The 103,081-nt window shown below is 54.8% G+C and overlaps 1 protein-coding gene across 1 annotated transcript; it reads right to left on the reverse strand.

Annotated features, from left to right (window-relative positions):
* Positions 1-33,333: 33,333 nt before the first annotated feature.
* On the reverse strand, positions 33,334-72,683 carry Mn1 (MN1 proto-oncogene, transcriptional regulator). Its single transcript, XM_051161742.1, has 2 exons — positions 68,337-72,683; positions 33,334-33,823 (listed from the first exon to the last, which is right to left on the reverse strand). The coding sequence occupies exons 1-2, from the start codon at positions 72,052-72,054 to the stop codon at positions 33,648-33,650; spliced, it is 3,894 nt and encodes a 1,297-aa protein (XP_051017699.1). The 5' UTR covers positions 72,055-72,683; the 3' UTR covers positions 33,334-33,647.
* Between the last annotated feature and the right edge of the window lie 30,398 nt (positions 72,684-103,081).

Consider the following 103,081-nt stretch of genomic DNA (forward strand, 5'->3'; position numbering starts at 1 on the left):
CGGCTCCAACCCCTAGTCTCCTCTGCTTGCATCTCAGCGCCTTTGTCTGAGGCTGTGAGTGGGCATAGAAGGGCCTCCCAGCACTGCTGGCATGTCCAGCTTTCTTTCAACCCTCAATTTCAGGAGAGACGTTAAGGATTTTTGGGGGGGCTAAGCAAACTCCCCTAAATTCTCCTCAGGAAGCCATCTCCACCTCAGCAAATACCTGTGCATTGTTCCTCCTCACCTAGGGTGACACCAGGCTCTGTGAATGAGGATACGCAGTGGTGGCAGCAGCAGCATTTTGTCTTCTCCCCTGGACAGGTTGCTGTCAGCCAGCAGACGTCAATTCCTCCTATTAGTGGCTTTCCTACTTTCTAAAGGTCTCAGAGTCCCCTGCTTTACTTATTTATTTATTTTTAAGATTTATTTATTTATTACATATACAGTGTTCTGCCTGCATGAGTGCCTGCACACCAGAAGAGGGCCCCAGATCTCATAATAGATGGTTGTGAGCCACCATGTGGTTGCTGGGAATTGAACTCAGGGCCTTCAGAAGAGCGGCCAGTGCTCTTAACCTCTGAGCCATCTCTCCAGCCCAGAGTCTCCTGATCTCTACTGGCAGATGGAGAGGGTGGGAGACATGGGTGCCGGTTTATGGCCACACCCAATGTGATAAAGCCATATGGGTTCAACCAAGGGCAAAGGGAGCCTGGGAAATGTGGGGCAAGCAGGAAGAGAAATGGGTAGTGAGCAGCCAGCCCCTGCCTCTACCGTGAAAGATGAAGAAATGGGTGGGCACATGGGGAGTGGGCAGGTGGGTAGGTGAGTGGACGGGCAGAGGTGGGTGGGTGGGTCTGTGGATGGTGGGGAAATGGGGAGGTGGGTGAGGGTGCAGGTGGATGGATTGGTGAAGAGGTGGGTGGGTAGTGAATGGATGGATGAGTGGTGCGGATGGGTGGGTAGTGAGTGGGTGATGGGCAGATGGGTGGGCAGGTAGTGGATGGGTGGGTAGTGGGTGGGTGAGTGGGTGGTGGATGGGTGATGGGCAGATGAGTAGATAAATGGGTGGGTGATTGGTTAGTGGACAGGTGGGTGATAGGTGATTGATGAAGGGTTGAGCAGATAGCAGGTGGGTGGTAAACGAGCAGGCAGTGGTAGGAGGCGGGCAGGCGGGTGGGGTGGGTAAAAGGACAGGTGCGCTGCTTCCGAGTACCTTTGAATTCATGATATTATAGAGCTCCCAGTCTACTGCCCCAAGAGCTATCATGTCAGCTTGTCCTGTCCCAGCCACTGTGCTGGGAGTGTAGAGACAGGCCTGGGCGGCTCTGCCCACAAACCGTCTCATTGTCCCGTGCTGCACTGCTCCCCGCAACACAATGCAGAGGGGCATGGAGCCCTTTGGCAAGGGGCAACAGCACAGTAGGTGCCACCTGCACCCCAGCAGGCCTGGCAGGAGCAAGTGCTCATTTTGGCCTTTCCTAGGCCCCCTACTCCCTGGAACTCCAAGGGTGTCGCTCCAGGGGTGTCCGCCATGACAGTGCTGAGCACCCATTGGGGTATCTGCCACGACGGTGCTGAGCATCAGTTGGGATGTTCTAACACAGCCTTTCACCTTCATGGTCACCCCACGTGCTGTTTCATTCACCAAACCATGCACCAGGCTCTGAGGATACAGCAACTGGTGAAGGGCCTCAGGTAGCCACATGATGGGGTAGCTTACAGCATTGTGGTGCTGGCTAAGTGTCCCTCTAGGAGGACAGAGATGTTCCCTGCCATGGCATCAAACCAGGCAAGAGTGCTGGAGCTCATAGTGAGAGCAAGGCCGGGAAAGGCTTGGAAGGACAGTCCATGCCTCTAGATTTCTGAGATTCTGTACTCGTGGCTGCCATCCACCCAGAGTCCCCAGAATCGGGGTGCTCCCTCCCCATGTGGACACAGCTTCCCAATGGTGCCCAGAATCAATCAGAAATCAGGGCACAGCGGCATCTGCAAGCACAGCTCAGCCATCTCCACCTCTGGGTGAGGAGACCACCCCTAAGGAGAGTGGGCAGAGGAGCTGCAGAGTGGTCACACCACACTTCTGGACTCTGGACCCCGAGCTGCTGTTGTCCTGGCCAGGATACATAGGAGGAGGTATCCAGTGGGCTCCCCATCCGTGGCACCGGCAGCCGCAACCCTTCCTTTCAGCATTTTCTGTGAAGATGGCGGAAGGCTAGATAGCCCTTCACTTTGTGAAAGAAGGTGGCTGAAGATGTGGGTGCCAGGACATGGCTGGGTCTTGGGAATCAGTGTTTTGAGGCAGAAAAGTAAAAGTGAGGCCAGCTCAGACCCCCCACCTCAGCCAGCATTCCGTGGCATTCCAGTCAAAAGCCTGCCAGGCAGCTGTTCCCAATGAGGGGAAAAGGAGCGCATAGGATTCTAGAAAATTATTGACTGTGCAGAACCGCAATCTGCTCAGTGATTTGATCGCCCTGTATTGCTCTCTGGAGACGAAGTGTACACTCACCCCCACCCCACCCTCGCCCCTCCAAAATGTGAGCCTCGTGCTCAATTTTCAGCCATTTGAGTTTGGATTCATGATCACAGATCTGTCATGCATGAAGTAGGGGCAGGGCTTGGAGTCCTCAGCAGCGAGGGCCTCGGAGCTCAGGACTTTCCCAAAACTCAGGGGCCCCAGAGACCAGCAATGAGCCCCAGACCACCAGCCCCAAGGAGAGGGTACAGCCCTGTGGGTTAATCCCCTGCCCCAAAGTCACCTCAGAACTAAGGCAGCAAGACTCCCCCTCCCCTCCCCTCTCCCCTCCCCTCTCCCATCCCCATCCCCCTCCCCCACTGCAGGAAGAGGAAACAGTGGTGAGGGCTCCCAGATCAGGACGGGTGGGGGTGGGCCGTCAGATGGAGTACAGTAGAGGGGACCTTGCACATCCTCCTCAGGAGGCCAAGGGCACCCAGGACGTGGAAATTAAAAAGGAGGGGGGGGAGGCCCAGCATATTAACCTCCTTAATCTTTCATTTCTGACATAGATTGTGGGCCTTCATTTCAAAGAATTTCCAGCTAATGTCTGGAGGGCAGAAAAATCTATTTCCCAATACACTGCTGCAGCTCTTGCCCCAAACGACCACCCTTCCTGCTACAATCAGCTGCTCATTGATTTCTCCCTCCCTCCCTCCCTCTCCCTCTCCCTCCCCCCTTCCTCCCCCTCCCTCCCTCCCTCCCTCCCCCCTCACAGCGCTAACACATCATCCCCCAAATACATCAATACAAACAACAGCTCTGGAGGAAGACCAGCCTTGCAGGCTGCCCCTGTGTTAACCCTGAAGCTGCTGGCTAGATAGATGGGACGGGTCCATTCCTGGAGGCCCCACCCTGGACACACACATCCGCAAATGACAAGCTCTCAATACAGCCGACGTTGGAACCTTCAGCCTCCGTATGTTAGAACACCTTAGGGTAAGGGCCCATGACGTTATTTAAATGTGAATTAATTAACTTGACACAAATGAAAAATTCTATTCCTCAATCAAAAACAAAAAACAAAAAACAAACCACACTTCAATACTCGGCAGCCGGTGTGATCTGTGGTGAGTCTGCGGTCAGCAAGACCTTGGAGCAACCTCCTGGTTACAGAGTCCTCTAGTGGGCAGGGCTCCGTTAGGACAGGCGGGGGCAGGGGGCAGGGGGACATGACAAATGTTTTCACTGAAGAGCCAAATCCGCACCTCCTCCCTTGCACTGCCCCCACCCCTGCACAAGATCAAGATGTTTTGGCTTTTTGGACCGTCCTCTATTGAACTCTACCACCTCTTGACATCATAGAACAAAGCAACTATGTGTCCTATATACAAAATGGACCAGTCCTGTTTCAATAAAACTTTATTGGCAGAAGCAGACAATGGAGCAGATACGGTTCCCCTGCTTTGGAAATGCCCTGAAAGGACCTCAGTAGATTCGCACTGATTATTCCTTGCACGAGTTGTCTTGGCTAGAGGCTGGTCTTGTCTTGAGACAGGGCCTCACTGCGTAGCCTTGGCTGTCCTGGAGTTCTTTCTAGACCAGGCTGGCTTCAAACACTGAGCTTCATCTGCCTCTGCCCCCTGAGTGCTGAGATTAAAGTGTGCGACACCCAAGCCTGGATGGAGATGGCTCTTTTCTTGAGGTAGGGTGTCACATGTTAACATCGTGTGTTTTATAATATTTGTATGGTCTGTCCCCCCAAAAGAAGACTCGTTAGAACGTGAGACCAGCTCAGAAGAGGCCTTGGAAGGCCAAGACCCTGTGAGGTACCTCGGAACATCGTGACCCTGTGAGAGCACAGCAGGGCTTTGGAGCCCGTGGTGGAGGAGTCTCCCTGACTCAGCCACTCCTCCAAGTGTTGCATTGTTTGCAATCTCTGAGGTTGAAAGTGCAAAAGCAGCTAAGTGCTCACTGCACAAGCACAAGGACCTGGTTCACTACCCGGCACCCACATATACGTGCCAGGCGTGGTAGTGCACACTCGTGACCCCGGCACAGGAGAGACAAGACAGGAAGATGCCTAGAGGTTGCTGGCCAGTCAGCCTGGCCCAATTCTACCTCAAAGCACACAATGTCAAGTTGACCTCTGGCCTCCACATTCAAGCATGTACAAATACACCACACACACACACACACACACACACACACACACACACGAGACTCTTTGAGAAAACTAGACAAGAGTTGAGGTGGAGAGTATTGTGCCCAGGAGAAGGGACTAACGGGTTAGAGACACAGGACCACACAGGGAGGTCTCTGCATACCACGTGGTCTCTAACCTGCTGAACCCTTGGTGGACTCTCTGGAGCAGGAGTTGGCAAACAGAAGCCAGGTGGCTGAATCCAGCGCACTATGTTTGCCAATGGTCTTACCGGAGCACAGCGGGGCCCCTTAGACGCACGTCCTCCTGGGACCACGGGAGGAGAGGAGGAGTTTTTGCTCTCCTGTCCCACAGGTTGTAACCTCTGCCTCTCTGTCCCACAGTAAGTTAGCCCTGATGGAAATCACAGAAAAGGAGAGACGGAGGCCCAGGCAGGGGCTGGGAGCAGTGAGCCAGGTTCAAAGCTCAGCTCTGGCTGTGTGGCCCCAGGGCAGCTGCTTCACTTCGGTGTGCCTCAGTTATGAGTTCTGTAAAGTGGGGGCGAGATAGGACCCAACTTGTGGGTTGTTACAAGAACAAAGGAAGGCATGAATACCTCAAAACATTTTGCTTTGGTTTTTTTCCTCCCCTTTTTCCATTTCACGTGTGCGGCATAGGTGTCTGTGTGCGTACATGCTTGCGTGTGTGTGTGTGTGTGTGTGTGTACATGCTGTGCATACGTGCTTGCCTCTGTGTGTATGTGTGTATGTGTGTGTACATGCTGTGCATGTGTGCTTGCCTGTGTGGGTTGCATATGCACATGGAGCCTTGAGGCTGCTGTCAGGGATGGTCTTGGCACTTTCCTGCCTTGTTCTTTGAGATGGAGTCTCTCAGTCAAACCAAGAGCTGCTGGCATGACTGGTCCTGTTGGACAGCTTGCTCTGAGGGTTTTCTCTCCCTCTCCCATGGCTGGGATGACAGCTAGGCTACCAGGTCCACTAGTGTTAAAGGAGGTTGGGGGGCGGGGAGTATCTGATCTTGGTCCTCACACTTATGAGGCAATCACTTTAACTTCTGAGCCTCTCCTCAGCCCACACACACCTTCAGAACTCAAGGTCTGCCAGGGGCCCCCTCCCTCCCGTCTAACAGAGACGAGGCACATGCCGGGCTTCCGAGAGGCAGCAGCTGGGCTGCAGCACGGCATGTGCCCTCGTTTCCAGCTCAGACCCCGGTGGGTTGTCACCATACATCTGTTCCGTCACCAGGGCCTGGTTGCCCATCAGGCAAGTCCCAGAGCGTGGACCAAAGCCAGCAGCTTGTCATAACACCCAGGCCACAAGCCAGGAACTAGCTCCCATCCAGCAGCCAACTAAAAGTCTAGCATGGCTGGGTCACAGAGAAGCCACACTGTCCTCAGCATGGCCTGACTCCTTCAAGGCTTGAAGCTGAATCGTGCCCCCTCCCCCTCCCTGGCCCCTCCCCCTCCCTGGCCCCTCCCCCTCCCTGGCCCCTCCCCTCCATGGCCCCTCCCCTCCATGGCCCCTCCCCTTCCTGGCCCCTCCCCTCCCTGACCCCTCCCCCTCCCTGACCCCTCCCCCTTCCTGGCCCCTCCCCTCTATGGCCCCTCCCCCTGAGCTGGAAGAGACCCGACTCTGGGGCACACAGGTGACCATCAGATATCGACCCCCACCTCTTCTTACCTCAATCGGTCCTTTAAAAACTACTTCTAGAACACCTACTATGCACCTGGCTGGGTCCTCAGGACTGGAATCTACCAACAATAAGAGAAGAACACCTACTATGCACCTGGCTGGGTCCTCAGGACTCGAGTCTACCAAGAATAAGAGGACACCTACTGTGTGCCCAGCTGGGTCCTCAAGACTGGAGTCTACTGAGAATAAGAGAGCTGTGGTTTGCACTCACAGAGGTCACATCTCCCAGGGATGAGACACTGGTGCCTTTTCCAGAACTCAACCCAGTGACAGGAGGACCTGAGAAGGCTTCCCGGATGAATCAATACCTGTGGAGGTGCCTGACAGGCATGAAAAGCATTCTGGGAAGAGGGGCGTGCTCACACACAGACAGCAAGGCTGAGAGAAGTTGGAGAAGAGGAGCTAGAAGTGTCAGGAGGAGAGTGGCCCCCAGCTCCCAGCACAAGCCCCTTTTCCTTCCCCATCTAGTGACACCCAACTTTGACCTGAAGATGTGGGGACACCATGGGTGGCCGATGGTGTATAGTTACCAAAGGTTGAGGAGTCCGCCTTTAAACCCAGCAACTTCAACAAAGGCTGACCCTCCTGAGGTCTCGGTTTCCCCAGTGGAAAACAGATCAGTGAGGACAGCTTTCCACTGGCTACTGCAAGGACCAAAGAGTCCACAAAGGGATTTGCTCAGGGCCAGGCTTGGTTATCTCAGCCAAGCTAGAAAATCTGCTGGCTCTGACGACAGGCAAGGCCTAATTATAGAAGCCTGGAGACTGTTCTGAGCCCCTTGTGACTCAGGACAGGGGCCAAGGAAGCTGAGCTGACCAGTGAAGGAAGGGTCTCCAAGTGGTCACATGGTTTTTGCTCAAAGGCAGCCAGCCTGTTGTCTGCTCCCGGATCTACAGGGCACTGATAAGTCACAGGCAGAGACGTGAGCAGGCACAGCGAGTCAGGGGACCAACAGTCAGGTTGTCTGAACACTGAGGAGCCATGCAACAAAGATGTTGGTGGAACCCAGATCAGGGTCTGGTACCTCCACGTCCCCATACAGATGATAGACAGACAGACAGACAGACACACACACACACACACACACACACAGAGGCACACACACAGGGCAATGTATGCACACTGTACACAATCCCTTAGTGTTTCTCTCTTTTTTTGCTCAACAAATCCCTGCCAAGTTCTTTGTGTACCTAACTATTTTTAAATGGACACATACACCTGAGCTCTGAGCCAAGCCAGCCCACTAGCAGGGTCGCAGGAGGCTGTGTGGTGTGCAGAGTGCAGCTAGAAGCTCCACGAAGCTGCCATTCTTGCCTCCTTAGCCACTGGCTTGCTGGCTGCATGCCTAGCTTAGTGGGCCATCTTGTCTGTAGCTTTGCTGGGGGGAAGTGGAGGGTCTCTCCTCCCACCTGCATGCACCTGCCCCACCCACCACCCACCCCTGCCACAGTGGGACCCCTGTCTTCTAAGATGATCACATTTACTTCACACACAGACTATGCCACACCCTGAGTCTTCCTCCCCCACTCCCCCCCCCCGTAACCCCCCCCCAGCCCCCTCATCCTGCTGCAAAACTTTGGGCAAGGCACAAAGCCACACTGAACCACTGCCTCGACTGTGACATGGGTGAAGGTAATAGACCAAAAAATAAAAAAATAAAAAAAGCCCTTAACTAGACATGGTGGTCCAGCCTTGTCACCCCAGCTTCTCAGCAGGCTGAGGCAGGAAGATTACAAGTTTAGGGCTGGCCTAACTGAATTCAAGATCAATCTGAGCAAGTTAGTTGACTCAAAATATAAAAGGGAGTGTGATTCCATGGCCAAGCACTCCTTGGGATACACAAGCCTTGGGTTCAATCCCCAGAAGAGGGGACATTTTACTGAGGCTGTTGGGGGTTCACTGTAGACACAGGGAGGCATGTGCTGGATCCCAGGGACCCCTTTGGAGAACACTGCCTTTGCCACAACCTGTTTAAGGACACCTTGGGTTTCAGTATCATCCTCATTCCTAGTTGCAGGAGATACACACTCTCTGCACAACCCCAGCTCTGACTCTGGATGAGTCAGGATGAGCCCAGGATGAGCCCAGGATGAGCCCAGGATGAGCCCAGGATGAGCCCAGGATGACCCCTGTCAGGGCTTGCCATCTCTGGGTCATCACCTGAAAACGAGGGAGCAGTCTGCTGAGCAGAAGAGACCACCAAGGATTTCTGCCTTTCCCATCTGAACTACATTTCCCAAGTGCCTTTGCAGCTAGGTGGTGCCATGTGATTTTCTCTGGCCAATAGACTGAGAGGAAGCAATGCTTATAACTTCCTGTCATGGTTGACAAGCAGGTGTAAAAACCTTGATCTCTTTCTCCTTCCTCCAGCCAAGCCAGGACCCCCTAAAGCATGTGCTGGCGACTGCAGAAGTCGAGGGTGGAGGCACCCTGGGTCCCTGCAGGGAGGAGCACAGGTCAGCCAGAGGCTGTGGCATTAGAGCAAAGTCCATTAAAGGGATAAACACTGACTTTAACATTGTTGGAGCAGCCAGTGCTATGTTACAGGTCCGGTGTGGACTTGGAACAACCAGTCATGGTTTTTCCCACTTGTATTACAATGGTGATATGGGAGACCCATTCAGTGGAATGTACACATTAGAATTTTCATCCTTCCCTGGACTTGTGGGATAGATACAGGGTCCTTTCTGGCAACGCTAGACACCGCCACAGTGAGCCGTAGCACAACCAGCCCCATCAAAGTGCACTCTACAGTGTGCTGTGTGGACGGCACAGCCAGCCCCATCAAAGTGTACCCTGCAGTGTGCTGTGTGGATGGCACAGCCAGGCCCATCAAAGTGTACCCTGCAGTGTGCTGTGTGGATGGCACAGCCAGGCCCATCAAAGTGCACCCTGCAGTGTGCTGGGTGGCCGGCATCTTGGACAGAGCTGTTCACCTTGTATGAGCTTTCTAATACTTAAATAGAAGACTGGCTTTTTTTGGAAGCCTCCTGTAAGGCCGAAGTGAGTATTCTACACCCGTAATAAACTGGTCTGGGCCCCTAATGTTTTACATCCTTTCTATTTAGAAAGGTTGGGGGGACAGGGCACAGGGCAGGGGTATGGGGTGAGGGGACAGGGCACAGGGCAGGGGTAGGGGGTGAGAGGACAGGGCACAGGGCAGGGGTGGGGGGGCAGGGGGATGGGGCACAGGGCAGGGGTGGGGGTAGGAGGATGGGGCCTAGGGCAGGGGTGGGGGGCAAAGGGACAGGGCACAGGGCAGGGGTGGGGGGCAAGGGGACAGGGCACAGGACAGGGGTGGGGGCGAGGGGATGAGGCTCAGGGCAGGGATGGGGTAGGAGGATGGGGCCTAGGGCAGGGGTGGGGGGCGAGGGGACAGGGCACAGGGCAGGGATGGGGGGTGGGGGACAGGGCACAGGGCAGGGGTGGGGGGCAAGGGGACAGGGCACAGGGCAGGGGTGGGGGGCAAGGGAATGGGGCACAGGGCAGGGATGGGGGGTGGGGGACAGGGTACAGGGCAGGGGTGGGGGGATGGGGTCCAGGGCAGGGGTGGGGTGGGAAGACAGGGCCCAGGGCAGGGGTGGGGGAACGGGGCACAGGGCAGGCGTATGGTAGATCATTGACCCACTCAGGTTCTTCTCTTTGTTTTTGCAGTTTTGAGGCTGGGTCTTGCTATGTAGTCCCAACTGGCCACAAACTCACAATTCTCCTGCATCAGCCTCCTGAGCGGTGTATTACAGGCATGCGCCACGGTGTCTGGAAGCCCTGAGAAGCCTCACAATATGGCTGGGCTGTGAACCCTATTAGTTCAATAACCATCAATGGCTGCCTTAGGGTCCAGGGTCGCCCACCGCCTGGCTTGCTGCCTGAGTTTCTCCGAGCGCTCGGCTTCCCCGGGCCTGAAATGACGCTAAATAACGCATTCTTCTTGGCAGCCTTGCATCTTATGCACCTGCAGGGTGCGTCCTGTCCTCCAAAACACTCTTACTTGCTGTCTAGTAAAGATATTTTTCCCTTGAGGCAAAAAAACAAAGACAACGGAGAAGAGAGAGCGATAATGTCCACCGGTCCACTCAGAGAACCTCCGGTGTGCATTCCCTCAGGCACCACAGCTGCCGGGTCCAATCGGGGAAGGGGGTGGGGCAAGGCAGCATGGAGCTGACGACCTGTCTCAGAAAGTTTCCCTGGAGGTCAGATGGAATGAAGGAATAAATGCTGAGGGTGGGAGCAGAGGGATGTGGGTCATAAGGGAACTGGGACGGTATGGAACGCCAGGCCAGGTGGGCGTTGGTTATAAACTACAGCACCTTCCTGTGAAGGAATGCTACGCTGCTACGCGACCACTAAAAAAGTGTGTGTGTCATGACATAGGCTCGGGGTAAGGAAACTCTCCTTAAGACTGGATAACTAGCACACCTGTAATCCCAGCACTCAGGAGGCAGAGGCAGGAGGATCGCTGTGAGTTCGAGGCCAGCCTGGTCTACAAAGTCAGTCCAGGACAGCCAAGGCTACACAGAGAAACCCCGTCTCGAAAAAACAAAGGAAGACTGAATAACTGTGGAACCATCTTCACATAAACTTGATGTTTTATTGGGTACTATTTGAATAGACACAGGTGCTAAACTCAGAAGAACACAAGGCCGGAGCAAGGGTCCCCTGACTCTGCAAACCAAAGGGCAACTCTCTGATGAAGCATCAGTTTCCCTAGAGATATAGCCACCTTTCAGAAGACTCATGGGAACTCAACAATGCCAGGGAGGTCTCAGGAAAGACTATTGGCATGAGAGGCAGACACCTGTGTACCACATGGGTGCTATGCCCATGGAGGCCAGAAGAGGGCATCAGCTCCCCCGGAACTGGAGTTATGGATGGTTATGAGCGCCACTTGGGTGCCGGGAACAGAACCCAGGCCTTCTACAAAAGCAGGAGGTGCTCTTAGACACAGAGCCGCCTTTCCAACCCCACTCACCCTGCTGGGGTGGTTTAAACAACCTCAAGGACCCTTCTGACTGCCAGGGACCTTTCACGTAGAGAGTTATCAGCGGTTCTGCCTAAACACCTGTGCCCACATAATGTTGGTTTTAATTTGTCCTGTGTACTTATAGAGCAGTGGGGACACATGGGGTGAGTGACCCGGAGGTGGGAGACTGGAGGAGGCCACCCCACTTGTTCTGTAGATGGAGGAAGAGGCCACAGGCAGAGGAAGGTGGAACTCCTGGGACTGACAGAAAGACCAAGGAAAGGCATTCTCCCACAGCAGCAATGTGAGGACGCCACGGTTTCTAGGTGTCCCCAGAGAGAGGCTCAGGACCAGAATGAAGCAGAGCCGGAGCCCCAGGGCTCCCTCACCGCTGCCTCCCTAACCCTCCCTCCCTCACCTGCTCTCACTGCCTTCTCATCAGTGATGTTGACATTAGAATCGTCCCCCACATTTGAAAGTCCCAGGGGTCCCCTCCCCCACCTTCCCTGGGAAGGGTTAAGACATTCAAAACGACTTACCTCCAGCCACTATGCTGTGAACTAGGGGCCACTCCGCCATGCTGTGAAGGAGTGCGGGGGCAGGGTGGGTGTGGGCTCCCCAACCCGAGGCGAGCCCACTCACGGCAGCGTCTTCCGTCTTCCGCTCCCACTCATATTGACACTGAATTGATGACAACACCAGCTGTGGGAAGCTCGGAAGCCAATTAACAGTTAAAGACACACACCTGTCCTCCCAGCACTCTGGAGGCTGAGGCAGGAGGATCAAGAATTTGAAGCCAACCTAAGCTACCAAGTAAGACCCTGTCTCAAAACAAAAACAAAAAAACCTTGGGGGGGAGGGTGGGGGGGTGGATCTCTGCTCCCTCAACATCAGCATGAGGAGGTGTGGGTGTGGGAGTGGCTGCCAGATCTTCTTAGCAAGGGAGAGAGTTGTTGTCCGGTGGCCAAGGCCAGGTCTGCAAGCTTGTTCTAGAATGTTCTTATCAGTAACAAACTGATGGTCTGACTCTCCTCCCACCCAAATTCCTTGGCTTGCTGTGGGGCTTCCCTCTGCTGTGTGCCCGCTGCCCTGTGCCCCTCTCTCCTTCTGTGCAGGTGTGTCCCTACTGTGTGCACAGCACACAGCAGCCTGGATTCCTCTTTGTTCCCAGCGTCCCCCTGTAAGATACCCAGCTAAAATAGACCCCTGCAGCAGTCCGGGTGGGGGGGGGGGACGTTCCTGCAGAAGGCAACCCTGAGCTGAGTGCAGGAGGGGAAAGGGGGACAGCAAAGATTAAGGTATGGAGAGGAGCAGGAGGGGAGCTGAGTGGACTCGCTGGCAGCAGGCTGTGACCTTTGATTTGGTTTTAAGGCAGGGTCTCACTATGTGGCCTGGCTAGCCTCAGACCTCTCATCCTCCTGCCTCTATCTGCTGAGTGCTGGCATGGCGGGCGTGTGCTCACCTGGCCTCCACGTTACTCCTGACGTGGGTGGATGCATCTGGACTAGGGGGAGGGCTCTCTTCTCCTCCCTCCCCCATATTCTCCAGCACTTGCCTGGCTTAGCTTGTGTATGTTGCTGAGCACTTTCTGCCCTTCACATCTGCCTCCAGGTGCAAGGACAGAAAGGCTAAAAAAGCTTGGAGAGGAAAAGGTCATCCAAGGTCACACAGCCAGCCCAGGTTCCCTGCCTCCCCAGGAGTCCTCCCCTCCCAGGCCCATGGACACCTCAGGGGAGGGAGGGGAGGCAGCCTTGCTCTGTACCAGCCCATATATAACCCTTGCCGCACACCTTCCCCACATTAATAAATGGGGAACCGAGGGCTCATAAATCCTGGGGCTGCCAATGTCCCCGAGACCAGCTCTTTCTCCGGCCACGCACTAGTACTTTTTACAACCCATTAATTAGTCCCTCTAATAAAGTTTGACAAAATGATAACTTGCCCATGAAAAGAGTAATAAATACATTTTCCCTAACTTTCGACCATTCAAGCATGGCCACCTCATAAACCCTCTGCTGCGGTTCACTGCCTGATTGTCCTGTATTTCTCCATCAGTATAGAAGTTGGGAGCCTGGGGCCTACTGAGCCCAAGATAGCCCTGGAGGAGGGCACCCAGCATCTCCAGGGAGACAGCCAAGGTCAGCGTCTCACTGCTCTCAGACCATCAATGGCTCCCAATGCCCACCAGGCCAGAGACGCCCAAAGGCCGATCTACATCCTGGCATCCAATTTTAGTCACAAGCTTTTGCTGCAGGGATCCAGAAGGATCTGTTTCTGGGCGTTATAGTTTCTTCAGGTCTATTTCCTTAAAAGTGTTTTTTTCAATGAAGAGTAGTATCAATGAAGGAAAATAGAGAAGGCACACACAACAAGCCCGGCAAAGAGAATGAAGGTGAGGGGCTGGGGGCGTGGCCCAAAGGGGCATGGCCCGGTGGGGCATGGTTCATGGGGGCGTGGTTGGGTGATGGCCTAACCCAATGGGGGTGAGGTCCGGTAGGGATGTGGGCCCCATGAATAGAGCTCTTGCCTGTAAACCAGCAGCTGTGATTTCAATCCACAATACTGAATAAACCTGGCAGAGTGGTGCACACCCTTAATCCCAGGACTGGGAAGGCAAAGGCAGGAGGATCAGAAGTCCAAGATCATCCTGGACCACAAGGTGAGTTAGAGGCTAGCCTGGGCTACATGAAGCCCTGTCAAAAAAGAAAGGAATGAAGGAAAGAGGGAGAGAGGGAGGTAAAAATGAAAACAAAGGCCAGGCGTGGTGGTGCACACCTTTAATCCCGGCACTTGGGAAGCAGAGGGAGGTGGATTGCTGAGTTCGAGGCCAGCCTGGTCTACAAAGCGAGTCCAGAACAGCCAAGGCTACACAGAGAAACCTTGTCTTGAAAAATAAAGAAAAATAAATGAAAAAAAAGCAGGTAACAAAGCCCTGCACAGCCTCCCCCCCCCCCCCCCCGATACCGTTCTGGTGAGCTGAACCTTAAGCTGCACCCCCCACCCCCCTACCCTTAGGCTTCCCAGAAGCTGTTAAAGGAATCAGCACCAAGCTGACCTTGTAGACCAGGGTCTGGAATCCAGCCTGTGGACGGACTTCCTGTGAAGGGCAGGTGGGCGTGGCACGGGGCCTGGTTGTAGGGGAGGCACAGGGTGTGTCAGCTCACTTCGCACGTGGCTTCAGACCGTGTGGACCAGAGTCCCTTCCACTTCACAGAGGTGCAAGAGGAAGGACGGACCGTAAGCAAAGTTATCTCTACCACACGTCATCGGGAGAGAGAGCCACTTCTCCCTCCACAGTCACTCAGCTCAGAAGCCAGGATTCAGACTCATGTTAGAGTTCTCTGCACACACACACACACACACACACACACACACACACACACACACACACACCTGACTCCTCCCACCCCCCATCATTACCATCCCAGCTACAGACCCTGGACCAGAAACCCTGAATCACCTCCTCTTCTGCAACAACCAAATCTGTCCACGTGACAAACCCTCCCGGCATCACAGCACCCACCCTCCAGCCTCCTACTCACTCACCACAGGCTGTGCCAAGGGGGTGCCCACTCCTGTCTCTCCCTTCTTATGGTGTCCTGACACTGCTTGGCTCCACTCCTGGCCTCTGTGTCCCCTTTCTTCTGTTCTCTCAAAGCTCTGCCCTCGGCTCAGATCTATCCTGATCTAGCCACTGCAACCTTCAGGTTCCCTGGTTAAATTACTTCTGGAGAGTTCTAAACTGCCACAGCAGTGCTGTAGGTGGATTCGAACGGAAGCCCTGCTCACCTCCCCGCGCACAGGAACACTGGGGCCCCGCCCCTGCTGCCCGCACTCATATCCTCACGAAGGGACAGAGATACCCGCCAACGCCACCGGGAGCAGTGGGGAGGAGGCCTCCAGGTGCAAGCTCACTTGCTGGCCCTTTTAATTCAGCAGAAGCATGAGTTCCCTTCAGCAACGCTGGCATCAGCCCCCCACAGGCCTGGGGATCCATCTCTTTGAAGGAATTTATGGCCGTAATTTAGGAGTGAATTACACCAGCCGGCACTGGGGCAGCGAGAACTGCCGGGCACGTTAAACCCACCCCAGACACCCCTCAGTACTGGAGCTGCCCTTTCAGAGCCTTAGCTAAAAAAGCAGAGAGCAGGCCCGGGACTGCAGGGCCGTGACGGCCACTCTGAGAAGCTGGGGCAGGTCCAGGGCCGTCCTGGTGCCAGGAGCCCCACATACACAGGTAGAAAGAAACCCGTGCCCAACCCAGACCGATGCATGGCCACAGGCCGGGTAGGGTTACTCAGACTGCAGTGACGAAGACTCACAATCTGGGAAGATGGTGGTGCACTGGTGGTTCCTAGCCTAAGTTCAAGGTGACTCAGACATCGCCTGAGAACCCCTCTCCTTGGTCGCAGAGAGCACACCCGCTGGGCCTGCACCTGATTAGAGGGAAAAAAGCCCCTCCCCCAAGAGCCCCTGGAAGGACACTGGTGTGCTGTCTCCTGACCTGCCCACCTCCCAAAGGCTCTGCCTCTGAATGTCAGTGGCTGGGCTCTACTAGAAACTTGGGGTTCACACTCAAACCACAGCCTGGCAAAACCCACACAAGCCCAGCCCTGTCACTCCTCAACAACTCTGCCCCCACACGCACACATACACACGCTCATGCACACATACACATACGCATGCATACTTACACACACACATGCACTTCCATGTACACACAGGCCCACAGATTTTCATGCACACATACACACACGCACACACAGGCTCACACATAAGGCGTGCACACACACTTGCACATTCACACACACTGTGCTCCCTCACATACATGTGCTTACACACTCATGCATAGCCCCTGCTCCGATTTTTCTTGTCTAACTGTTGACGAGTTTCTGTCACTTGAGAAAGTTTCCTCTTCCGTGTTCGCTCACGGAACATGTACCAACCAAGATGGGTCCGGTCCAAAGCTTTGCAGGCGCCGGGGTCTGCAGGCAGGAGCTGATGCAGAGGCCATGGGTGGGGTCCTGCTTACTGGTTTGCTCCCCATGGCTTACTTAACCTGCTTTCTCATAGAACCCAGGACCACCAGCCCAGGGATGGCACCGCCCACAATGGGCTGGACCCAAACACATCAATCATTTTTAAAAGCAACCATAGGTTTTTTCCCCTCAATTAAAGTCCACTCTTCCCAAATGACTCTAGCTTGTGTCCATGTGACATAAAACTAGGCAGCACAGGTGGCCTGGGCTGGGACCTGGACAATCTGACTGTGGCCGTGTCTCAGACTGAGGGCTGAGGAGCCACAGACAAGAGTGAGTCAGAGCACTGCATGCCGCCACAGCCAAGGTCAGAGCTCCAGAAGTGCTAGGGGCCATCACTTCCTGGCAGCTGCTGGCCTGTCGTATCTTTGCATGTCAGAGGGGTCAAAGATGTGCTCAGGCACTGGTCTCACTCAGAGGCTCACCCTCCCGACCTCATCACCGCCAAAGACCACACCTCCTGATGCTGTCACTCCGGCCTTGGGACCCACGTGTGTGTCGAGGCAAGTGACAGGTGTTGGTGAAGGGCCTCTAAGCACGTAGGTACAGATGCTCTACGCTTTCCTTGCAGAAAGACTACCCCTCAGTATCCACCATGGCCCCCGTCACCAACTAACATGAAAGGGCGTGTGGTGTGGCTTCCCTACAGAGCTGACAGAGCCCACCTGCAAGTCACACAGGAAGTGAGAGACAAGAGGAAGACGCAGCACACGGATTCGGATCCAGAGTGTGGCCAGGGAACAAGGCCAGATAGTTGAGCCGTCCTGCGGTCTGGGGCTGCTTGTCACTGAGGCACTGCGCTGACTGATACAGAGGTTGTGTGAGTCCCGGAAAGCAAGGAGAAGAGGGACCAGGAGGAAGGGAGAATAAGACAGAGCCTGAGTGAAACTTCCTCTAGTGTGCACTGGGGGGATTTTTGTCACTGCAGCGTGGGGTAAGGGAGGTCTGAGGAAGGGATTGGGAGCTTCGAGAAGACCCTTGCCCCAAGCCTGATGTTCTGGGGCTACAGACAGTGGCTGTGCTTGGTGTATACACACACACACACACACACACACACACACACACACACACACACACACACACACAGAGTGGGTACCACCGGTGTGTTCCTCTCGGCCTCTCCTCCCCGCCCACACCACTGCCCTACTCTACCACGTAATCTCCACCTGGCTGGTCAGCTGACCTCTCTTTGGTTCTAAACCACTGTGGGGCTGTGTAGGAGAAAGCCTGGGAGATGACAGAATGGCCAGCAATCCCCAGGGTGGGGTAGGGGGGTGGGAGTGGGGTGGGGGATGGGGGGGGTCGGCGCTTGTGTGAGAATGTGAAAGGCAGAGCCACAGCTTATGGGGCTGGTCCATGTTGGAAAGAAGAGACCAAGGGAAAGAAGTGACGCTCCGCTCAGTCCCAAGGTTCCATTGCCCGTGGCCACCTGTCCTTTCCTCTTCTGAAAGGGGGCTCAACAGTGTCATACTACCAAACGCAGAGGGTCACCATGAAAACCAAGGGGGGAGGGTGACAGGAAAATGCACGGAAAGGGACCAGAACCCCGTGGGAGGTACGATGTCTGTCCCTGGGGTTGGGGCCCTATACTCTCTGTGGCTCAGGTTCTCTGCTCTGCCAGGGTGGGCGCCCTGGGTGCACCTGTGGACAGCAATACTTTGTCTGGCTTTGTGTTTGGTCATTTTTTGAGACAGGGTCTTGTTATGTAGCCTAGCCTCAACTCCCTGAATACCGGATTCTGGGATAAAAGGCCTGTGCCACCTTGGCCAGCATCTAATAATTGCATTTATGAAGCTGTATTTATCAGCCCCAAGGGTTGTGACTTGAAGCAACTGAGAGGTGTCAAGGCTTTATTACCACCCATGGTGTGTCTCCCTACTTTACCTCAGAAAGCACAACACAGAGGGGGAAGCAGTCAGTTCTAGCCTGGGACTGGAAGGGTGAATCTCTAGTGTCCTGCACAGTGAGACCGAGAGACTGGCTTTCTTTTACCCCCTGACCATATGACACAACCTTTGCTTGGTGCTGGGGTTTGGAGAGTCATCTAGAGTGGCTTGAAGTGTTGAGAGGGTGTGCATAGGTCACAGGTCCACACACGGGCTATGTGTAAGAAGCCTAAAGACCTGCAGTTGTGGGTGTCCACAGGAGCCCTGAATCCAGCCCCATGCAGACGCCATGGCACTTCAATCCCTAGATATTTCTCTTGCCCCACACACCCAAGCCTGCACTCATGTCAGACATTGCTAGTCAATCTCTGCATGCTTATCCAGGAAACACTGATTTCAGGCACAAATTCTCCGGCCAACGTTCCAGAGAACCACTGTGCTGGCACTATCCACCCACAGAAGACACAGAAGTTCCTTTTTTTTTTTTTTTTTTTAAGAAGAGGAGGCTCAGATTATGCACTGTCTCAGGAAGCCCATGAGGCCTGATATGTCTGGCAGAAGAGTCCCGCTGCAGCGGGCAGGCTGGGAAGCCATAGGGCACAGTTGGGCATCTGGCACGGAGCACCCCGTGTTCCCCGCCCTTGCCGGCTGGGCTCTGCGCGCCCTGCTCCCCACAGCTGCTCTTTTGAAAGCCTTGTATGGGAAAGCCATGGATGTGGCTCCCCTGGTCCCTTTTCAGGCCATTGTCCCCTCGCTGGCGCCAGCCTTGCTCCCCCCTCGGATGCTTAATTAACAGTATTATAACGCCAAGAGGGAAGTCATAGATCCGGTATGGGGAAAATACAGCTCTGAGGGTCTCCAGGATCCGTGGCTGGTGCCAGATGACGTCCCCTTCCCATCTCAAGAGCCTGTCCTCTGCCAGTGCCAGTGCCCAGCAGGTCTTCTGGGCCCCACGTTCTAGGCTGCCATCTTAGCTGGCAGGACAGATCTGGCTGGAGGCCTGGCCTGGCCTACTCACACTGCTCTGAGCAATGGGTGCAGGTTAAGGATTATGAGGGGAGATGACAGGACCAGCCTGTGGTGGGCTCAGGACCCAGCGACCCCATGCTCAGTCCACACAGAAGCAGCAGAAAGGTGTGTGTTGCATGTTCAGGCTCTGTGAGCTCAGGAACAACCCACCCCTGTCTCTGCTTCCTTGTCTCCTGTGAGGGCATCTCCTGTGTCCTCCTGCGGAGGGCAGAGGTGGGGGGCTGGGGGCACGACATTGTCTGTTCCCTGCTCGGGGTAGCAAAAGTCACTCCCCGGATCAAGCAGCCTAAAGCACCACTGATGGCAGATGGTCTGCACTCATGCAGGACTCTGCACCCCCAGGGTCAAGGTGAAAGGACTTGGGGCTTCTGGGGAGGGAGCCTCCATGTTTTACAAGGCAGCAAAGATGGGATACACTGCTGTAGTCGTATTAAAACACACACACACACACACACACACACACACACACACACACACACACACAACCTGCCGTATTCTTCAAAGCAACGGTGAGGGGAGCCGATTACCAGTGGTGCTCAGAGAACCCAAGCCATCTACCTAGAGTCACACAGTGAAGCGGTTGAAAAGGCCACAGAACCTTGGTTACTCTGTAGCCACACATCTCCTCTGCAGACTGAGGGCAGCCAGGAAAGGCAAGTGATGGGGTCCTCCCCTGCACCTGGGCTCTCTGCAGAATTCAAAGTTCCAAGGAGTGATTGAAAGTCAAGAGGAAAACTGCCCTGAGCCTGCCTCCCCCATCCCCACCCCCACTCCCGTCCAGCCCTGTGAGAAGGGAGATAGGTCCCTCACCCAGCAGGTCAGCATTTTCCTCTCTGGCCCTTGAGTCCTGCTGCCTTATTTCCTGGTGACCTCTACCCCGTGGCCATCAGACAGGGCCATGAGCAGGACCGGCAGAGGCCAGCAAGAAGAGTACAGCTGAGGTGAGGAAAGAGGGGTGTCGTTCTGAGGAGGATGGAGGGTATCAACCTTGAAAACACCACAGTCAGGTTTGATGCGTGTCTCTGCGTGTGCACATGCGTGTGTGTATGTGTGGAGGCCAGGAGACAAGTGTAGCATAATTCCTCAGATACCTCCTTTTTTTTTTTTTTTTTTTTTTTTTAAGGTTCTTTCACTGGGTAGACTGACTGGCCAACGAACCCCAAGGGACTTCCTCTCCGGGGCCCAGATAACAGCTCGCACCACAGCAGCTCTTAAAATGTGTGTCCTGCAGACCAAAGTGAGGTCCTCACTCTTGGAAGGCTGTCTCCCCGTAGATCTTATCTTTTAAACAGAAGCATTCCAGTCGGGGTGACCGTGGGCTTTGGCGGGGCAGGTGGGACCATGAGGTTCAGTCACTAAAGCGGGGGAGATGTGTGTGGTATGGCCTCTGAGCAGTCCACAGAGAACAGTGTCCCCAAGGCTCTGGCTGGGAGACCAATAGAACAGTCAGTTCTTGCCGGAGCCGGTGTCCCTGTCCCCCCACGGAACTCTGAGGAGTTGCAGGGCAGGATGGGTGACTCGGGGGGAGCCCGACATCGCTGTGCCTGAGCGTCATTCCTGAGTCTGCCATGCTGCTTCTCGGGTGACTATGACATGAGCATGTTTTAACTATAAAAAGCAAGGTTAAAAATAGCCGCCTTGACGCGAGGCACAGGGAAGAGAGACTCCCCCGCTCCACGCACAGGAGTGACGTGGAGTCACCCAGGCTCCCAGAGCTGTGCTCGTCACTGTCATCGCTGCCTCCCCCTCCCAGCCACAAGGACTCCAGCTCCGTGGATTTGCTGACACGCTGCCTCAGAAGTCTTCCCACGGCTTCATCATCTCCATGAGGCAGTGTGGCAGTGGTGTCTCCCAGCTGCCGTCTCCCTCCCAGCTCGGCTCCTCCAGGCTAATGAAAGCATGCTGCTAGCCTGAGAGGGTGGTAGCCCAGGGGAGCCCAGGGGTGGGACACTGCCCCTAACCTGGCTCTGGACACTCGCATATACATGTCCAAGTTCTGTCCCTCTTTCTCTCTTGCTGTGTTGTCCTGATTGTGTCGCTTGGCCTCTCTGCGTCTCCATTTCCGCCCTTACAAAAAGTGGGGTCCAGAACACAGGAAAGATGAGAAAGGCCTGACACAGAACATGACCTGGCAAGCTGGTTCTGGGATCCCTTGTGTGCCACACAGGCCAGTGAGCACCCACCGCCCCAACCGAGATACTTAGCAGAAGGTGGGGCCAAGGGGGAGGACAGCCAAGTGCCTTCAGGCTGCATGATCTAATTCCTGTACCCCACACAGTGAGGGGCTGTAGGGGTAGGCACTGGGACAGCCCCCCTCAACGGTACAGAAGAGCTAGAACACTGAGGTTACAGACTCCCCAGCCAGAAGTAGGTGTGAGGACAAAGAGGCCTCCACTGTGGCGACTTACGCAAACACCACACAGGGGCAGATGGCTGAGGCTGGCACACCCTCCTCTCTCACCACCCTTTCTCCTTGTCATTACAAAGCGGAATGAAAAGCGATGCCACATCCTCAGGGTGCTAGGCACAGTCTGAGCATCGCTGGGCATTGTTCAGGAAGCCCTGCAGGGCAGAGCTGGGCTGGGCTCCCTCTCGTGCCCAGGCGTTTGCTGATGCTAGGTGACCTGAGCGAACTGGCTGCAGCGCTGGGGGCCGTGGTCCTGTCCCACCTGCCTCCACCCCCAGCGAGTCCTTGCTTGGAGCTGGTGGAGAGTAGAGACAGGACTGCCCCAGTCTGGCATACGGTGCCACCTCACTGCGCACAGGCTGCATGATCGACCCCAAGTCCGAGGAGTACGCAGAATGCCGTGTGCAGGAGGAACAAGTGTGTGACTCTACTTACAACACGGGTCCTCCCAGTAAAACCATCCCAAGTTGAAGTATTGGAAGGAGCAGCACAGCCACTGTGGAAAGCCATGGGCCACCCTACATGGAGGTTCCTCCCCAGAGCCTAGAGCCACACAGGTAACTTATCTCATGCTCTTCATGAGCTGAGAAATGCAAACCTTGGTGTCCATCACCAAGCAAAAACACAATGTGATACTGATCCAGTGTGGAATACTATTCAGCCATAAAAAATAATGAACTCCTGTCATTGATGAAAACATAGATAGAAGTAGAGGTCCTTGCACTAAATGGAGTAAGCCAGGCACAGAAAGAGACAGATCACGTGACCTCATTCATGTGTACAATGTCAAAAAAAAAAAAAAAAAAAAAGCTGATGTCCCAGAAGCTGAGAGTAGAATTGTGGCCACCAAGGGTGAATGAGAGAGTGCGGAGGGAGGTGGGGACACACTGCTTGTTTGGAGGTGTCATGCTATCCCTTACTGACCTCCACATATGTTCAATCTCCATGTGTTTATTGCATCCGTTAAAAATAAATTTAATGTAGGGGCTGGAGAAGTGGCTCAGCTTGTAAAGTCTTGAATATGAGATCCTAAGTCCAATCCCCATAAACCATGTTAAAAAGCCAGGCATGGTAGTGCACACGTGTGACCCAGCGCTGACAGCAGCACACATGTGTAATCCCAGTACTGACGGTAACACACATGTGTAAGCCCAGAGCGGAGGAGGTAGAGATGGACAGGTGCCTGGGACTTGCTTGCCAGTCACCCTAGCCAAAAATCATCAGGCTCCCGGCCATCGAGAGATCCTGCCTCAAAACACAAGGTGGACAGTGCCCGAGAAACACCATGGCAGCTGAAGTTGACCCTCTATCTGCCAGACCGTTGTGTGGCAGTGCTCCTGCCGCACGTGTCATGGGCCCCACATATCATCGTGTGGTGCTGAGACTTCCCTTTCCAACTTCCCAGACACTAGGACTTTGTCTTGCAGACACGCCCACTCCCCCAAGTCTCCAGGATGTTGAGCCAGTGTGTTCCTCCTTCTCCCACAAGTGCCAGCCTCCTGCAGAAGGGAGCCCGCTGGCTTCTCCCACAGCTGCACCCCAGCAGAGCTGCCCGGCATGCCTGCAGTGGTCTGAGAGAGACAAGCGAGTGAGGAGACATTGTGCGTTCCCAGTGGCATAGACAGCCGGTTCCCTCGGGAATTAAAAATTAATAATTAATTATCGGAGTAGCTGGGGTGTGGCCCCTAGGAAAAGCAATTGCCCGGCACACAGGAGACCCTGGGTTCCATCCCCACCACCACAAAACCAAGGCTACACACAAAATTCCTCTTGTCCAACCCACAAGGGGGAGGCAACCTGCCCTTCAGGACCCATTGCCTAGGGCCACCTGACAGGGACAGTCCTCCTCGGAAGAGACTCCTCTGTCTTCTCTGAGCAGCCTGTACTTTCAGGGCACTTGCCTTTTTATGGCTAAAGTGACATCATTTCTCCTTCTCAGGCAGACAGTCCCGTGCAGGTCCGCCCCCACCCTTTCCTGTCAGTTGGGAGGACCAATTTCCTGGAGGAGACAATGGCTGCTTGTGCTCACAGACTGGGCCAACAGCCTGCACAGACGGACCTGTGCTCCCTCAGCCCAGACCTAGGGACAGGGGCATCCCTGCCCAGGGACACTATAGACCTTGGATCAAGAGCACAGGGCCCCTGCACAAGGCTCGTGGGAAGACAGGAGCAGGCTTTCCAAGCAGGGCATGCGCCCGAAGTCCTGGGGACCCACAGATGCTACCTGCACCAGACTTCCTTCCGTTCCTCCCTTAGCGGGAGCCGGACCCTGATGCGTGTGAATGTGAGGGGTTACAGTTAAGAGACCGCCTTGAAGCCAGGCGCAGTGGTGGCGCACGCCTTTAATCCCAGCACTTGAGGGGCAGAGGCAGGCGGATCTCTGAGTTCGAGGCCAGCCTGGTCTACAGAGTGAGTCCCAGGACAGCCAGGACTACACAGAGAGACCCTGTCTGAGAAAAAAAAAAAAACAATTACAAACAAAACACCAAAGCAAACAACGAGGCTGTCTTAAGCCTCAGAAGAGACTTTGGGCTTCCAGTGTTGAGACTCTGATAGACTATGGGGACTTATGAAGTTGGACTAAGTGCGTTCTGTCTTATGTTATGGCTGCAAATCTATGGGGGCCAGGAAGAGAAACGTGATGTTTGGAAGAACGGCTCTCATAGGCTCATATGTTTGAGTGTTTGGGTCCCCAGTGGGTAGGACTGTTTGAGAAGGAGTAGGAGGCGTGGCCTTGCTGGAGGAGGTGTGTTATTGGGGGTGAGCTTTGAGCTTTCAAAAGCCTCTCTCTCCCCTCTCTCCCACTCCCCCTCTCTCCATCCCTCTCTCCATCCCTCTGTCTCTCTCTCTCTCTCTCACTTTCTCTCCCTTTCTCTGTCTGTCTGTCTCTCTCTCTCTCTCTCTCTCTCTCTCTCTCTTTCTCTCTCTCCTCTCCCTCTGTCTGTCTGTCTGTCTCTCTCTCCCTCCTCTCCCTCTCTCTGTTTGTCTGTCTGTCTGTCTGTCTGTCTGTCTGTCTCTCTCTCTCTCTCTCCTCATGGATCTAAATACGAGCTCTCAGGTAATGCACCAGCCCCATGTTTACCCACCTCAGGCCACACTCCCCACCACGATGGTCATGGACTCACCCTCTGAAGCTGTAAGCAAGCCCCCAGTTAAATGCTCTCCTTTGTAAGCTGCTTTAGTCAGGGTGTCTCTTCACAGCCATAGAGCGGGACCTAGGATGGGTTATCATTGCTAAGGGTGGTGTCATGTGTCCCAGATAACTGAAAACACGGGTCAGTGGGTGACTGGATAAAAAGACTGTGGTATGTCCATCCAGTGAAATACTACTCAACAGTAAAAGGGAATAAATTGTTGTGGTTACAACAACCTCGAAGCATCATACAGGGGAGAAGGCAGACTTGGGGTGGGGCCGGGCTGTTCCTATCCGTGCCCATGCCACCAAAGGCCCCGAACAGACTCTGCTGCTCTGCAGTAATGGGGACAAGGTCCCTTGTAGGTGGGGACCAACCTGTGGGTAGTCAGGAGGGAACTTTCTAGGGCGCTCATGCTGGTGGAGGACTTTGTTTGTGAAGGCGTGTTTGTGAAGATAGCAGATTACACACTTGGGATCTGTGTGCCTTGCTCTGTGTAAGCCAAGCCCCCAGCTTTGAATTCTGCCTCTTCTTTTTAGTGCTGGGATTGAAGCCACATCTGTGCCCTGCTGCTGAGCTACATGGCCAGCCACAGCTCAGATGTAAAATGTGGCTCATGGCACCACCGTGCTCAACAAACAAACAAACAGGCAAAGGGTAAAGTTGACCGTGCAAGCCTGGCAACCGCACTACGGTCCCCAGAACCCTCGCAAAGGGCAGAGGAGAGAAGTGACTCCTCAGAGTGGTCCTCTGGCCTGCACAAACACATCGCGACACAAACATTCACAAACAACAATCATTTAAAACATTAAAAATCAATTCTAAGCATTATATATATGCCTATAATCCCAACACTCAGGAGTCTGAGACAGGAGAGTTATTACTTCAAGGCCGTCCTGGCCTATAATAATAATAATAATAATAATAATAATAATAATAATAATAATAATAATAATAACAACAACAACAATAACAACAACAACAACAATAATAATAATAATAATAAAATCAGATGAGTACTTGTAAAATCAGATGACACCGCACCATAGAGAGAAGTTAGCTCTTGGGCTAGAGAGGTGCCTCAGCAGTTAGGAGGTCCTGAGTTCAGTTCCCAGCAACCACATAGTGGCTTATGACCATCTATAATGAGATCTTGTGCCTTCTTCTGTCATGCAGGCATACAAACAAATAGTCCGTGTGTGTGTGTGTGTGTGTGTGTGTGTGTGTAAGTAAATAAGTCTCTTTTTTTGTTTTGTTTTGTTTTTTTAAGACAGGGTTTCTCTGTGTACCACTAACTGTCCTGGACTCTCTCTGTAGACCAGGCTGGCCTCAAACTCACATCAGTCCACCTGCCTCTGCCTCCCGAGTGCTGAGATTAAAGGCTTGCGCCACCGTGTCTGACCAATAAGTCTCTTTTTAATAGGTGAAAAAAAAAAAAAGAAATGATAAAAATATATTTGCTAACAAGTACATTTTTAAATTGGAAGCATATGCTGAAATGCAAATTTGTTCACAAATAATCATTGCATGGTTCACCATGGTCCAAAGGGTAAAATAGCTTCAAAATGTATCATCAGATGAGTGCACAGACACTCTGTGGTACAGCTATGAAGTGGGATAGTATCCGTGTAAAGGAGGAAAGGACTGGCCCACTTGCTGGAAGGGATGAACACACACAAGCTCACAGGGCCACACTGCACACGCCTCCCGTCTCACCCTGTCCATCACCGGTGGCGCAACAACCTGAGCGTGTGGCCTTTCGGGGCTCCCTGTGTTGCTGGGGCTGCAGGGGGCTTGGGGGTCCCCGCAGCTGCACCAGTGGCTCTTTAGAAAGAGGAGAATCCCAGGCTGAACCTTGCGTTGCCCCCCAGCCGTGCCCACTGGCTGTGGGGGTGATCCCTTGGCATCAAGCCTCCAGCTTTGGGGGCCATAAGAAGTTGAGTCACTGCTGCATCGGTCACCAGGGACACGACACGCAGGGGGACAGTTGTGGGATTTGGTACGTACCCCAACTCATCCTGTCTGCTCAGTCCTGGGTGGAGACAAAGGCTGGTCACTGCCCGCTGTCCTCTGTGCCTCAGTGTCCCCACATGGACTCCTCCCTGAAGATCCTTGCTGGGTATCTCTGCTCCTGTCTGCCCGTGGCTCCCTTTTCTTATCATTTTAAAAGGAAAAGTGACGCCTGGGATGCTCTGCGTACCCACGCATCCCTCCAGGGAAAGAAGGTCTGCTCCGCGGCCGCCATGGGACCCTCAGGCATGCCAGGGTGGCCACTGCTCAGGTGCCCAGGCCCCCAGCCTCCATGCATCCCCACTCTACTTGCTCCATTAATTCAAGGAACCCCAGTGTTTGTATTCTTTATTTCACAGGTGGAGAATGGAGAGTGGGGACCCTGAGTCTCTCTCCCGCACAGCAGCGAGCAGAAATAAATCTCACACCAACACTCCTGCCTTACCTGTTCAGGGTGAAAATCCAGCTGTGGCAATCAGGAGACTTCCTGTTTAGTGAGCACCTACTAAGTGCAGCAGGAGACTCCTTGTTTAGGGAACACCTACTAAGTGCAGTCAGGAGACTCCTTGTTTAGTGAGCACCTACTAAGTGCAGTCAGGAGACTTCTTGTTTAGTGAGCACCTACTAAGTGTGGTCAGGAGACTCCTTGTTTAGTGAGCACCTACTAAGTGCAGTCAAGAGACTTCTTGTTTAGTGATCACCTACTAAGTGTGGTCAGGAGACTCCTTGTTTAGTGAACACCTACTAAGTGCAGTCAGGAGACTTGTTGTTTAGTGAGCACCTACTAAGTGCAGTCAGGAGACTCCTTGTTTAGTGAAAGCGTAGTCAGGAGACTTCTTGTTTAGTGAGCACCTACTAAGTGCAGTCAGGAGACTCCTTGTTTAGTGAACACCTACTAAGTTCAGAGCACTCAGTTAAGAGAAAGCTTGTGACTAGGGCTAAGGGAAGTTCAGAGAGGGGAGGTGATTTGCCAGGGGTGCTCAACTGAGCCCCAAGCCCTTTGATGTATTTTCTCCATCAAGAAGGCCAAGTGGCCTGAGAACTAGCCAAGCTGTTATCTCGCAGACACAGGCTGTCCCCAGAGAGAGCAGGAGCTGAGCTGAGGGAACTGCGCTGAGCCTGTGTTGGCTGCGGTTTACCTCACCCCATCATGTTTTCTTCCCTGATGGATGGCACTCTGCACAGCTGAGGCCTTTAGTGTCCTGAGGAAGCCAGTGCATGGCCTTTCCTTTAGCAGCCTGGGTTTGGCCATCCCAAGATTGGACGGAGTTTCAGGGTGGGGTTAGGTCCCAGGCAAAGCAAGTTCAGCCTCTCTTGTTCTTCCTCTCTCTCCCTGTTCTCCCGTCTTCCCTCTTTTCCTTCCTCCCTTTCCAGTCTCTATCTCCCTTCTCTCCCTCCCCACTGCCCCTTCTCCCTCCCCACTACCCCCTTCTCCCTCCCCACTCCTTCCCCTCACCCTCCCCATTTCCCCCGCTCTCCATCCCTTCCCCTCTCCCTCCCCACTCCCCGCCATCCCGACTCACCCTCCCTCCCCCTCCCTCCCCACTCCCCCCTCTCTCCCTCCCCACTCTCCCATCTCTCCTTCCCCCTCCCTCCCTCCCTTCCCCCTCTCTCCCTCCCCACTCCCCCTCTCTCCATCCCTCCCCTCCCCTCTCTCTCCCTCCCCACTCCCCCTTTCTCCATCCCTCCCTCCCTCCCCTCCTCCCTCTCTCCCTCCCCACACCCCTCTCTCCATCCCTCCCCTCCCCCCTCTCTCCGCCCACACTCTCCACCTTTCTCCTCCTCCCTCCCTCCCTCCTCCTCTCTCCCTCCCTACTCCCCCTCTCTCCATCCCTCCCTCCCTCCCTCCCTCCCCTCCCCCTCCCCACTCCCCCTCTCTCCATCCCTCCCTATCTCCCTCCCCTCTCCCCTCTCTCCCTCCTTCCTCCTGTTCACCTCCCCCTATTGTCACACAGTGGCCACCCTGTGCCAACAGGTTCTGCTGAACCATTTTGAACTTGTAGCTTCCAAAACTATAAGCTAACCATTTCTTTGTTTTCGGAAACTCCCGGGCTTGATTTTTTTTTTTTAAATAACCATTGGAAGCAGACAGACATAACAGTGAAAGAAACCCGTTCTACCACATTTTAATTGAGAAAACATAGGTGAAATTATTTTATTAGTATATTCAAATTGTTGTTTCAATTTTATTAATTTAAAAAACCTTAATTTTAGTGAGAAATTTAATATCTTTTCATTTCCTGGTCCACCTTTGAAAGCTAACTCCATTTTAAACCTACAAAAGAAGTCAGCTTGAACAGGGGCATCTCAGCATCCAGAGCCGACATAGCAGCCTCCCACTGCCTCAGGCACAGAGCAGGGACCTGTGAGTCCCGGGGCAGCTCAAGGTGGGCATTTCCTGTGACCCTGACAAGGGTCTTCCCAGGACTTTTTGGCTATGTTCCCTTCTGTTGTGGTGGTGAGAAGACACTGGGACTAAGAGTAGCTTAAGGGAGAGGGAAGGGTTTGCTTGGCTGACGTGACCAGGCTCCACTTCATCTGTCTTAGTTACTTTTCTGGAATAAAACACCATGACCAAGGCAACTCAGAGTCCATGGCCACCATGGCAGGAAGCAGGGCAGCGGGCATGGCGCTGGAGCAGTAGCTGAGCGTGCACATTTGAATCTCAGGCAGAGGGGGTGGGGTCTGGGGTGGGGGGCCCTGGCCTGGGCGTTTGAAGCCCCAAAGCCCGCCTCCAGTGACACGTTTCCTCCAATGAGACTACACTCCTAGTCCTTCCTAGACAGTGCCCTGCCAGCTGGGAGCCATTACTGGTCAGACTGTCTTTGAGGAAAGTCAGGGCAGGAACTCAAAGCAGGAGCCATGAGGAAGGCTGCGGACCGGCTTGTGTCCGGCTCTCTCACTGGCTCATGTTCAGCACCCTCTACGCCTCTTACTGACGTACTACTTCAGAGACTTCATAGCTACACCCCAAGTCCTCACTGGAGTGAGGCAGGGTCCCTCGCCACCATCTGTTTCCCACCTCCAGACTGTCAGGGTAGGATGCAGGAGGGAGCCAGCCTGAGGCAGCCCGAGGCAGCATGGGCAAGGGGTCCCCTGCTGGTGTGGGAGGGTTGAGTGCTGAGCAGCACCACCACCTGCCTGGCCTGCTGCTGAGGTTAGCTCATCTCCCTGTTGCACGTCTGGGGTTCCCAGGCCAGGGATGTTGCTTCCTAGGCCATTGGCAGAAGCGCACTCAGGCTGGACACAAACACCCTCCACACCCTCTCCAGGTCCTGACCGTGACCATAGAACGGTGACACTCTGGGACGGGCCCTTTAAAGCTTGAAGGATCTTTAAGCTGAGGACAGAGGGTCCTTAAGCACCAAGGCAAAGACAATCAAGGTCTATTTATATGCTAAGAGAAGAGTAGGGAAAACTCTTACTTAGTCTACAAAACCCTATCGGGACATGCTCTGCCGAGAAAGCCTTCAAGAGCCTTATACCACGGCTGTGACTTGACTCCGCCCTGTAAGATGACAGCTTATTCTCCACATCCCCTTCTTAGACCTGGATAATTTATGGACAAGAAGGCCATGGTACCTCAGGACTCAAAGCTGCTTTGTAAGCTGAGCCCTTTGGTGGCCATGGAAACGCAAGGAGACAACATTGGTCTGGGGCTTGCCTCACAGGACCCCACCTCTGGCATATGGCCACAACAGGAGAAACAAACCAGGTGAGTTCAAATATGATGTTGACTTCCTTGTGCTAGTGGGGACCTTTGCAAGGGGATCTGGGTCTCGCATCTGCCCGCCCCCCCATCCAGCATCTGGCTCTGTTTCCCTGTGCCCACAGACTGGCTCCATGGGGCCAGCAGTGAGTGCTCTGAGAGGGAGGAGGCTCCGGGAGCTCTTCTGGGGACCAGGTGGGCCTCAAAGCATTATGGGAAACAGTTCTTCGCCCCTGAGATAGAGGTATGGATGTCCTGGCTGGCCAGTCCCATGCCTATCTGGGGGTTAGCAAGATAAAATGAACTTGGGGGGCAGTAGAGGCACATGTGGCAGGGCCCATACAGCTGGTGTTACTGCTGACCATGGCAAGCTAGCAGAAGCCAGGCACATCATAACTGTCTGGAGTTCAAGGTCAGGGTCTGACTTCAGCCATCAAGGCAACATTAATAAGCCTTTCCTGGTTTCTGTTCCCATATTTTATGGCTCATGCTGTGGGGGACGCACAGTAAAGTGGAGGAGGGGTACCCCAGTAACTGGTCCATAGAAGATGGCGGAAGACCTTCAGATTGGACGCTCTCTGCACCCCTGGAATGTGGGGGGACGGAACCCAGGGCCCCCATGCCAGCATCTGATGGACCATGAAAAACCCATGGTGGATGGGGAGATGGCTCAGTGAATAAAGTGCAGCGCAGGGTGAGGGCATGACAGGTGTAATGGCCTCCTGTACCCCCTCCCTCAGGAGACAAGAGAGCCCTCAGAGCAACCTGGATAGCCAGACAGGCCAAACTGATGAGGAGAGCTGGGCTCTACGAGTCATAAAGAGAAGTGGAGGAAGACACACGCCCACCCACACAATACACATGCAAGGATGCTACAGGAAGAAACAAGCCCCGCCCACAAACACGCGCCAGGCACCATTAACGTCGTATTTATTGTTATTTAAGCTGCTCAGCAAAACATATACACGTATATACAGTATGCGTGAATACGGAAGACTCGACTTTACATATTTTTTTTAAAAAGAAAGAAAAATACCACTCAGTTTCATGAGCTATTGTCACTGCCTTCCAACCAAGCATTTCAGAAATGGTTTTCTTTAAGAGTCAAAAAAGCTTACAGGCTCGCGCACTGCACCGCACCGCACCGCACCGCAGGGTTAAGGGTTCATATTTTACATGTGCAGTAGCGATTTCCTTCTCTCTCTACTGGAGTTGGCTGTGCACTGATTACAGTGTTCCCTGGCTCCTGTGCTTCGGGCGCGCTTTCCTTCCACTTTTATTCCTTCCACTAAACCAAATGTAATGACACGATGTCCTTTTGCTTAAGGCTATTCTAAAGGCTGTCCCACCCTGGGGGCCCGCGGGAAGCAAGAACAAGTTAACACTGGACGCTTCCGGGTGACCTGAGCCACACGCTGGCGGCGGCTGCGTGTGGACTTTATGCTGGCAAGTTCCTCGATGGCCATTAGGACACTCGTTCCTCGGCCTTAAGCAGTGAAGGAGGCATCACTCTTGTGTGGGGAGCAAAAGGCTGGCACTCTCAGACAACTGGACCTCGCAAACTCTGAGGGTGACTGTAGAGTCTGGAGGACGCTCCTGTGGAACGAAGGAGCCATTTCCCTCGCCGCCCTGGGCACAGAACCGAGGGGCCTTCCTGCTCACAGCCCATGCCGCCTGTTTCCGCCCTCTGAGTCCCATCACACCGCCCAGGCAACAAGTACAGACAGGGTCTGGGCTGCTCAGACCTAGGCCAAGAGGAGGAGCACATGAGGGAGAGAGTCAGCTTTTGGCAAGTGGCTCCCACCTTTAAAAATCCCTTGACACGAAGGTGTCTGGAGAGGCCCATGCATTTGGGCCTCTTGCTAAGAAAAGGGGGGTTGTCAAGTTGGGGTAAGGGCTCAGAAGGGAACAATTGGGAAGACAGGCTGACAACAAAAACTGAGCTGAAACAGGAAGGCTGGCTCTGGCCTGACGGCTCCCAGGGAGGAACAGACCCACAGCAGGGGGTCACCAGGTTGGCAGGGTATAGACCACACCCTAAGGCGCTGTCCACATCTGCACGGCAATCTCTGTTCCTCTCTGCTTAGTGGGGGAAGCATCTCTCCAAGGAGTCGCTTTGGGCAAGGCTCTGCTTTTAAATCAGGATGAAACCAAATCAAAAAGTGCAGGAGATAGCCCACAAAGGGAACGGGGTGGGGGGTGGGGCCCAGGAGTGGATGTCTTGAGGCCACTGGTTTTATTCTCTTTCCCTCCTGGACCTGTGCGGGAACTGTAGGGTCAAAGGTAGCATCTCAGCTGCCTCAATCCCTCCTCCTAGGGATGGAGCCACTTAGGGTGGGGAGGTGAGGCACCGTGGCTGCCACCTGGAAGAGCAAGGCCAGGAAGTGACTGGCACAACTGACTACCCCTCCCTTGTCCCCTTTGAGGGTCACAAGGTCACCCTGCTCAGCACAGAGAAGGCCAGAGGGGTACAACAGTGAGGGAAAAGGAGGGGAGGGGAGCTCACAGCCCTGGCAGGCTTCTTCCTCCCGCGTAGCTGGAGCCAGCATCCCGCTCAGAATCCAGGAGGCTCCTGAGGGACAGCTCCCAGTGGGAGGACCAGAAGCTAGCTGAAAGCTAAGGGCCACTGAGGGAACCGCCTCTCCAAGTCCTCAGGAACCAGGAAATCCCAGTCCCTGGCAGCTGCTGTTGTCCCAACTGGTGACGCAGGAGCTGACAATACAATGACACTACGGCTGAGACACTCCAGAACGGTGCTCTCCAAGATCTTCATCTTCGTAAGTGATGAACGAAGCAACGAAGCAGCAGGGAGAGGGGAGGGGATGCGGGGAGTGTGAAAAGAATCAAAGGGAACTGAAAAGGTGAGGGGCGACAGGTGCACCTGCCTGGGCTTTAGAAAGGAACGGGCCTCCCAGAACACACGCCAAGTACAGAAAACAGGGGTTCTCTAGCAGGAAAAAAAGGCTTGAGCCAGCATTTGCTGTCGGCTGAGGGCTGACACCGGTGTCACGGTGTGGCACACAGTTTCTTTAAAGTAATTTTTGCGGTTCCTTTCATTGCCTTCCCCAGCCCCCTTAAGTGATGAACCCTTCCCACTCCGAGTGCCACTAAGCAGGTACCAACCTAGATAAAAACATGAGTCTGCTCAGCCACATGGGTGGACAGGGCAAGGGCTCCCGTGGGCTCAAGTCAGGGCAGCCACAAATGTCCCAAATCGGTTGGAGATGTCAGAGTGCAGAGACCGCCAGGTGGGTACGGAGGCGCGGGCCTTGGGGTCGCCATCTGTGCAGTGGACAGTCAGGCACTGCAGGTGGCTTCCGGGCTGGGTGGCTGAGGCCTTGTTGGTGGGGAGGTCGTGGGCTGTGGAGAAAGAAGACACAAGTTAGTGGCTAGTGGGAGGCCCTGTGGGGTGACAGCAGAGGGGACGGAGAGACGGTATCTGGCCACCCTCTTTTGTGGCAAGAGTTGGTCTCAGAAGCTTGGGCTGTGAAGACTACATAAGAAAAAGCCCACCATGCCAATACCCACACCACATCCAGGTCTGTGGCCTCCTGCAGGAGATAGGATGGGATGACATCACAATTTGTCCGTCTCTGGTGGACAAAGACCAACCAAACACCAGGAGAGCGGGAAGCCCATCTGAAAGCACATTGGAGGGTACAGAGGCCTTCACAGATACCCCAAAAAGTCATGGGTGGGGTAGGGGGACTGTCTAGTCCTTTGAATAGACATCTGCTGTGGGCCTCCTGTGCTCTCAGAACTTCCTTAACTAGACTGGATAGCACAGCCCAGGAGCTAAAGGTGGTTACCTCATTTCATAGCTAGGGACACTGAGGTCCAGAGAAGGAAGTGGCCTGCCTCAGAGGTCATGGAGGAGACATCTACTGGCAGGAGGGAGAAGGAGCCTGTGGGGATCAGTGAGATACCACTCCCGGGGCAGGCAGCAGGCAGCAGGCAGCAGGTGGAGGGCAAGGGCTCTGTGGCCTCCTCCCATCCAGGGGCTTCTTTCCCTCCTCAGGGAACAGGAAGGGCTCAGGAGAGGTGGCTTACAGAGTGGGCTGGCGAGGGGGGAGCCTACGGGGCACATACTACCCCCTCCACCTCCCAAGGCCTGCTCTTTACGACATCTGTGGCCCAGAGAGGCACAGAAATTTGCCTGGAGACGCACATCTCTGAGACCACCCCCCCCCCCCCCAGTTGTAGCCCTGCTCTCTGAAGATGGAATGACCCATACCTCATACGCATGGCCTTATACGCATTAGGTATCAAGGCTATTAGCACACCCAGATGCTTGTATAAACTGTAAAGTGCCTTGAAGTGCTCTAGGTTGTACACGGTTGAGCTCCCGGACCACGTCAGCCATGACAGTGGAAAGGCCAATGGTTGGGGTAGTCTATGCTCCACAGCTTCATGGGGACTCACTCTGCTGGTTACACAGAACCAGAGCTACCACAGGAGATGGCTGTTTCTGCGTCAGAGATGCCCCAAGGAGAAGGCTTTGAGCAATACCTAGCATGTCAGTGTGAGCTAGGCCAAAGCCCTCCTCCTCTGCTGGGGTAGAGATGGGACAGCTTAGAAAGCTTCAGAGAACACCCCCAGGCAGCCCTGCCCTCCCCGCCCTACTATGTTTGAAAGACAGTTTCCCAATTCTCCTTTTTCAGAGGGCTGGGGACCTTACCTGAGGCTGCCCTACTACCAGGAGGGCTCAGAAAGCTAGGTTTGACTGTTGGCTACTGGCGAATCCAGTAGACAAGCAGGAGATGAAATTGGGGTGAGGGCCCAACTCGGACCAAGGGGGCACACCCAGCTACTGAGCCCAACGACCTACTCACCCTCATCTCGCTAGAGCAGAAGTCGCCCACCCACCCCACCCAGTACCTAGGATTAAGAGCCTAACCCTAATCCTTAAAGAAGAAAGGCTCTAGGTGCTAAGCCCCTCCCCCTGGGCCAGGCAAGCCTCTCTGAATTAAGGCTTCTGGGCCTGCCAGGTGGGGAGAGCAATCTGCATTGGCTTCTGCACGCACTCATTCAATCAACAAGCAGTTATGTGGGACCTATTATTTCCTGGTGCGGTGGGCCCGGGGTCCTCCTGAGCGACACCAGGCATTCTGTGGTTAATCACGGTGGCTCAGGAGTGGCGGTTGGCTCCACCACCCAGCGTGTGACACCCCTCTCTACTGCTGTCTCTCTAGGCCAGGCCTTGTGACAGCCTGGTATAGAGAGGTCCCAGGAAGGGCTACTGGGCATGCCCCTGGGAAGGTCGGAAGGGAATAGCCCAGAAGCCAATGAAAACCCTTAGTCTTGGTCAGGTGACCTGTCCCCTACCCACCACATGAGTCTTTGCTCATCTTGTAAAAGACACTGAGGTTTCGAGCATAGGCTATGGATTGGTTTTTGCTGGTGGATCCCATACCCAGTACACCTCAGGATAGCAGAGACAGAGGATCGGGGTCCCTGAGCGCACACGGCCCCCAGCCCGCAGCAATGCAGCCCTTACTGTGCTTGAGTGCATGCGCGCCTCGCTCCCAGAGTGCAACATCCCACGAGGGGCGGGTCATCCTCTCAAGAGACCCACGCAGCCGCGCCTGCACCATTGCACACACAGACAGACGGAGGCACTGAGAACCAGAGCCGCTCACCGAGATAGGGAGGAGCCAAGGGGGCTCAGGGCAGAGGAGACCCAGGCCGGCCTCTGACTGCAGGCCTCAGGAAGGTGATAGGAAATGTTATTTAAGCATGTACGACCAGCAGGCCCAGATTACCGCCTCCTTCCATGCCCACACCTGACACTTGCTGGGCTTGTGTCTGGATCTCAGAGCCAGGCACTTGCTGTACCTGAGGTGGAGTCCAGGGCTATCTAATTCCATGCCCCGCAACAAGCCCACAATGCAATGCCCTTCCTCCATTTCGGCAAGAAGCACCTGTGGTTCAGAGAGGGTGAGAGTCTGGCCTGATGGCATACATCACAGTACAGAATTCCGTCTCAGCAGGGACCTTACGAGGCAGTCAACCCCAGCCTCGTGTCCACGCTAGACCTTTTAGGAGAAAATGTCTTGACCGTGCACACCTGTATTCACCCCATCTGCAGACGCATTACAACGGGGACTACCCATCATGCTCTAGGACGGTGACCCCTCAGGCTGTCAACTCACAGAAGATATCCTAAAGAAGCTGTTCAAGTCCTAGCCTGTCCCAGCCAGGAAGACACAGAGTCCCCAAGCCTCAGGTTGTAGGCACACCCAGGCCGCCACATCAGCAATCCGGAGAGGACACCGTCCCCTCACCAAGACCCTGGGGCTGAAGGGGAACTTGGGATCCCTGGATACCCGATGCTGGTAGATACCACCGGTTGGCCCTCTTTTTTTAGCCTGGGGTTCCTGACAGGCGAGGGAATCCCCGCACCTAGGCTGCCGCATGGTCTGCAGTACCTGTTCTTCCGTTACTGGAGGGGCCATCCTGGGTGAGCCAAGCTCACAGCCTCTAAGGGACCATGGAGCAGAAGAGCGGGCCTCATACATATAGGTGAGGTCTGAGTGGGCCCACCCAGAGAGGAGGGGCACCATCGTCTCTAAACATACCCTGCCTGAACCTCAGTGACAATGACACCCCGGGGGCAGAAGCCAGGGCCCATAGCTGACTGGCCAAGAAAGACCGGAGGAGTTAGGACAAGATAGCGTCCTCAAGCCCATAGCTAAGGCCAAGGTGGCCCTCTGGGTGGCCCCTGCCAGACCTCCCCCCAAGGTCCATCAGGCCACAGCGAGACATCAGGAGAGGAAGCAGTGTGGCCCCGGGGGAGCGGAGGCCCACTGGCTCCATGTTTCTCCAGTGGCAGCCGGCACCTGTGTCCTGCGATATTTGTGTGTGTCCATCCCTGGGGCCTTCAGACCCTGGAGTCAAAGAAGTGCAAGGGAGCAGGGACAGCAGGAGTGTGAAGGGCCTGACTCGGCCTGAGTGGTCACTGGAGCAAACTGCCTGCCGGATGTCTGTTCCCCAGTCCCACTTCCTCCCTCCTCCTCCATGCCTTCCTTCCTCCTTCCTCTTCCCTTCTCCCCACTTCCCTCATTCTCCCCTTTGCTTCCGGGACTTCCTCCTCTGTTGTTCCTTTCTTCCTCTAGGTCCACACAGTAGTCCTGACTGCACCCCACCCTGCACGGAAGCGCCAGCCAGGACCCACTTGGAGCGCATGCTCAAACACCCACAGCCTTGTTGGGCAGCTGGCTCCTGCTTCGGTGGCTCTCTCCAGACTCTGGAGAGTCTTGGCCTGGGGATCCCGGCCTGGCCTTCTGTTCTCTGCCCCGCCCCCACAGAGTGATGACCAAAGTGGGGGACATGGGTGGGGTCCAGCTGATGCCCACCCAGATCGAGGGAGGGCGGGCATAGAGGGGAGGTGGGTGGACCCACCTCTGGGCAGGTCTGTGAGAACACCCAAGTCTCCAAAAGGCCCAGAGCCTGTGATCTGGGGGCACCAGACCTAGAGCAGCAGTGCGTTCATCTCTGTGGGGGCTCCCTACGGCCAGCGTGAGGCGGAGAGGGTATTTTTAACTCGTGGCTTATGTAAGGAGTGTGGGCCTGAACCGCAGCTAATGACGGCCCCCACGTTCACCTCACCCGATTCCCACAAAGAGAAGTATATTTTGAATTTCCTGTATTTTGGACCCAGAAAGGGTAACGGGGGAGGTTGCTGTCTCCTGTGACTTCTGCCCTTGGCTGCCAGTTCCTGCACCAGCTCCAGCCTGCAGCAGCCTGGCCCTCTCTGTGTCTCTCACTGTGCCCCGGCCTGGACAGATCTCTCTCCTACTTAAACCTCCCATACCTCCCCAGTGCCCAGGATGAGCCACCCTCCCCGTCCCCGCCCCGACTTTACACAACCTCCTGGTCACGCTTGCCACTTGGCCCTTGGCGTCATTTCTGTGTCTGTCCTACTGCATTACACAAAGCCCTGTCCCTGCCACAGCTGCACCCCTCCTCCATCCGCACTCAGTCTGTAGCACCCTCCCTCTGCACCCCTGCTGACTCCCACCATCCTGCCCAGATGCAGGTCCATGGGGGAGGCAGGGTCCCCAACACAAGGTACAAGACCTCCATCCCTGCAGGCGGCTGTATGTCCAGGCTCCGCCCCACAGGCTGCCAGGATCAAACACCTGGAGACGAGGGCTCAGGTGGAGGAGCCTTGGCAGCAGGGGAAGCCATTCACTCACTGGCCTGAGAGCGATGAGGCCAGCCAGCCCTGTAGCCAAAACCACCAGCCTCTCAGGCCTACCTGCCGAGGAGGAGCAGGAGTTCACGCGAACGCTACACTGTTCAAGGCTTTAGACTGTGGAAGGGCCATCAAAGGTGCGTGCGTGACATAGAGGCCTGCGTCCATACAAGCAGTCTTCCCCAGTGTCGTTCTTGGCTTTTGAGACATGATCTCCCACAGGTTTGACTAGATTGACTGGCCGGCGAGCCCCAAGGACCCTCCTGTCTTTAGTTCCCCAAGTGCGGTGGTTACAGACACATGCTACCGTGTCTGGGTTTGCTGAGTGCTGGGGACGCAAACCCGGGTCCCTATCCCTGCATTCCAAGTGCTCTACCGCCTGAGCTGTCATCTCAGCCCTCAACTCTCTTTACCACAGTGCTAAGGCGTCTGCACGTGGTGGGACATACCTATCACCCCACTTAGAGGCTGAACATGAGGACGAGCAATCCAAGCCTCCTCGGCTGGGCTACATACCGACGCTGAGGCTGGGCTGTAGAGGAGTCTGGAGGCACCCCTAACTGACTACCTCTGCATCTACTGCCTTTGTTAAGCTCTAAAGGAGACAGCCCCACAGCTCGGCCCTCAGTGTTCAGGGGCAAGAAGGGAAAAGCTTTGGCCAGATGTGGGCGGCAGAAGGCCTTGGCTGGCCCTACCAGCCTTCGTGCCCTCTTACTCCTGGCACACAGCAAACACCCACTGGGGCTCTGTTCAGTGTCTTCGTGATACCCCCCCCCCCACTGTGTAGCCTTACGCAAATCCCTCACCCGCACTAGGCCTGCTCAGTCCTCTCTGACGACTGTGGCAGGTGGTGTCCAGCCTTGCTTTTTATAGGACAGAGTGTCACAAAGTTACTCTGTGTATCCCAGGTTGACCTAAACGTACAGCTCTGCCTCGGCACCCCGAGCGCAGGGTCACAGCATGTACCCCACGCTAGCTGTGGCTAGTGTCGACTGTCAGCTTGGCAGGCTCCTCTGGAACTGCCCGGGGTAGAAGCCTCCAGGACACCTGTGAGGGATTAGCTGGGTTGAGTTAATTATGGCAGAAAGGCCCGCCCTGACTACAGGCAGCAGTGGTCACATGGGCCAGGGGAGGGGTCCTGGACCAAACAAGGAGGAGAAAGCGAGCTGAGCAGCCCCTTCATCCCTCCCTCTTCCTGGCTATGGTGTGGTGTGACAGCCACCATGCCTTCCTCACCATGACAGCCTGCATCCTTGAACTCTGAGGCGGAGTAAGCCCTCCCTTCAGCTGTTTCTTATCACAGCTACAGGACAAGTGACCAGGGTACTTCAGTTCCTTAGGACTGTGTCCACCCCCCCTCCCCCACTGAGGCCTTGACCTAAGGACTCAGAGACACTCCATGACATCTCACGGGGAACCAGGGCAGGCAGCTTTACCTCAGCTACCTTCCCACTCGCACGTTCCAGCCTCAGTTTACCCTCTGTGAAAGTCCAGCCCCAGTGTCACGTGACGACAGAGAAACAGGATGGAAGTTCGTCATGCCGCTGTCCTGCCAGCCACAGGCTGTAACTGTGGCAAGGGTCCCAGGCACCGCTGACCTTGGGTCACGTCGATGGCTCAGGCGCCAAATCTACAGCCCATGTCACAACATTGGAAACTGAGCTCAGGGAGACTAAACTCAGAGAACTGTGGTCACAAGAGCAGCAGTAGAGCCGGCCACACCCACACCGTCTGGTATGGAGTCCCTGCCTCGGTGGCAGGGGCTACTGGGCCCAGTGCCTCCCCCACAGCCCCTCCTCCTTTATTTCCACCACCCTCCTCTGGCCAACACCCTCCTTGCTCTCTGGAAAGACTGCCCAGGTTCACACACTGAGGCAAGAATTACCCAAGACAGCACCCCTTGGAAGCTACCCCATGAACACTGCCTCCTGCAGCTACGCCCTTTGTCAGAGGGCCCTGAAAGAGGGTCCCCTCATGCCCTTTAGCCCCAGCACAGGGCAGGGTCGGAGAAAAGCCTCTCAGAAGATCAGGAGTCCGTGAGCCCAGCTTTCAGGACCTAGAAAAGTAAGGACAGCATTGTGGGGAAGCTGGGCAAGCAATTCACATGGCTCGGGACAATGGCAGCTGTCACTCAGATGGGCCCGCTGAGGGCAGGAAAGGTCAAAGTTGGGAGGGAAAGGTGATGGGAGAGGGGACATGGGGACACAAGGGCCACCATCCACAGGCTGGGCATCGTCTCTCCAGGCTGGAGCAGCTCTGAAGAGTCCTCTCCTGTAAGATTCTGGCCTAAAACACCTCCAGGGTCTCATGACCGACCTGATATTTAGGGACCTCTAGCTAAAAGCCCCCCCGAAGCCTCAGTTCCTCATCCAGGATGCCGGACAGGGAGAACACGGTTCCCAAAGAACATCCTCGTGTGTGTCACCACTCCTACCAAGTCCTCACTCCAGCTGCGATGACCTTGCCTTAGTTCTGCCTTCTTGTTTTTTGTTTTTTGTTTTTTTTTAGATTTATTTATTTATTATGTATACATATCTTGTTATAGGTGGTTGTGAGCCACCATGTGGTTGCTGGGAATTGAACTCATGACCTTTGGAAGAGCAGTCAGTGCTCTTAACCTCTGAGCCATCTCTCCAGCCCTGTTCTACCTTTTTGTACAATGACTGGAGACTGAACGCTGGATGACCTCACGCGCGATGCCGCACCTTTCTGGGCCCTACGGGCCTCACACAGTCTGCCAGGATGCGGCAACTTCAACAGTAAGGTGTGTGTGTGTGTGTGTGTGTGTGTGTGTGTGTGTGTGTGTGTGTGTGTCACAGTCTGCCAGGATGCGGCAACTTCAACAGTAAGGTGTGTGTGTGTGTGTGTGTGTGTGTGTGTGTGTGTGTCACAGTCTGCCAGGATGCGGCAACTTCAACAGTAAGGTGTGTGTGTGTGTGTGTGTGTGTGTGTGTGTGTGTGTCACAGTCTGCCAGGATGCGGCAACTTCAACAGTAAGGTGTGTGTGTGTGTGTGTGTGTGTGTGTGTGTGTGTGTGTGTGTGTCACAGTCTGCCAGGATGCGGCAACTTCAACAGTAAGGTGTGTGTGTGTGTGTGTGTGTGTGTGTGTGTCTTGTTTGTGCAAGTCTACGTGTGTATCTGGTGTGTGTGTGTGTGGTGTATATAGAGGTGTGAGGGAGTGGCAGCGTGTTGTGTGTGTCGGGGTTACCTACACATGTGTACTCCCTTGAGGCAGGGTCTCTTTTTGGACCTGGAGCTAACCTGGCCTGGCTGGCAGCAAGCCACATCCCCCCTCCTGAGGAGTAGCAGCCGTGTGTGTTCCCGCCTAGCTCTCCACCTGGTGCTGAGCCCTGAACTCGGGCCCTTGCGTTTGCACATCAAGCTGCTGGACTCACTGAGCGTCTCCCTGGCCCAACAGTATCCCGTCTACGAGGACAGACAAACGCCCATTTCTTTAGCAATCCAGCCTCATGGCTTCAGCTGCTAGTACGGATTTCAGAAAATAAATTTACCAAGGGCTGACGACGCTCCAGGTTGAGGACCTTGGGGGTGCCTGCTCCTCTTTGTGGGGCACTTCTTCAGGCCACAGTGGGGATGGTAACTGCCTGCCACCCACATAGGCTCCCACAGTTCAGATGCTTCTCCAAGAAGAAGGTCTGTGTGGGTAACCATTCACAGGCTATGCAGATAAAGGTCTGGGCACGCTGTGGGGCTCAGGCAGACGCGTGCCACGTCTCGTCTCTACATCCTACTCTGAAAAGCACAATTGGTTACTCCTACCTGGCAGTGAAGGGACATTAAGTCTTTTTTTTTTTTTTTTTCACATGACCCTCACTGGTCCTGCGGGGCTCCTCGTGGGACAATGCAATGTACACTACACAGTGTGCTGGGTTCTAGGCTCTGAGGGGTCACTCCAACCTGTGCCCTGTCCTCAGAGCTTCCAGCTAGAAAAGAGATGTTGGCATGTGCTGGTAGTGAAAGTCTGTGCTATGGCTGTGCTGTGGCTGTGCTGTGGCTGTGCTGTGGCTGTGCTGTGGCTGTGCTGTGGCTGTGCTGTGGCTGTACTGTGGGCTGTGCTGTGGCTGTGCTGTGGGCTGTGCTGTGGCTGTGCTGTGGCTGTGCTGTGGCTGTGCTGTGGCTGTGCTGTGGGCTGTGCTGTGGCTGTGCTGTGGCTGTGCTGTGGGCTGTGCTGTGGCTGTGCTGTGGGCTGTGCTGTGGCTGTGCTGTGGCTGTGCTGTGGCTGTGCTGTGGCTGTGCTGTGGCTGTGCTGTGGCTGTGCTGTGGCTGTGCTGTGGCTGTGCTGTGGCTGTGCTGTGGCTGTGCTGTGGCTGTGCTGTGGCTGTGCTGTGGCTGTGCTGTGGCTGTGCTGTGGCTGTGCTGTGGGCTGTGCTGTGGCTGTGCTGTGGCTGTGCTGTGGGCTGTGCTGTGGCTGTGCTGTGGGCTGTGCTGTGGCTGTGCTGTGGCTGTGCTGTGGCTGTGCTGTGGGCTGTGCTGTGGCTGTGCTGTGGGCTGTGCTGTGGCTGTGCTGTGGCTGTGCTGTGGCTGTGCTGTGGCTGTGCTGTGGCTGTGCTGTGGGCTGTGTTGTGGCTGTGCTGTGGCTGTGCTGTGGGCTGTGCTGTGGGCTGTGCTGTGGCTGTGCTGTGGCTGTGCTGTGGGCTGTGCTGTGGCTGTGCTGTGGCTGTGCTGTGGGCTGTGCTGTGGCTGTGGTGTGGCTGTGCTGTGGCTGTGCTGTGGGCTGTGCTGTGGCTGTGCTGTGGGCTGTGCTGTGGCTGTGCTGTGGCTGTGCTGTGGCTGTGCTGTGGGCTGTGCTGTGGCTGTGCTGTGGCTGTGCTGTGGGCTGTGCTGTGGGCTGTGCTGTGGCTGTGCTGTGGCTGTGCTGTGGCTGTGCTGTGGGCTGTGCTGTGGCTGTGCTGTGGGCTGTGCTGTGGCTGTGCTGTGGGCTGTGCAGTGGGTGTGCTGTGGGCTGTGCTGTGGCCTGTGCTGTGGGCTGCACTGTGACCTGTGCTATGGCCTATGCTGTAGATATGCTGTGATCTGTACTGTGGCTGTGCTATAGCCTGTGCTGTGGCTGTGTTGTAGCTAAGCTGTGGCTGTGCTGTGGCTAAGCTGTGTGCTATGCCGTGGATGTGCTGTGGGCTGCACTGTGGCCTGTGCTATGGCTGTACTGTGGACATGCTGTGGCCTGTGCTATGGCTGTGCTATGGCCCATGCTGTGGGTTGCACTTTGGCTGCTCTGTGGCTGTGCTATATGGATTACACTGTGTCTGTGCTGTGGGTTACATTGTGGCTGTGCTGTGGGTTGCACTGTGGCTGCTCTGTGGCTGTGCTGTGCGTTGCACTGTGGCTGTTCTGTGACTGTGCTGTTGGTTACACTGTGACTGTGCTGTGGGTTACACTGTGACTGTGCTGTGGGTTGCACTGTGGTTGCACTGTGGCTGTGCTGTGGGTTGCACTGTGGTTGCTCTGTGGCTGTGCTGTGGGTTGCACTGTGGTTGCTCTGTGGCTGTGCTGTGGGTTGCACTGTGGCTGTGCTGTGGGTTGCACTGTGGTTGCTCTGTGGCTGTGCTGTGGGTTGCACTGTGGTTGCTCTGTGGCTGTGCTGTGGGTTGCACTGTGGCTGTGCTGTGGGTTGCACTGTGGTTGCACTGTGGCTGTGCTGTGGGTTGCACTGTGGTTGCTCTGTGGCTGTGCTGTGGGTTGCACTGTGGCTGTGCTGTGGGTTGCACTGTGGTTGCTCTGTGGCTGTGCTGTGGGTTGCACTGTGGCTGTGCTGTGGGTTGCACTGTGGTTGCTCTGTGGCTGTGCTGTGGGTTGCACTGTGGCTGTGCTGTAGGTTGCACTGTGGCTGTGCTGTGGGGTCTGGGCAAGAGCCAGGGCTCAAGGAAGACTCAGGGTTAGGGGAGGTACATGAGCAGATTTAAGAACAAGCACAGTTTTCAGGAAAGGATGAAGGGGGACATCTGAAGCCAGTGGGGCCCTATTTCTGAACAACAGCAAGCTTCACTGAGCCCTGGACACCCAGAACCCAGAGCTCTGATTTAGTCAGGGTCGGAAGAGTGAGGAGAGTGAGCCGCATGGCTCAATGGGCTCCGTCATGGAGTATCCAGGAAGAAGCATGACCCACCTGGAAGCAATGTGGAGTCAGGGAGGATTCAGAGTCAGGGCAGTGTGGGGAACATGTGAAGGTGGATGGGAGTTTTCATCTTCCTCACCTCAGTCTTGGCACAGGAAGCTTGACTTGGAAAAACACACAATCCCTGGTGTCCTTCAACCCTGAGCAAATTGGAGATCAAAGCCTCTGTCAGAACACCTGAACGACACTCTAAAAAGCCCTTGTCTAACCAGGCCAACCAGGAGCCCTGGGCCGCTTCCAAGTCACACCTGCAGCTCTCGGGTGGCCAGGCCCAGGTCAGCTCTGCCACACTTCCGTGCACCTCTGCCTCCCCTCTGCAATCACCGTGGCCTATACCTCAGGTCAGGGAGTCCTCGCTGAAGTTACAGGGAGGGAGACAGAGGCCCAGGAAGGGAAGCACTAAGATGTACCACAGGTAGGGTGAGGCAGGCTCTGCTGCAGAGTCTGTTTGCAGTGAGATCAGCAACAGGAGGGCAGGGCGGTTAGGAGGCTCACTCATGCAGATATTACAACGACAGGCAGCAATTGTGGCTAACAGCACCCCAGTCTATTCCTTAACACCTGCTGAGGGCCTGGTCTTGTCTCCTGACCCAGACACAGAGAAGTTTGCCCCAGGCTAGTCACAGAGATGCTTACCCCAGGCTAGTCACTGAGACACTTACCCCAGGCTAGTCACTGAGACACTTATCCCTGGCTGCCTGACCTCAGGGATGCCTCTTGCCATGTCCTTTTCGTGATTGGATGGCGAGAGTCACCTGACGGAACCGGTGACTCCAGGACCTGCAGAAGCCCCCAGTGGGTGTTTTCCCACCCCCAACTGCCCTGTGGATTGCTGGGAAATGTTCCTTAATCTCTCCCTTGGGGGTGGGAGAAGGCTTGAAGGATTGAGCCCAGGTGACTGGCTTAGCTCTAAGAGTTCCCACCGGGCCTGTAACACCCAAGTGCGGTTTCTGGCATAACCTGGGAAGGTGGGGTGTGGACTCCCAGGGGAGTAGAGGCCTCCAAGGGGATAGGCAGGTGCAGGGAGGGGTGGGGGCCAGCAGCTGAGTCAGCGTGACCTCACCTGTCAGATTTGCCCCCTCCCTGCCCCCCGCAACAAGACATATTTGGTAACACCCACACTCCACCTCAGGAGAGATTTTTCTGTTTGGCTTATGTCTCTAGGACACACAGGCTGGACTAGAACATAGCACATCTCCTCCCAGGGCAGAGGTCAGAGTTCCTTGTCCTGTGACCTTGCAAAAAAGACAGAAAGAGACCCCAGGAGACAGGGCTGGGAGGTGCTATAGAGTAGGAAGCCAAGGCCCGGCCTTCTACGTCTTGGCAGAAGTGTTGATCCATCAGAGGTACGGTGGGCACAGTCATGACCTTCACGGTCCATCGTCACCAAGGAGTGGCAGCACTACTCTGGCCTTCAACTTGCTGGGGTACCCCTGTCCCCTCTCTATCCACTCTCCCTGCCTTAACAAGACTGCTCTACGCCCCTTGTCATGCCTGGTGTCATCTGTTCTGTCACAGGGTACCCCAGTTTCTCACACTTGTCTGTAGAGCCCAACAGTGTGATTTCTACATACCAAGGCCCTGACTTCTGCTCCCTGGGCTGGCTCTGATATTGCACACAGTAGGTCTTATCATTTGCTATTCCTGACAGCGCCCCACCCGGCCCAGGGACCACATGCATAGGGACTTGCAGAAGACTGCTGTGGCTGAAGAGACAGAACTTCCTGAGGGGACTGCGTGTCACAGGTAGGGGAGGCACACACCCTTCCCAAGCCCCAGACACATCCACAGCCTTGCCTCAGAACCTGGATTCTAGAATGTTCCTTATGGGCTTTAGATCTGAAGAGGGAGGAGAGAGAGCAGGCTGGAGGTGCCTTTTATGAAGGCTAGACCTGGTCATGGGCCGACGGGTGGTAGCCATGTCCTTCTGCCCCGGGGAAGGCCCTGTGCCCACCCTGCCTGGATCCCTCGGGTAATGATCTGAGTGACACTTAAGTTGGCTTCAGGCAGGAGAATCTGTTCCCTCGCTCTGCGAGCCATCTCCGGATTGCGGGGGAGGGGGAGTAGAACTGGGGCAAGGGGGGAGCACTGATTGTCAAGGACAGAGAGAGGAGAATGAGAACAGGAATGAGGGTGAGACAGATCAGCGGCGGCGGGGTAGAGGGCATCCGTTTAGCTGGCTCTTCCAGGCATGGGTACCACATTCTCCTCGTCTCCGCCCCCCACAAGCATCATGCACGTGCACGCCACTGCAGAGCGAGAACTGCGCTTTACAGAGAGCAGCCTCCCATTTCACCGCCGCCTCACAGAAACCACAGAAGCCAAGTCCTCCCCAGCGGCTCCTCCAGCACAATCCCACCCCAGAGGAGAGCCATGGGTCTCCTGCCATCCCAACTCCAGGCGCCCTGCCTGCCCTGCCAGCCGCCCACTGTACACCTGGAACTACCAGGATGTCTCCTGGGGACCCTGCGGGGATAAGTGCCTACACACACAGCCTCTGACACGGAGCATCAGATCCAGGCCCAGCAGTGCAGCTCGGCAGTCTGGGAAGCAGCTCTTGTCCCCAGAAGAGACAACAGTGGGACCCAAGCAGGCAGCTGCCACCCAGCCAGTCTTCTCTATCTCTGTTGCCAAAGCAACAGACTCTCCCTGTAGGACCCACCTGAGTTCTCGGGGTAGTAACATGAGCAAGTGATCATGGGATTAATAAGCTCCAGTGACCAGAACTGGGGTGTCTTGAGGTCACCCCCCTCCCGCTCCCACATGTGCACACTCCAACAGCTCCGACATAACTAAATTTTAAATGAAATTTATAAATGAGAATCAACCCAGTCTGTCCCACAGCCGCACGGGGTCAGTGGAGACAGCATGTGCCAGCAGAGGACATTCCCACTGGTCCAGGATAATCCACCACATCCATCCCAGTCCCTGTCAAGGGCTGGTGTGACAAGTGTTTTTCCTACAAAGAAGTGCTACCATTTCCTAACAGGAAAACCCTTCCACTAAGCCAACCTGAGACCAAGAGGCCCCATGGGAGTTTTTCAGGGTTACCACGGCACCTGCTCCCGTGGAGCCAAGACCCAGCTTCAGACTTTATCCACACAAGCAGACAAGACTGCTCAGCGTGCATTAGCACACTACTGAGTCTGTAGTCTCACCTGTCCCCATCACAGCAAAGGAGAACTGGAGGACCAGAGTAATCAAGTGACCAAGCCCAAGAAGCTGATCGGTGTACACTTCATGAGCCAGGTGTGGCGAAGCGTGTCTGTAATCCTAGCACACCTGGGACGTGGGGGAGAGGCGGGGTTTGCTAAGACCAGCCAGGGCGAGGTACTGAGTCTAGGCTGTGTAGACAGAAAACCTCACCTCCGCCTCCTATTATCCCCAGTAAGCCCTGGGTGGCTGAAATCCACTCAGCAGGGTCTTGAAGATGCAAGGGCTGAAAGTTAGTAGTGGAGGTGACGGTGGTGACGGTGATGATGATGGTGGTGACGGTGGTGATGATGATGATGATGACGGTGACAGTGGTGGTAGTGGTGATAGTGATGATGATGGTGGTGGTGATGATACTGATGATGATGGTGACAGTGGTGATACTGATGATGATGGTGGTGGTGGTGGTGGTGACAGTGGTGATAGTGATGATGATGGTGGTGGTGGTGACAGTGGTGATAGTGATGATGATGGTGGTGGTGGTGACAGTGGTGATAGTGATGATGATGGTGGTGGTGGTGACAGTGGTGATAGTGATGATGATGGTGGTGGTGGTGACAGTGGTGATAGTGATGATGGTGGTGGTGGTGACAGTGGTGATAGTGATGATGATGGTGACAGTGGTGATACTGATGATGATGGTGGTGGTGGTGACAGTGGTGATAGTGATGATGATGGTGGTGGTGACAGTGGTGATAGTGATGATGATGGTGGTGGTGACAGTGGTGATAGTGATGATGATGGTGGTGGTGGTGACAGTGGTGATAGTGATGATGATGGTGGTGGTGGTGACAGTGGTGATAGTGATGATGATGGTGGTGGTGGTCATAGTGATGTTTGCAATGATGACATCAGAAATAACAATAACAGATATCACGCTATCACCTGCCAAGTTCAACACAGTCAGTTCCCTGGTTTCCTCTGAGGGCGCTCAGGGGAAAACCATGGTAGGCAAGGAGCAACCAGGTGTAAGAAAAGAGAATCCATAGCGGTTAAGTCACCAACGAATGCTAATGACCGCACTTAAGCAGTGCCACTGTGTGCACTCGGCCTGAGCACAACCCTGCGGTGGTACCAAGAATGGCGCCCCTGTTGCTTACCACTCCCTAGCTACACCACTCCTGACAAGCTGACTTCCGGGGGCCTCAGTTTTCTCGCGTGTCAAATAAAGGAATGGGATGGTAGGCAGCCCTAGTGAGTCTGACTGTCTATGCTGCAGTTACCATCATCAGTCGCCGTCGCCACGGTTACCACATTGGTATCACCATCACCTCCACCGTCACCTTCATCGGAATCATCCTCACTGTCCTCTTAGTTATGGCCTCTGTTGCTGTGATAAGCACATGGCCAGGACCAACAGTGAGGAGAGGGTTTATTTCAATCCACAGTCTTACAGCACAGTTCATCATCAAAAAAAAAAAAAAAAAAAAAAACAAAAACAAAAACAGGGCAGAGCCTGGAGTCAGGAGCGTAAGCAGAGGCCATGGGGGAACACTACTCACTGGCCTGCCCCTCATGGCTACCTCAGCTGCTTCAGTGACGATCCAGGGCCACTTGCCCAAGGGATGGCCCCGTCCACAGCGGGCTAGGCACTCCCACGTCGATTGTTAGTCAAAAACATGTCTCCATATTTGTCTGTAGGCCAACATTATGAAGGCACTTTCTCAATTAAGACCCCCCTCTTCCGAGACGCGTCTAGATTTGTGTCAAGTAGACAAAAATAAACCGTCACCATCACTTTGACCGTATCACCAGATTTACCATCCTCACCAGGCATGTCCCTTGTAGGCTGGGCCTTCCTGCCTACCCTGGGCCCCGCTGAAGGCTGGCCTGGGGGAAACCCTGAGACTGTGGAAGGTCGAGCTTTCTCAGCGCGCCCCAGGAGGCCTCACACACACAGCAGTGTAGCCCAAACAAGCCCCCAAACAGGCCGCCCAGACCAAGCCGCAGTCTGACCCTCCAGGAGCTCCATTGGGGAAACAGGCTCCCTGGGGACCCTTGTCCCAGAGCTGCTGCTGCTGCCAGCCTTCCTCCAGGCCCAAAGGGGGGTCCAGAGCTACTCTGAAAGGACGCCGGGCCTCATTCAGCTGTGTGCGGGTGGCTCCAGTGAGTTCATTTTACCACAGTAGAATATTAAGCAGTTCCCAAGGAAACGTGCGCTGAGCCTGGTTCCAGAGCAAGTGGGGGTAGGGGGTAAGGGGAAAAGCCGTGGCCAGCCAGTGGAGAGCTTCGTTCTGTTTCTGCCGCTCCAGAGACTGGCTGTATCCTGGGAGAGCCCAGGCTGGCCTCTTTCATACCATGCTTCTTCACCCAGTCCACCTAGCTCCCAGGGCAGCAGGAAAGCAGTGGGGCCCATTTCATAGAAGGGGAAACTGAGCCAAGAGGGAGCGACTGACTCACGTGGGGCTTCATAGGAAAGTGGCGGCAGGATTCAAACCCAGACTTGTGAATGCCATTTTGAGTCTTCCGTTGCCCCACCTCTCTGCACTCCTCGAACTGATAAACATGGCTCTTCCTGCATGCTCAGCCACCGGCCGGCCCACCTGAGAGTAGCAAGCATGTCTGGGTGTTTTCCCCTGGAAGTCTCACCACGGCTTCTCTGTTGCATAGGGGGAAACTGAGGCCAAGCTCATAGGGTAGCTACTGCCCAGTGTCAAGAGGGAGACTTGAAGCAGACGCCCCTCCTCTCTACCACAAATACACTTCCAACTCAGCAAGGAAGCCAGTACTTCTTCCCTACACTGAAAAACAGAGCAGTGGAGTGACTTACCCAAGGTCACACAGCGCCAGTGTAGAGGCTAGCCCAAAGGCTAGGCCAGGTCAGAGCTCCCTACCCCCAGTGGCCACTGGCTCCCACTGCGTCCTTCATGCTCCTGGCTATCCATAGAGGGGTTAACTCCAACAGAGCCTTCTTCCCTGAGACTGCCATCTTCCCAGTGTTCAGATGGGGAAACCAAGGCCCAGAAACAGCATTCGTAATTACATTTAGGCCAATGTGCTCTGTCAGATACTGACCCAAGCCACTGGCAGGCCAGTCCCAGGGTCACCCTGGCAGCACTCCACCCCTAAGCTGCATTTCTCAGACCACCCACTTCCAATTTCCCTTCTGTGACATCTCCAGGCCAGAGCTTTGTGCTGCCATAGGCTGGTCAATGTCCCCTCACTGGGGTCAGCATCTCAGTCTGGAAAACAACAAGGACGCTGAGAGTAACACCATGGGCCCTGCACCCACGCTGGCTGCCTGCCCACTGAGGGGCTACAGAACAGCTGTGGAATTCGTCTGAGAGGCCAGGCCTCTCTTATGTGATTCAGGGGGTGGGTAAAGAGAGAATCCAAGGCTTGAGACCTGGGATATCTATACGGACTTCCACTCTCACCCGTTACACGCTGGGAGGCTGAGCTCCGCACCACCCTGCCAGGACCTCAGCTTCCCTGTCTGTAAGTCGGGACCAACGTGGTTCCCTCCCAGGGAAGGCCGGGCTTCACCTGAGCCTTGCCTGTGGCCTGGTGGTGCAGGCACTGAGTGGTGGGCAGGCCTGAGTGGTGGCCATAGCGGGAATGTTCTGCTAAAGTGAGATGCTGCACCTGCCGCTCCCACCGCAAAACTGGTTTACAGCTTAGACTCAGCTCAGTGTCAAAGGGCAGGTACTGAGTAGGGGAGCCTGTGCCCCTCCATCCCTGGCAGGGCAGAAATCTCTCCCAGCACACCCAGTGCCCGCTAGCCTGGTCCATTGGCCTGCTCCCTGCAGCTCCACCCCAGGGGCCACTGGCATTCCATCTGGAAGAGAAAGAATCACAAAGCAGACCTGAGCTTATGGGGGAGGGCGGGGAAGGGAACAGGGGTGCAGAAGGAAGGATAGCTATAGATTTCTTCCAGAAAGGCCTGGCGTCAGAGGCATCCCCTGAGATCAGTCGAGGATGGTATGCTTTTGACGAATCAACCATGACAGGGTCCTTTGCCCATGTCTTCCTGGGAAAGGAACACCCAGTTTGCAGCCCAGGGTGGCCACTCTGAGGGGGAAACTTAACTGTCCCATGGTGGGAGTGTCCACTCCATTTGCAGCCACCTCTAGTTAGAGCCAAAGATGATGAGGAATTTATCAAATGTTATTTCCGCAGGGACCCTCCCCCACCCGAACCCCGAGACCTGATTGGTTTGTTTAATTGTCTTCAAATGCAGGCAGGCAGGCCTGGTCACACAGATTTTCAACCTGACCCTGTTAAGTGCTATAACAACCAGTAGCATGCACAGGGAAGTCTAACATCCCATGAGAGACCGGCCAGCTTCAGGGCAGGCAGGAGACAGTGCCTAGGTCAGTGGTTCTCAGCCTTCCTCACACAGTTCCTCGTGTTGTGGTGACCCCCAAGCATAAAATTAATTTTGTCATTACTTCATAACTGTAATTTTGCTGCTGTTATGAATTGTAATGCAAAGATCTGTTTTCTGGTGGTCTTAGGTGAACCCTGTAGATGGATCACTTAACCCCCTAAGGGGCGTCGTGACCCACAGGTTGAGAACTGCTGGCCTAGAGGGAGGTGAGGGGTGCCTCAGTCCCCGAGCTGTGTGTCATTTACTTGGGCTCTTCTTTCTTGGTACTGCATGGCTCCAGGCTCCCCAACAGCCCTGCTATCTTCCAAGCCATCATGACAGGCAAAACAACACAGGCCTGGTTGGTCATCTGGGGTGCACACTGCTCATGGGGGGGGGTGTGCAAAAGAGCAGGGTGGTATGACTCCTGCAAGAGGGAGGGAAGGAGAAAGAGTGGAGGTCTGGGGACAAGCCTGGGCCAGGTGACAAAGCAGCAGGGGTGGCCGTGTGAGGAAGAGCTGACAGGCTGGACGGTTGGCCACCCATGCCCACACACGGGCAATATCCTCATTCGGTGAGATGTTCATAGCAGGCTCCTCGCGTCAGCAAGGGGCAGGTTTTCCAAAGCCTACACAGGCAGAGACCGAAGGTCCAGCTACATGGGGTGAGAGTTTAAAACCAATGGACTCGAGGGCCCGGCAGGATGGTTCAGTGGGTAGAGTCACCTGCTGCCTGAGCTCAATCCCCAGGACACACACTGGAAGGACAGAACTGACCCCCGAAAATTATCCTCTGACTTCCAGGTTGTGGAATGTGTACACACATATACACAAATAATAAATGAACAACAAAACTTTTTAAATTTTAATTGAAAAAAAAAACCCACTGATTTTTCATGCCTCAGCAGATGCATTTTCGTACTGGCTTGCACTTGAAAACACACAGCCAACCCTAAAAGTCCCACAGTCCAACCCCTGGGATCATCACCACCCCTTGGTCCTACCCAAGACCCCTGTGCAGGAACGCTAGATCCCCTCTCTGGGTAGCATCCCTCGCCATCCACAGGCCCCTGATTCTACCTATCAGTGCTGGAAATCACGTTTCTGCCAAGGCCATGGACGGCTGTGCCCTGCCAGGCATTGGTGTTAAGAATTCTTCAACCTTACCACACCCGTGTAAGCCAAGAGATAGCTGAGGAAGCCAAGGCTTGGGGGTTGGGGAGCTGAGGTGTCTATCCGGTGGGACACCACAGCCTTGGATTCGTTCGCTGTCTCCCTCACCCACGTCTGGACACACAAGCCAATGCTGATGCCCAGCAGGTTCCATGTGAGGCGGCAAATCCCACCACAGTCGACCTGGCCCTGGAGGCATTTAAGAAGCTGAAGGCGAGGAATGGCATTTTCAGAGGAGGAGACGTGAGGGGCAAGGCTAGGATAGAGAAGCTGTGGACGGGCTGACATGAAGATCACCTCCCAGGCAGAGATGGGTAGATGGTCTCGGTCTCTGACCAGGACTGCCCTGCACTCCCTGCTCTTAGGAGAGGCTGGGATCCGTGTCTTGAATGCCAGAGGCTGGCTTCGCCCAGCCATACCCTATGCTGACACTGATGCTCAGTGCTGTCGCCTATCCCAGGGTGAGGGATGTGGGAGGGCAGGGGAGGAGTGTGTGAAGGAACAAACCCCTGTGCCCTCACGTAAGCATGGCTCAGAAAAGCGGGTGTGAGCCTGCACACTATCCCTCCAAGATGAACTGCCTTGGGCACCTCACATGCTATCCTATTCTCTCTGTAAGCTGAGGTTGAGGCCTAAGAGCTCACTCGCTCCTCCGCTGCCACACACAGGGCTGGGAGGAAGGTGGAGGGCAGGGCAGTCACCTGGGTGGAGCCTGTGCCTTCCTGCGGGTGACCTCTCCAGGCCTCAAGGTTGAGGGATGGAGGAAGCAGGCACACAGGGCCAGCACACACTTCCTCAGTTGCCCTGAGCAAAGGACCACAGACTCCCCAGGTGAGACCAGCTGGACCCTACCTCGGTGTCCCAGTACCGCCTCCCAGGGAGGCAGGGACATCTCTCATCTCCTAACAGGTAGACTGGCTCGGAAGGAGGGGAATGTTCGGGACATCTTGGATTCAGATTAAATCCTAGTTTACTGGGTGGTGGCATCATGGGCCCTCACTTTGCAGAGCCCGAGACCTCCCCAGCCCCCATCACCCCCACATTGAAGCCCTGCTGCCCCAGCCACGTCCCCACACCCTGTGGACTGTGGCATACTACCCTCAAACCTGCACAGCTGGATGTGGCTAGCTTCAAGACACAGGGGTCCTGTTTCAGATGCAGGAGATCTGTGGCCGAAACATCAGAAGAAGAGCACGTAAGCCGCGGACATCGGCAGCTTTGGTGTTATGCGCCAGAGTGCCACGGTCTACTCTCCTCACCACACAGAACGCCGTCAATCTCCCACCAACTCCCTCCTTACTCCCTGGCTGGCCCATCCTGCGTGGGACGCTGTCTTTTTTGCAGTCTGTGGCCAGACTGCACCAGAGTCGGGCTTTGGCTCCTCTGGCTCCCTGCGACCCCGTGACCCCGCCCCCAGCGACCCTACCATGGTGAGGGCTTGCTTGGTATGAGATTTATTCTGGACCCAGGCCACTCACTGCTGCCCAGGCATTGCTCAGCTTCCTGCCAAGCCTCTACCCGGCAGAATCCAGGAAGAGCCTGACTCAGTGTGACGACAACACAGAGGTGTATCTAGATGCTATCAAAATTCCCCTGGGGGACATCACCCTGAGACCACCACCACCACCACAGCCCAGTTGGCAGCCACGAACACTGAAGCTCAGACAGAACTGCGTTAAGGGTTGGAGAACCATCCCATCCCTCCAAATGCAGGGCTCCGAGCTCTCTTGGCCACGCCTCTGCTGCTTGGAGGAGAGCACAGGATTATACCTGTGTACGGGAAGGAACCAATGCTCAGAAAGGTGGCGTTTCAGTCCGAAGTCACACAGCACAGGGGGATTCGACCCAGGCCTTCCAACTCGTGGCGGCAGAGACGTCACCATCAACGCTCTGTCTTCTGCCCCCCTTCCCCTCCTGCCCCACCCCCCATCCCCCCTATCCCCCCACCCCCACCCCCGCCACTCTCTCTGTTCAGCCCCAGTCCTGCAGGTTGCTGAGGCCCCCACCTGAGGTGCTAGACACTGGGGGTTTTGCGGGTGTACTGTCAGCTCCCAGACTGTTTATGGCTGGCTCTGGCTCCTCGCCCAGGACTGGGAGGCCTAGGTCGCGGTAACTCATGAATTCCTCCAACAGGAGGGGACCGGGCATTGCTGTCAGGAGGAGGAAAAACACCTCTGTGCTCCCAGCTGCCTAAGACCAGCAGTGCCTGACAGTGCCTGACAGCACCGCCGATGCCTGCATGAGGTCTGTCCAACAGCCTCAGATGCGAGGGGCTGTACGCAGCAGCTTGTCTCCCACCTTCGGCCTGACGGTGAGACTGCGGGCCCGCCCCACCCCACCCCCGTCAGACAGATATGCCTCAGTTTCCTCAGATGGGACAAAGAGTATAAGCCATGCTCTGCGTACGCCCCACATCTCTGAAGGTCTTCTATATGAGGCAACCAGCAGAGTGGGCTCACTGAGGTAGAACTGTTATTAGCCTCTTCAGCAACAGGAAGACAGAACCCCCACAAGGATGCACGCAAGCACTCATAGGAAGGAGCACCGCTGGGGTCTGAACCCAGGAGGGTCTGGCTTTGGAGCCCGTGCTTCTGGGACATTGTCCCAACACCCGCCACCTTTGCGCTCCACGTCTTCGCAGACCTTCTACGGAGGAAACGGTCCTTTCCCCCTTTTTCTCCAGGTCAAAGATGCCAAACAGCGAGGGAGGAAATGAATGCCTGAGACCACAAGGCTCAGGAAAGCCAGGGAGCCAGGCCTGAGGCACAGGCCCTTACCTGGAGGCCTCCCCAGGACCCCAGTGCCATCTGCAAGCGTGAAGGGAGCAGTCTAGAAAGGTTTAGAAGTTTCTGGTTTGAGATCTGGCTTTCAGTTCCCTAGAAAACTTAGCTGTGTGAGATCCTGTATGAGTGAAAGAGAAAAGGCCATGGGCAAGGCTCAGTGCATCCCTCACTGGAAGCCATGCTGTGCGATCTTCTCTGAGTTGCCCGACCTCTCTGGGCAGTTCTCTCAGCTGGGGAATGTTTTAGGGCAGGGGCCTTAAAGACAAGTCCCTTCCATCTTAGAACGTTCGCTTTAACCGCATTCACACGTGGAAACAGCACAGAGGTGTATTCTGGAATGTTCTCCAGCAGTGCCTCCCTTCGGGGTCACCTGAGCAAGGCAAGTCCACCACCCAGTCCCAGGGAAGCCAGCGACAAGCTCACAGCACTTGCTGTGAGTTTTCTAGCCGGTACCGGAGCCTCTGCCAAGATCAGTCACTTAGACAGACACCGCTGGCCCTGGGCCCCCAGAGCAGCCACTTTGCTGGGTACCCAGGACAAAACAGTCCCCAGCCATCAGTCACCTACAAAGGAGCTGGCCTGCAGGCAGGCAGACACAATCGAAAGGTGAGGCCCCTCTCAAGGGCCAGGCCAGGGCCCAGGGGCTTTGCATCAACAACACCCCAAGCCTACAACAGGAAGAAGGAAAGGAACCGCGCAGGGCGGTCGCAGCCCTCTGCCTGTCTCAGCCTACACATGCACGGTCAGTCCCCAGGGTCCCCCGCAGGGAAGAGCTGGCACAGAGGGCCAGGGTACTGTATCCGCCTGCTACCGAACGCGTCCGTCTTATCCCCAAGTTCTAAATGAAACTTGCTCCTGTTTGGGAGAAGAATTTCATTAGGGGGAAAATATAATATGAAAATACCCATTTAGAAGGAATGTGCTATTAATTCTTAGTAGTCCATGCAGCAGAAGGGAAAATTGCATTTTTATCTAAATGGTTTTTCTGCATAAGCCATTTACAATGTGCTTCTCCTCTCTGTAATAGGGCCTTGCTAACCATTACTGCCGGGACACCCAGGCTGAGAGCCCTTGAACACATTTTACCGTAACCCCTGAAATGCTATTCAGAGGGGGACCCAGCAAAAGGGCCCCAAGCATATTTTTTTTTAAAGGAAGAAACAAAATATTGCTGAGTAGGGGAGAGAGTGCCAAGGAAGAGAGGAGACAGTTTAAACCAAAAGCAAACGTCCCTCTCACCAGCTGCCGGGCCAAATCGCCAAGGCTTTTTTTTTTTTTTTTTTTTTTTTTTTGGTTGTGTGGTTCTAACCACCTGACGCCCTGCCCGTGCGCGACACACTACGGCACTACACATCTCCGTCAAACAAGCAAATAAGGGTAGGATGAAATTCAGAACATCAAAACAAACTATTTTTAAACACTGAGCAAACAGCAAGATGGTGAGACTGCTATTTCCCATTAAACCAAGTTTCTCTAGATTTGGAAGGCTAGGGTGTGCAAACCACACACACACACACACACACACACACACACACACACACACACACACACACACACTTGGGGCCACCACTGGCCTTGTGGCAGGGGCCTGTCCTCACAGCATTTCATGTCAAGTAAGCTCAAACTTCGAAAGCAGCACTTTTTCTTAAAGTATCTTTTTTTTTTTTTTAATCTTCTAGCTTTCTCCCTTGGATTCCCAAAATAACTGCTGAATACCAAGTATGGAAAGCTAAATTAATTCATTAAAGAGAAGAGAGGCTGTGGCAGGAGCTGGGCATGGGGCTCCTTTGCTACTGCGCGCCTCTGGCTCTGTCTTCTGGCAGGACCTGGCCCATAAATCCTCACCACCAACCAGGAGCCCAAAATGTCGCAATCACAGTTAAGAAAGGTAACAGGTGTGGCCCCCAGCCTGCCCCTGCTGAAGCGCCCCGCACAGGGAGACAGGCGTTAGTTATAATGACAGCAAACAACTCTGGGTTTAAGGGTTAGATTAAGACTCTCTCTAAATTTAAAGCCAGACACCAATGCCCATTAGACTTTAACAGACCCACATAAAAAAGAAATCGTGTCCTCATCATCCGAAACACCCGTCTCCTGGGAACCTCAAGTTCACTGAAGGTTGGCACAGCGCCAAAACACCCAGGCTGGGCAAAGATGGGGCCCTGGAGGAAAACATCACGAGAGAGTCAAAGCATTCGGGGACCCAGGGGCTCTCAGGAAGATGTGTGTTGAGGAACTGTCATCGCCTAGGCTAGTTTTGTGGCAGTGGTAGCTTTAGAATGTGGAGCTTTTTCAAACACTGTCTTAGAGACAGCAGGGTGTGAGGCCATGGACAAAGTGGTGGGGGGACAGCGGTTGACGTGCCCACTGTCAGCACGACATGTGTGTTCTGTCACGTGTGTTCAGGGTTCAGAAACGCTCTGGGTCGGTCTGCCATCCTCTTCCTTTTTCCGGCTTATGAGGCCTCACACATTTCTGAAGTTACACACACACACACACACACACACACAAACGCACATGCGTGCACATGGGTGCAGAGGCCCACCCACCACCTTTCCCACCACTGGTCACGAGCCCCAAAGCACTCTGAATGGTCTTGGGCTTGGGATCATGCTCTCCGCCTCCTAGGCTCTTAGGAATTAATGCTCAGCAACTTTTCAGGGTCCTGGGACGTGCTCCATGGGATGCCTCCAAGGCCCACTGAATAACTAACTACCTTCTCTCCTACAGGGTACAGCTGAAGGCCACTTGCCCCCTCTTCCCAGCCTGCAAAGGGATGGGGGCGTGGGCGTATTCTCCTGAGACCAGTGACAGGACGCATTCATTAATGCACACGTGTATGCTGGCACATGCGTATGCACGCATGCACGCACAAGTGTGTGTGCACATGTGCAAACACTTCCAACCTCGCACAAGTGCCTCTCACACATCAAACACAAAATAAGTTCTTATTAACTAAACTGAGCCAAAATAATGAAATACACGAGGAAATTCACCAGCCCTGTCCCAGAGGCCCAGCAGGATAGCCAATTCAGCGAAACCTGACCACACCAAGCTCAGTGAGCGTCTACCTCACTCCGAATGGGGCCAAAACTTTGTCTGAGCTTCGAGAGACAAAAATTATCTTTTCATTTCCTTGCAAGAGTTCCCAGGCCTTAGCTCAGAAGGGGACACACACGTGCGCGCGCACACACACACACACACACACACACACACACACACACACACGTTCAGAGCTTGGATCACTTAGAAATAGTCAGGGCGTAAGGACCGTGGCAATCACTCCCAAATTCCGGCCTTTCTCGCCTCAGCTGTGAGCAAGCTCCACAACAGTCAGCTGCAGAGATGAAAAGACAAGTTGCTTCAACCAGCCAGGCCTCCCCCCAACCCCACCCCCGGGTGTGAGAACTTCCGGCCAGTCCCTTAAAGGACAGGCGTACGTCCCCTTTGCTGTGGCCCCTGCCTGTAATCTGGCTTCCCCCAAGTCAGGAAATCTCCCTTCTACTAAGTCTGTCACTAACTTGAGTTCCCTCTCTCCTCACCATTCAGAAAAAGGATAAAAATATCTACTGAGTGGGAGGCCAGCGAGGGCGCGCTGGTTCCTCAAACTGTGATGGACCCGCCACGGGGATTGGGGAAGGTAAGACCAGCCCACAAGTCTCCAGAGGCAAGGACACTCCCCATGCCATGTCATCATCTGTCCTACACACAAACACACGCACACGCGCGCACACAACACACTCACACACCCGTGTGCTGGTTTGGCTAACCATACAAGAATGACCCCCGACTGCTAACAGGCCCCTCCAAACTACAGCCCCCGTATCTACATCCATGTGGCCCTGTGGGGGAAGTTCCCTCTGTCACCTGTGACAGGCTAAGCCAGTCTCCAAGCAATCTCCACACCCTTGCCTTGACTGGGAGGTGGAAATGGCCCCCCACTGTTAGGAATTATTTTCCACGCCTCAATCTTCAGATGCAGTAAATAGCATTGGACTCTAAGGGTGCACTTCAGCCTGCCCGTCATCTCTGTGACAGCCACTCCTCCACTGCAGAAGATAAGCTGTACCCCAGTCTCTCTCTCTCTCTCTCTCTCTCTCTCTCTCTCTCTCTCTCTCTCTCTCTCTCTCTCTCTCCCTCTCCTCTTTCTCTCTCTCTCTCTGTCTCTCTCTGTCTGTCTGTCTGCCTGTCTGTCTGAGTCTCTCTCTCTCTCTGTCTCTCTCTCTCTCTCTTTCTGTCTCTGTCTCTCTGTCTCTCTGTCTGTTCTGTCTGTCTTTCTGTCTCTGTCTCTCTGTCTGTCTTTCTGTCTCTGTCTCTCTCTGTGTCTTTCTCTCTGTGTCTTTCTCTCTCTCTCTCTCTCTCTCTCTCTCTCTCTCTCTCTCTCTCTCTCTCTCTCTCTCTCTCTCTCCTGGCAGTTTTCAAACAGGAGAAGACCGACCCACCAACTTCCCAGCCTAGCCTAAGCTTCCTCCTAGGCTGATGGGGGCGGGGCGGGTCTACAGCCTCCCCACCCACTCACTCCCAGCTAAGAGATCTTCAAGAAGCATCTTATTCGTGGTGGTCACTGTCAATCAATCATTTAACAATGCTGTGTTCCACAATCCAAGGGTGTCATGGTAACTGGGTAGGGTCCTTTGCCCTGTGTCTTCAATGACTAGAGAACTAGAACGCGTGTGTGTGTGTGTGTGTGTGTGAGTGTGTGTGTGTGTGTGTGTGTGTGTGTGTGTGTGTGTGTGTGTGTGTGTGTTTGGAGGGGAGGGGATCACATGAACACATGCATGGAGGAATTCATTAACTGTCACCTCACGTTCCAGGAACTCCCAAATACAACCAAGGAAGGCTAGACAAAGCATGCTGGGGACCCCAACTTCACGACAGGCTCATGGCCCCAGCTACTCCATGAGAAGCCCAAGGCATCAGAGAACCCAGTCTACCAGCCTCAGGAAAATATTTTCCATGCCTTAAGGTCCAAGGAAACCTTCCGGCCAAAGACTCTTTAAATACGAATCAGCACAGCGGACGAAAAAAGTAATTTTAATTCTTGAAGCGCAAACCTGGGCGTGGGCACTGAGTGCCACAGGCTGGATGCAGGAAGAGGAGACAGGAGACTCCAGAGTGCCTCAGTCAGTCCACAGTTCCTCCAAAGCGTTTGATATCTGGGGGACTTGGGAGAGGTTCTGAACACAGATCTGCTCTGAGCTTTCCAAAGCCCCTCAAAGGCAGCATGTCCCCAACATGCTTCTCCAACCCACTCAAGCTCCGCCAGAGCAAGCGCCAGCCAGGGTAGATTAGACCACAAACCTTAAACCAGTGCCTGACGGCCATCTGCATCCTAGAGGCCAGTGTCCTGTGAAGAGCCCTGGACACTCCACAGAGGGGTCAGAAATGGAGAGAAAGACAGAGATTTCCTGTCACACAGCTGATCCACAAGCTAGAGAGAGCGTGGCATGGCAGGCACGCTGAACCTCGGTACTTTAAAGGCAAGACTGTCAAGAGCCAGCTTCTGCCGCCAAGGATGTGGGCTGCACTGGGCTAAACTGACCGGGTGTTTTTACCCTCCTCTTTGAGAGCAGTTCATTTCGTATACGATGTCTCTTCTGGGACATTCAGAAAGAGCCAGCAAGCGGGTAGGAATGTGCTAAGACCTCAATTGCCTTCTGTTTAAAGGGCATTTGGGTCCCCCCGATGATGTATAAATCGTGAAAGGATTCACAGGCGATCGCTATAAAGTTCTCTCTGATCTGGCTTTGCAAGGGAACAGCGTTAACACCGACCACCCAGTGTCCTCAGCTCTGAATGCTAGGTCGAGCCCCACTCTGTAGGTTCATGAGTGTCTACAATGAGGCTGCTGGGTCCAAGCTGAAATGGCTGGGGACTAGAAACAGTTGCAAGACTCAGGTGGTCCCTCCCGGTCCCAGTGCCCCTGCAGGGCAAACACTAGCCAACGCTCCACTGGCCTCCGAAACCTCAAGCCTGCTAATTTTAAAATGCAGGTGAGAAAACACATCACACCTCAGCTCCCTCAGGTCACTGTACCCCCAAGACAGTGACAGCTGTCAAACCCATTCCCCCACCCAAAAAAACTGAACTCAACTCCACTCTTCGCATCTGGGCACAACCCCGCGGAGTTTGGACCCTGGGAAGGCCACACCCACAAGGTGTCCTTACACTGTCACCTGACAGAACAACCAGTTGTCCCCACATGGGACTGGCATACCGTTGTCCCTTGGACGATGGCAGGAAATGCCGGCCACCTTCAGCTGACACTCCATCCAGGCAGATGTGCCATCATCCCAAACACCTCGGGGTTGGGAGTGTGAAGGGAAAAGTCCTGCCTTCGCACACAGAGGGCCCCTGCAGGGTGAACCATGACTAATTTGAAAGCCGGGCATCGTCTCTGCCCACATCATCGGAACCAAAAAAAAAAAAAAAAATTACAATAAAAGAGCAGAATTTTCACAAATGGCCACCAACGTCCGATGCCCACGGTTGGAGGAGGCAGGGATGGATCACTGATTCAAAGGTTTCTCCCCTCACAGGGAGCCAGACCTGGCTGAACCTAGCCAGGAAGACACTCTCACACCACAATGTTCACACACAGCCCCCCAGCAAAGTGTGACCATGTCTGCTGCTGCTGAGACACTCCAATATGAAGCCACCCAGAGACCTGTGGCCTGCAACGCTGGGCTTCTGTCATTAACAGTTTTGGGATCTGCACACATTCCATCCCTTGACGGAGTCAGAACCTGTCTGTGGCCACCGAGTCGAGGATTAGCTTACTTTTTGGGAAAGCAGATTGAAGGTGGCAGGCAAGAGGGCGCAGATCTGAGCGAGGGAAACGCAGGTGGCCGGGTGCAGGTTGGTTCTGCGTGTGTGTGTGTGTGTGTGTGTGTGTGTGTGTGTGTATACGTGCGTGTGCGCGTGTGTGTATGTGCGTGTGCGTGTGTCAGGGCGTGAGGAGAAGCCGCACACAGGACTGCTTTCCTCTGCTTGTCACCCCAAGACAGAAGACTCGAACCCCACTTCAGCTACACTCTCTCCAACAAGCCCCCAGACTACTTATTCTGGTGGCCTCAGCCAGGGGATGAGGGGGGCAGGAAACCCCAAACACCGCTCTTCTCCACTGCACGCTGCCGAGGGAATCTATCAACATGTCTGCCGTGAGCAATCAAATCCCACACTCAAATCTATCTACCCAAGACACATCTAAAAATAGGCGCAGCCTCGCAAACCTCCTCACCAAACAGACCCTGATTTAAGTGAAGGTGAGGATGCTGGGCTAATCCAGCTTCTCCTCAGCAAAGAACGGAGAATTTAGCCAAATAGGCTGGAAGGCAGGCAAGCGGGCTGCTGGATACAGGAAACATGCTAGCTAAGAACCCTTGGGCGAGGGAGGAGTTGGCGGTGTCTCCTGTGGCCTGCGTGTCCCCACACACTCCCCAGACATTTGATCCCATTATACAAAGCTGCAGGCTTTTCATCTCTAAAATTAGCCAAACAGAGGTAAATACAGTATTCCTAACTGACAGTATTTATCTCCTAAATGGTTTTGGCAAAGCAGATTGCTCCCTGGGCAAGGAACACAATCCAATGTTATTGTCACTCGAGTGGAGAGAGACGGGCCACTAGTGATTTGCTGGATTCCAAAGTGTCGAGGAGTCCCCGGTCCCCTGCAGCCAGCCCCTCCCCACAGAGGAGAACTTAACCGCTCTCATTTAACCTGGTCATCTCACAGTGTGTTTTCAAGATGCATATTTTATATCAGGAGAGTGGATCGGGTAGCTTGTTGGCGAAGGCGGCTCTATTCTCAGGACCTAGTAAGATTCTTTGTAGAAATTTAAATACCTCTGTCAGGCAAACAAAATCATATCAGGAATCATAGAATTGCATTGCTAGAAAGAGAAATGAGATTAGGCCACCCACACGCCTTTCCTAGAGCCCTCAATAAAACAGGAGTGCGGTTCAACAGCCTCTCACTTCCGGTCTGGAGGGGCCTTGCAAGAAATCTAAATGGATTTTATATGAGCGAAGGCTGTTGTGAGGAAAAGCCTTTCAACCGGCCCAAGTTGTGTGTAACTATAAGTAAGCAGTGCATATTGGAACGCACTAGTAACTTAAAATTTTAAAAATAAATAAATTTTTAAAAATACAACAGAAAAAAAAAAACCGCAGGAGCCGAGTCTGTGCCAAGTTCAACCCCACGGAGTGTTGGCCCCTTAAAAAAAAAGCCCCCTGTCCTTTATTAATATTTAGTAGAAATGTATAATTGCAGATGTGTGCGACTTGGGGTTTTATGTCGGGAGGCGGGCAAGGAAGACAGGTTTATTACAGCCATGAAATATTAAACAAGCCTGGGAGAACAGTAGTTATCTGCCCTCTGCTAGCCAGGCAGTGGGCAGCCGGGGCACCGGCCGGCTGCACAAAAGGGGCCCCGATCGGTTTACAGTAAGTACCCTTGACTAGCACCTCAGGAGCGTGGGGCACAGAAGTCACATGAAGCCATGCCAACTGCAACGCCGGCTTACTTTCCCAGGGAAAGTCCCCAGTAAGACTTCAAAATTCTCTCTCCTGTTCAGGGAGGCTGGACAGACGGCGCCATCAGCCAGGGCTTGCTTAGCCAGGACAAGTCTTCTTTCCTCAAGGACCCCTGCATAGTCTCCCCTGCCCCGTGCTCCTATGGGAACACAGAGAACCATGAAATTCCAAATATTTCTCCAGAGTCTCTGTTTAAAAAAAAAAAAAAAAAAAAAGCCACACGACTTCCAAAAGCGGGGGACAGGGCAAGGTCTGGGTGTGACACGCTGACAGAGGCAGTCCGAGGCAGCCCCAGCCTGACTGTGTGTAGAAGACCCTCTAGCCACACACAGAGCTACCACCAAGAAGAAGGAAGTTTAGTAAGAACACGGATAATCCCCCCGGTCTGAAAGTCACGTGGGGCAAAGGAAGAGAGAAAACAGATTTTCCCCCAAGTCAATCAATGCCCACTGTCTACCTTCTATTATCAGCTTTCCTTCCTCTGTGTCTCGACATTCCCCCAAACCAACAACATTTTCCACATAGGTAGAGGGCTGGCCAACTATCTTAAACCCATGTCATCCTTGCTGACGTAACAGATGTCTGAATCACCTCAGGCTCAGGTTGACTCATGCCCCTCCTTTCCTCCGCTTCCAACTCTGTGCAGGAAGCCTCGTATGCGCGCGTGCATGCGTGTGTGCGTGCGTGGAAGTGGGGTTTTCCTTATCAAAAGTTGTCTGGGCAGCTGAGAGGTGAGGGCCGAGTCATGTGGGGAAGCTCGCTCTCCTCATGGCCACACAACCTCCTGGTCTAGACTTTTTTTAAGAACTGCAATGGGCCAGTCGTGTTTTCTCCTCTCCCAGGGACCACCTACAGCCCAAAGAAGAAGCGGGCAGGTCCCCGCGGCTCGTGCCTCCCCAGAGACCTCTCCTCCCAGCACGCATCACTTTGTAAAACACCGACTAGTATTTTTGTCATCTGAGCAGAGAATTTCAGAAATGGAGTTAATATTTAATCACATTAGTACTGGCATGTTTTACATCGGGACAAAATAAAATATCATCTTTACAGAAGTGGCCTTTGCCTAGGAGGGCAGCTGAGGGAGGCGTTCCCCAAGCAGGAAGGTGAAGGCTCAATGGCCCGCTGGGCACCCCGACTCCAGCTGGTGGGGTTGCGGGACTTTTAAGAGATGGACCGGTTTTTTTGTTTTTTGTTTTTCCTTTTCTTTTTTTCTGACTTATTTCAAAGTGTCTCTCTTCACTGGTCATTAGCCAGGGCGCTCAGACGCTGACAGAAAAGCCCTGCGTATTTATGGACTACCTGTACGGATGGAACTGTGGGGTCTTATCATAATGAAAAGTTTACTCATTCTTACTACCCGTGAGGGAGACGGAGTCGCGGAGACCTTATCAAGCCACAGCTCATGCCTCGAGTGATCTAGGGTCCTAACCCTTCCTCCTTCAGAGTGGGGGACAAAGGAAGCCAAGTGGGTGTCCCCACCAGGCTTGGGAGGCAGACAGTCCTTTGGGCTCCACGGAAGCCTCGCTGTCTCCTCACACAGGAGTGTGCTGCTCCAGTTTACATGGGGGAAGTCAACCCAAAAGCAAATGGCACAAGCTTCTATTTGTGTGTGTTACTGGGAGACTGAAACAGGCTTTTAAAAAAATTTTTTTTTTCTATAATGACATTTCAGCGCTTGCAAGCCTGCACCTCTGCCATTGAGGACCAGGTGAGAAGATACATTTTTTTTTTTTTTTCATTAAAGCTCCCAACACTTCTCCACCGATAAGACCGGTCCAAAGACTGGAAGAGGAAATACTAGCCAGCATTCTTTATTAATTATCTAATTTTTAACAAACTTTTCTCACCCCGTTTTGGCCAAAATGTTCTTAATTACTTGGATGATGGCGTTGGGGGGGGGGGGCAGCAGGCTGGGCCAGGAGAAGTGACAAGGTTGAATTCTGTGCTAACTGACTATCGATTGGGCCAGATCGAGATGTTATACACAAGAAAATAAGGGGGCGGCAGGATACGGTGTCCAGCTCCGTTTTAAGAGCCAGAGCCTGGGGGGCGGGCAGTGGGGGGGCAGTCGGTGAGCTGAGGATCCCAAACTAAGCAATTTCTGGCCTTGCCTGGGAGTAATCTGTAGAATGCAGTTGCGGGGCTTGGTGTCTGCCCTGCATGCTAAACACCGTGCTTTAAATGAGAGTGTCTGGGCATCCCAGGCTGGGCAGTAACCGAAGGAACAAAGAGAAAAGCAGCCAGGCCACGCTCATGATCCAGAAACGCTAAGGAAGAGTCCCCAGACAGAGTTGCAGATCCCCCCAAACGCCCACCTTCCTTCTCCCTAAAGGGGACGATCATATCTTAAAGCACACCCTCCCAAACCCATACTTAACGACAGGGCAGACCAGACCAGACCGTGGGAGGGTCCAACAGAGAGCAGGAAGCTGAAAAGGGCAGCGGTGATCAAGGGCACTTTTTTTCTTTTTTCTTTTTTTTTGAAAGACAGTCTTCAATTGCCAGCCACAGGCACCACGGTAATATTCTGTCTAGCAAAACCAGCAGAAGCTAACTGGGATTTAGAAGCAAAGCAAAGGGGGGAGGGGTGTTAAGGCAAAACAATGTTACCAATTTTAAAAAGCTACTCGCTTTGGGTTTTTTTTTTTGTTGTTGTTGTTGTTAAGGCCCTCCCACCCCAATAAAATAAAATAAAACTAACTCAGTGCAGCCCTATTCATCTTCCCACTTAAAAGCTGTTAGACTGGCCCTGTCCCCTACCACCTTAAAAGCCCCCAGGCCTGCTAGGGAGGGGTGTTCCGAGTGGAAATGAGACCTGGGCCTGGACATCTGTCACCAAGAGAGATATTGACAAACGAAGGTCCTTTGTGTCTTAGGAAAACATAGTCATACGCGCCGCCCACCCCACCCCCCCAACACAAATGATGCCGTCCAGGAGTGGTGTGGTCGCTGCTAGGCAGCAGACACGTCTGAGACTGTGGTGGTTGCCTACAACCCTGTCAGGTCCCCAGGTGCTCTGCTGTTCCTGTGAAACACTTCATCCTAAATGCCCAAAGAGCTGTTCTCTCAGAACAAACATCCAATGAGGCCTGGCCTCTGAGTGACGCTGCCCACACTAGGGCCGGGACTTTGCAAAAGTATTGTCACCTAAGGCTAAATAGGAAAAGGGGGTGGGGGGTGGGGGGTGTGGCACTACAGCCTTCCAGGTGTCCTGCCCCGCCCCGCCCCGCCCCGCGAGAAAGGGCCCACAACACCTAAGCAGCGCCCCATCTCAGTGTGAAACGTGAAGGGCCCAGCTTCAACAAGGCCTGAACCCCGAAAAACTCAGCTGAAACCGGGAGGTAGAAGGCACCACCACAGGAGGGTCTCCAAAGGGGGTAAATCTACGTTCTTGCCACCAGGAAAGCCAGAATCTACCTGACAGACAGCCCAGCTGGGTGCAGCCAGAGGGTGCCCAAGTCTGAGTGGAGATGAAGGCCAGCCCGACGCGAGGACTGGCACCAGAAAACAAGGAAGGCTGGTACATGTACCTTCTTTGTTGGGGTTCTGTGACTTGGCCTTCTCCCAGGGCGCCAGCGTCTTGTCCTCGTCTCCGCCATCCGCCAGAGCCTTGTCAGGAGGCATGTACCAGGTGGTGCTGTGTTCTGCTATCAGGGAGTCCAGGTCAATGGTGGTCATGGCGCTCTTGACCGCTTCGGAGCAGCAGCTACCCAGCTCGCTGTCACCGTTCTGTGCCCCCGAGGCCCCTACGGCACACTCCGCTGCCTTTCTGCCCCCTTTGAGGCCCAGGGGCTGGTCCTCCGAGATGCTAAACTGCTGTCTCTGCAGCTGGATCTGGGCCTGGAGGATCTCCAAGGGATGGACCTCGTCAGGAGGAGGCGGGCCACTGCTGCTCGTCGGGGTCCGGACCTGCTCCAGGCCCGGTGTGCCGGGATGTCCAGTGCCCACGCCCCCACCATAGCTGTCAGGGGTCGAGGTAGAGGTAGACAAGATGCCCAGGCCGAGGGCTGGAGCCTTGGGTGCATGTTCCCCAGCACCCACGCCCCGAGGAGGGAGTTTGGGTGAGCTGGTCACCAGGGGACTTCGGCTGGCTTTGGCCAGAGCTGTAGGGTTGTCAGAACTGGAGGACACTTCGTCCTCATTCGCGAAACTTGTGCTCACCTCGTCAGAGGCGAACTCGCTGCCCACGTGTGGGGAACTACTGTCCGACTTGGCTGTGCTGTCCAGGGATGCCATGAGATCCGGTTGGTCCCCTAGGAGCAACTCGGCTCCCTTTCCCCACGAGGGGGACGTGAGGGCCTTCTCGTGGGGCGTGGGCCCGCGGGCCTCGTTCACCGAGCCTCCCCCGGCAGCTGAGCCAGGAGCCTGCTGCTGCCCAGGGCTCACCCCTGGCGCTCCCCCGCTGTCGGGAGCTGCAGAGTACTTGTCAAAGAAGGTCCCGGGGCTCACGTGACCACTGTCCCTTTTTCTGCGTCCCCTTCCCCGGCCACCGCCCCCAGGGACGGGCTTGCCGTCGTTCCCCGACGTTGACTCAAGGGTGTAATTGGGGGAGAGACTGGTACCATCCCCCTGGATGGGAGGGTTGGGCGGTCCTGAGGCTTTCGAACTGCCACCGCTGGTGCCGGAAGGGCCTCCGGGTCCAGTGGCCCCAGGAGTCGTCCCTCCGGGAAAGTAATCCGAGCCCGGGTTACCGGCCGCAGCCGCACTGTCGGGCTCGTTCTGGCTCAGTTTCCTCTTCCCCTCAGGTGGGTTCTTCTTGTTGAAAGTCACGTTGAGGTTAGGAGCACCCAGGCTGGCGATCATGTTCTGGCAAGCCGTGGAGAGCGCAGCCAGGCAGCTCTGGCCGAACAGGTTGTCCTTGGAGCTGGGCTTGTTGAAGGACCCCAAAGACAGCGCGCCCAGCTTACTGGCCGAGTTGCGCTGGCCGGGCTGGAAATCCGGCGGCGGCGGTGGGTAAGCGCCCCCGCCGGCGCCGGAGCTGCCGCTGCCCGAGCCCGCGCCCGGGGGCGAGTTCACGCCCGGAGCGCTGTGCGGCGTGGCCTGCCGACTCCCGGAGCCGAATGGAAAGCCGGACTGGGCCCCGAGAGCTGGCGCGGGGAAGTCCGGAGGCGGAGGCCGTCGCTCCGATGAAGCGCTGGGCAGTCCCACACCGGCCCCAGGCGACTGCAACTGGCCTAGGCCCGCCAAGCTGCCCCCAAACTGCAGCCCGGGCGAGGCCAGGGCGGGCACGTGGCCTTCCCCCGGCATCCTCAGAGGCTCCTGCAGAGTGCCTCGGAAAAGCACCCCTGAGCCACCGGGAGCAGGAGGAGGCGCCAGGCCAGGGTCGTGCGGCGCGCAGTCAGCCGGCATCCCCGCGCCGCCCATCCTCCGGGGTAGCAGGTCTCCGGGCGGGTGTGGACCAGGGAACCACGCGCTCTCCTGCGCCAGGTGGGGCTGCTGTTCGAAGCCACCCAGGCGCCCAGCACCCCCACCGCCGCCTTCGCGCTCAAAGTTAGTCTGGGCCAAGCCGCTCACAGAACCTCCATGGACCAGGCCGCCCTGGCCCACGTCCCCAGGATGGCCTAGCTGAGCCAGATTAGGCTGTCGCAACCGTTGCTGCTGGTTCCGGGACGCCATTTGTTTAATCATGAGGGCCGCATTCTGGCGTTGCTGCTGTTGCTGCTGCTGCTGTTGCTGCTGCTGCTGTTGTTGTTGTTGCTGCTGCTGCTGTTGCTGTTGCTGCTGCTGCAGGGATTGGTGGTCCGGCCCCGGGTGCTGCAAGGGCGGTCCCGAGGGAAAGCTGTCCGGCACAGGCGGTGTGAACTCACCTGGGAGGCCTGGGTAGGCAGAGGGAGAGAGTTGGTTTTCCAGGGCGCCGTTATGCATGCTGCCATTCCACGAGGCACAGCGGTCCACGCCTCCGCTGCTGCCCGGGAAGTCAAAGCGCGGCCTCTTGGCCAGGTTCATGTAGGGGGGAGCGTCGAAATGCTGCAGCCTCTGGTTGGGCGCCTGCTGAGGAGGGGGGTGCTGCATGCTGAAAACAGGCTCAGAATACGGGTGCATGCTCCGGTTCTCTAGCCGGTGGATGGGGTATTCGAACTGTGCGTGCTGGCTGGGCAGCATGGGGCCCCCGTCCTGCAGGCCGCCACTGGGTGTGCCAGCCTCTCCCTGCTGGGGCCGCGGGAGCGCAGGAGGGCAAGAATTCTGTCGGACCAGAAGCCCCGGTGGTGGCGGCTGCTGCTGCTGTGGAGGCTGCTGCTGCGGGGGAGGCTGCATCAACGGGTGCCGGGAGCCCACCGCAGGCTCCAGACCCACGGACATCTTTCGGGCCCCGCCAAACCTCTCGAAGAACACTCCGTGCTGCGGTTGCTGCTGCTGTGGCGGCGGCTGCTGTGGCTGGCCATGCATTTTGGACAAACCCACCATGCCTGCAGCTCTGGGCATGGCTGAAGCACCCGGGAAAGCGCCCCCGGGAACCTGGCGACCCGCAGCGTAGTGTGGCAGCTGCCCTTCGGAGTCAGAGGGCGAAAACATGTCAAAATGTCCTGAGGGCGGCTCGCCCGGGTAATTGTATTCCAGCGAATCTACGGCTCCTTGGTTTGTCACCCTCCGGGGTTCCAGGCTGTGAGAATCCGAGCCACTGGAGGCGGACAGGCCATGGAAAGAGGCAGCCCGGTTAGGGCTCTGGTCCAGCGGCAGGCACGGGGCGGGCACCGCATGGCCCGAGGTGCCCGAACTGTGGAAGTCCGGGAGGTTTCCCGGCCGCTGCGGGCCGAAGCCCTCCGGCCCCTGGCTCTCTGCCATGTGCTCATAACTGTCTGCGAAGGGCGGCTGGCTGCCCAGGCCGCCCGCTGCACCTCCATAGCCAAGCAGCCGGCCCCCGTGCAGACACGAAGCACCTGGGTCCGGACCACCGAAGTTGCCCCCGAAGTGGGGGTGATGCTGGTGCGGGTGGTGGCCCCCCGGGTGGCTGTGGTGAGGCTGCTGGCCACCGAAGAAGCCGTGCACAGGCTGCGCCTGCAGCCCCCCAGCGTGCAGCTCGGAGTGGCCGCGCGCGTGGAAGCCATAGGGCTCCATGTTCAAACCCAAGATCGGGGGTTCGCCCAGAGAGCTTATGGCAGGGTCCACAGGGCCAGGAGGGGGCCCGGCGTGGAAAGCGGGAGCCTTAAAGTGGGCGTTCATGCTCAGTCCGGCTTCGTTAAAGTTCCCCTCGCCCTGACCAGCGTGCCGGTTGTTGATCTGGGGCTCGAACTGGTCCAGCCCGAACATACTTGGCGGGGGACTGGGGAGATCAATAGGGCATGACAGCCTGCTCCACTGCGCGCCTCGAGCCAGCTACTCGCTTCAGCCGCGGCTCTGGCGTTCCGGGACGTTCTGCACCGCAGGGCGCAGCGCTCACAGCCACCCGAGCCGGGCGCGCGGGCGCTGCCTGGGAGCTCTCCGCGGCTCTCCAGAACCTCGGAATCGACCCAAGCGGGCCTCTCACGTCTTGTGAGGCCGCTGCGCCTCCTGGAGCCTTGTCGTGGGGCCCATGCCCCGGGTGGACTGCACGGCCGCGGGTGGGTATGCGGAGAGGAGACCCGGCGGCCAACGGGGCTGAGACAAAAAGTTAGGTTGGTGGAGGAGGGAAAGGGGCGGGCGAGCAGGACGATCACCTTCTGGAGTCCACGGCGCGGCGGCTGGGACCGTATGGGAGCCCCTTGGTCCTTCCCTTGCCCGGAGTCCCCGTGCCGGGGCCGCACCGGCTCCCGCACCTCCAGTCGGCCGCGGGCGATCGGCGGCGAATGCTTCAGCTGCTCGGAAGAGCGGCCGCTCCGCTCCTCATCGCTGGTGCTGGCCCCGCAGCAGGAGATGCGGGCGCCCGGACGGGAGCGCAGGCTGCGGGAGACGCGCGGCTCCGCAGCTCGGGCTCGTCCGCCGGTCGCCGCGCGAGTTCGCGGGCGTTTGGGGCCGCGCGCGGGTAGGGCAGGCGTGGGGCCCGGCTGCTCCGAAAGCCGCGGTTCCCGCCTCCGCGCTCCGCGGGTCCCCTCGGACCCGGAAAGGGGCCGCGCGGGCGAGCAGGGCGCGCGGGGCGGGCGGGGCGTTGCGAGGTCCGGGATCCCGCTCCGCGTCTGCCTCTCGCCGGCGCCGGGAGAAGCAGCAACAAGTTTTGCGTTTCAGCAATCCATTCCAGCCATTACCTCTGCGCCAATCAGCGCCGCCCGAGCGGGCCCGGGGGCGGGGCTCGCTCTTAAGGTGGTCCCGGGTCCCGGCTGCGCAGGCCCCGGCCACCGACTCGCGCTACTCCGGGTCCGGCGCTACGGCGATGGGGGGTGCGCGCCCTGGGTGCCCCCGGCTGGGGAGGGCGCGAGCCGAGGACGACGGCGGGAGCCAGGCTTTGTCCGCCCCTCTCCCATTCACACAGTTCCGAGCTCCCCACCCCCAACTGGAGCCGGAGCGACCTGCCGGGTGGGCAGGGGGCGGGGAGGTGGGCGGCGAGCAGTGCGGGGCGCACAGACAATGGGGTCGCCTGGCAGAGCCCCGGGACTCGCCCAGGGAAAGTCGCCAAGTGTCGCCTGTGCTTCAGCCCGAGGCGGCGCCCCTAGGGAGCCGGCCCTGGGAAGTTCACGAGGTGATCGACGATGAGAAACAAAGTAAGGTGTCTCCGGGACCGGGGACTGGCTGGCTCCTTCCCGAGTCTCCCACCGTCCGCAGCTTCCGGCTCTATGCCTCTGGCTCCACCGGGAAGAAGCCACGCACACTCGGCCGCTTTATGGGAACACTTCGGGTGAGCTCGGCGCGGGAGCAGCGAGGCGAGACAATGCGGAACCCCGAGAAGAGCGACGCGCAAAGGGCGCACGGGGTGGGGGTGGGTGGGGGAGCGACACCTTGCTGCAGCCCCAAGCGCAAAGCCCAAGGCCCTGAAGGGCGCGAAGTTGGCCTCCTTAAGAGATCAATTAAACTGCAGAGGTCAAAGAACAGAATTGGATTGTGATACTAAAATCAATAGGAGTAATTTAATATCTGCCCTGTTTCGTATGAAATATTTATCCCAATAATCTTACTTAAAATGTTTAGGTCTTTCTACTCCTCACGGAGGCTGAAATCTATCTTGCAATTAAAAGTTGGAAGTTGGAGGTGGTGGGAGATGGAGGTGTTTATTCTGTGGACGCGCTCGCACCCAAGCGCCAGCATGCATGCGTGTGCGTGTTTTCCTCTCAACGTGTAAGTAGGGGAGGAGGGGCGGAAAGGCCTTTAATTTTCCTTGCCATGAAATAAAGCGAGGCAATTTTGCTGGCAGGCCAGGATTCTTAAAAGAGGAGGGGAAAAAGAAAAACTTTCGTTGAAGTGCTCTGATATCGCTATTAAATCTAAATAAAATTAAGCATGGTGTATAAAAATGCCTTTTCCCCCCACAAAAGAAAGTGTTTATCGCCCAAGTCTGTCTAGCGTTTGCTAAATTACGCATGAAATCTGAAATGAAATAAACGTTATAATAAAACCAACCCGGAGCCCTTTTTATTTAAAAACCTCAGATTAAGCACTCCACTGTCGTGGGCATGAGTTAAAAGTTACCGTGTCATTCGCGGGGGATTCATTACTCCCCGGAGCTTCTGAGCAAAGTAACGTTGGAAAATGGGCTCGATTTAGGGAGGGGGGGCGCGGGCAGGAAGCCCAAAGGACTTCTGGAGAAATCACACGCGGGCACGTGCTCACACACACACTCTACTCCCCATCCCTTGACACACTCACCCCCACCCAGCTCACTCACCCCACCCCCAGCCACACACACACACACTCACTCAAAGCTCAGGAAGCAGCAACAAGCTCAGGCCTTTCCTTCAATCTACAGATTTTTTTTTTTTTACCTTTTGAAATTAAAAATGAAAATTACCCCCACCAAAAAAAAAAAAAAAAAAAAAAAAAAAAAACCGGGGCCCATAAATAAGCATTGGGAAGAAGTATTTGTGCAGGGTGGTGAAGTTTTAAAAGGATTTTTCTGCAGGATCAGGTTGTTGGTCTGTGATTAAATATTGATTTTGTGTAATTAGTTTTCATGCGAACTATCCTCTCGCTGATAGCTTAGAGGTTTCAGAACTAGAAAAGAAATGGAATTGGACATGGAAATTATTACTTAGCAAAGTGACAGGGAAGGAGAGCCAGAGAGAAGAGAAAGGCTCCGCCTGCATAGGCACAAAGGAATGAGGGCCCACAGAGACATCCCCAACTGGCCCTCCAGGCCCAGAGCTAGGGGCCCTTGAACTCCCCCCCTTCCTCAGTGGGGGAGAAGGGACCACAGCTATAACACTGGCCGTGTCTCCTGTCTTGGGGACAGTGGCCTTCTCAGGAGGCAGGAATGGGACACCTTGTGTGTCCTGCCTGTGGGGGACACGTGGTGGGGGACACACCTGTTTGGAGCACTAGGGAGGGACTTCAGGAGCTGGAAAAAAGGGCTCACAGGCCCTTTGCTGTCGGGGGAGCACTGGGTTGAGGTGTTTGGGTGTCACTGCACACTCCTCGTGCACGGGGGCTCCTCACATCTGACCTGGCTTCCTGTTTGCAGTGAAGGGAGGAGGGGTAGGCATATTTTTCAATGGCTTTTTCCCAGAGTCAGCACTTTGGTGTGTGTGAGTGTCTGAAAGAGCGTGTGGAAGGCAGGGGGTGTGGGGGGGGCGGTCAGGGGGGCGAGGGTCCTTCCTTAACACTATAAATGGACTATGCTTACGTTTGGGTCATTGTCCCGGGAGGCTAGCCGGCATCTGTGTGTTTCTATATATGGCATGTACGTGCATCTTTAAAGGCCACTGTGTGTGTGTGTGTGTGTGTGTGTGTGTGTGTGTGTGTGTATGAGCTCACACACACTCACATGGAAGTTGTCTGCTCCCAGTGTGTGTGTGTGTGTATGTGTGTGTGTGTACATGAGCTCACACACACTCACATGGAAGTTGTCTGCTCCCTGTGTGTGTGTGTGTGTGTGTGTGTGTGTGTGTGTGTGTATACATGAGCTCACACACACTCACATGGAAGTTGTCTGCTCCCAGCCACCTCCACCTATCCCTCTGGTTGTGCACCTATGTATCTGTGCAGTCGCCTTTTCCCCTCGGGTGCGCTCACCTCTGCCCTAGTGTGTCTTTGTACTGCTGTATGAGGGCCCTCTGTGCACCCCAGTGAGAACCTCTACATTGTGGGCACCCCTGTACCCGCCTGTGTGTGCTCAGGCCTCTAGAGCTGCCTTCTGAGTTTCTTTCAAACAGACACATTGCCCCCTAGTGCTCAAACAAACTCAGAGTCCCTGCCGGCACCAAGCCAGGAGCTGCAGAGCCTCGGGCATCCATCCACTGGGCCTTGTCCTTCCTCTCCCCCCTCCCTTCCTGTACCCCACCACCACCACCACCACCACCTACCGAGCATGTTGGCACCGGCAAAGGAAGGAAGGGACACAGATGGCCTGAGGCCCTGGGGCTGCTGAGGGTGCTCTGCGCTGGCAACATGTAAGGAGCTGCCTGGAATGCCCCCACCCCCTAGCTGTTCAGAACAGCCTCCAAGTGGGGCTGAAGAATGGCTTCTCCAGGCCACAGTCAATGAGACACACACTCAAAACCCGTGGCCCTATGAGCAGGAGGGTGCAGCGCCCACATTTGCCCCTCAGGCCCACACAAACACAGAGGAGAGCCGGCAGCACGCACATGTGCGTGTGTGCGCGCACACACACACGCGCGCGCACGGTGGACAGATGCCTCGGCACCCTGGTGGCAGGGTAGTGAGCCGTCTTCTCATTTGGCTGAGTACAATCTCATCTAAGGCCCCATCTCATCTCCAAGGCTCCTTTGAGGTCCAGACCTGACCCATTCGACAGATGCCTCTTTTGGTCAAGGAATTTGCCCAGAGCCACGTAATAGCGGATCTCAAGTTCCCAGTCTGCAGACAGCAGCCGGGGCTGCTTCCAGGCCTATTGCTACTACGGTCATAGCTGGGCATGGATGTCCTGGGAGGTGGGAAAGTAACAGAGCCCTTCCCCCAACAAATGCTCTTTCCGGTCCCCAAGTCTCCCGTGCACCCTGGGAGCTTGGACGTGTGAAGGAGTCCTCCGCGAGGCCTGGAGGACCCCGCTTCTTCCGCAGCTTGCCACGGAGTAGCCCCCAAAATGAAATTCTCCATGGACCTATGGACTTAAGTCTTACTGTCCGCGTGGGCCCACGTTAGGCACGGGCTGTGTTGCCTTCTCTGGGCTTCTACTTTCTCCGTTAGGAAGGAGCATCAGAGCCCGGTCTGTGTGAGCATCGGGGTGCTCGACCACGTTTGCAAAGGCCGCACACCCCACTCGGAGCCCACGACTAAGCTTCGTTCCCCGTCACTGCAGTCGTCCCCCCACATCTGAATGCAAGAAAGCAGGGATGGTCCCAACTCAGCCTTGCTTGCCCAGCTATCAAAGGGTGACATCACAGTGGGTGCCTTAGCCCCTTCTCCTCCTCCTGATAGCGCCTGTGGAGCACTAGATAGTACCCTGGACAGAAACATCCAGGCTGGGATTAGGCCCAGAGAGAGAGAAGACAGAGGGGCTGATGGGTAGGTGGAAGGGATGAGACCTTCCAGTAGCCACAGGCTACTGGTTGCTAAGCAACAGCTATTCCCACCTCTCTATGCCTGATACCTGGTATGTCTTGAGGGGGCCTCTTCTAGCTGGCCGCCGGATGCCTGCTGTATGTCCAGGCTTCATCTGGACGCTCAGGAAAAGACGTTCGAAAACCATTTCAACCTTCGAAGCAGAGCAAAGGAGTCCCGTTATTTGACACGAGAAGGGCTGCATTAAGATGCCTGCAATGGGAGGGTAAAGAAATAGAAAGGGGGTCCCTAAAAGTGGGTTCTGAAGGCAGAATAAGAGTATAAAAACGAGATTATGCCAAACGGCTTTTCCAGATAGAGACACCGGGTTAGGAGGATTTGGGGAGTTTCAGGCAGCAATGAGGTGGACCAGCATCAGAAAACCCCCCAGAACAGATGGACACACGTGGGCCTTGTGAATACTGTGAAAAATCGGAAGCAAATCCCTCAAGACCTAGGAACTATTCCTTTCTTTGCCCTGCAAGGTGGCCCCAAAAGTCATCCTCCGCTGGTCTGTTTGTTTCTGAGCACAGCATATGTCATATTATTTGCACAGCCTAGAGTTCCCTCTTGTGGCCCAAGACTCACTCCCTGGGGACCAGGTCTACCCACGTGGGTGACTGTATGAGAGTCATAAAGTTCAAGCCTGGTGCGAAAGGCAAGCTGGCGCACGCCCGTAATCCCAGCACTCGGGAGGCAGAGGCAGGCGGATCTCTGTGAGTTCGAGGCCAGCCTGGTCTACAAAGTGAGTCCAGGACAGCCAAGGCTACACAGAGAAACCCTGTCTCAAAAAAAACAAAAGCAAAAAAAAAAAAAAAAAAAAAAAGAAACAAAGAAACAAAGATAGTCTTAAGGTTCAGAGATACTGCCGCTCCCCTGACCAGGCAGCAGCCTTATAGCACCTGTCTGCAAAGGTGTCAAGGAGAAGGGAATATGCAAACGGATAGATGGACAGACAGATGATTGAGAAAGAAAGAAAGAAAGAAAGAAAGAAAGAAAGAAAGAAAGAAAGAAAGAAAGATGGATTGAATGAATGGATGGATGGGGGATAAGTGAACAGATAAAAGAAAGAAAGAAGAAAGGTTATGAATAGATAAATTTATAGATAGATGGATGCTAATGGATGGATGGAGATAGATAGACAGACAGATAGATAGATAGATAGATAGATAGATAATAGATAGATAGATAGATGACAGGTATATGATAAATGGCTGACTGATAGGTAACAGTAGATGGTTAGGTTAGGTGGCAGGTGGCTGACAGCAGTGGATAGCAGACAGATAGAGCAGTAGGTTAGCATTAATATATTCAATATCTACCTTTGGAAGCAGGGCCCATTGCTCTCATTTTTTAAAAAATTATTTATTTTGATTTTATGTCCATTGATGTTTTGCCTGCATGCATGTCTGTTTGAGGATGTCAGATCTTGGAGTTACAGACAGTTGTGAGCTGCCATGTGGGTGCTGGGAATTGAACCCCAGTCCTCTGGAAGAGCAGCCAATGCTCTTAACCACTGAGCCATCTCACCAGCCCCACCTGCTTCCACTTTTTAAAGGAGGAAACTGAAACACAGACAGGTAAAGGGCAATGTGGCCCACGCTCACAAAGTAAACGAGCCAGGACAGGCACCTAAGCAGCTGGTTCCCCGGGCCGAGGCTCCGCCCTGCTCTGCTCCTCAGAGCCCAAGCTGCTGTCTTCAGGGAATGGTCTGACATCCTGGAGGCCATCAGCCTAGACAGGGACGGTCCACTCTTTCCTTCCGGGTATCCTGACCTCAGTGTGTCAGCGTAGGAACCTGCTTACTGTCCCCTCGATGCCTCTCAGGAGGAAGGTTGCCACCGGGGCCAGGTGGATCCAGAGCCACAGAACCCTCCTTGTCATCATAGGCCCTTCAACTGGGCAGTACCCAGCCACTAGGGACGTGGGGACGTCACAGCTACTTCTAGGGCTCTGGCTGCCCAGCTTCCCGATGCGAGGCCCTGAGGCTCACGTCGCTGGCACTGGGGTAGTGCTGCCTTGGACACACAGAGGTGCCTGCCAGGAGAAGACTGAAGGAGGACCACTCTTCACAGAGGAAATCCCAGCAGCAACCAGGGCTAACTAGTCTTTAGGGGTTTTGGCTTTGTTTTATTTTTATTTTGTGCTGTTGTTGTTGTTTGGTGTTTTGTTTTGAAAGAGCCTTGCAACATAACCCTGAGTTGGAACTCACTAGATAGACCAGCCTGGCAGTGAACTCTGACGGGGAACCAACCTCTTACCTCTGCAAGGATCGTGAGCCTGCGCCACCCCCGGCATAGGCCCCTTCTCTGAGAACACAGACACTTCTGGATTCCCCCCTGAATCTTGAAGGCACCCCTCCCTCTCAGCATCCCAGCCCTGGGAGGTGTAGCTACCGGCTCCCAGCCTCACAGATGCCTCAGGCCCCCCAGACCCCTCAGACCCCCGAAGCCTTGTCTGTATCTCCTCCTGCACGGATGCCTCTTCCCCGAGACGGTTCCCAGCCAGGAGCCTTCCATTTTTCCATTCTGTAAGCTGAGTGTGATGAACCCGGCTCCTGTCCCAAAATAACTCACGCCACAGGCTGGAAATGAAGCCCAGCAACTGTGGGGCCCAGCCTAGGCTCCTTGGAGTTTCCAACCAACAATAGAAAACAGCAGATCTTGAGCACGGAGTGCCACATGACCCACAATGAGGGACAGGACGACAAACTTGTCCAGCATGGTCAAGCTTCTCTCATCTTCTGTGCCCACCAGGTGGCCACAGGACTCCTACTACGAGGACCCAGTGACAGTGGCCTTCCCAAAGCCTCTCAAATCATGTCACCCCTTATTGCTGACCCTCCTTTGTCGCCTCCACCTCCACACTGCAGGCGGCAAAGCTGTTATGTCATTCCAGTGATGAGGGTAGATGTAGCTGGAGAGAAAAGTGTCGCTCCCCCCTACACGGCCACAGGAAGGTCACCTCAGTGGCTCCCCGGGCCAGTTGTCCCATAGTCAGCCACAGGTTCTAGGCAGCAGTGGTGGCAGCCCCCAGCATAGGTGGGACCTCTGCTGTGCCACATCACGGACTTCCTTCTGCCCCAGAGGGGATGTGTGGCTTAAAATAAACATACATACACACACACACACACACACACACACACACACACACACACACACACCTGCACCCGCCCTGTGCCTCAGTTTCCTCTGTAAGCCTCACTTCAAAGAGGTGTTAGGAGCGTGGCATGAGATGTGAGGGTTGGCTGTGGCACTTCCGTGGCACTCCAAGAGTATGGAGAACCTAGTGGCTCCCTCTGTGGGGTTCCTGAGGGTGTGGACATGGTGGTGGCTTTGGGCATCCTCTTGGGACCAAGCTGGAGGGAAGTGATCCTCTTCTCCATGGGGTCCCTCCAGAGGTCAGTCTTAAGTCCCACACCAGTTCCACCCGGGGTGGGGGGTGTCGTATGTGTGCCGCTTTCACAGAAGTGAACATAGGGACAGCATCCCACAGTGGGGTGTACCTCCCTCTACCTGCCCACTGGAGCTGGGACACAGCTCAGTGGCACAACGCTGGCCCAGCACACGTAGGCCCCCTCCCAGGACAAATCCAAAGACATAGGCAGGAAAGGAATCTGTGTGGGGCCCGGGAGGGGGGAGGCCTGGGGACACCCCTTGCCTTGTCAGGCTGTCCCAGGATGGGACAGACTAGGAAGGGGCCTGCTGGCTTTCAGAAGCAGCCCAGGAAGTCAGGGATGGGCTCATTACCTGGATCTGGACCCTACAGGTACCCGGATCATCCTGAATTTGCTGTGGCAACGTGACCCCCCCAACACACACACACATTCTCTGAATAATGTTTTGTGTCCAGCAAGAAGACTGTATGGCTTCCATATTGGCCACTCACAGTTACCACGCCTCTCCTGGCCTCAGTTTCCCTTTCTGTCAAGTGGGGGAAGAGTCAAGGAGAGTGAATGGGGCCCAGGCACTTTGCACGCAGTTAACACTCAATAAACTGCAGCTACTGCATTGGAGGGAGGCCCTGAGGCCAAGCAGAGTGGGTAGCTAGCTCCCTGGGAGAGCCCCAGAAAGGGCTCGGGCCAGGCTGCTCAGAGTGGCTTCTCCAGGCCCTGGCTGTGCTGCAGAAGCTCCTGCCCAGTGCCTCCCTGGCTCTGAGGAAGGGCCCTCAGCAAAGGACCCACGGGGTTCAGGCAGACCCAGCTGTGCAGGGGTCCACCCTGCCTTGGCTGCCTTCTGCCCAGCTGCGGCCCAGCCGCCTCTACCATTTGCCACCGGGCCACCTGGGGAGCTCTGGGCGGGCTCCAGGCGCCAGCTGCCCCCACCTCTGGCTGCGATGAGCTCATCTGGGTCTGGTAACTTCTAAAGCAGCCAGGAATGTTTGCTCAAATGTTCCAGGCTCAGGGAGCAGAAAGCAAGCAGTGGCCTCCGCCCCTTCCCCCCTTCCCCCGCACAGAAAGCAATCTGCTATAACTCAGGCGGCCTCACCAAGCCGGAGATGGATGCTGCGCCTCAGAATCTATATCACCCTAAAGGAAAATGCCTCTTAAATCACAGGGAGCCAGGAGAAAGTGGGGGCAGGGTGCAAGAAGACACAGAGACACTCAGAAGGAGAAGACTGTCGAGGAGGGGGTCCCCTGCAGCCACAGCTACAGACACCACCCCAACCCTAGAGAAGACTCAGATAGATGGGAAGAAATGGGAAACACTCCGGCACTTGCAGGGTGCACACACGTGCCTTCCATGCATAGGAGTACACACACGCAGGCGCTCACACGCACACAGACGAATGCTGGCCACCCATTTCCAAGTCCTAAACCTAGCCAGCACCCAGTCCCCGCCTAGACAGCAACCAAGACCCTAGTGTGTTCAAACTCCTACGGGCGCCGGTGACATCCTCGGAAGATGGCAATCAGGTTCCTCAGGGTTGTCCGAGAGGCCTGAAGAACTCTCCATGCCTTCTTCTTCCCTTAGCTTCAGGCACGCCCAACACTGGATGCTTCTTTTTTTTTAACATGGTTAAGATGCCTTGTCTGGTATATGACACATCCCCAGGCATTCCTATAGTCGACCTTGGCTTTGAACCACCATCCCGACCTGAGGTCTAGGCAGCCCAGCATCTCCAGACCCTACGCAAACCAGGCCTTAGCACGGCCCTGAGGTGGAAAAACTGAGGCCAAGGGAGGAGGTAAAGGCGTGAGGCCTTCTGCAGAAGGCAAGCTGTTCTCAGACTTCAGCTGAGCCTGCACCGGATCCTGGGTGAGCGCTGGACTCCAGGTTGGTGGACACACAGCTCCAGTCCCTCCTTCCTCACCGTTACTGTCTCTCTGTGCCTCTGTTGGAGTTGTCCTCCTAAGGGCACCCTAGATGTAAGCCCCACCCCCTTACGAAGTTTCTGTTATTAAGATAGGGTCTCATATTAGCCGCGAAGCTGAGGACAGCCTCGAACTCCTGACCCTTCCTGCTTCTCCCTCCTCGGGGATGGGATCACAGGTATGCACCAGCTGCTTTGGCACTGCTGGCCACGGAACCCAGGCTACCCTGGGAGAGTGCTCTGCCCACTGAGAAACACCTCCACCTGCGGCCCAGTTTTGAGGAGACTCCATCTGGAAAGGCCTGTCCGCAAATCAAGCCACACTCATAGGTTCTCCGTGGACTGAATATCGGGGAAACATCGCTCAATTCAGCACACGCTGACTGTTTTAAATGCCCTAGAATGTTTCCCGGGGGAACCAGGACCTTCGAGAAACACTACATAAAATCTACGGTAAAAATGTCAGGCTGAAAAAAAAAAAATGTCAGGCTGTTTTGTTTGTTTGTTTGTTTGTTTGCCCAGATTCGGCTTGTGCCATTCAGTTTGGCGTTCAAATGTATCTCTCTAATAATATCACAAAACAGTTTGTTCCTGCTCTGTGGGTCTGCCCTTCAGCCTGCGCAATTTTTAACACATCCACCCCCAAGTCAACCGAAGAGGTCTCGGCACCATACATATTTGACTCTAGTTCAAACTCATGGGCTCAGCTCATAATAGGATATTTTTTTTTTAAATAAATAGAATTACCTGTGGTAAGTTTGCGGTATTCCTAATAACATTTTACGATAACTGAACAGAAACACAAAGGTGAGTTCTGCAGTTCAGTCGCGCCCCAGTGCTGACTGTGTTTACTCGGCTCAGAGTTTCATAGTTGCAGAGACCAAGACAAACGGTTACAGCTTAAAAAAAATAAAACTGGGGCCAGCATGATGGCTCAGTGGGTATGTTTGCTGACGACCTGAGTTCAAGCCCCAGGACCCACGTGGTGGAAGGAAAGAACTAACTTCGTGTTGTTGTTGTTTGAGACAAGGTTTCTCTCTGTGTGGCAGCCCTGGCTATTCTGAAACTCGCTGTGTACACCAGGCTGGCCTCAGACTCACGGAGATCCGCCTGCCTCTGCCTCTGCCTCTGCCTCTGCCTCTGTCTCTGCCTAAGTGCTGGGATTAAAGGGGTGCACCACCACACCCAACTTGTAATTCTTCTTATTATAAAATTTTAAATAATAAAAAAAGAATAAGACTGTGTTGAGAATAAGTGACAGTTGAGCACTTGGGCCTAAATAGGATATTCATGCCACACCCTCTCAAAGGGGACCTCATGGGGGGAAAATGTAGAAGTTGGAAGGTAGGGAGTGAAACACTGTGCTGCTGCTGCTGCTTCTTCTTCTCCTCCTCCTCCTTCTTCTTCTTTATTTTATTTTATTTATTACATATACAGTGCTCTGCCTGCATGTACACCTGCACACCAGAAGAGGGCACCAGATCTCATGATAGATGGCTGTGAGCCACCATGTGGTTGCTGGGAATTGAACTCAGGACCTCTGGAAGAGCAGCCAGTGCTCTTAACTGCTGAGCCAGCTCTCCAGCCCTGCGCTTCATTTTCAGTTTATGTTTGCTCTTTATTAGATGTGATTTTTGACAACTTCATATTAGTGGATAATGCATTCTGGTCACTGTTTTTTTCCCACCCCCTGTCAGCCCCACCCCCACAGCCCTCAGGCCCCACAGACCCCTCCTCTCACATTCATGCAGTTTTGTAACCTATGAGCCTAAACCCTATCATTTTCTAGGAAAATTCCTTTTTTCTCCCAAACCTTTGGCTCAAAGGTCGGGACGCTGACTGTGTGGAGGTCTCTATCTGTAATGGAAGGGGGTGTTGCCTGCATGCATTCAGCACGCCTTAGCCGAGTACTCAGCCGGGAACAGCACAGGCTCAGGTTCAAATCCAAGTTCAAACCCCAGCTGATGGCTGTGGCTCTGTCGGCAAACCAGACCAAGCTGAGGGAATGGAGGGTGAGGCAGGACTTGCTGGCCTGAAGGCAACTGTGGCACTGAGCCGATGGCCTTTTCCACAAAGGCCCAGCCTCAGGCACCACCACCTAGGCCCAGCCCGAGGCCAGGCTTAGGGTAAGACCCCTGCCGGGCTGCTGGCCCAGCTGACAAAGGCAGTGCAGAACCTTGTTCACATGCAAACCCTTCAGATGCAGTAGGTGGGCGCTTCCCTGACTCTCAGGACCAGGAAATCACTGTGGCCAGACTTGGAAAACCTACTTGACCTTGGTTTTGGAAAACCGACTGAGCCTCATCAAGAAGCTTTGGCTTTCTACTCTGACTGACACTCCTCACAAAAGGAAAGCAGGTGTTCCTGTGGCTGCTCACAACAGCCCGCACTGCCATCAATAGATGATGAATAAACAAACCGGGATCTATCCATGCAACGGAATAGTACTTAGCCATGGAAATGTGTGGCACGCTGATACAGAGTGCCAACACTCAAAGCCGAGGCACCGCGTGAGAGATGCACAGGCTGTTCCCTGTGGGGTTCTGATCAGAAGTGATGGGGATAAAGCCAGAGACGGGAAGGCATGGAGCGCTTGCCAGCACAAGGGGGCAGGCAGGGCAGAGAGACAGGAAGCGACTGTGGGGTGGATGCACATGGTGGCTGAGCAGCTGGGAGCTCGGTGACACGAGGCTGTGCAACTGACAACGGTTAACAGAACTTTCCTGTCTGTTTACTACGACCGAGAAAATAACACCGTGAGGTGTCTGGAGAGGCCATCAGAAAACATGAGTTCCAGCCAAGGTCCAACCCTTGCGCTAGCTAGTTCACCTCAGGGCCTCTGAGCCACTGCCCCTCTCACAGCGCTGAGGTATGGGATGTTACAGGGTGTGGTGTGACAGGCCAGTGAGGTTACAGTCCTAGAGGGGGAAACCCTGCCAGTGAGCAGCACAGTGTGAGGCTTCGAGGACAGCAGGCAGCCGCGCTCTGACAGCTCATCTCCCTCTCTCTGACAAGGGCCTTTTCTCTGGTGGTTTTTATGATCCTCCTGGAAAAAGACAGGCTTCACGTGTGATGGGGCAGTGCCTCATCCTTGCCTGACCTTGCAAAACACACTCCTGAAATTCTAGTCAGGCAGACAGGAGCTTTCCAAGTTGTCTTTGCTCCAGGCCTGGGCTAGAAGGACAGGAGCGGCGACAGCAGCAACCCCTGTCAGCATCTCTTGGCCTCCGCAGGTGCTGTCCCTGCAGCATCCGATACTCACTGCTGCTATCACAAACCGCCACGGACCTTTAACTTTAAACAAGGATTGGGTTTTTGTTTTGTTTTGTTTTTGTTTTTTCTCACATGACTGGAGACTGGAATTCTGACACTGGAACACTGGTAACACCAAGAGGGCAGCAGGGCTGCACTTCTTCCTAGAGGCTGGGGACAAGCTGCCACCTACCTCCTTCCAGCTTGCAGAGGCCGCCATATGCCTTGGCTGGGCTGGCTCCCAGTCTGCCACCAGCCTCTTGTCTTGCAGAACCATCGCTTTCCTTCACTAGGTATTTGTTTGTTTGTTTTGGGGGGGGTCTTTCTCTCTAGCCCAGGCTTGCCTGGAATGTGTGATTGCCTGCTTCGGCCTCTCTGGAGCTTGGGTTACCCATGTGCCGGGTCAACCCTGCTATTCAGTTTCTGCTCATGTTAGGGTCTCATCAAGATTGGGGTTCCGGGGTGGTACAGGACAACCTCACCATCTCAGCTCCCTTCACTCTCCCTCCACCTGCCGAAACGCCTCCTGCCACCAACAGGAACACGCACAGGCTCATGGGTAAAAGTGTGTCATTTGGGGGCCTTTATTTTGTCCTCCCTAACCCTGACTAGTTCCACTAGATTCGAGAGATACATTTGGGCATCTACTAGGTCCCAAGCGTCATGCTGGGGACGCCGTAGTGACCAGGACACATTCAGGCTCTGCCTCTTGGGCAGGCAGTCCGCCAAGAACCTTCCTTATAGCCCCGTGGACCGTGCACTTCCCTGTTGTGAAGTCGCTGGTCTGGACTGGAGCTCCAAGGGATGGGCTTGGGCTCCACCCTGCTCTGCCTCAGAAGCCACTTTGGGAAGCTGTTCTTAGAGGGAAGTCCCTCAGATGCATAATAGGTGTTGACAGTCCTCTGGGAGCTCTGGGCTATTTGGTGGAGGCCAGCTCTGAGTTATGTTACCCTTGGGAGTGGACCAAGGCCTTATGGATCCTCAAGAATTTGGTTCTAGGAATATCTGTCCCAGGCCCAAACGTCCAGCCACTGTGCTACTAAAGGTACCACCTTCCTGTTTTTAGACCGGCTGGTGAGAAACTGAAGGCAGAGCCTCGGCTGGATGTTCAGGAGGGTGAACTGCGCAGGGTGAGCTGCGCAGGCTGAGCGCTTGTGCACGGCACACTGACTTAGTTCAAGCCCCATTCTTTCAGAACCAGCAAGACACCTCAGATGTGTCATTGCTTCTTGGAGCTAGATTTACCTCCTAAGACAATGGATTCACCACAACACATTTGCGAGACGGAGGAGAGGATGGCATGGGCAAGGTAAGAGCAGGAGCCCAGGGAGTGAGGAAGACCAGGCTTGCTGCTCCTATGGAGGAGGACGTGGCCAGCACCCGCCCCTGAAGCTACACAAGGTCAGGCTCCAGTTTCCCGTAAGGGTGACTCCACTCACTCACAGCCTGACTTCGGAAAATATTCCCAGCGTTTGCCGTTCTTGATCTGGGCCCAATGCTGAAAGTGTTCCAGGCCTTTCCCTGTCTCTTAGTCTTCTTTTTAACATCTTGAGCAGAAGAAGCTGTTTTCTTTCTTTCCTTTTTTTTCCAGGAGGGGAAACTCGAGTGTGTGACACGCGCGCGCGCGCACACATACACACACACGTACGCACACACACACACACCCCAGAAATGCTTCTGCAGCACGGAATGTCCCCTGTGCTGGGAACACGAGGGGGCCCACCTCTCAGCCAGCCTCACTCATTCACTTCACCATGGGTTACATAAGTGCGGTTTGGAATCGGAGGGTGAACTCAGCCTTGGGTTTTGAAAGGAGGCAGAGGAGTTGGGACGGGGAGCTGTTTGGCTCAGAATAAATCTAGAAACTCAGTGCAGGAGTAGGGTGGGGGTTGGGGGTGGTGGTGGACTGACGTGCAGTCTGGAAGGTCCAAGCCATCACGTGCTGAGAAGAGGTTGGTGTGTGAAGGGAGGGGTGGCAGGCACAGTGTGGCCTTTGAAGGGGTGAAGACTGGCACTGTTCTCATTCCCCTAAAAGGGGACAGCCAAACCCGCATGTGTTCAAAGCCAGTTTGCTCTGCTGCTGTTCGGAGCCTGCAGCCCCTGGGTCGGACTTTGGACACGCTTGGCGTTTTCCAAGTTCTGGTCTGGCAAGACATTTGTTCCAGAACAAATGGTGCAGGCCGATGCACCCCAACAAATAGATGGGAGGTGGCCAATTCATCCTGCTGGGGTTGACAATCCCAGTTTTGAGCCTCACCTTCGAGAAGAGCCTTCAGAGAATAGTGTGTCCCTAGAGCCACCTAGGGACCGTTGTCTGATTGGCTTATCCTCACAGAGCCCCTGGCTGCCCCTCCAGGAAGGTTTATGTGCTCATTTTACACAGTGGACAGCTGAAGTTTGAAGACGTGTGGGGACAGGAGAGAAGGAAGACATGCTGCCTTCCATTATATTTTTGTGCTGATGTAACCCCAGGCTAGCCTCAAACCCGTGACCCTCCTGCCTAAGCCTCGTAAGTGCTCATATCACAGGTTGTGCCTTGCTAAAATCTGAGCTTCCTTAGCTGAACCCCAGAGAGTGAGATTCCTTCCCTGAGGCGCCTGACTGTGGGACACATTCCTGAGGGTTCCCTGAACAGGTGGCTTCAGAGTCACAACTGCAGACTTAACTGTCGGGGGGTGGGGGGTGGCCTGTTTCAATGGGAACAGAGTCTCAAGTGTAGGCTGGGCGGAAGAGACGCCAAGGTATGGCAGGAGTACAGTAGTGATGTAAAATGCCCTTATGGTCAGGTAAGAGCCTAGAGGGTTTGGACGCCAGCATAAGAAACTGGAACTTCATGCTGAGGGAACTGGGGAGGCGTGGGGGTACTTGTACGGCGCTCACAAGGTCAAAATTGTAATTGAAAAAGTGACTCTAGCTGTTAGCCCAGCAGCCATGTTGGGAAAGGGACAGCTGGAGATAAGAAGACTGCTAGGAAGGGGCAAGAGACACGCACTTCCACCAGCTGACAAGACATACCAGGGCTGCAGAGAGAGGACAGAGTCCGGTTCCCAGCTCCCACATGGCAGCTCCCAACTACCCGTAACGCCAGTTCCAGGGGATCACATGCCCTCTTCCGATCTCGTTGGGCAGCAGGCAAACACGTGGCACACACACACACACACACACACTTGGCAAAAGCACTCATACGCATACATTACAAAGGGCAAAGGTCTTGTGCCAACCTATCCCCAGGCTGTAGGCTCCAGGAAACCCAGATCCACTGCTCTGAGGAAAGCAGAAGTGGCAACCTTACCACTTACCATTCCTGGCTGCTCTGGAGTCCTGTCCTCATGGTTCGGCACAGGCTGAGCCGCTCTGGGAACCGCACCCCTAAGGCAGGGCTGGGCTGAGCACGAAGGCTCTCACTTCATACCCTGCACACACCCCCCATGGGCTGACACAGTCTCTCAGTCTATGCTTCCAAAGTTCCATGTAGCTCAGCAAGCATGGATTGGGGATAGAGCTCTGGCTGTGTGTCAAACTGTTCGTGGCCAGGGGGAAGAGGCAGGACCCAGCTGCTGGATCCACAGTGGCATGGTGGCCTTAGGGAAGAAGGCTGAGAGGGGCTTCCTGGGTGCTCACAGTAAGGAAGAGAGTAGTGACGGGAACAGTATCCCAGGCCGCCTGTGCAGAGGCACCTCAGCAGGATGGTCCTCAAAGCGTCTCAGGAATAAAATGACTCTTTTGACAGAATCAGAGAGAGCAGTGTGCACCTCATCTGAGGCACCCTACAGGCTAAGGTGGGAGAATGCCAGACCCCAAAATCTGAATGAGAACCTGTCTCTTGGGGGGGACGGGCTGCTAAGGTTGTTTAGAAGACCACATGCACATTGAGGCTGGGTTCCTACACACAAGATCTTGGACACAGTGAAAAGGGAGCAGCATATGAGACCGCAGAGAGTCTGGGCCACAGGGGGACTACTCTGGGCCCAGCTTTGCATGAACTCAGTCAGGATGTGTTAGTCCGCAAGTGTGTACCCACTCTGTGACCTGTGGCATGGGGCTCCGAGGAGAAAGAGGGTGCTCAGAAAAGCAATGTGACCAACAACCCAGGAGACCTGGACTTGGAACAGGGCTCGTGGGGACACGACTCAAGCCTTGCTGCCCCCCGCAGCTTCTCTGAGCCCGCACCTTGGCTCGTGGCTGTGACCCAACTCAAGCCTTGCTGCCCCCCGCAGCTTCTCTGAGCCCGCACCGTGGCTGTGACACAATATGTGGAACAGTTTATTTCGCTTCACCGCCCCTCGGACCTACGGCTTCAGCAGACACACACACACACACCCCCGCCCCCAGAGGCTCGGTGTTCACCGTCCCCTCATGATCTGGCCAGCCTCTGCCGTCACCCATTCCTTCGGTGCAGAGGACAGCTTCGCCACTGCATTGCATCGAACCCCTTGGCCAACATTCGGGACAGAATCACCATCACATCAGAAGGGCAGCTGTGTAGAGAGGCTCCCTGGGTGCTCAAGTGCAGGAGTGCTAGGGATGCTCTGCTGGGGGACCAGGGAGCTGGGCCATTTGTCCACCAACACCCATCTGCCCCCTGGAGTGGGATAGGGTGGGTGCTGTTAGGTAACCAGAGGGCATAGAGCTGTGTATTGGTGCTTGTGCCAGGGTGGCAGGGAAGTGGGTGCGGCAGCGATGACTGGGTATTGGTCTGCCCGCCCATATGTTCCTTCTACCCTCCTGAATTCCCACAGCCAAGGGCACTTCCCATGCTGCGGGTGCCAAACTGAAAGCGCAATGCTGCCTTTTCAAAGTCTGTGTGCCTATGTCAGGAAAGCATCACCAGGAGCTCCCACCTGCTGGGCATAGGACTCACTCTGGAGACAACTTGTGTTTCCCATCCAACTGCGTGGGGTTGTTGAAGATGGCTGACATGTGTTAAGCCTTGCAAAATGATTGTATACTATTTTTCTCTTACTGTGACAGCACACCACAGCCAAGACATTATCAGCTGTAAAAAAACAAACCTGTCTCGACTTCAGAGATCCTGAGAGCACATCTTTGAGCAGATAGGCTGTGGTGCTGCCCCAAGTCAAGACACTATTTTTTCTTTCTTTCTTTTTTTTTTTTTGGTTTTGTTTTGTTTTTTGGGGTTTGTTTGTTTGTTTTGGTTTTTGGTATTTTGAGACAGGGTTTCTCTGTGTAGCCTTGGCTGTCTGTCCTGGACTCGCTTTGTAGACCAGACTGGCCTCGAACTCACAGCAATCTACCTGCGTCTGCCTCCCAAGAACACACTATTTTTCTTATGTCCACAGCACTGGGAGATAGAACCAGTGTCTCACGTGTGCCAGGTCAGTGCTTCCCACTGAGCCCTGTCCTAGATCTAATCACAGCCTGTGTTGTCTCTAGCAGGTCACCTTGGTGTCAAGGCCAGGTACCTACTGGGGCTGTGAATGCCAGGATACAGGAGAGTGAGCCACAGGGATGAACACAGCCCTTGCTGGTCTGGAACAATCACTACAGGGCCCACACCCACCCAGCACCCTCCTGGGCCTCCACCAAGATGATTCAGCCCCAATTATCCCCTAATTGTCTCAGCCTGTGGACTCCCAGCTGGGGCCCTCCCCCTCCCCCTTCTCTGCTGGATCCTGCAGGGGTACAGACAGGCGGTGGGGGGGGGGGGCGAGCCCCTCTGCAATGGAATGCTGCCTTCGGGCTTTTCTAGGCTCTTCCAAGCCTGCTTCCATCCCTCCTCCTGCAGGCCTCCCCCTGCACACAAACCTGTGGTTTCAAGATGTCTGTGAAGCCCCGGCTGCAAGGCACTTCTTTGAACACCCCTGCCCCGGCCCTGCTTCCTGCTTGGTGATCTGCTTCGGCAGGAACGGCATGGGTTCCGAAGCCTCTCAGAGGAGATGCCCTACTCAACATGTCCATGGCACGCAGCAGCCCTGCCTGGCAGAGAAAGGAGGGAAGATGCAAAGAGGCGGGCTGGCCATGGACGCTGCAAGCCTCAGGGAGCAGTGCCGGAACTGGACAACAGAAAAGCCCGGCCCGGGGAGTCCTATACAAACTAGAGGGGGTGTTCTAGGATCCCCAGGGGGAGGGGCGCGCGGGAAACATGCTAGAGCACGTACTTCATCTTTTCTTGGCCAAGTACCTTAAATTTGAAAACCCACTCTCTGAACACACTTACGTTGACCCAAACTGCAAACGCTTAGGTATCTAGGAGACACAAACAACACAGCTCCAGGTAGAAAGAGTTCTAGTCTCCCAGGGTCTTGGACTTGAGACTTCCTGGATTAAAGATGTTGGCTGTGCAAACATCCCAACGTTAAAACACTCTGAAACCAGCAGTGCCTCTGGCTCCATATAGAACACTCTTACACCTGTGTGCCGGTCCAGTGAGTGCAGAAGCTATGAGAATCGCAGTTTTGCTTTTTGTTGTGTGGTTTGGTTTTTTTTAAGATTTTATTTTATTTTATTTTTTGTTTTTCGAGACAGGGTTTCTCTGTGTAACCCTGGCTGTCCTGGACTCACTTTGTAGACCAAGCTGGCCTCGAACTCACACAGATCCGCCTGCCTCTGCTTCCTGAGTGTTGGGATTAAAGGCATGGGCCACCATGGCCGGCTAAGATTTTATTTTTATTTGTGTGTGTGTCTGTCTAAGTATATGTGGGTGCCCTGGGAGGCCAGCAGTTATGAGCTGCCTTGTGTGGGAACTGAACTCAGATCCTTTGGAAATCAGGTCCTCTGGGAGAGCAGCTCTCTTAACCCTTGAGCCATCTCTCCAGCTGCCCCCTGCCATGTAGTTTCTAGGAGTCACTGGGGGGAGGCAGGTAATGGCTCATAGGACTGTTTTTGTTTTGTTTTGTTTTGTTTTATCACCGGGGACCATACCTGAACTACTTTCCTCAAGGACACTTGTGTATAGGTGGGTCAGAGTCCTGACCCCTTGAAAGCTCTCTGCTCTAGCCTGCTCCCTTCCCGTCACACGCCAGGATGGTCCTTCTAAGCTGCCTGCCATGCTCTATATGGCACACAGAGTCCAGGCTGGCGGGCACCGCCCACTCCCCTGGCATACGACTCTCAAACCCCAGTGGCCTCATGCTCTGCAATTCGCCACCTCTTTCCCTTACTTTGGAGCTTCATCCTTGCAGGCAGTGGGCAGCTCACTTGCTCGTATTTGGGAAGATGGAAATGGTGACCATGGGGAAGCTCTCCACGGGGCCTGGCACTCCTGGGAGGACAAGTGTGGCCAGTGAGTGCTGGCCGGGAGGCAAGGGTGGTGATGGGGCATCTTGGACAGTCCCCTCTAGCAACCCAGGCCGGGCAGCTTCCTGCCCCTCATTCATCTCATGCAGTAATCTTCGTTTGTATTATGCAAAGTCCAAGAGACTGTGCCTGAGTATTCAGCCCACCGTCTCGAGATTAAGTTCCCTCACTGTGAGCCTCGTTTTCCAGGAGTCCCTTGCAGTCTGGACCACAGGGTCTGCCTTGGGAAGATCCAGATTTGTTGTTCTAGCAAAAAGCAACTAGGGCCCACATGGAGTGTACTTAGAGTCAGCCCTCAGCCCAGGGAGACGCTGCCAGATGCTTAATTGTGCTCCAATTACACAGACTGTTCTAGAATGGCCGCTCTGGGCAGAGCAGCACGGACGGCCATCATCACACTTGGACAGCCCAGTGCACTACGTGCCTGAGGGCTGCCAGCCCTTCCTAAGACTGAAGGCAGTGGCTGCTCATCCCAGCCTTACCAGGCACGAAGGCGGGGCTCTACTGGAACTTCTGGTCTGGTGGGAAAGGCCTCGCTCTTCCCCCTCTATCACCGCCTTTCCCCCCTTCCCCCCTCCCGGCCCCGGCCCCGCCCTCCGCCGGGGCCCCGCCCCCCGCCTTCCCCGCCACCGCCACCCCGTGCACTCACCCTGCAGCAAGTGATAAGAAAAGCTAAGAGTAGCTGCAAAAGGTGGTTCCAGAAGGCGGTTCAGGAAGACACAGGAAGAGGAGTCCCTGGGCCCAGCGGGTTAGTGTAGGTGGAGTCTTGAGGAGATGTGGTCACTCTTGGGAAGGGGATCCGCCATTGCTGAAGGGACCTGCATGTCAGGTCACAAAGTCGCCAGCAGGAGGCAGTGTGGCTTGAAAAGAATGAGGCAGCACAAGCAGAGAGGCCTGGGCAGCCATCAGGGAATCTGCACATGGCCCTGTTTTGTGGGACAGCGTTGAGCACCGGCTCCTCGGAGGGGAGGGAGGGGCCCTGGCCAGGCAGTGAGAAAGGGCAGGGTCTTCAGAGTCTCCTGAGGGTGGAGACCACAGGATACTCTACTGCGTCCAATGCTAGTGCCAAAGGTGTCTGACTCAGCCAGGGAGCTGGATTGAGCCAGCGTCCAACTTGGCTGCACCTTAACCTCCCTCCACTGTGGCCCTGCCCCTGGAGCTTCAGTTAGCCCACCTGAACAAATACGCTGCCTGCCACGGAAGCCAGCGAGCTCCAGCCAGAGGCTCTGGCCCTGCTGGAAGGACTCTTGGGCTCCTTTCGGCGGCCCCTCATTGGGGCCATGCTCTTGCCAAGAATGCATTTCAGGGGCCCACTTTAAAGTCTTTCCATCTGCACAGTCCAGGCAGCCTGAGCACAAGTGGCCAGGGCCGCTATCGCAGGCACACGGGAGACTGCACACTTGAGTCTGCACGCGGCTTCATGTGCGATGGGCAGAGGGGCTGGCCTCTTGCTTTCTTGCCTACCAGGTAAGAAAGAGTCTGAGATCTGCTGCCTTCTTTGCTGCATCTGGAACCTTTCAGTGTTTTGGATTTTTGTTGTTGTTTTTCAGGCAGGGTTTCTCTGTGTAGCCTTGGCTGTCCTGGACTAGCTTTGTAGACCAAGCTGGCCTCGAACTCACAGAAATCCACCTGCCTCTACTTCCCTGAGTGCTGGGATTAAAGGCGTGCGCCACCACGCCCGGCTCCTTTCAGTTTTTTACCACCACCCCAACTCCACTTCTTCTAGAAAGGGGCCTCACTGTGTTGATCTGGCTGGCCTGGCACTCAGGAGATCAGCCTGCCTCTGCCCCAAGGGCTGAGGTTATAGGTGTGTGCCACTACACTTGGCTTTCACTAGCGCCTTTCAAGTCCACGCCTAATTCCCGTGTGACCAGAATCTCTTTGATCTAATTTCTAATCAAGTCTACCCAAGAACTTTGAAAACGAAGGAAAGCCACGTTCCTAACCAGGACTTGCTTGTGTCCAGTTCTGCCCTCCATGGTCTGCTGAGTTACAAAAGGTAGAGGCAGGCAGAGATGAGGACTGAGACACAGGAAATGCAGACCAAGGTGATGGCATCGTGGGTAAGTCCACGCACAACATGCTCTGCACCCAAGGGCGCACAGTGAGATGGGAACCGCGGAGACACTGCGCAGTGCTGTGGCTCCCAGATTCAAGGGCCCACAGGAATCACCCACAGAGCACATCACAACACAGGACCTCCACAGTGGGCCCCAGGGGTCCTCTCTGCAGATCTAGGGTAGACAGGGCCACAGGGTTAGGCAATCATCTCAGTTTGCCCAGCTCTGAGGTGGGGCTCAACCCAATCATCCCTGGGTAAACTGGGTTGGTGGACCCGGCTAGTGTAGGAGGCCCTGCAGTTTCAGCACTCCTGCTGCTGAGATGCAGGGCCCCAGGTCCCTGCACCACCACCTGCTGAGGCCAGCAGGGATCTAGGGGACAGGGCACTCCCAGGCCCAAAGGCAGCCACTATCCCCAGAGTGACAGCTATTCCATCCTCCCCTACGCATCTGCCAGGCCAGTGTAGCAGGTAAGCACGACCAGTAACAATTAAAAAGTGTTGGTCAGCTCACCTGGGTGGGGACAACAGATGCCTTGGTATTTCAGGGGGCGGGGGCCGCATTTCCCAGCAGCCCCCGGCCGGGCACAGCTGAGCTTTGGCTTCTGTGAGCTGCAGGGTATTTGGAATAAAAGGCTCAACCTTGGAGAGGTATTAATGAAAATGTCACAGGCACTAAAGTCAAAGCAGATGTGAAGCCAGCTACACGGGCAGACCTAGCTGATAAGAAACAGCCCAGGAGAGAACAAAGCCTCCTGAGATTAGGTCAAGGGCAGAAGGGGAGGGGGGTACCCAGGGGTCCCCCCACGGCAACTCGGGGGGAGCCTGCCGTCCCTGCAGAACAGGCTGACATTTCTGTGCTGCTGTGTTATATATTGACCTCCCGACAGGGCAGCGTTTGGAGGCCTCCACATCAGCAAATAAATATTACGTCTCCATCCTCAGCTAAGCAGAGTCGTGGTGTGGTGCAATTCTGTTGCTTCATGTGGATTAACCATCTGGAAGTTGAATCAAGCCACAGAGTAAAGAATGGGATCCAATTTTGCATTCACCAAAATAAGTCCTACGAGTCTCAATTTATGGCAGATGGTTATGCAGTCTCAGCGGGCCAAAGAACCTCTCCGCAAAAGAATAAAGTTCATGCCAATTACTGCACTAGGAGCCGGTACAACAACAGTGTGGGGCTGACTAAGATCGCAGGGATTGCTGTACAGCTCATAAACTGTGGGGGGCCCGGGGAGCAGTGGGCACCCTGTTAATTCAGTAAGATAATGGGAGAGAGAGGAGAGCACGCGCAGTCTTAAAGCAGGAGACATTTCCTGGCAAAATGGGAGAAGACTGAGCCACTGTTGTTGGGACACGCCACCACGGGCCACTGTTGTTGGGCCACGCGGCCACGGGCCAGGGGTGGAGTGGTGCAGGGGAAGGAAATGGTTAACAGCTAGCAAGGAATGGGTTAAACTCTGGGCTTCTCTGTTCCATTCATTCAAAACAGACCTGTGGGCTCTGGAGTCTCAGAATCTGGAATGAGGCCATTGTGGGTGGAGCCTGGGGGCCGGGGGGGGGGGGGGGGAGTGGCAAGCATGACAGGAGGCTGCCCAGGGCCCTGTGATCCTTTGAGAAGGGGGTCCTGGGCTGCAGGAAGCTCAGTGTGCCTGGGTGCACTCACCCTCACTGTCCAGGGAGGCCGGAGAGAACAGGCGCAGGATGAGGAAAGAACACTCGGGGCTCTCCCAGGCCCAGCTAGGTGTTTTCAGAGAGTCCTGTGAGACTGGCTTCACAGGCCCCTGCACCCCCTTGCCGCTCTGCAACCTGTACCCTGGTAGAACTGGGGGCAGTCAGGTTATAGCGGGGGGGGGGGTTTGCATCTGCCTTTAAGTGAAAGCTGTCGTATTCAAGAATGCTGGGGCTGGAGAGATGGCTCAGAGGTTAAGAGAGCACTGCTTGCTCTTCCAAAGGTCCTGAGTTCAATTCTCAGCAACCACAGGGTAGCTCACAACCATCTATAGTAAGATCTGGTGCCCATATATGCAGACAAAGTACTGTATACATAATAAATAAATAATTTTTTAAAAAGAATGCTGGTGTTTGGATCTTGTAGCAGGGTGCTCAATGGCCCATATGTCCACAGCTGTCCTGGGACATTTTAGCAGCAAAATCTGGCCTCCCAGAATCCTTTGTCATGGGTAAAGTGGGATGGCTGGTGACTCTAGCTGAGTCCAACCAGGGCACAAACAAAGAGTTGTTTTCATATGTTCCTTGTCACAGAGCCCACGTTCCGAGTTGGTACTGACTACCTGGATGTCCACTGGCTGGACACCAAGGCTCAGAGGGGCCAAGGCTTCTTTTGAGGCCAATTGTTCAGTAAGCAGAGGGGCCAGGCGTGGCATGCACGTGCCAGGTGTGGAAGGTGGGTGAGCAGACGGGTGCGCTCGAAAATCCCGTGGTTTCCACCACACTTGCAGGAGAAGAGGGGCAGCAGCAGTAAACCCACTGAGCAGGTGTGGGCTCACCATTTCAGCGCTGCAAGTCCCTACCTCCCAGCACTCCCAAGATGAGGGCTGCCACGGGCACCATGAGTTGTGGGGCAGAGAGACCTAGTGTGAGGTGTGAAATCCAGGGCAGTGGGGAGCACCAGCACGCACAAGTGGAAAAGCTGAGCCTGCCACTCAAGACGAGCTAAGAGGAAGACTGAAATCCTATTAGCTTTCTGGACCCCACATAAGAGGGACACGAGTTCATGGCCCACTAGGGGCCCAACAGACACTGTCCCCAGCCAGAGAAGGCAACAATGGGCAGCACATAGGGGAGGTGGTCTCCAGACCTGTGTGTTGCAAGTTCAGCTTGGACACCTTGGTAAAGTGGCACAGTCCCGCCCACAGCTTCACCATTGCTCCTTCACAAGCCAGGCTCCCCCGCCACCACAGCTGCCACCAACCACAAAGTGCCACGGAGGCAGGTGGGCTCAGCAGGGGACATGTTTCCATCCTTTTGCTGTTAGTGAGGCTGAGGCGCATTTCAGCTTCCCTGCCACAGGCTCAGGTGTGCCTCAGAGAGCTTTATGAGCAAATCCTCGGAAGAAAGATGTCAGTCAGTCGGGCAGTGGTGGCACACGCCTTTAATCCCAGGCAGAGGCAGGTGGGTCTGTGAGTTGGAGGCCAGCCTGGTCTACAGAGCAGGTTCCAGGACAGCCAGAGCTACACAGAGAAACCCTGTCTCGAAAAACAACAACCCCCCCCCCCCATGCCGAGCAGCAGAGCTGTGCTGCCTCTTATGCAAGCCACGTGCTTGGGAACCGTGGAGTCTTACTCAGAAGGCAGCCTGCCTCTGTGTGTGTGTGTGTGTGTGTGTGTGTGTGTGTGTGTGTGTGTGTGTGTGTGCGCGCACGCGCGCGCGTGTTTGTTTTTTGTTTTTGTTTTTGAGCAGATGCAGAGAGCAGAACCTACCTTCTTGGCAACTGTAAAGTTGCAAAGAGGGTGTGAGGTCTACTTGGACGGCTTAATGCTGGCCAGCCATTAACAACTGTGGGGAGAAATCTAAAACACTATTAGCAAAGTGTCCCCCAGCCCATGTGGAGCCACCCCCCTCACTCTGTGATGCTCAAGGCTGTGGCTTCAAAATCTCAGTGAAACCTTGCCCTTCACATAAGGCTTGCCAGGCTGCTTTGGACCACGTCTACGCTGGGGCCATTCACAGAGTCTATCCTGCAAGGACACATGCGAGTGGAGGGGAAGCAGGCACGGCAGCACCTCTGGGTGGGCTAGAGGGTGAGAGTGATGCTCAGATGATGCTACCAGCATTCGGGATGCAGGGAGCAACCTTGCAATGGGCGACCGGGAGGCCAGGCTTCTGTTTACATGAACGTTAATGACCCCTGCAGGCTACTCCACCCGGTCTGCTTCTCCACGTCTCCCATGATCAGAAGTGTAAGGCTAGTTTGCTACCAACACTACAATGAAAGATCAACACAGAGGTAGTATGTCACAGCTTCTCAGAAACTAAGGCAAACCCCCGCCAAAAGCCACAGCACAAAGCCCAGGTTGACAAATTGGAGGCATCACAGTAGAGAGACAAGAATTTGGTCAGCATCGGCCTAGGTGCCTTCCGTGAACTTACTGTAGAACAGCCGAGCAGCTTTGGGTCTGTGCTGGCTGGAAACGCAGTGCTTGTAACTCTTTCTGTGGAGACCATGGGACGGGCAGAGTGCCAGTGGCATCAGGACGAAGCACCTAGTGGCAACTGCCGTTCGGGAACTCATGGAATCAGAAACACAGCACCATCACAGGGGCTCCAGAAAGCTGCCTGTGGCAGAACCCACAGATACCTACAGTCTGACACTCCCGACCACGGGTCACACCTGCCCTACAAAGAAGGCTTTTGGGGGACACACCACATGAAGGTCATTAGCTGTTTCTGCATGAAGCGCAGAGACAAACAGCTGAAAACATGATGCAAAGCCTCAAATACTGCGTAACCTAAAAAACAAACGTGTTTTCTTCAGTGGGCAGCTCTGGCTGAAAGCAGAACTCCCTATGTAGCCAAGGCTGGCCTTGAACTGCCAGCTCTTGCCTCTCTCTCCCGAGTGCTGGGTATAAAGTTATGCACCACCGTGCCTAGCAAGCTTATCTTTTCCTGTGACACTGGTGGTCCCCTTCCTGAGAGGAGGGTGCTCAGAGCACATCTTGGGCTGAAAGAGAAAGGGTGGCTGGGACTCACCTGCATGCAGGAACACTCTCTGAGGCTGGGGGAGCAGCTAGGGTTCCCGCCTAGGGTGGCCGCTGGAGATGCGCCGACACTCTGGAGATGGATTCTAAAGCTTCTCTCGCTTTGGCGACTGGGGAGGGAGAAAGGGTAGACTCAGCTCCCTCAACAGCTACAAACTGCTGCCCTCCTGTTGCAGGGTCTGAGGGCGGAAACTAGATCTTGTCCCTCCTCGGCTAGATCCCATGACTACTGGACGGTGTCCCTCCTCGGCTAGATCCCATGACTACTGGACGGTGTCCTGTCACTGGACTGGCTGACATCTGCTGTGGGGAAGGAGGTTCATCACTGAAACTTCCATCCCAGGTGACGTGGAGGCGCACGGTGACATCTGCCCCCCACCCCCCAAGGAGTGCCCAAGCTATAATGGTGTGTGAACTTTGAGATGCAAGGGTGCCATCTATCAGTAGTGATCGCCAACCAGGACTGTGGCAGGGGCCGCCCCACAACAAGCAACTCCCTGAAGGACCGGCACCTGGCCCATGCCTCCAAGGAGCTGGTTACTCACACAGAGCACAGGGTCTTCTGGGAGAGGAAAGGGATTCTCTGTGTTCTTTTCTTGCCTTTGAAGTAGGGGTACACCAAGATCAAGCCACAGAAAGATGACTGGTGGGAAGGTGGCCTCTGTAAAGGTTTCTTTTGTTTTCTAGTTGGCTTGCAGCATTACAAAACATTCACTTGCCGGGCGTGGTGGCACACACCTTTAACCCGAGCACTCAGGAGGCAGAGGCCGGCGGATTGCTATGAGTTCGAGGCCAGCCTTGTCTACAAAGCGAGTCCAGGACAGCCAAGGCTACACAGGGAAACCCTGTCTCAAAAAAAAAAAAAAAAAAAAAAAAAAAATCACTCAGGGTATGGGAGTTGCATGGGCTGAAACTGCGGACAGCCAGAGGCCCTTGGCTGGAATGGAGACATTCTTAGCCCAGGATTTAACTGGGCAGAGAGAGTGCAAGCACATGAGTTAGTAACAAAGGTTCCCTGTGGGAGATTTCAGCCCGAGATACCCTCTGCACCCTGTCAGAGGGCAGGTGCCCGAGCGAGGCTGATTCTGAGTACCTCTCCAGTGAAGAAGCCCTGCAGCACAGAGAGAACCTGGCACCCCAGGAAGGTTCAGGAACACCCATCAATCCCACAGAACCTCCCAAGAGGGTGTGAAGTCAACTGCAGCTGGTTATTGTCTGCACACCACACAGCGACGGAGTGCAAGGGTGGGTGCGTCTGAGGCATCCCACAGACAAGGCGGGCTGAGGCCTGGTCTCCACAGCTTGCCTTCCCTCCTGGTCACACCAGCCCAAGATCGAGGCTCCTGCAACTCCACAGACCCGGAGACCCATCTCCTGCTCGCCCGTGGCTCTGCTAAGAGCAAGGTTAGCACGTTCTCCACCCACATGGCTGGGGTACTCCAGTGTCCTCACAGGAGATGCGGAGGACACAAATGGTGGGTACCTTACCTCCTGAGGCATGCCTGCAGAGGTGAGAGGACAGGTCTAAGCAGCCTCAGACACATGGGAAGGCAGTATGGAAAGAGAACAGAGGGGTGACACAGAAGGCCCAGTGAAGAAGGATGCAGACGCTCACCTGGCCTGGTGGCCTCACAGTTGGGCCTGTGCCCGCCCTCCATGGCAGAAAGGAAGGCTCTGGGAGGTCTCGGGTCTCCTGGGGTTGTAGCTGACAGGTCTGCCCAGGGAGTACCTAGCATCTCTTCTCCAGCACTGCTCCTCAAGACTGTACCACACCAACTTGTGCTATCTGCTCCTGCACTGGACCAAACGCCTGCTGAGAGCCAGGTGCCTATGCACAAACACTGAGGCTGGTAAACACAAGCAACACAGAAAGGCCCAAGTTCTAAAGGACAGAGCATGCTAGAGCCACGACCTGGACACAGAACAGCAAACCCTGATGGAGCAGCGTTTCTGTATCTTTTCCTTTACCAGTAATTTTTACAAACGGAGGCTCCTCAGATTACTACTGAACTCCCAGTAAGGTCAGGAAACAGCCTCAGAAACCACATGTCACGACCTGACTGGTGCAGGCCCATCTCACCTGGACCCTTCTTTTTTACAGAGCGCAGCTGCTGAAAATCACCAGAGAAGTGCTCTGTACTGTTTCAAGCACAGTGACACCGGGGAAACAACCATTCAAGCACACACGTGGCATTTTGTGATCAAATTTATTTTTGCTTCAATTTCACTTACTTTGTTTTACTGTAATTTACACAAGAGACTGCCAAGTAAACTGGGTATTTTACACGCCCCACACATCCCCTCAGTCTCCACAGTTGATAGAAAAACATTAAGAGTCCACACAGGTCTTGTTTCCCTGTGTGCCCCAGCTCCCCATGCGACCACAGCTGTCCATGAGTTCATTCCACTGGGGAGAGACTGGGCTCTCCAGTGCCCAGGGTTGGCAACAGCCCGTCTGGTGAAGACTTTTCCACCAATGTGACCAAACCCGTCTCCTAGCAGTGCCCAGAGACTAGACAGCAGCCTTTATCTTGACTGAGAGGACACATGGAGCCCAGGGTTTGTTGCTGAGAACAGGACATTGCAGTGCAGTAGGGATCTCTGCCATGGCTCCCAGGGACACAGGGCATGGGAGGAGGGGCATGGAGGGAGACTGCCAGCAGAGGGGCTACTGATGTGCGCTGACTGACTGCGGGGTGGTGCGTTCTGGGCGGATGGAGGTTGAAGGACAGTGTGCGACCTGAAGGGTTCAACAGTGTGATTCTAGTCAGGCTTCCAGGGCTGACAAGAGGAAAACGGCATCAGACAGAAATCTGATAAAACATAAAATAAAAAAATCTTACCTAGCTATTGTTCCTTCTTTAAAAAAAAAAAAAAAAAAGGAAGAAAGAGGAGGAGGAGAGGGCGGCGGAGGAGGAAGCAGTGTTGGCAGCGACGCTCAGGGTCTTGCTTGGCTTCAGGATGGTGACAGCCCTGTGCCATAGCCAACTGTTCCCAGCTCACCGTCAACACTTGCCCTGGCTTGGACTGCAACAGGAGCAGAGCTCCATGTGACCACTCTCCAGCCCCGTGAGCGGAGAGCAGCACAGACCCTCTGCATAGTCTCCAC

The sequence above is a fragment of the Acomys russatus genome, chromosome 19, assembly GCF_903995435.1.
Source record: "Acomys russatus chromosome 19, mAcoRus1.1, whole genome shotgun sequence".
In the NCBI taxonomy this organism is placed as follows: Eukaryota; Metazoa; Chordata; class Mammalia; order Rodentia; family Muridae; genus Acomys; species Acomys russatus.

Coding starts and splice junctions, on each gene's coding strand:
- Mn1 (XM_051161742.1), bottom strand. CDS start 72,054: ATGTTCGGGCTGGACCAGTTCGAGCCCCAGATCAACAACCGGCACGCT. Junction 33,824..68,336: donor ACAGAACCCCAACAAAGAAG/GTACATGTACCA, acceptor CTTTCTCCACAG/CCCACGACCTCCCCACCAAC.